The following is a 120,115-nucleotide window of genomic DNA, read 5'->3' as shown; positions in this document are numbered from 1 at the left end:
GGGGAATCTCATTCCTGTGTTACTTTGTTGTATATTTCTGTATATATATTGTAAATACTGTAAATTGTGTATATAAACCTGCATTTCCTAAACCGCTTGTAAATACAGCACAATCCTTTGCTAATCCGGCTGTGGTTTTCTTTCAATTTTCTTCCCTTCACTTACGGGGGGGGAGAAGGCTGGGCCTTCCCCTCAACCCTCGACATATTCTTTCTTACAAATCTTTCTGGCAGCTGTTTTGGTAGGGGGGACATCTCTGGGGATCTGCTGTGGAGGGGGGCACTGCCCCCCTTTCTGTTTTGCTACCAAATATAAAGCTCTCTGTGGAGTTTTCTCTGGGTTGAGAGGAACAGAATCTCTCTGCTTGGTCAAGAGGATGAGGAGCGTATCTCAGCACGGTGCCAACATCTCCACTGAGTTTGAGTGCTGTAAGGACATTTAGGTGCTGGAATGTGTCCAAAGATGAGCTAGGAAGATGATGAGGGGTCTAGAGTGCAAGTCTTGTGGGGAGCAGCTGAGGGAACTGAGGTTGTATAGCCTGGAAAAAAAAGGAGGATCAGGGGAGACCTTCTGGCTCTTTACAGCTCCCTGAAAGGAGGTTTGAGTGAGGTGGGGGTTGGTCTGTTCTCTCAAGGAACAAGCAACAGGACCAGAGGAAATGTCATCAAGTTGTGTGAGGGGAGGTTTAGGTTGGACATGAGGAACAGTTTCTTTATGGACAGGGTTGTCAAGCCCTGGACTAGGCTGCCCTGTGAAGTGGTGGAGTGTGGTGGTTTGGCTCTGGCCTGGAGGCCAGATACCCACCAAGCCGCTCTATCACTCCCCCTCTTAAGTGAACAGGGGAAGAAGGGAAAGAAAATATAACAGAAGCCGGGGATAAGATAGGAGCAATTTAATAACACTAATAAGCAAACAGCAAATAGACCGCGCGGAAGCAAAGAAAGCAGAGAGAGAGATGTTAGTCTCTACTTCCCATCAGCAGGACGGTGGTCGGTCTCGGGAAGCAGGGCTCTCTAAGCTTGGTGGTTCCTTGGGAGGATAAACGCCATGGACGAATCCCCAACACTTCCTTCTTTCACGTCCTTCTTATACCTGAGCTGACGTCATATGGTATGGAATACCTCTTTGGCCAGTCTGAGTCAGCTGGCTCAGTTGTGTCCCCTCCCAAGATCCTGCCCACCCCTCAATGTACTCCTGGGGCAGGGAAATGTTGAAAGGACACAGCTCGGATACCGAATTCAGCTGTAGCCAAAACACTGCTGTGTTATCAACTACTGCTGCAAAAAAACCACAGCACTAAAACGATGCTGTGAGGAGAATTAACTCCACCTCAGTTCAACCCAATACATGGAGTCTCTATCTCTGGAGATCCTGAAAAGCTGTGTAGATGTGGTGCTGAGGGACATGGTTTAGTGGTGACCTAGCAGTGCTGGGTTGATTTTGGACTTGATGGTCTTAAAGGTCTTCTCCAACCAAAATAATTCTGTGATTCTGCACCCAGGACTTAGGGCAGCTCTGCTGACTTACAGGTTTGGGGTATGGCAAGAGACACCAGAGCAGCAGCTTTAGGGATAACCAATTTATCCCTAACCAGTGGTGCAGTAATAAACACAGCTCAGTGGTGCAATTATCCAGGTCATCATGACAACAAATCCAGTTATTCACTAGGTGGGGCTGGATTTGGTGTCCCAGTGTGCAGAGACTTACAGGACATCAGGCAGGCAGGGAGCAGGGCATGGCTGCTTCTCCAGGCTAGCAACCTAGACCAGCCCACCAGGCTTGGGGAGTCTCAGGTTCCCTCATCACAGTATCACAGTATAACCAAGGTTGGAAATGACCTCGAGGATCATTGAGTCCAACCTATCAACACAGACCCCATGACTAGACCATGGCACTATCGGACGACGGAGATAGGAATCAATACTGTTACATGCTGCAGGCACAGCACTGTTTTGCTACACTGCTAGCTGGCTCTGCATTTATGCTGAGCATGGCCTACCACCATGTCAGGCTCTAGGCCTGCACTGCCAGATTGCTTACACTGCTCGTCGCTGGCATTGCCACATGGCACCAAGTGCCACGTCCAATCCCCTCTTGAACGCCTCCAGGGACGGTGACTCCACCACCTCCCTGGGCAGCCTGTTCCAACGACGAATGACTCGCTCGGTGAAGAACTTCCTCCTCACCTCGAGTCTAAACCTCCCCTGGCGCAGCTTGAGACTGTGTCCCCTTGTTCTGGTGCTGGTTGCCTGGGAGAAGAGACCATGGGACTGGTTTTTCTAATTGTTGTGTTGCAGAATCACAGAATGTTAGAGGTTGGAAGGGACCTCCAGAGATCATCAAGTCCAACCTCTCTGCCAAAAGCAGGATCACCTAGGGTAGTCTGCACAGGAATGCAATCCAGAAGCACCCTTTGGGTTTGTTAACCCATCATCACATGCCACCTCTGCTCCCTTTCCGTGCCACTTTCATCCTTGGCACGCACAGAGGCTTGGCAATGATGTGTGAGGCAATGCTGCGTGAGGCAATGCTGCCTTGGATTTCACCCTTTGTTTGGTAGGGTGGTCATCTCCTTGTGCTGGTGTAAGGGGAAGGTTGATGGCAGCACTTCCCACCTCCACCTCCTGCCTCCTGCGGGGCAGGAATTGGCAGGGCTCATTGATAGGGCTTTAAACTAGATTTGAAGGGGGAAGGGGTTAATAGTCTCCTGCTGGCTGGTGACAAACAGAGGGGCAGCTCACCAGCAGTAGAGAGAAGGAGAGCTGGTAAGGGCTCTCAACTTGCTACCCTGAGGCAAGCCACGAATGATCCACCAGGACATTCTGTGGAAACCGAGGGGATTTGGCACAAGAGGAGGACAGGGCCAGCCCAGCTGAAGTGCTTCTATGCGAATGCGCGCAGCTTGGGCAACAAACAGGATGAGTTAAGTGCCACTGTGCTGCTGGGATGCCATGACATAGTGGCTGTTACTGAAACTTGGTGGGATGAATCCCATGACTGGGATGTAGGCATAGATGGGTATAAACTCTTTAGGAAGGATAGGCAGGGAAGGAGAGGAGGAGGTGTTGCCCTCTATGTCAATAGCCAGTTGGAATCAGTGGAGCTCCAACTGGGGAGGGATGATAAGCTAGTTGAGAGTGTATGGGTCAAAATTAAAGGCAGGACAGGGGAAGAAGATATTACTGTGGGGGTCTCCTACAGGCCACCTGACCAGCAGATCCAAGCAGATGAGGCCCTCCATAGGCAAATAGAAGCAGCTTCCAGGTCACAAGCCCTGGTCCTCATGGGTGATTTCAACCACCCGGATATCTGCTGGAGGGACAACACAGCAAGGCACCAGCAATCCAGGATGTTCCTGGACTGCATAGAAGACAACTTCCTCCTCCAAATGGTGGAGGAACCAACAAGAAATGGTGCTATGCTGGACCTTGTTCTCACCAACAGGGAAGGGCTGGTAAGCAATGTGAGGCTCATAGACGGCCTTGGCTGCAGTGACCATGAAGCAGTTGAATTTAACATCCTCAGGGCAATCAGGAGGAAGTATTCCAAGCTCACGACCCTAGACTTTAGGCATGCAGATTTTGATCGCTTCAGGGATCTGCTAGCCAAAGTGTCGTGGGACAAAGCCCTGGAGGGAAGAGGGACCCAGGACAGCTGGTCAGTATTCAAGGACCACCTCCTCTGTGTCCAGGAGCTCTGTGTACCAACAAAGAGAAAAGCAGGTAAGAATGCTAGGAGGCCTGCCTGGATGGGCAAGGAGCTACTGGACACACTATTACTTAAAAGGAAACTCTACAGGAAGTGGAGGGAAGGACAGGTAGAACAGGGGGAATACAAGGAAGCTGCCCGAGCAGCAAGAGTCCTGGTTAGGAAAGCCAAAGCAGAGTTTGAGTTGAATCTAGCCAGGGAGATTAAAGGGAATACTAAGAACTTCTACAGGTATATTAATGGGAAGAAGAAGACTAGGGAAGGTGTGGGGCCCCTCAGAAAGGAAAATGGTGACATGGTCACATGTGATGAGGAAAAGGCTGAGGTACTTAATAACTTCTTTACCTCAGTCTTCACTGCAAGGGCCTCTAGCCACACTCCTGATGTTATGGAAGTCAAAGCCAGGGACGGGGAGGAAGAACTGCCCATTGTAAGTGCAGATCAGGTTCGTGATCACCTGAAGAACCTGAAAGTGTTCAAGTCCATGGGACCCGACGGGTTACACCCACGGGTGCTGAGAGAACTGGCAGATGAGGTTGCTAAACCCCTCTATTATATTTCAAAAGTCCTGGCAGTCTGGTGAAGTCCCCACAGACTGGAAAAGGGGAAACATTGCCCCCATCTTCAAAAAGGGCAAGAAGGAGGAACCAGGGAACTACAGGCCAGTCAGTCTCACCTCTGTGCCTGGAAAGATCATGGAACAGATCCTCCTGGAGTCACTACTCGCTCAAAAGAATAGTGAAGAGGTGATTGGGAACAGTCAGCATGGCTTTGCCAAGGGCAAATCCTGCCTGACCAACCTGGTGGCCTTCTATGAGCAGGTGACAAAATTAATAGATGAGGGGCGAGCAACTGATGTCGTTTACCTGGACCTGAGCAAAGCCTTCGACACTGTCCCACACCACATCCTGGTCTCCAAACTGGTGACACATGGGTTTGATGGGTGGACCACTAGATGGATAAGGAACTGGCTTGATGGCCGCACCCAAAGAGTGGCTGTCAATGGCTCCATGTCCCAGTGGAGGCCAGTGACAAGCGGAGTCCCTCAGGGATCAGTCCTGGGACCTGTCTTATTCAACATCTTTGTCAGTGACATGGACAGTGGCATTGAGTGCACCCTCAGCAAGTTTGCTGATGACACCAAGCTGTGTGGTGCAGCAGACACGCTGGAGGGAAGGGAGGCCATCCAGAGGGACCTTGACAGGCTGGAGAGGTGGGCACAAGCCAACCTCATGAAGTTCAATAAGAGCAAGTGCAGGGTCCTGCATCTGGGTCGAGGCAATCCCAGGCACAAATACAGGCTGGGCAGTGACTGGCTGGAGGGTAGCCCTGAGGAGAGAGACTTGGGGGTGCTGGTGGACAAAAAGCTCAACATGAGCTCTCAATGTGCACTTGCAGCCCGCAAAGCCAATCAGATCCTGGGCTGCATCAGGAGAAGTGTGGCTAGCAGGTCAAGGGAGGTGATCCTCCCCCTCTACTCAGCCCTGGTGAGACCCCACCTGGAGTACTGTGTCCAGTTCTGGAGCCCCTATTACAAGAGGGATGTGGAGGTGCTGGAACGTGTCCAGAGAAGGGCCACGAGGATGATCAGAGGGCTGGAGCACCTCTCCTATGAGGACAGACTGAAGGAGTTGGGGCTGTACAGTCTGCAGAAGAGAAGGCTCCGAGGAGACCTAATTGTCGCCTTCCAGTATCTGAAGGGGGCCTACAGGAAGGCTGGGGAAGGACTTCTCAGGATATCAGGTAGTGATAGGACTAGGGGGAATGGAATGAAGCTGGAGGTGGGGAGATTCAGGCTGGATGTGAGGAGGAGGTTCTTCACCATGAGAGTGGTGAAACCCTGGAATGGGTTGTCCAGGGAGGTGGTCGAGGCCCCGTCCCTGGGGGTGTTTAAGAGCAGGCTGGATGAGGCTCTGGCCAGCCTGATCTAGTGTGGGGTGTCCCTGCCCATGGCAGGGGGGTTGGAACTAGATGATCCTTGTGGTCCCTTCCAACCCTGAATGAAACTATGAAACTATGAAACTATCTCTGGTGCAGTCAGGTATGGAGGGGAGTTTGCTCATGGAGTGATGAAGGATGGTTATGTTGAGTCAATGTGATGGTGCACTGAGAGACCATCAGCAGGCCAAAAAACAAGTACTGGCATGTAAAGAAGTGGTTCAAACAAGTGAAAAATGGCTCAAAATAAGGATAACAGCTATGGGGTTGTAATGGGTTGGGGCAAACCCCTCCCCACCACGCGCAGAAATAACGACTCAGACAAACAGATTGCAAAAGTGATGGAAAGTTTAAATAGAGAACAGTGAGTGCGTGCAGAGAGCTAGAAACACAGTGACAAGAAGAACCCCAAAACAGTCCCAGAAAGATCCCATCCCCACCTGAGGGTGCACCCAAAACCCCCAGGGCTCCTCCTTCCCCCCCCACTGCTAGGCTAGTCTCAGCTGGCCAGATCTGAGACTGCCCATCCCCCCGTGGCCTTGGGCCTAGCCAGGCCCATGGCCGGGAGATCTCTCCCTCAGTTACCGGGTGGCAGAGAGGAAGGAAAGAGGAAGTGCCAGACCCCGCCGTAAAATTTATAGTGGTGCAGGAATTATGGTGGAAATACCTAACTTCCTGTGTCCACCCACTGGGCTGGACTTCTGGACACAGGAAACACCCCCGTAGCAGAGGGCACCCAGCCCAAACTACGACAGGGATGAAGAAAGGTACTGATCAGGTTGGAGAGGACTCTGAGCAACCTGCTTTAGTTGATGTCCCTGCTGACTGCAATGGGCTTGGACTAGATGAACTTTAAGGGTCCCTTCCCACCCAAACCATATTTTGATTCTATGATACCCACATAGTGGTGGGAGAACACCCTAAAGGGATCCCCACCAGCTGTGTCTGGATATGTTTTGAGCATATTGCAGGTCATGTGGCCTGGGCAGGACAGGTATTTGTATTTGTTTTGCTTGCTTTCTCCTCTGCTTCAACAGTCTGTGCAAGGCTGCATCTGCAAAAAGTCTTCTGTTATCACAGAATCATTTAGACTTGAAAAGACCTCCAAGATCGTTGAGTGCAACCATGAACCCAGCACTGCAGGGTCACCACCAAACCATGTGGCTCACTGCATGTGAGAGCCATCAGAGCGCGGGAAGAGCCCATCCCCAGGCGCTGTGCAAGCAACATGGTCGGTGCTGGTGCCACAGAGCTGGTGCATGGCCAAGTGTTGGTGTGTGGGAGCAGCTGTGAGGGGCTGGCCCATGGGCCTGTGTCCTGGGTCTGTCCTGAGTCTGCGGCTAGGGAAGGGATGCATAGCTCGGTGTGGATGACCCTGCTGTGCTTGCTGCAGCAGCTCCGTGGCCATGGAAACAGCTGCCAGGGGATGTGAGGAAGGAGGGAGCAGATGGACAAGGGATGGATGGAAGAGGGGAAAGCCTCTGAGCTGTCCCAGAAAGGGATCCCAGAGTGCAGTAATCCATCCTGTGCCCCTTATGCCCACTCTGCCTGAGGTGCTGAGCTCTGCCCAGCCTTTCTGAGCCCTGGACAGGTATCCAGCCACATGTCCTGAGAACATTCCAGCCCCCCGGTGAGTTGTCATCCTCCCCTTTACTGCCAGAAGGATGGGAGGGTCTGGGTCATGATGGAGCATGAGTTTGGATCCCTCTGGGCAAAGATGGAGTGTGGTGAGGAGTTTTGTGGTGAGGACAGATAGGACCTGTGGCAGGCAGGATTAAAGTCATCTTCACCCTTGTGCCATGAATTAGGAGGAGCCACGTGCCATAGCTGGTCTGAAACCCTGCCCTAAACTCCATGGATCCATCCGGGCCCTGCCCAGATGTTCATCTCCATCCTCCCTCTTTGAGGGCAGAGATTCTGCTGTGCTTTTCCATTGACAACAGCTTTTGGGGCTCAAACCAGCCCTGTTTGGTTTGTGTGTGGGCTGAGGGGGGCCTTCAAGGCATGTCCTCAAGTCTCCAAATCGGCTGTAAGGGACTCATTTCCTTGGCCACCCTGCAGAGCCATCCCAATGATCACCATGCCCCCTGGGCAGGAGGGGATTTGCCACATCTGCTTCTGGCTCATTCCTCATTGTGATATTTTACACTGAGGCTTCTACTTCACCATAAAAAGGACTTTTTGACTGCTTCTGGGGCTGAGCCTGGTTACAGAAGCTCAGGAGCCCTGTCCTTTGGCTTGTGACTGCTGCCATGTCCCCCACAACAGCCCTCCAGTCGCCCAGGAACATGACTCTTGGTGCAGCTGCTTCCACTCAGGGAATCAGCAACACAGATTAACTCCCAAAATGTTTTAATTAAAGCATCGTTTCCCCAGGAGGAGGATCATGAGCCACCAGCTATTGCCTAATTAGATAATCCAACCCGGGGGCTTTGCAGTGTGGGAGGAGATGCACCTAAAAAGCTCAGGGAGAGCAGGGAGATGGGGGAGCAGCATCTCCCTGGTCCCCTCACCCTCCCTGATCAAAGTGCCTTGTCACTTCAAGCCCCATCCTTGTCCCCAGCAGCATCTTTGCTTTGCTGGGTCACTCATGCCTGTGACAGGGCTTGGCACAGGGAGGGCTTTGGCTTTGCTCATGTGTTGATCTTGCCATGTGTGGGGTATGGAGTGATTGTGGGACGTTTCTGGGGTGCCAGGCATGAGGAGCTCTGGCACAAAGTCCTCTATGTTGGCCTGGCCAGCTGAGAAAAGAGACAGAATGGGTCCAAACAAAAGGTGGTGCTCTGTTGGGCATTGCTGTGTAGTACTATGATGACTTGGATGAGGGCATCAGGGGCAGAAGACACCAAGCTGAGAGTCTGGAAGGTAAGGGGGCTCTGATAGAGCAATCTGACCAGGCTGCATCAATGGGCCAAGGCCAATGTGTGTGCCCTTGGGTCACAACAACCCTACAAATGCAGCAGGCTTGGGGAAGAGTGACTGGAAAATGCCCAGCAAAAAAGGACTTGAGGGGTGTTGGTGAACAGCCTGCTGAAAGTGAGCCAGCATGTGCTCAGCTAGCCAAGCCCAACAGCATCCTGGCTTGGATCAGCAATAGTGTGGCCAGCAGGACTGGGGCAGGGATTGTCCCCCTGTACTGGGCACTGGTAAGGCCATGCTTTGATACTTAGGTTCAGTTTGGGGCCACTCACTCCAGAAAGAACATTGAGGTGCTGGAGCATGTCCAGAGAAGGGCAACAAAGCTGTTGAAGGGTTAGAGCACAAGTCTTGTGAGGAGCAGCAAAGGTAACTGGGGTTGTTTAGCCTGGAGAAAAGGAGGGTCAGGGGAGACCTTCTTACTCTCTGCAATTCCCTGAAAGGAGGCTGAAGTGAGATGAGGGTTGGTCTCTTCTCCCAGGGAACAGTCAATAAAAGAAGTGGGGAAAGCCTCAGGTTGCACCAGGGGAGGTTAGGCTGGACATAAGGAACAATTTCTTCATGGAAAGGGTTGTTAAGACCTGGAACAGGCTGCCCAGAGCAGTCCCTGTCCCTGGAGGGGTTTAGCAGCTTTGTAGCTGTGGTACTGAAGAACATGGGTTAGCAGCAGACTTGGTAGTGTTAGGTTAATAGTTGGAATCAGTCATCTTAAAGGTCTTTTTCAGCCTAAACCATTCTATGACACCTTCTCATGTTTTGGCCCTGCCTGGCACACCAGGTGCTTCTGCACCCTTTTATTCCACCCTGCTCTGCACATCCTTGAATGGAGCCCAGAACCTGGGGTCTGCAGCAGTGGCCAAGGTGAGAACACTGCAGCCTCTGCACTCTGGCTTGAGGCTCTGGCTCTGTCCTCCCTGCCTGGGATGTTGTGAAAGCCAGGATTCCACATTCCCATCTGTGGTGCTGAGATGGAGTCTTAGGAGGTGACAACTTCACAGCTGGATGAAGTGTGGGGGACAATCAGTGCTCACCTGCAGGCCAGGGACATGTCCAGGAGCTGTTGGGAGCATTAGTGTAACGTGCTAACGATGCCGGGACCTGGATGGGCTGGCATCCTGCCTCAGTTTCTCCTTTGCCACGTCACTTAGCCCTAATGACAAGTAAATGTGCCTTAAGGAGGTATCTTCTGTATTCCTCACCCCCTCCAAGTGCTCTCAGCCCTTTCCCTGGCATTCCTGTCTCTCCAGGGCATTCTGAGCCTCTCCTCATTCTCCAGGAGTTTCTAGGAGCAGTGGAGCTGGCCTGGATCTGTCTGCTTTTCCTGTGCTGTCTCCTTGCTGCTGTCAGCAACACACCTCCCTATTTAGGGAGCCTGGTGCAGCTCCCACCTGTCCAAGCTGGCAGCAACTGGTGCAGGGCAATTCTTCATGGTTGCCATTCAGATGGCTGCAGGTGCCAAGGCCCAGTGCTTTGTGGAGCTGGCAGTGGGGTGGGGGAAAGAAGCTGGGTGTAACTCAGTGAACTGTGTATGAACTTCTTAAGGTTCAACAAGACCAAGTGCAAGGTTCTGTGCCTAGGTTGGGGTAACTCTAATCCATTCTAGGGGATGAAGGGGTAGAGAGCACCCCTGTGGAGAAAGGCTTGGAGGTGCTGGTGGGTGAAAAGCTGAACAGGAGCTGGCAATGTCCACTCACAGCACAGAAGCCAACTGCATCCTGGCTTGCATCCAAAGCAGTGTGGCCTGGAGGTTGAGGGAGAATGTTCTTCCCCTGTGCTCTGCTCTGGTCAGACCCTACATGCAGTGCTGTGTCCAGCACAGCACAGGAGAGACATGGACCTATTGGAGCAGATAAAGCAGAAGCTGTAAACATGGTGTGAGGGCTGAAGTCCTTCTGCTGTGAGGCCAGGCTGAGAGAGTTGGGGCTATTCAGCCTGGAGAAGAGAAAGCTCCAGGGAGACCTTCTTGCAGCCTTTCAGTACTTAAAGGAGCTTGTAAGAAGGCCCAGGGAGAGTTTTTTTAGCAGGGCCTGTTGTGACAGGACAAGGGGTGATGGCTTTAGACTAAAAGAGGGGACTAGACACTAGGAAGAAATTGTGCTTAGGAGTAGTGAGACTCTGGGCCAAGTTGCCCAGAGAGGTGGTACATGCCATCTCTGAAATCATTCCAGGTCAGGTTGGACTGGCCTTTGAGCAGTGTGCTCTTGTTGATGATGTCCCTGCTGACTGCAGGGGGTTGGACTAGATGACCTCTATGGGTCCCTTCCAGTGCAAACCATTCTGTGGTGGGTCTATGATTCTGTGCTTTTGGGTCCCCATGTGACCCACCGAGGAAGGATGCTCGGGAGCTCACTGTCTGTTATGGGGTGGGGACCGAGCAGATACCAGCTCACTGGCAGACCGCAAACGCTCAGGGTAGACCTCCTACGTCCTCTCCGTGGTTTTGCCCCTGCCAGGCTTGTGCTGCCGGGTGTGGGGCAAAGCCCGGGCAGGGTGCCCCGGGGGGAAATGGAATGCTCGGCTTGGTGAGGGGGGAAGGGGGGTGCGCATCGTGAGGGATGCCGAGGTGGGGCAGTGGGTCCGGTGCCGATGGATCCCCACCGTGCCTTGCGGTGTCGAGCCGAGCCGTGCCACCGGTGGGCGCTGCGGCCGTGCCGGCGGGAGGAGCCGCCGCTGCGGTGCCGCCCCCAGTGCCGCCCCCGGCCAGCACCGCTCGGTGGGGCAGAGCCGGGCCGGGCACCGCCGCCTGCAGCCGCGCCGGGCCGGGCCGACGGCAACGGCCATGTACGGTGAGTGCCTGCGGGGGAAGGGGACTGACGGGACCGGGCCCGTAACGGGTCCGGTAACGGGTCCAGTAACGGGTCGGGTTGGGGCCGTGTGTATCCCCCCTCTTCCTGAGGACTTAGGTTTGTCCCTTCCCCGGGGCAGGGCTGGGCATCCCCCGGGGCCCAGTTTGGGGCTCATCCCTTCCAGGGCCAAGACCTCGTTCTTGAGAGGTCTGTACATCCCCCCCCCCCCCCCCCCCCCATTTACTGTGTGGTGACCTCTCTTTGAGGTGGGGAACTTTGGATCTTCGTAGAGCTGTGCATCCCACATTTGCCGAGGTGTGACCCCTTTTTGAGGTGGGGAGATCTTTATCCTATATAGAGCTGTAGCCTCCATTTCCTGTGGGGTATCCCCTCTTTGTGGTGGGGGAGGACCTAGGTCCCATGTAAAGCTGTGCACCCCCGATTCACTAGGGGTTGACCCCTCTTTAGGGTTGTGGGAACCGTCATCTTTTACAGAGCAGTACACCCCCTAAATTACTTGGGAGCCCCAATAAGAGGATACTGGGTTTGAGTGGGACCTTGGTCCTACATAGAGCTGTGCATCTCCGTAGTTACTGGGGGTGACCCCTGTTTCAGTTTGAGGAGGGTATTGATTGTTTGCAAAGCTATGCATCCCCCCAAGCTTCTGGAGGGTGTCCTCTCTTTGGGACTTGGCCATGCACCGTAGTACCATAAAGTGCTGTAAGTATCACTAGGGCACTGCACCCTTCCTGGGGGACAGAGATCTGTTAGGTGACCCCCAGCCTGGCTTCCTGGGGTTGCCTGTTCTTCAGGGTTGGCAGGACTTTTCTCCTTTATGGGACCAAGGACCCCCATATTGTTGAGGGATCACCCACTGAGGTAGGGAAGACTTGGGTGCTATATAGGGATTACCTGGTTCTTTGGCAAGGGGGAGTCCTGTGTACGACCACCCCCTTGTGATACCGTGTCCTTGGCATAGGGCAGACCTCAATTCCTTCTAAACCCCCACACCTTGAGGTCTGCAGTCCCCTTCCAACCCCCATGTTGTCACTGTTGTCACCCCTCTGTGTGTGTGGCGTGTGGGGTCCTGTGTCCCCATCCGGGAAGTGCAGTGAGGGGGTGCTGCGTGTGTAATGGGGAGCAGCTGGCAGAGCAGCTGGCAGTACCCACCCCTGCCCCCCCCGTCCAGAGCAGCTGGCCACGCTAAGCTGCTGGGAGCTGTTGGGAAGGGCTGGGGGTGGCCGGGTGGCTCTTAAATCCTTGTTGCCTGCTGCCTGAGCATCCTTCCCCGAGCTGTCGGCGCAGGGTGAGTGCCACAGAAGAGGGACCCTGTGACTACTGCCCTTCCTTAATGGCTTGCAGCCCCCCTGAAGGGCTGTGCAGTCACATGGGTGCTGCTGGACAAGCACCCTCTCTGCAAGGTGCTGGGGTGCCAGGGGTGAGTGCATGGCAGGGTACATCAGGAGGGGGAGGTGGGTGGGCAGGGTGTTGGCCCTCCACGGGTAATGGGGTGCCTGTTTTGGGGCTCAGTGAGGTGCATACAGGGTGGTCACGGATGCATTGGGGTGCAGCATCTGCCTCCTGCTGGTAAAGGAGCAGAGCTGGTGGGCTTGGGGAGCAGGGTTCTACCTGGTGGGGCCAAGGGGAGGGAAACTGAGGCAGGACACCCGAGTTATCATAGCATCATAGTATCAGTCAGGGTTGGAAGGGACCACAAGGATCACCTAGTTCCAACCCCCCTGCCATAGGCAGGGACACCCCACACTAGATCAGGCTGGCCAGAGCCTCGTCCAGCCTGGTCTTAAACACCTCCAGGGACAGGGCCTCAACCACCCCCCTGGACAACCCATTCCAGTGCTTCACCCCTCTCATGGTGAAGAACCTCTTCCTCACATCCAGCCTGAATCCCCCCACCTCCAGCTTCATTCCATTCCCCCTAGTCCTATCACTACCTGAGATCCTGAGAAGTCCCTCCCCAGCCCTCCTGTAGGCCCCCTTCAGATACTGGAAGGCCACAATTAGGTCACCTCGGAGCCTTCTCTTCTGCAGACTGAACAGCCCCAACTCCTTCAGTCTGTCCTCATGGGAGAGGTGCTCCAGCCCTCTGATCATCCTCGTGGCCCTTCTCTGGACATGTTCCAGCACGTCCATATCCCTCTTGTAATAGGGGCTCCAGAACTGGACGCAGTACTCCAGGTGGTGTCTCACCAGAGCTGAGTAGAGGGGGAGGATCACCTCCCTCGACCTGCTAGCCACACTTCTCCTGATGCAGCCCAGGATCTGATTGGCTTTGCGGGCTGCAAGTGCACATTGAGAGCTCATGTTGAGCTTTTTGTCCACCAGCACCCCCAAGTCTCTCTCCTCAGGGCTGCTTTCCAGCCAGTCTATGCCCAGCCTGTATTTGTGCCTGGGATTGCCTCGACCCAGATGCAGGACCCTGCACTTGCTCTTATTGAACTTCATGAGGTTGGCTTGTGCCCACCTCTCCAGCCTGTCAAGGTCCCTCTGGATGGCCTCCCTTCCCTCCAGCGTTCCCTCCAGAGTTCCTTTCCTCTCCTCATTGTCATGGTGCTGACTCCTCCGTGGCTTCCATTGAGTCATCCAGGTCTTCCAGCTGGTGTTTTTCCACCTGCAAAAATGAGGGGGATGCTTCCTTTCCTGCCTTGGCTGTGGCAGCCTGTGGTGACAGCGATGGCTGCTGCATGCCCCCAGGACAAGACCCTTCTTTGTCCCCTCTATGCCCTCTCACCCACTCCCACCACAGGAGCTGTCTGTCTGGTGTAGGATGGCAGCAGTGCTCTTGTTGCAGGACAAGCTGACTCCAGTGCCCAAATGCTCCCACTTGTGCCCTGCCCCAAGCTCCTTGCCTTGCTGAGGGGTTTTGCATGGCGCTTGGGTTGCTTTTTCTTGTGTTCTTCTTTTGGCGATTCGTGCTGCTGGAATTTGTAGGGAGCTGTTGGCATCAGCCGAGCGGTTCGCAGCGGTCTTGAGCGCACAATAATCCTTGGGGCTGGGGTCTGCAGGAGACCCCAGCCTCTCTGCAGCCCTGGGGGAGAGCTGAGCTGCAGGTCCCCAAGAACCCTGCCAGTTCCTCCTGGTGTCACTTTAATGATCTGTCCTGAGGGATGTGACATGCTCTGATTGTGCTCTGGGATTCTGGCTCGATGGCCAGCCTGGGATAGCAATGCCACATCAGGCTATAGCTCTTCACATCTCTGTCAGCATCCTGGAGAAGCTCCTGCTCCAAAATTTCTGGTCTTTCCTTAGGGTAGGGAAGGGCAGAGCATCCCTGGAGACCTGAATGTGACTTTGAGGACAAAGACCAGACTGGTCCTTTCCCTGGTAGCACTCACAGCCAGGCACTGCTGCAGCTCATGGTCCTGGAAGGCATCCAGGAGCTGGAAAGCTCTGTGGGATACTTTGGATGAAAGGTGCATTAGGAATGTGCAGGATTATTTGTATCTTTTTAATCTCTCTTTTAACTCTCTCTTGGCCCCAGGGAAGGATTAAAGGAGTGACTGGGGATGTTTTTTTTTCTCTCCGTGGACAGGACAAAGCAGTGCAGGATGCTTGCTCCATGGCAGGGAGGACCTGCTGCCTCCCTGAGAGGTAGTCAGAGAGGCAGCATGGGGAGCAGGGGTCACCCTTTGCGTTCCCTCTAAGCCTGCAGCACTGGGATGGTATTTATGTGTGTGAGGCAGGAGTGACATGCTTGGAGTGGCCCTACCTGGCACCTGTGCCTTGTGGTGTGGGGCTGTGCTGGTGATCATGAGCATGGAGAAGGCCTGTTTTGAATGCTACAAGTGCTCTGTACCTGCTGCTAGGTGCAAGCCCGGAATCTTTGCCAAATCCCCCAAAGTCAGGTATCTTTGTGCTCTCTGCCTGTCACAAGAGTAGCCACAATTGGATAGAATAGAATTGGATAGAATAGACCAGGTTGGAAAAGAGCTTTGAGATCATCGAGTCCAACCTATCACCCAACACCATCTGATCAACTAAACCATGGCACCAAGCACCCCATCCAGTCTCTTCCTAAACACCTCCAGTGATGGTGACTCCACCACCTCCCTGGGCAGCACATTCCAATGGCCAATCTCTCTTTCTGGGAAGAACTTCTTCCTAACATCCATCCTAAACCTCCCCTGGTACAGATTGAGACTGTGTCCTCTTGTTCTGGTGCTGGTTGCCTGGGAGAAGAGACCAACTCCCACCTGGCTACAACCTCCCTTCAGGTAGCTGTAGAGAGCAATAAGGTCTCCCCTGAACCTCCTCTTCTCCAGGCTAAAGAGTTCTGTGATTCTGTGGGATGTTGGTGGTGAATACCTGGCTGCTCAAAATGGAGGTGACAGAAGGATGAAAGGGGATTTCTCAACCAGAAAATAGTATTGAGAGAATATAATGACTTAGGATTTTTCTTCTTTGCCCCAAGTTTCTCATTTCCTCACCTTCCACCATTCCCAACTTTGTATCCTTTGGAAATGGACAGAAAGGAGTTTCATTCAAGCTAGTGTGTGTGCATTTGTGATATGGATAAAATCTTTGACAAGCATTGATACTGCTTGCCTGGATGCTTGTATTAAGAGCACAGCTGCTTGAAGCCCCTGGGCAGTATAGAGGATGTCCCTGCTCACTGCAGAGGGGTTGGACTAGATGACCTTTGGAGGTTCTTTCCAACCTGAACCATTCTATGATTCTGTGGAGCAGGGCTACTGGTGATCTGCCTCTGTTTTCAGGCTGGGTTCAGCTTCCTTTTGCAGTCACCAGTGAAAGTCATGGAAGTGTTTTGGTTGGAAAAGACCCTTAAGATCATTGAGTTGATTGGTTAACCCAGCAGTGCAGTTCACCACTAAACCATGTCCATCAGCACCACATCTACATGGCTTTTTAATCCCTCCAGGCATGATGACTCCACCACTGCTCTGGGCAGCTTGTCCAGGCTTTGACAACCCTTTTGGGGAAGCAATTGTTCCTCATGTCCAGGCTAAACGTTGCCTAGTGCAACTTGAGGCTGTTTCCTCTTACCCTGTCACTTGTTCCCGGGGAGAAGAGTCCATGTTGCTCCAACCTCCTTCAGGAAGTTGCAGAAAGCCAGAAGGTGTCTCCTGAGCCTTCTTTTCTCCAGGCTGAACAAGCCCATTTCTCTCAACAGGTCTGGGCAACTGGAGTGGGGCAAACTACAGTTTTATGAGCTGAGCTTTCAGGTTGATGTCATTGTCACCAGCGAGAACTCGCTGTTCTGAGCTGGGCTTGAGGATTAGCTGCTCCACAGGAGATTTCACCATCAGTCTTCAGCTGGTAGAGAGCACCGGGGGCTGTGCAATTGCCTTGGCTGCAAGGAGGAGCCCAGTGCTTTGTGTACCCAGCTGCCAACAACCTGCCTCACTGCTGTCTGCAGGAGGCTGGGCTTTAACTCACAAATACGTGCAAAAAGCAGTGAAAAATGTGCCAGGAACACGTCTGTGGGGTGAGCAGAGGGTTAGAGTGGGAAGCAAGGGAGCTGTGGAGACAGGATGGACTCCCCATTTCCATGGAAGCTTCCCAGTGCGAGTCCCACCCATACTTTTAGTGAGGCAGTGAGTGTCGGAGCTTCAGGAGCCGTATCCCCACCGCTGGGCTCACCAGTTTGTTTCCTCTATGCTACCTCCCTTTGTTCTCTGGTCACCCAGCACAGAGCTGTCTACTCTCATGCCAACGGTGCTGGAAATAGGAAGGTTCTCTTTTTTTTTTTTTTTTTTTTAATTTATTTATTTATGTTGTTTGTTTCAGCAGCAGCTGGAGCAGGGGAAATGAGGTTTTTTCAGCTACCCGGAGAAGAGGCGGTCTCGGTGGTGGGTGCCAGCAAGGTCCCTGCGAGCCCTCTGGGGCTGCCAGCGTGCCATTGAGTTACAGCCAGCAGCCACACACGAGCTGATGGGTTTTGTGCTAAATAAATAGCACTCGGTGGGACTGGATAGCTCAGCAGGGGACTGGGAAATGCAATGAAGCTCTTCCCCCCCCCCCCCCTTTTTTTTTCCCTTCTTTTTGTTTTTCTCTCTTCTGTGCTTTTAAACTAAACAATCTGCAAATTAATTCAGTGCTCATAAAGGGAAAGAGGCTATTTGTGTGGTGCTGGCAGTACTAGGGGCTTCCCTGAGCCACCCAGCCATGGCTCTTCTGCAGGTTTGTGTTAAATCATCCAATTGCAGACTGGTGTGGGTAGGGGGGGACCTTTAAAGGTCGTGTAGTCCAACCCCCCCTGCAGTGAGCAGGGTCATCTTCAAGGTATTGCTTACTATGGTAGAGGCAAACACTGGATGGTTGGAAACTTATCCAGTTCCACATGCAACTGCACGCAACACCATTCTCAGTCTGGAGAGACAAGTCCTGTGGAGACACGGAACTCCAGAGAGGAACTCATTTCAAGAACAACCTTGTAAAGAACTGGGCAAAAGAGCACGGTATTGAGTGGAAGCTAAGCAGGGTCGGGCCCGGTTAGTCCAGAATGAGAACGTGGTAGAGTGATGTAGTCAATCTGCCAAGCTTCACCATACTTGTATTTGGACCATCTGTCACCATACCACAAGGGCTTAAGTCGTTTTGCCTGCTTAATAGCAGCACACAGGTCATCCATGACTGTGACAAACAGGTTGCTCAGAGCACTGCCTGACCTATCCTGGAATGCATCCCTCTCCAGCTTTAAGTTGTGAAAGGCTGCAAAGTCTCTGCAGAGTCTTCTCCAGGCTGAACAGCCCCACCTCTCTCAGCCTGTCCTCACAGCACAGGGGTTCCAGTCCTCAGATCATTCTTGTGGCCTCCTCTTTATCATTTCCAGGACGTCCATGTCTCTCCTGTGCTGAGGACCCCAGAGCTGGACCCAGCACCACAGGTGTGGTCTCACCAGAGTGGAGCAGAGGGGTAGAATCCCTTTAGTTGACCTGCTGGCTGTGTTGCTTTGGATGCCATGTAGTTGGTTGAGAGAGAAGTCTTAGCTCTCCCTCCCCCACAAAGGGGAAAAAAAACCCACAGCTAACTCAGTCGGAGAAGCAAAAGGGATGCTATATTTACAAGCAATGTGAAAATGCAGGTTGTATATATACACAATATATACAGTATTTACAATATATGTACAGAAATATACAGCAAAGGAAAAAAATACAGGAACGAATTTCCCTCCTCTGGACAGAGGAGGGTTCCCCCCCCTGTACCCTGCTCTCTCCCCCTACCCCCCTTTTTTCCCAAAAAGGGTTAGAGAGAGAAAAGGCAGTTATTAAGGAAGAGGCCTTCAAGCACATGCAGGATTAATGCTTATCTTATCCAAGGTTGATCTGGCTAGGTGCCCAGAAGCAGGCAAGCTGGAAAGGGAGAAGGAAAGGAACTGAGGAAAATTCCAACTGCACTAAAACTTAAAGCTGCGTTCTACCAATCTACCAATTAAATTCGTTTAGACCTGTCTTTGTTTACAAAATATTCAGCCAGAGTGTCCCAGCACTGTCCCTTTCTTAAAGGCACAGCCTCAAATGGTCACAAAGCCATCATTGGCTGATGCTTTGGATGCCCTCAATGGCTGTGGCCAAGACCAGGGCTTTTTTCCTGGTGCCTTTCCAGACAGGATTGTCATGTCTGGGCAGGATTTGATCTGTGCAGTGAATCACAGAATGACAGAGTTTGGAAGGGACCTCTGCAGATCGTCTAGACCAACCATCCTGCCAGAGCAGGTTCACCTAGAGCAGGAGATACCTCCACAATGTGGTATGTTTGGATGTAGTGGAAATTGCTGAGGATGGGAACTCCTCTGCCTGGAGCAAATGGTAGATGAGAACTGTGCCAGACCAACATCTGGCATTGGTCACTTCTAACCTCATCAAGCCAGACCACTTAAAGGCTCTGCTAATTACTTGAACAATCAGTAATTTCAGAAGAAAATGCACTTCCAGAGATGTTGAACCTCTTGCAGCACTGTAGCCCTGTTGCAGGTCTCTGTGCCTTGGGGACTGGTGTTGCTCCCCCTTCTCAGGAACTGCAAACAACCTAGAAAGGCTGGAGAGAAATTGTGGCTGATCCCATCATGGTTCTGACTTTGTGCATAGTTTCATAGTTTCATAATTTCATAGTTTCATTCAGGGTTGGAAGGGACCACAAGGATCATCTAGTTCCAACCCCCCTGCCATGGGCAGGGACACCCCACACTAGATCAGGCTGGACAGAGCCTCATCCAGCCTGCTATTAAACACCCCCAGGGACGGGGCCTCGACCACCTCCCTGGACAACCCATTCCAGGGTCTCACCACTCTCATGGTGAAGAACCTCCTCCTCACATCTAGCCTGAATCCCCCCACCTCCAGCTTCATTCCATTCCCCCTAGTCCTGTCACTACCTGAGATCCTGAGAAGTCCTTCCCCAGCCTTCCTGTAGGCCCCCCTCAGATACTGGAAGGCCACAATTAGGTCACCTCGGAGCCTTCTCTTCTGCAGACTGAACAGCCCCAACTCCTTCAGTCCGTCCTCATAGGAGAGGTGCTCCAGCCCTCTGATCATCCTCGTGGCCCTTCTCTGGACATGTTCCAGCACCTCCACATCCCTCTTGTAATAGGGGCTCCAGAACTGGACACAGTACTCCAGGTGGGGTCTCACCAGGGCTGAGTAGAGGGGGAGGATCACCTCCCTCGACCTGCTAGCCACACTTCTCCTGATGCAGCCCAGGGTCTGATTGGCTTTGCGGGCTGCAAGTGCACATTGAGAGCTCATGTTGAGCTTTTTGTCCACCAGCACCCCCAAGTCTCTCTCCTCAGGGCTACTTTCCAGCCAGTCACTGCCCAGCCTATATTTGTGCCTGGGATTGCCTCGACCCAGATGCAGGACCCTGCACTTGCTCTTATTGAACTTCATGAGGTTGGCTTGTGCCCACCTCTGCAGCCTGTCAAGGTCCCTCTGGATGGCCTCCCTTCCCTCCAGCGTGTCTGCTGCACCACACAGCTTGGTGTCATCAGCAAACTTGCTGAGGGTGCACTCAATGCCACTGTCCATGTCACTGACAAAGATGTTGAATAAGACAGGTCCCAGGACTGATCCCTGAGGGACTCCGCTTGTCACTGGCCTCCACTGGGACATGGAGCCATTGACAGCCACTCTTTGGGTGCGGCCATCAAGCCAGTTCCTTATCCATCTAGTGGTCCACCCATCAACCCCATGTGTCACCAGCCTGGAGACCAGGATGTGGTGCGGGACAGTGTCGAAGGCTTTGCTCAGGTCCAGGTAAATGACATCAGTTGCTCGCCCCTCATCTATTAATTTTGTCACCTGCATGAGGGTGTCCAGTCAGATTTTCAGCAAAGGCTGAATCTATCTGTGACCTTTATTGTAGCATGTTGTGGGGAAATAGGAAACCACAGAGCTGTGTGTGGTCAGCACCTCACAAAGGTTCTTATTGTGTTTTCTGTTGAATGTGCAGGACAGGGGGGCGGGAGTGGGGGAAGAAGGGGGTGTTGCATGTTGGCTTTTTTTCCTCTCAACCCCTTTCAAACTCATAAGCCTTCCTGTGTCCTTGGTCATTCTGCTGCACTGCATAGGGCTAGGTCCTGGGGTTATAAAATGATCCTGGCTCTTAATTAAGCTGGTTTTGGAGGCTGGGTGAACCCTCCTCAGTTGGAACTTCCCCAGTTAAGTGATCTAGACCAGACACACCATGTCCACACAGCACCCAGTGAATGGCTCAAGCAGCCATGTTGAGGCCAGAGTGCAAGCTGAGTAGAGCACAAATCATCAGTAAATTTGTAGATGACACCAAGTTGGGGGCAGGTGTTGATCTGCTGGAGGGTAGAGAGGATTTGCAGAGGGACCTCGACAGGCTGGACAGATGGGCAGAGTCCAAGGGCAGGAGATTTAACACATCCAAGTGCCGGTTTCTGCACATCGGCCACAACAACCTCATGCAGAGCTACAGGCTGGGGTCAGAGTGGCTGGAGAGTGGTCAGGCAGAGAGGGACCTGGGGGTACTGGTTGATGGTAGGCTGAACATGAGCCTGCAGTGTGCCCAGGCAGCCAAGAAGGCCAATGGCATCCTGGCCTGCATTAAGAACAGTGTGGCCAGCAGGAGCAGGGAGGTCATTCTGCCCCTGTACACTGCACTGGTTAGGCCACACCTTGAGTCCTGTGTCCAGTTCTGGGCCCCTCAGTTTAGGAAGGATGTTGACTTGCTGGAAGGTGTCCAGAGAAGGGCAACAAAGCTGGGGAAGGGTTTGGAACACAAGCCCTATGAGGAGAGACTGAGGGAGCTGGGGTTGCTTAACCTGGAGTAGGCTCAGGGGAGACCTTCTTGCTCTCTACAACTACCTGAAGGGAGGTTGTAGCCAGGCAGAGGTTGGTCTTTTCTCGCAGGCAACCAGCACCAGAACAAGGGGACACAGTCTCAAGCTGTGCCAGGGGAGGTTTAGGATGTATGTTAGGAAGAAATTCTACACAGCGAGAGTGACTGCCCACTGGAATGTGCTGCCCAGGAGGTGGTGGAGTCACCATCATTGGAGGTGTTCTGGAGGAGACTTGATAGGGTGCTTGGTTGCATGGTTTAGTTGATTAGATGGTGTTGGATTGTCGTGGGTTTGAGAGGAAGGCCCAGCCTTCTTCCCTCCCACAAAGAGAAAAGGGAAAACAAAAAATAAGCACAGCTAGCCACAGCCGGAGGAGCAAAAGGAATGCTATATTTACAAGCAGTTTTAGGGAATGCAGGGTATATATACACAATTTACAGTATTTACAATATATACACAGAAATATACAGCAAAGTAATACAGGAACGAAATTCCCTCCCCCCCTCCTTTCTGGAGGGGGGTTCCCCCCCGGTACCCCCCTCTCTCCCCTTTTTCCCCAAAGAGGGTTAGAAAGAGTGTCGAGGGTTGAGGGGAAGGCCTCAAGCCTTCTTCCCCCGCCCTGTAAGTAAAGGGAAGAAAATTGAAAGAAAAAAAAAACCACAGCCGGATTAGCAAAGGATTTGTGCTGTATTTACAAGCGGTTTAGGAAATGCAGGTTTATATACACAATTTACAGTATTTACAATATATACAATATATAACAAAGTAACACAGGAATGAGATTCCCCTCCCTCACCAGGAGGAAGGGTTCCCCCCTGTACCCCCCTTTTCTCCACTTTTTCCCCAAAGAGGGTTAGAAAGAAAGAAAAAGAGCAATTGTTAATTAAAGTAGAATGTGTTAGTATAGGCCTTATTTGTTCAAGGTCAGTCTGGCCGAAAGCCCAGAAGCTGTGAGCTGCAGAAGGAGGGGAAGAAAGTGCAAGACTGCCCAAAGTCTCTGCTGGACGCAGAGTTTAAAGTTGCATTCTACCAATCTACAAATGAAATTCGACCTGTCTTTTGTTTAAAAAACATTCAGCCACAGTGCCCCAGTACTGTCCATTTCTTAAAGGCACAGCCTCAAACGGTCACAGTCCACCCCTTCTAAACAATTTCATTGGCCGTTCATACTGTCCATCCAATCCAAAACGACATTTACAGTTTGTGAGTAAAGTTCATAGTCCATTCCAGCTATACTCAGATGTAGATGATTCAAAAGTCCAAGAAAATCAGAAAATGAGAAAAACAGAAAACAGTTTGTTTCTTCGCCGACGAAGCGAAGAAAAGGGAAACAGGGATTCTCAGGGTCCCTTAGTTGACTCAGGGCTCCCAGGGATCTCAGGGTTCGTGCACCGCAGATTCCTCGTTGATTCTTCCTTTGGACGCGGTGTAGCTGTACAACAGTTTGAAATCAAACTCTTTCAGCTAAAGATAAATTTCTTTGTGGAATACACTGAATTTCACCATTCTCTTGCATTACCCAATAAGTGTGACCCGGACATACAGCTGAAATCACCCCTCGGACAGGTTTAGCCTCCCCTGAGGGAGAAAATACCCAAACAGTTTTACCTAACAGATTCTTTTCTCTAACAACAGGAACTCTATCCCCTTCTACTTTCTGCAGCAGATCTGGATGTGCAGGTCCAGCTCGGTTCACTGAACCTCTACTATTTACCAGCCAGGTTGCTTGTGCTAAATGTTTTTCCCAGTTTTTCAAAGATCCACCCCCCATGGCTTTAAGAGTGGTCTTCAACAAACCGTTGTAGCGTTCAATCTTCCCTGAAGCTGGTGCATGGTAAGGAATATGGAATATCCACTCAATACCGTGCTCTTTTGCCCAGATCTTTACAAGGTTGTTCTTGAAATGAGTTCCGTTGTCTGACTCAATCCTCTCTGGAGTTCCATGTCTCCACAGGATTTGTCTCTCTAGACTGAGAATGGTGTTGCGTGCAGTTGCATGTGGAACTGGATAAGTTTCCAACCATCCAGTGTTTGCCTCTACCAAAGTAAGCACGTATTGCTTACCAGAACGAGAACGTGGTAGAGTGATGTAGTCAATCTGCCAAGCTTCACCATACTTGTACTTGGACCATCTGTCACCATACCACAAGGGCTTAAGTCGTTTTGCCTGCTTAATAGCAGCACAAATGTCACAGTCATGGATGACTTGTGTGATAGCATCCATGGAAATGTCTATGGATCTGTCACGAGCCCATTGGTACGTTGCATCTCTGCCTTGATGTCCTGATGAATCATGAGCCCACCGAGCTAAGAATATCTCACCTCGGTGTTTCCAGGCGAGATCAAGATTATAGTCCATGTCTACTTGAGAAACTCTTGCAGCTAGATCTGCCTGATGTTTGTGTTGCTGTTCCTCAGTAGCTTTGCTCTTAGGAATGTGAGCATCGATGTGTCTCACTTTCACTGGAATTCTCTCAACTTGATCAGCAATATCCTGCCACAGGTCTGCTGCCCAAATGGGTTTTCCTTTCCTCTGCCAACCACTCTTCTTCCAGTTCTTTAGCCAACCCCATAGAACATTGGCTACCATCCATGAGTCGGTATAGAGATAAAGCTTTGGCCATCTCTCACGTTCAGCCACGTCGAGAGCTAGCTGGACAGTTTTTACCTCTGCGAACTGACTGGATTCTCCTTCTCCATCCTTTGCCTCTGCAACTCGGCGTGTTGGACTCCACACTGCAGACTTCCACCTTCGCTTGTTCCCAACAAGATGACAGGAACCATCTGTGAACAAATCATATTTCTTTTCATCATCAGAAAGGTCATTGTAAGGAGGAGCTTCCTCAGCATGAGTTACTTTATCCTCTGGAGGTTTAGCACTGTTGGTACCTTCAGGCCACCTTGAGATCACCTCCACTAGACCAGGCCTTTCAAGATTTCCCATTCGAGCTCTCTGTGTTATCAGAGCCATCCACTTAGACCATGTTGAGTCCGTAGCATGATGTGGTGTGGAGCCTTTGCCTTTGAACATCCAATTCAAAACTGGTAATCTGGGAGCTAAGAGAAGTTGTGATTCAGTTCCAATCACTTCAGAAGATGCTTTTACTCCTTCATAGGCAGCTAAAATTTCTTTCTCTGTTGGAGTATAATTAGCCTCTGAACCTCTGTAACCTCGACTCCAGAAACCAAGAGGTCGTCCACGTGTCTCACCTGGAGCTTTTTGCCACAAGCACCAGGTTGGACCATTGTCACTTGCAGCCGTGTACAAAATGTTCTTAATGTCTGGACCATCTCGGACAGGTCCCAGACCCATTGCTTGAACTATCTCTTACTTTATCTGGTCAAAGGCTGCTTGTTGTTCAGGTCCCCAGTGGAAATGGTTTCTCTTTCGAGTCACATCATACAGAGGTTTCACAATCTGACTGTATCCAGGAATGTGCAGTCTCCAAAATCCCACTATCCCCAAGAAACGTAGGGTCTCTTGCTTGTTTGTGGGATTTGCCATGGTAGAGACTCCATTTGCCACATCCACTGGAATGTGTCGGCGTCCATCCTGCCACCGCACTCCCAGAAACTGAATCTCTGTGGTAGGTCCTTTCACCTTGTCTCGCTTGATGGCAAAACCTGCATTCAGAAGAATGTCAATGATTTTGTTACCTTTCTCGAAGACTTCCTCAGCAGTTTTAACCGAGACGATGATATCATCGATGAACTGGATGTGTTCTGGAGCACCACCTTTCTCCAGAGCATCGTGGATCACTGCATGACAGATGCTTGAGCTGTGGATCCAGCCCATTGGCAATCTGTTGAAAGTGTACTGGATTCCCCTCCAGGTGAAAGCAAACTGAGGCCTGCATTCCTCTGCTATGGGAATAGAGAAAAATGCATTAACAATGTCTATGGTGGCATACCATTTGGCCTCTTTGGATTCCAGCTCATACTGTAGCTCCATCATGTCTGGTACTGGTGCACTCATAGGTGGTGTTACTTCATTCAGGGCTCGGTAGTCCACTGTCAGTCGCCAGTCTCCATTCTGCTTCCGCACAGGCCACACTGGACTGTTGAAAGGTGAATGAGTTTTGGTGACGACTTTCTGACTCTCCAACTGACGAATCAGATTCTGAATGGGCAACAAAGAGTCACGGTTGGTTCTGTATTGTCTGTGATGCACAGTCTGAGAAGCAACCGGCAATTTAATGTCCTGTATCTTGTGTTGTCCCACAACTGCAGATTCGTCAGAAAGCTCAGGCCTAGCAGACAGCTTTAGTTTTTGTCCATCAATTTCTACAGATGCTACTCCAAAAGCCCATTTGTAACCTCTAGGGTCTTTGAAACGCCCTTCTCTCAGAAAATCAATTCCCAAAATACAAGGTGTGTCAGGTCCGGTCACAACTGTATGCTTCCTCCATTGTTTACCAGTTAAACTTATATTACCCTCCACCTTACTTAACTCTTGAGATCCACCAGTGACTCCCAGAATAGTTATAGACTCTGATCCCTGATAATTTGATGGTATTATGGTGCACTGAGCTCCTGTGTCAACCAAGGCCCTGTACTTCCAAAATTGTGAAGTGCCAGGCCACTGGATGTACACATCCCAATATATTCTATTATCTCTGTTATTCCTCTCCTGGCGGGAGGCAGGGCACTCCTAGTTATGGGGAACATGCCCACATGTGCATTGCGCACAGTGTGCAGTGTTACAGCTGGAGCCACTGTTGGAGCTACTAGAGTTGTTCTGGGGAACTGTGGAAGTAACAGCTACCCTTCTGGTATTGCTACCTCGGGTTCTGCCACTTTGCAGTTCTCTCAGTCTCCTGAAAAGATTAGAAGTTGGTTGGCCATCCCACCGATTCACGTTCTCACCAAATTGATCACGCAGAGTTATCCAAATAGTCCTATGTGACTGCCTTGGTGGTCTGTTTTGATTTGATCTGTTTTGGAATGACCTCCTTGGAGGATGTCTATTCCTCACAGATGAAACTTGTATCCACCTGGAGGAAGAATTGGAATTATCTCCTTGTGCCAATTGGGATATGGAATTTTTAAATTCATCCTTCAACTCTCTCATGCAACTCTCAATTTTTCCCGACAGAGTTTCCATGGCTGAAACCAAAGAAACACGTATCATGCTATCCTCCAATTGTCTCATTTGATCAGTGAATTGGCCAACCGTAGGAGGAGCTCCACCATAATTTCCTGACACAATTCTGCTTGCCAGAATGTTTGCATAATTAGAAGGAGCTAGCTTGATGAGCTTTTTAGTAAGACCTGTTCCTAAAAGAATGTCATCAGGATTCAGAGTTTCATGTTCACCATAGAGTATCTCTCTAACAGCAAATTCTCTCAGGTGCTTAATTCCCTCATCTATGGTAGTCCAGGGTTTAGGATTCCATGGGAGATCATCACAGTATCACAGTATCACAGTATCACTTAGGTTGGAAAGGACCTCGAGGATCATCGAGTCCAACCTATCAACACAGACCCCATGACTAGACCATGGCACCAAGTACCACGTCCAATCTCCCCTTGAACGCCTCCCGGGTCGATGACTCAACCACCTCCCTGGGCAACCCGTTCCAATGACGAATGTCTCGCTCGGTGAAGAACTTCCTCCTCACCTCGAGTCTAAACCTCCCCTGGCGCAGCTTGAGACTGTGTCCCCTTGTTCTGGTGCTGGTTGCCTGGGAGAAGAGACCAACCCCTTCCTGGCTACAACCACCTTTCAGGTAGTTGTAGAGGGCAATGAGGTCAGCCCTGAGCCTCCTCTTCTCCAGGCTAAACAATCCCAGCTCCCTCAGCCTCTCCTCATAGGGCTTGTGTTCAAGGCCTCTCACCAGCCTTGTTGCCCTTCTCTGGACACGCTCAAGTGTTTCGATGTCCTTCTTAAACTGAGGGGCCCAGAACTGGACACAGTACTCAAGGTGCGGCCTAACCAAAGCAGAGTACAGGGGCACAATGACCTCCCTGCTCCTGCTGGCCACACTATTCCTAATGCAGGCCACGATGCTATTGACCCTCTTGGCCACCTGGGCACACTGCTGGCTCATATTCAGGTGGCTGTCGATCAGCACCCCCAGGTCCCTCTCTGTTTGGGAGCTCTCCAGCCACTCCGACCCCAGCCTGTAGCTCTGCATGGGATTGCCGTAGCCAAAGTGCAGCACTCGGCACTTGGACTTGTTGAATGCCATCCCATTGGACTCTGCCCATCTGTCCAGTCGGTCGAGGTCCCTCTGCAGAGCCTTTCTACCCTCTAACTGACTAACATCTGCCCCTAACTTTGTGTCATCTGCAAACTTGCTGATGACTGACTCTACCCCTTCATCCAGATCATCGATCAATATGTAGAAGAGGACAGGGCCCAGCACTGATCCCTGGGGGACACCACTAGTGACTGGCCGCCAGCTGGATGTGGCACCGTTCACTACCACTCTCTGGGCCTGGCCCTCCAGCCAGTTCCTAACCCAGCACAGAGTGTAATGGTCCAATCCACGGGCTGACAGCTTAGCCAGCAGTTTGCTGTGGGGGACGGTGTCAAAGGCCTTGCTGAAGTCCAGGTAGACTACATCCACAGGCCTCCCCACATCCACCAGATGGGTCACCTGATCATAGAAGGAGATCAGGTTGGAGAGGCAGGATCTGCCCTTCCTAAATCCATGTTGGCTGGACCTGAGCCCTTGGCCATCCTTCAGGTGCGCAGTTATTGCCGCCAGGATAATCTGCTCCATCACTTTCCCTGGCACTGAGGTCAGGCTGACTGGCCTGGAGTTTCCAGGTTCCTCCATCCAACCCTTCTTGTGGATGGGGACCACATTGGCCAGTTTCCAGTCATCTGGGACCTCACCGGTGAGCCAGGACTGGAGGAAAATGATGGAGAGTGGCCTAGCTAGCTCATCCACCAGCTCTCTCAGCACCCTAGGATGGATCCCATCCGGTCCCATGGACTTGTGAATATCCAAGTGGCTCAGCAGGTCCCGAACTAATTCCTCATGGATTTCCGGGGCACTACACTGCTTCCCGACCCCATCGCCCAACTCCGGAGGCCACTCGTCCTGAACTCCTCCTTCCTTGCTGTTAAAAATTGAGGCAAAGAAGGTGTTCAGGACCTCAGCCTTTTCCTCATCTTCAGTCACCGTGTTCCCCTCCAGGTCCAATAGGGAGTGCAGGTTCTTCCTGCCCTTCTTCTTATTGTTAATATATTTATAAAAATGCTTTTTATTATCTTTGACTGTGGTGGCCAGCTTCAGTTCCAGGTGGGCCTTTGCCTCCCTAATTTTATTCCTACATAATCTAACAGCTTCCTTGAACATACCTCGAGAAGCCTTCCCCTCCTTCCAAAGGTGATACAGCCTCTTCTTCCCCCTTAAATCCTCCAGGAGCTGCTTGCTCATCCAGGCCGGTTGCCTTCCCCACCGGCTTGCCTTTCGGCACATGGGAACCGCCAGTTCCTGTGCCTTCAAGAGCTTCTGTTTGAAGTAGGTCCAACCCTCCTGAACCCCTTGGTTCATGAGGGCTGGTACCCAGGGGACTTTGCAGACAAGTTTCTTAAACAGGCTGAAGTTCGCCCTCCGGAAGTCCAAGGTGAAGGTTCTGTTGGTGCTCCTCCCTATCTCCCTGCATATTGAAAACTTCACTATCTCGTGGTCACTGCACCCCAGGCAGCCTCCCATGATCACGTCTCCCACCAGCCCTTCCCTATTGCAGAACAGCAGGTCAAGCAGAGCCTGGCCTCTGGTAGGCTCGCTTAACAGCTGTGTCAGGAAGCAGTCCTCCATTCGCTTCAGGAATCTTCTGGACTGCCTCCTCCCTGCTGAATTAAGTTCCCAGCAGATATCTGGGAGGTTGAAGTCGCCAACAAGGACAAGATCTGATGATCTTGTGACGGCCTCCAGCTGCTTGTAGAATACTTCATCAGCCTCCTCATCCTGGTTGGGTGGTCTGTAACAGATTCCAATCAGGATATCAGACTTGTTAGGCTGTCCTCTGATTTTGACCCACAGGCTCTCAACTACCTCATCTTCCACCTCAAGTTCTGTGGCAGAGAGTGACTCTCTAATATACAGAGCCACCCCTCCTCCTCTTCTCCCTCGCCTGTCTCTCCTAAAGAGCCTGTAACCCCCCATTGTAGCACTCCAATCGTGGGTGTTTTCCCACCAAGTTTCTGAGATGGCGACTACATCATAGTCGCCCTGATGGATTAGGACCTCCAACTCCTCCTGCTTATTGCCCAGGCTGCGTGCATTGGTGTACATGCATCGCAGCTGGGTTCCTGACTTCTCAACTGACCCTACCTTGTGCCCTACTCTTTCCTCTGCAGAGGGACCGATTGCCTCACCCACCCCCTTCAGACCTAGTTTAAAGCCCTCCTAATGAGCCCTGCCAACTCCAGTGCCAGGACTCTCTTACCCCTTCTAGATAGATGCACCCCATCAGGACCCAGCAGGTCAGGTGCAGTGAAAGTTGTCCCATGGTCATAGAACCCAAAGTTCTGCCTCTGGCACCATCCCCTGAGCCAATTGTTGATGGTGTGGGTTCTCCCATTCCTCTCAGTGTACACCCCTGCCACTGAGGGAACTGAGCAGAACACCACTTGAGCTCCTGCCCCATCAATCAGTTGTCCAAGGGCCCTGAACATCTCGGGCCCTTCATCTCGGGAAGGGTATCTCAGGGCAACTGCAAATAGAAGGCGTACCCACAGATTAACCTTACCGAGAATCTTGGCTAGATGTCTATCTATTCCATTATCCTTTGAGAGATTTCCTAGCTGAGCTGCTGACTTGTCTCCAACTAGTAGAGCTGGAGCACCTGTATCATAACATCTACTAAGCCAAGTTAGAATTGGCTCCTTATCTGCTCTGGTGTAATATTTACGTACATTTCTTAACTCTTCACCAGGAGAAGGACACCTGGAAAGGTCATCATCTTCTCCATCTACCACATCTTCCTGAACACGTTGTCCCCATAATGCTGCTGTCACTCTCCTAAGGATCTCTCTAAGCTGAGAAGCACCACTAGCTGCTGTCCTAGCTGCATCTCTTTCTGGTGTTGATCTCAATAATTCAGCTAGATCTTTAAAACAAATCTTCTCTTCCTCCTCAACAGGATCTTTTCTAGTAGAGAGTCCCTCACCAGGATCAGTCTCCTGCTCTTCTCCTCCATTAGCTCTTGGATCAGCTTTGGTCTTTCCACTTCTAGTCTTTAAAACTGCTACTTGCTTAACTGGAGCTGTGTTTGAATTTACAGTCACCTTAACAGAAGCTGACAGGTTTTGAGCCAGATCAGGTGCTGTGGGAGTGGCTTCCGGTCCTGCCGTGCAAGAAGGCGGAAGTGACTGTGCCTTGTTAATGGCCGAAGAAGAAGAAGGAGGGGGAGCTGCCATGTTGGCAGCTGCTGCTGCCCCTGGCAGCTTGCCAGAATCAGTGACAAAACTGTTCAAAGCAGCTTTTCCAATAGACTTTTTAGCTTTCTCTTTAACTGACACAGATTCTCCACACTCCTCATCACTGGACGCCTCTGGGGTTGCCCCAGAGGAACACCGCCTTTTCTTTGATCTATGCTTAATAATAAAACACGCTCTGGACACCTTTTTCTCCCGATACACATTAGTTATCACCAGCAGCAGGATTACACACATCAAATAAATCACCTTTGGATCCCAGCCATCACTTAAAGTTACTCTTTCCCCTACTGGGATCTTAAACTCCTTTATCTCAATTGAGAGAGTGCTAGAGGTCACATTCCTATATCTCGCTGGCCAGAAAAAATCCAGGCAGCGACCATAGAGGAGCCTCACCCCGTACATAAACCATAAATAAATTGTCTGCATCAAATATTTAGCTAGGTAATCCAGAATCAAACCCAAACAATATCTGTAGGTCAGAGCCCCAAAAATTGAGAAAAACAGACACTCCAAAATCCAAAACACCTTCATGTTTGCTAGTCCGGCTCGAGCAAGCAATAAATCAAGCTAATTATCCTCAAGCCCCACGTTGGGCGCAAAAAAAAATATATGTTGTGGGTTTGAGAGGAAGGCCCAGCCTTCTTCCCTCCCACAAAGAGAAAAGGGAAAAAAAAAATAACCACAGCTAGCCACAGCCGGAGGAGCAAAAGGAATGCTATATTTACAAGCAGTTTTAGGGAATGCAGGGTATATATATACACAATTTACAGTATTTACAATATATACACAGAAATATACAGCAAAGTAATACAGGAACGAAATTCCCCCCCCCCCCCCCCTTTCTGGAGGAGGGTTCCCCCCCTGTACCCCCCTTTTTCCCCAAAGAGGGTTAGAAAGAGAGAAAAAGAGCAATTATTAGTAGAAGCAGTTATAAATTAGTAGGCCACGCTTATCTGTACAAGGTCAGTCTGGCAGAGAGCCTAGAAGTGGACAAGCTGGAAAGGGAGGGAAGAGCGAACTGAGGAAAGTCTCAGCAGCACTCAAAACTTAAAGTTGCATTCTACCAATCTACCAATGAAATTCATTTAGACCTGTCTTTTGTTTACAAAACATTCAGCCACAGTGCTCCAGCACTGTCCCTTCCTTAAAGGCACAGCCTCAAACGGTCACATGGATGATAGGTTGGACGCGATGATCTCGAAGGTGTCTTCCAACCTGGTCTATTCTATTCTATTCTATGATGCAGCTGAGGGAACTGCGGTTCTTCAGCCTGGAGAAAAGGAGCATCGGGGGAGACCTTCTGGTTCTCTACAGCTCACTGAAAGGAGGTCAGAGTGAGGTGGGGGTTGGTCTCTTCTCCCAAGGAACAAGCTAATAGGACACTGCCTCAGTTTGCACCAGGCGAAGTTTAGTTTGGAACTGAGGAACAATTTCTTCGTGGAAAGGGTTGTCAAGGCCTGGAACAGGCTGCCCAGGGCAGTGGCGTAGTCTCCATTCCTGGAGGGATTGAAAAGACGTGGAGATATGGTGCTGACGGACGTGGTTTCATGGTGGGCTTAGCAGTGCTGTGTTAATGACTGGACTCAGTGATCTTAAGGCCTCTTCCAACCAAAATGTTTCAATGACTCTGTAATTTCCCACTATTTCAGCTCCTTCTTCCCTCCCTCTTTCCTTCTTCCTTATGAAATTAGGCACCCATTAAGACACTTAACTCCCCTTCTTCTCCCCTTGAAGCAGCTCTGCCACCATGCCAGGTATGCAGCACAAACCTCCCAACACACAGCTCTGTCCTTAATGGGTGGTTTCCTCCTGCATGCAGAAGGGCTGGTGTGGTTTTAATGCCCAAGTCTGATCACTGCTGTGAAATATTAATTAATCTGGCCACTACTAAAGCTTTGTGTGTGTGCTGTGGTGTCAGAGTGCTAGACTTGGCCAAGCGGTGAAGTGTAAATCGTGGAGGGCTGAATCCATCACCGGTGTAAGCTGGCTGCGGGGTTGATTTATGTCCCACTGCTCCCCATGCAGCTGGTGGGGCTAGGTTTGGTGCCTGCATCCCTCGATCTGCTGGCATTTGGAATGAGGGAGATTGGAGGGAGAGTGTTTAGGCAAATGCAGGTTGGATTCAGACATGGTACCAGCATGGATCTAGCCTCAAGCATCTGGGCGGTCTCAACACAGGTGTGGAGCCACTTCACCCTGAGTATCTCCCTTGCTATCTGCCCCAGTATCTGCCCCAGTATCTTCTGTGTCTTCCCTGGTGTGCCCTGGCTGCATTGGTGGAAGCGAGACGAGCAGCACATGGAGGAGTGCCGGGGGAAGCTGCAAATTTAATTGCTGAGCTAAAAGGCTTTGTGCCGATGGCTCCAAGAGAGCATTTCTCTCTCCGGCATGCTCCTGTCCATCCCACTCAGCCACATGAGAAATGCCTCCTGGCAGCAGCAGCCGCCTTGGCTCACCAGTCCCCAGCATCTCTGCTCTCCTTTTGCTGTCAACGCCTCACTATTTCGCTGTCCCTTAGTGCCTATGTCAAGAGGCACAGCTCCCCATGAGCAGTGCTGGCTTGTGCTGTCCTTGGAAGTTTGGGTCTTCTGCAGCATCTCTGCTCACAGATGAGCTGTCAGGTTTTAGAACAACTCCTTTGCAGATGCTGACTCTTACTGAGGGATGCTTGGATAAGCAGTGATTAAGGAGCAGCTGTGGCTGTGCAGCCCAAACTGTTCAGAAAGGTCAGGAATTATTAATTAACATCAGGACATTGCTCCGAGTTAGCTGCCAGGACAAGCTGGATTTGGCCACCTCCCCAGTTCTTCCTCCCCCTCTGAAGGTGATAGAGGACTAATGGAGTCATAAATGGTTGGGAAAAGACTTTAAGATCATTGAGTCCAACCATTATCTAACTCTGTCAACCCTGGTGCTAAACCATGTCCCTCAGCACTGCAAATATGTGTCTTTTAAACATCTCCAGAGATGGTGATTCAACCACCTCCCTGGGTAGCCTGTTGCAGTGTTTGATAATCCTTTTAGTGAAGAAGTTTCTTCTAATATCCAACCTAGACCTTCCCTGATGATCCTTTCATCCTATCACTTGTTATTAGGGAGAAGAGACTGACACCCATCTCACTCCAACCTCCTTTCAGGAAGTTGTTGAGAGCAAGAAGGTCTCCCCTGAGCCTCCTTTTCTCCAGAAGAAGCCACCCCAGTTCACTCAGCTGCTCCTCAGAAGATTTGTTCTCCAGACCATTCACCAGCTTTGTTGCCGTTCTCTGGACACATTCCAGCCCCTCAATGTCCTTCTTGTAATGAGGGCCCCAAAACCGAACCCAGTGTTTGAGGTGCAGCCTCACCAGTGCTGAGTACAGGAGGACAATCACTTCCCTGATCCTGCTGGTCACACTATTCCTGATCCAAGCCAGGATGCTGTTGGCCTTCTTGGCCACCTGGGCACCCTCTGGCTCATCTTCAGCTGGCTGTCAACCAACACCCCCAGGTCTTTCTCTGCTGAACATCTTTCCAGCCACAATGCAACAAGCCAGTGCCACTTGTCTTTTCATAGCTGCTCTTTTCCAACAGCCCTTCTTTGCACTGAGCTGCTCAATCCAGCTGTTCTCTCAGTTTGGAGGCTGCTGTTGTATCCCCCTGCCAGGGCTGTCCTCACTCCATTCCCAGCTCAGCACACTCAAGGAGGGCGTTGGGCCACAGTTTTAATCGGTGCCCAGTGTGTTTGGCTCTCTTAAACACGATTAGAGAGAGATTTACTGGCTTGCTTTACAGCTCTGCCTGCCCACAGGGTCATGCTGATTTACATCGACATCTGCCCTGCCTCTGGAGGGGTGCAAATGGGAGCTGGCTGGTGCAGAAGCTGGATTTTTAGGTGTAGATTTTCCTGTGTGTTAAATCAGTGGCAGAAGCTCAGGAGCACCTGAGCAAGCCTTTCCCTTAGGAGAGCTCACAACCATGCTTATGGCTGCAGGCTTTCCTCTGGGAATGGCTTTTGGGGAGGAGGGGCTCTGTGAGCTGTACTCTACAGCTCTTTCAGTGCCAGAGTCTGTCCCTTCTCTCTGCCAACATCACTTGTTTCTGGCCTTCCCTAATAGTTTTCCCCCTTTCCCATGGGCTGGGGTTCCTGACTTCATCCCTCTACCCACCCCTAGGGTGGGTGGAAAATAGGACTAATGTGTCTTGGGGCCAAGCTGGGTATTGCTCAGTGACATTTCTAATGTGGAAGGGAGCAGGGAGGTTTCATCCTTTTCCCTAGGCAGGCTCACCCAGCGGGTGCCAAAGGGCTGAGGGAGCCTGGTATGAAGGAGACTCACATTGGCTGTATAAAAGAGATTGTGCTAAGCAGATTAAGGAAAGGTCTCTGGATTGTTGTGGGACTTGGGGAAAGAGCTACCACAACCTCTGCCTTTGGGCTGGGGGTTTTGTTTGGGGTTAACAGAGTGACCTTCATGGAATATTAAGTTTAATGAGGGGTTTTGCATGATTTAATTAAGATTTACTTGCAATCCATTGGAGTGCCCTTGTTAAATAAATTCCACACCTTAAATTGTATGGCCATAAGGGTTTTCCAGTCATCCTGATTACCAGGACGCCCTTAAAATGGGGAGAGGGGATGAACAAGGAAAGGCTCAAGGTCAGAGCTCTGATGGGAGATTGTGGTGTTGTTCTGAGAGGTGAGCTGAGCCTGGGTCCTGTCCTGCAGCTCAAAAACTCCAATTACAGCTGGTATCAGTGACCCCAGCTCCTGGAAACTCATGCAATGAGTTTATCCCAGAGCCCCAGGGCTCATGGCTGTGTCAGAGCAGCTAAGTGGGGGTGATGCTACCCAGCTGCAGTCAATGAGACTGAAAGGTTGTAATTATCCCAAATTAGATCAACTTTCTCAGAGCAGAACTATCAAAGCAAAGCCTTTTGGCTTGCTTTGCCCCCACCCCAGGGACAGTGCAGATGTGGCCTGCCACAGCCTGAAGAGCTCAGTAAATGCTGCCAGGGTGCCCCAGGCAGGTGTGGAAGTAGGGGACATGTGAATCATAGCTAGAATCAGAATGGTTTAGGTTAGAAAAGACCTTTGAGATCGTTGAGTCCAGCTGTCAGGTCCTGCACTGCCAGGTCATCACTAAACCATGTCCTGGGGGACAAACCAAACCCTGCCCCGAGATGAGGCTATGCCCATCCCACGAGATGGGTCCCCATGGTGGGCTTCAGGCCAGTTTTGCTGGTCTTCAGACAAGTTAACCTTCCAACCATGTCCCATCCAGGGTGTCCTGTCCCTCAAATCATAGTCATAGAATTGCTTTGGTTGAAAGAGACTTATAAGATCATTGAGTCCAACTGTTAACCATCACTGCCAGGTCACCACTAAACCATGTCCCTCGGCACCGTAACTCCATGTCTTTTAGCTCCTCCAGGGATGGGGACTCCACCACTTCCCTGGGCAGCCTGTTTCAGGGCTTGACAACCCTTTACAGGGAAGAAATTATTCCTTATATCCAACCTAAGCCTCCCCTGGCACAACCTGAGGCCTTTTTCCTCTTGTCCTGCTGCTTGTTGCAGGAGTGCAGACCAACCCTTGGGTCACTATGGGAGCTGATGCGGCTCCTTGGCTTCTCACCATATTCCCTCCATAGGGAGGGGGCTCAAGTGACATTTCTCCATGCCTCCATTTACCTCATAATTAAGAAAATCCACGTCCCGGCAGGCTGCCAGCAGGAGGAGAGCATGACGCACTGTGCAGGTCCATGCTGGTGTGTCTGTCGCATCCCTGGATGCTGTTTTGGGGTCAGCTCTGACCTGCGGAGCCTCCCCCCTTGTTAGCCCTGCCCTCAAACGAGCCATAATGCTTCGCCTATGTACGGAATGCGAGAGCTTTGAGCTCAAAGGACCCTGAAAAAAACACCCTTGGCCCCACCCTGCAGGGCTCTCCGAAATGCCCAGCTCCCCCCGGCCACCCCCGCGTCCCCGTTCAGAGCAAAGCCAGCGCCGTTCCCGGCTGCCATCGGAGCCGCCTGGGTGACTCAGCAGCCGCGCTGAAAGCTCCCTTATTTATTTAAACGGCTGCTCCCGCTCGGCTGAGCATCTCCTGCAGCGATGCTGCCGCTGGGCTGGCCCCGCCTGCTGCTTGGCCAGGAGGAGAGAAACACCCGGCGCCCCGAGCCCCCCGGTTTGCCCCGGACACGATGGCTTTGACTACCTGGGCTCTTGGCCCCACACTGCGGATCTGTGCCGACGGCCCTTCTTGCTCCTTGGAGATGCTGCACGTGGCTGGAGCAGGTACCTTCACCCCGCCTGGCGTTTCCCCGGGGTGCCGGGTTGGATCTCATGGGATGGGGGAGCTGCTGTGGCTACTGGTGACCTTCAGCCTTGTGCCAGTCTGGGATGGAGGGTTCTCATGTGGCTGCAGGGTTTTGTTCTTGTGGGGTGGATGCTGCTAGTCAGTGCCTTGCTCTCAGGTTAGGGGCTTGTGGCCCAAGGTTCCTGGGGTCAGTGTAGTGAATGCTAAAGGCAAACCAGTGACTGGGAGAAGAAATCTGAGACCCTTGTTGAGTAATCTAGCTTCTTAGGAGGGCTTTTTTTCCTAGCCCCAGCATCAGGGTTTGGTTCTGGGAGGGTCTGGGGAGTCCCATATAGACCAAACCTAGGGCTTATTTCAGCCCTGGCATCAGGACCACGCTTGGGTTTGTTGCTCCCTGGAGAGCTCTTGGACCAGGGGAAGTAAAACAAGGTGAAATATTCCTCTCTCCTCAAGCTCTGTGTCATTTTTACTCTGCTTAAAAAGGGTTTATGGTCTCCCTCACTGTGCCTGTGTATGTCCATGGTGGGCATCACCAAGAGAAGGAATGGGTTTGGGGAAGGGAAAACGGGGTTTGGGGCAGGAAAGTTTCTCTTGGTTTCATGCAAGCAGAGCAAGAGAGACCCTTTCAGTGCCCTGCTACAGGGAGCTCAGCCCTCTCACTAGAGATCAGAGAGTCTCAATTGGAGGCACTGCTCTGTAGGAAGTCCTGTCCTGCTGATCTGGGGTGGGATCCTTCCTACTGGTAGCTTGATGTGGTAGACTGAGTAGACTGAGTAGCATTCCTGCCTTCCCCGTGTGGACCTGTGGGAATGGTGAGATGCTCCCCGCCTGGGAACTTCTTCGGGTCTGCATCTGGCTCCTGCTGCTGCATTCTTTAGGTGAGGCCTTTAGAACTTCATAGCTCTGCAAGAAGAGGTCGAGTTAGGTGAGGGGGAAGGCATTGCATTTAATTACACTGTTATTATTGATGAGATCCTTGCTGTGTTTGCTCTTCATCTTCATTCATCAGAATGAGGGTGGTGGACTGGGAACACTGCTGGGCTCTTCGCTCTTTCCCAGGGCTAGGAACATGCATTAGCGATGAAAATACTCTGAGGTCTCATTTGTGGAGGTGAGATAATTACTGAGGAAGCTGCAGGAGGTGGAGGGGACCTGGCTTCTTGGCTAATGGGATGGCTTACAGGGAAAATTGTGAGGAGAGCTCCTGCCCAAACGCCGGCAGAGATGTGTGACCCAACATGCAGCCAAGGGGAATTCATTGCGAGGATCCAGGAGCTCGTCAGACACTCTTTTGGATGAGTGGCAAAGGAGGATTTATTAAGAGACCAGATTAAAGGTGCTTTGGAAAAGAGAGCAAAATCAATTGAAGGGGGCTGAGAAGGAGAGCAGCAGAGCTGAGACTTGGAAATTAAATGTTGGATACAGGGAAAGTAGCAGCAATAGGGTGGACAGCAGGACCAGGGCAGGGGTTGTCCGCCTTTATTCGGCACCAGTGAGGCTGCACCTGGAATCTTGGGTTCCCTTCAGGCCAAGAAGGACATTGGAGTGCTGAAGCATCTCCAGAGAAGTGCAACAAACCTGGTGAAAGGTCTGGAGCACAAGTGTTGCGAGGAGCAGCTGAGGGAACTGGTGTTGTTCAGCCTGGAGAAAAGGAGGCTTAGTGGAGACCTTCTCTCTCTACAACTCTCTCAGATTGGGCTTGATGATCTCCAAGGTCTTTTCCAACCTTATTGATACTATGAGTTTGTGAACTCACTGAAAGGAAGTGGGAATGAGATGGAGGTCAATCTCTTCTCTTAAGGAACAAACAACAGGACAAGAGGAAATGGTCTCAAGTTATACCAGGGGAGGTTTAGAATAGAATAGAATAGAATAGAATAGACCAGACCAGGTTGGAAGAGACCTTCAAGATCATCACGTCCAACCTATCACCCAACACCACCCAATCAACTAAACCATGCAACCAAGCACCCTGTCAAGTCTCCTCCTGAACACCTCCAGGGATGGTGACTCCACCACCTCCCCGGGCAGCCCATTCCAATGAGCAATCACTCTCTCTGTGTAAAACTTCCTCCTGACCTCCAGCCTGAACCTCCCCTGGCGCAGCCTGAGACTGTGTCCTCTTGTTCTGGTGCTGGCTGCCTGGGAGAAGAGACCAACCTCTGCCTGTCTACAACCTCCCTTCAGGTAGTTGTAGAGAGCAATAAGGTCACCCCTGAGTCTCCTCTTCTCCAGGCTAAGTAGCCCCAGCTCACTCAGTCTCTCCTCATAGGGCTTGTGTTCCAAACCCCACACCAACTTCGTTGCCCTTCTCTGGACTCGTTCCAGCAAGTCAACATCCTTCCTAAACTGAGGGGCCCAGAACTGGACACAGTACTCGAGGTGTGGCCTAACCAGTTGTGGTGGGTGGAAGGGCAAGGCCGAGAAGCCTCCTCCCTTCCCCCTTGTAAAGTAAAGGGGAAAAAAAAATTGAAGGGAAAGGAAAAAAAAACTCGCAAGCTGAATTAGCAAAGCAGTGGAGCTATATTTACAAAGCGATGTAGGGTTTGCAGGGAGATATTTACAAATTTACAATATCTACAATATATACAAAGATATACAACAGAGTAACACAGAAATGAGAGTGAACCCCTCTCGGCAGAGAGGGGGGTTCCCCACCTCCTCTCTCCCCTCTTTCCCCCCTTTCCCCAGATTAGGTTAGAAGAGAGAGAGAGCGAAAGAAAGAAGTTAAAAGCAGTTTTGTGTTAATTGGAAAGGAGTTAATACAGGCCTTATCAGTTTTTCTCTCAAGGTCGGAGCCTTGGCAGAAAGCCCAGCACAGGGACAGAGAGCAGCCGCACCGTAGAAAGGCGGAAGCAAGACTGAAGATAAGGTGCTGGAGAAACTCAGTATAGTCCCAGCTCAGAAAAGTGCTTCCTCCCACTCGTCCAATGAAATTAGTTTAGACTGTTCCTTCCGTTTCCCAACTTCCGTCCACCATATTCCCTTTCTTAAGGGGGCAACGTCAACCGGCCACAGTCCACCCCTTCTAAACAATTTCATTGGTTGTTCATACTGTCCATCCAATCCAAAACGATATTTACAGTTTGTGAGTAAAGTTCATAGTCCATTCCGGCTATGCTCAGATGTAGATGATTCAAAAGTCCAAGAAAATCAGAAAATGAGAAAAATGGAAAACAGTTCATTTCTTCACCGATGAAGCGAAGAAAAGGGAAACAGGGATTCTCAGGGTCTCTTAGTTGACTCAGGGCTCTCAGGGATCTCAGGGTTCGTGCACCATAGATTCCTCATTGATTCTTCCTTTGGACGCGATGTAGCTGTACAGCAGTTCGAAATTAACCTCTTTCAGCTAAAGTTAAATTTCTTTGTGGAATACACTGAATTTCACCATTCTCCTGCATTACCCAATAAGTATGACCCGGACCTTCAGCTGAAACCACCCCTCGGACAGGTTTAGCCTCTCCTGAGGGTGAAAATACCCAAACAGTTTTACCTAACAGGTTCTTTTCTCTAACAACAGGAACTCTATCACCTTCTACTTTCCGTAGCAAATCTGAATGTGCAGGTCCAGCTCGGTTCACTGAACCTCTACTATTTACCAGCCAGGTTGCTTGTGCTAAATGTTTTTCCCAGTTTTTCAAAGATCCACCCCCCATGGCTTTGAGAGTGGTCTTCAACAAACCGTTGTAGCGTTCAATCTTCCCTGAAGCTGGTGCATAGTAGGGAATGTGGAATATCCACTCAATACCGTGCTCTTTTGCCCAGTTCTTTACAAGGTTGTTCTTGAAATGAGTTCCGTTGTCTGACTCGATCCTCTCCGGAGTTCCGTGTCTCCACAGGATCTGTCTCTCCAGACCAAGAATGGTGTTGCGTGCAGTTGCATGTGGAACTGGATAAGTTTCCAACCATCCAGTGTTTGCTTCTACCATAGTAAGCACGTATTGCTTACCAGAACGAGAACGTGGTAGAGTGATGTAGTCAATCTGCCAAGCTTCACCATACTTGTACTTGGACCATCTGTCACCATACCACAAGGGCTTAAGTCGTTTTGCCTGCTTAATAGCAGCACAAATGTCACAGTCATGGATGACTTGTGTGATAGCATCCATGGAAATGTCTATGGATCTGTCACGAGCCCATTGGTATGTTGCATCTCTGCCTTGATGTCCTGACGAATCGTGAGCCCACCGAGCTAAGAATATCTCACCTCGGTGTTTCCAGTCGAGATCAAGATTAGAGTCCATGTCTACTTGAGAAACTCTTGCAGCTAGATCTGCCTGATGGTTGTGTTGCTGTTCCTCAGTAGCTTTGCTCTTAGGAATGTGAGCATTGATGTGTCTCACTTTCACCGGAATTCTCTCGATTCGATCAGCAATGTCCTGCCATAGGTTGGCTGCCCAAATGGGTTTTCCTTTTCTCTGCCAACCACTCTTCTTCCAGTTCTTTAGCCAACCCCATAGAGCATTGGCTACCATCCATGAGTCGGTGTAGAGATAAAGCTTTGGCCATCTCTCACGTTCAGCCACGTCGAGAGCTAGCTGGACAGCTTTTACCTCTGCGAACTGACTGGATTCTCCTTCTCCATCTTTTGCTTCTGCAACTCGGCGTGTTGGACTCCACACTGCAGACTTCCACCTTCGCTTGTTTCCAACAAGACGACAGGAACCGTCTGTGAACAAAGCATACTTCTTTTCATCATCAGAAAGGTCATTGTAAGGAGGAGCTTCCTCAGCACGGGTTACTTTCTCCTCTGGAGGTTTAGCACAGTTGATACCTTCAGGCCAACTTGAGATCACCTCCACTAGACCAGGTCTTTCAAGATTTCCCATTCGAGCTCTCTGTGTTATCAGAGCCATCCACTTAGACCACGTTGAGTCTGTGGCATGATGTGGTGTGGATCCTTTGCCTTTGAACATCCAATTCAAAACTGGTAATCTGGGAGCTAAGAGAAGTTGTGATTCAGTTCCAATCACTTCAGAAGATGCTTTTACTCCTTCATAGGCAGCTAAAATTTCTTTCTCTGTTGGAGTATAATTAGCCTCTGAACCTCTGTAACCTCGACTCCAGAAACCAAGAGGTCGTCCACGTGTCTCACCTGGAGCTTTTTGCCACAAGCACCAGGTTGGACCATTGTCACTTGCAGCCGTGTACAAAATGTTCTTAATGTCTGGACCATCTCGGACAGGTCCCAGACCCATTGCTTGAACCACCTCTTGCTTTATCTGGTCAAAGGCTGCTTGTTGTTCAGGTCCCCAGTGGAAATGGTTTCTCTTTCGAGTCACATCATACAGAGGTTTCACAATCTGACTGTATCCAGGAATGTGTAGTCTCCAAAATCCCACTATTCCTAAGAAACGTAGGGTCTCTTGCTTGTTGGTGGGACTTGCCATGGTGGAGACTCTATTTACCACATCCACTGGAATGTGTCGGCGTCCATCCTGCCACTTCACTCCCAGAAACTGAATTTCTGTGGTAGGTCCTTTCACCTTGTCTCGCTTGATGGCAAAACCTGCATTCAGAAGAATGTCAATGATTTTGTTACCTTTCTTGAAGACTTCCTCAGCAGTTTTGCCCCAGACGATGATATCATCGATGAACTGGATGTGTTCTGGAGCACCTCCTTTCTCCAGAGCATCGTGGATCACCGCATGACAGATGCTTGAGCTGTGGATCCAGCCCATTGGCAATCTGTTGAAAGTGTACTGGATTCCTCTCCAGGTGAAAGCAAACTGAGGCCTGCATTCCTCTGCTATGGGAATAGAGAAAAATGCATTAGCAATGTCTATGGTAGCATACCATTTGGCCTCTTTGGATTCCAGCTCATACTGTAGCTCCATCATGTCTGGTACTGCTGCACTCATAGGTGGTTTTACTTCATTTAGGGCTCGGTAGTCTACCGTCAGACGCCAGTCTCCATTCTGCTTCCGCACAGGCCACACTGGACTGTTGAAAGGTGAATGAGTTTTGGTGACGACTTTCTGACTCTCCAACTGACGAATCAGATTCTGAATGGGCAACAAAGAGTCACGGTTGGGTCTGTATTGTCTGTGATGCACAGTCTGAGAAGCAACCGGCAATTTAATGTCCTGTATCTTATGTTGTCCCACAACTGCAGATTCATCAGAAAGTTCAGGTCTGGCAGACAGCTTCAATTTTTGTCCATCAATTTCTATAGAAGCTACTCCAAAAGCCCATTTGTAACCTCTAGGGTCCTTGAAACGCCCTTCTCTCAGAAAATCAATTCCCAAAATACAAGGTGCGTCAGGTCCGGTCACAACTGTATGCTTCCTCCATTGTTTACCAGTCAAACTTATATTAACTTCTACCTTACTTAACTCTTGAGATCCACCAGTGACTCCCAGAATAGTTATAGACTCTGATCCTTGATAATTTGATGGTATTATGGTGCACTGAGCTCCTGTGTCAACCAAGGCCCTGTACTTCCGAAATTGTGAAGTGCCAGGCCACTGGATGTACACATCCCAATATATTCTATTATCTCTGTTATCCCTCTCCTCCCCCTGGCGGGAGGCAGGGCACCCCTAGTTATGGGGAACATGCGCACATGTGCATTGCACATATTGTGCAGGGTTATAACTTTGCATGTTATAACTGGAGCCACTGTTGGAGCCATAAGAGTCGTTCTGGGGAACTGTGGAAGTAACAGCTACCCTTCTGGTATTGCTACCTCGAGTTCTGCCACTTTGCAATTCCCTCAGTCTCCTGAAAAGATTAGCAGTTGGTTGGCCATCCCAGCAGTTCATGTTCTCACCAAACTGATCACGCAGAGTTATCCAAATAGTTCTACGTGATTGCCTTGGTGGTCTGTTTTGGAATGACCTGTTTTGGAATGTCCTGTTTTGGAATGACCTCCTTGGAGGACGTGTATTCCTTACAGATGAAACTTGTACCCACCTGGAGGAAGAATTGAAATTATCCCTCTGTGCCAATTGGTATATGGAATCTTTCAGATCCTTCATGCAATTCTCAATTTTTCCAGACAGAGTTTCAATGGCTGAAACCAAAGAACCACGTGTCATGCTATCCTCCAATTGTCTCATTTGATCACTGAATTGGCCAACCGTAGGAGAAGCTCCACCATAACTTCTTGACACAATTCTGCTTGCCAGAATGTTTGCATAATTAGAAGGAGCAAGCTTGATGATCTTTTTAGCAAGACCAATACCCACAGGAATGTCATCAGGATTCAGAGTTTCATGTTCACCATAGAGTAGCTCTCTAACAGCAAATTCTCTCAAGCGCTTAATTCCCTCATCTATGGTAGTCCAGGGTTTAGGATTCCATGGAAGATCATCTCGGGAAGGGTATCTCAGGGCAACCGCTATTAAAAGGCGTATCCACAGATTAACCTTACCGAGAGCTTCGCCTAGATGTCTATCTATTCCATTGTCCCTTGAGAGAGTTCCTAACTGAGCTGCTGACTTGTCTCCAACTGTTAGAGCTGAAGCACCTGTATCATAACACCTACTAAGCCAAGCTAGAACTGGCTCCTTATCTGCCCTGGTGAAATCTTTACGGACATTTCGCAATTCCTCCCGTGGTGACGAACAGTCCGTAATATCATCTTCATCTTCATCTCCCTGAATTCTTTGCCCATAAAATCCTGCTGTCATTCTCCTAAGGATCTCTTTAAGCTGAGAACCACCTTTGCCAGCTGCTTTCCTAGCTTCATCTCTATCCTGCTTTGATCTCACTAGGTTAGCTAGATCTTTAAAACAAACCTTCTCTTCCTCCTGAGCAGGATCTTTTAGAGTAGAGGGCCCCTCACCAGGATCAGTCTCCTCCTCTTCTTCTCCATCTTTGGCCTTTCCAGCTCTAGTCTTTAAAGGAGCCACCTTAACTGGAGCTGTGTTTGAATTTACAGCCACCTTAATAGAAGCTGACAGGTCCTGAGATAAATCAGCTGCTGGGGCAGTGACTTCCGGTCCCAACGAGGGATTGGGTGGACGTGACGTTGCTCCGTTAATGGCCGATGGAGAAGAAGAAGGAGAAGGAGTAGGAGAAGGAGTAGGTGCCATGTTGATACCAGCCGATGCCCTTGGCTGCTTGCCAGAATCAGCAGAAAAGTCATTTAGAGCTGCTTTACCAATTAACTTTTTAGCCTTCTTTTTGACTGACACGGATTCTCCACAGTCCTCGTCACTAGATGACTCTGGGACTGATCTAGAGCCACGGCGTTTCCTTTTTGATCTAGTTTTAATAACAAAACAAGCTCTGGATATCTTTCTCTCTCGCCGCAGAGAGAACAGTAAATATGCAATTACCATCACCAGCAACAGATTTATACACATCACATAAATCACCTTTGGATCCCAGGCATCACCTAAAGTTACTGTCTCCTCAGGCGGAATCTTAAAACTCTTTATCTCAATTGGGAGAGTGGTGGAGGTAACATTCCTGTATCTCACTGGCCATAAGATATTAATACATTTTCCATACCATAATTTAACTCTATACATAACCTACATATAAATTGTCCGCACCAAATATTTACCCAGGTAATCCAAAATCAAACCCAAACAATACCTGTAAACCAGAGCCCCAAAAATTGAAAAGAATAATCGCTCCACAAACCACAATACCTTCATGTTTGCTAATTCAGCTAGAAAACACTAAATCAATCAAATAATAAATTAAACTAATTATCTGCCGCACGTTGGGTACGCCAATAAAAAAAAAATGTGGTGGGTGGAAGGGCAAGGCCGAGAAGCCTCCTCCCTTCCCCCTTGTAAAGTAAAGGGGAAAAAAAAATTGAAGGGAAAGGAAAAAAAAACTCGCAAGCTGAATTAGCAAAGCAGTGGAGCTATATTTACAAAGCGATGTAGGGTTTGCAGGGAGATATTTACAAATTTACAATATCTACAATATATACAAAGATATACAACAGAGTAACACAGAAATGAGAGTGAACCCCTCTCGGCAGAGAGGGGGGTTCCCCACCTCCTCTCTCCCCTCTTTCCCCCCTTTCCCCAGATTAGGTTAGAAGAGAGAGAGAGCGAAAGAAAGAAGTTAAAAGCAGTTTTGTGTTAATTGGAAAGGAGTTAATACAGGCCTTATCAGTTTTTCTCTCAAGGTCGGAGCCTTGGCAGAAAGCCCAGCACAGGGACAGAGAGCAGCCGCACCGTAGAAAGGCGGAAGCAAGACTGAAGATAAGGTGCTGGAGAAACTCAGTATAGTCCCAGCTCAGAAAAGTGCTTCCTCCCACTCGTCCAATGAAATTAGTTTAGACTATTCCTTCCGTTTCCCAACTTCCGTCCACCATATTCCCTTTCTTAAGGGGGCAACGTCAACCGGCCACACCAGTGCAGTGTACAGGGGCAGAATGACCTCCCTGCTCCTGCTGGCCACACTGTTCTTAATGCAGGCCAGGATGCCATTGGCCTTCCTGGCTGCCTGGGCACACTGCAGGCTCATGTTCAGCCTGCCATCGACCAGTACCCCCAGGTCCCTCTCTGCCTGGCTGCTCTCCAGCCACTCTGACCCCAGCCTGTAGCAGTGCATGGGGTTGTTGTGGCCGATGTGCAGAACCTGGCACTTGGATGTGTTAAATCTCATGCCGTTGGATTCTGCCCATCTGTCCAGCCTGTCGAGGTCCCTCTGCAGAGCCTCTCTACCCTCCAGCAGATCAACTCCTGCCCCCAGCTTGGTGTCGTCAGCAAATTTACTGATGATGGACTCAATGCCCTCATCCAGATCATCAATAAAGATGTTAAAGAGCACTGGACCCAGCACTGATCCCTGGGCGACTCCACTACTGACTGGCCACCAGCTGGATGTGGCACCATTTACCACCACTCTCTGGGCTCGGCCCTCCAGCCAGTTCCTAACCCATCGCAGTGTGCTCCCATCTAAGCCATGGGCTAACAGGTTGGCCATGGGTTTGCTGTGGGGGACAGTGTCAAAGGCCTTGCTGAAGTCCAGGTAGACTACATCCACAGGCCTCCCCACATCCACCAGATGGGTCACCTGATCGTAGAAGGAGATCAGGTTGGTCAGGCAGGACCTGCCCTTCCTAAATCCATGCTGGCTGGGCCTGATCCCTTGGCCATCCTCTAAGTGCTGTGTGATTGCACTCAAGATGACCTGTTCCATAAGCTTGCCTGGCACTGAGGTCAGGCTGACAGGCCTATAATTCCCTGGCTCATCCAACTGGCCCTTCTTGTGGATGGGCACCATGTTGGCCAGCTTCCAGTCCTCTGGGACCTCTCCAGTGAGCCAGGACTGCTGAAAAATGATGGAGAGTGGCTTGGCCAGCTCATCTGCCAGCTCTCTCAGCACCCTAGGATGGATCCCATCTGGTCCCATGGACTTGTGGGGATCCAAGTGGCTGAGCAGATCACCAACTACCCCATTCAGAAACAGAGGAAAACTCTGCAGCTCCCTGGCTCCTTCTGCCAGCTCTGCAGGCCAGCTGTCAGGAAGACGTTCTGCCCTTCTAGTAAAAACTGGGGCAAATAAGGTGTTAAGCAACTCTGCCTTTTCCTCATCCTTTGTTACAATGTTCCCCTCCGTGTCCACAAAGGAGTGGAGGTTGTCCTTGCCCTTCCTCTTGATATTAATATATTTATAGAAGGACTTTTTGTTGTCCTTCACGGCAGAGGCCAGTCTAAGCTCCAAATGTGCTTTTGCCACCCTAATTTTCTTCCTACAAGACCTAGCAACATCCTTAAACTTTTCATGGGTTGCCTCACCTTTCTTCCAAAGATGATACACCCTCTTTTTTTCCCTTAGTTCTATTAAAAGTTCATTACCCATCCAGGCTGGCTGTCTGCCCCGGCAGCTCATCTTCCGGCACATTGGCACAGCCTGTGCCTGCGCCTTCAACAGTTCTTCCTGGAAGTAGGCCCAGCTCTCCTGGACCCCTAAACACCCTCCGACCACCACATCACCCACCAGCCCTTCCCTATTGGTGAAGAGGAGGTCAAGCATAGCCTTAACTCTGGTAGGCTCTCACAGCACCTGGGATAAGAAGCTGTCCTCCATGCATTCTAAGAACCTCCTAGATTGCCTCCTCTCTGCTGTGTTAAGATCCCAGCAGCTATCAGGCAGGTTGAAGTCACCCATGAGAACAAGGTCAGGCGATCTTCACAGTATCACAGTATCACAATATCACTTAGGTTGGAAAGGACCTCGAGGATCATCGAGTCCAACCTGACACCACAGACCCCATGACTAGACCATGGCACCAAGTGCCACGTCCAATCTCCCCTTGAACGCCTCCAGGGTCGATGACTCAACCACCTCCCTGGGCAACCCATTCCAATGCCGAATGACTCGCTCGGTGAAGAACTTCCTCCTCACCTCGAGTCTGAACCTCCCCTGGCGCAGCTTGAGACTGTGTCCCCTTGTTCTGGTGCTGGTTGCCTGGGAGAAGAGGCCAACTCCCTCCTGGCTACAACCACCCTTCAGGTAGTTGTAGAGGGCAATAAGGTCACCCCTGAGCCTCCTCTTCTCCAGGCTAAACAATCCCAGCTCCCTCAGCCTCTCCTCATAGGGCTTGTGTTCAAGGCCTCTCACCAGCCTTGTTGCCCTTCTCTGGACACGCTCAAGTGTCTCAATGTCCTTCTTAAACTGAGGAGCCCAGAACTGGACACAGTACTCAAGGTGCGGCCTAACCAGAGCAGAGTACAGGGGCACTATGACCTCCCTGCTCCTGCTGGCCACACTATTCCTAATGCAGGCCAGAATGCTATTGGCCCTCCTGGGCACCTGAGCACACTGCTGGCTCATATTCAGGTGGCTGTCGATCAGTACCCCCAGGTCCCTCTCTGTCTGGGAGCTCTCCAGCCACTCCGACCCCAGCCTATAGCTCTGCATGGGATTGCCGTAGCCAAAGTGCAGCACTCGGCACTTGGACTTGTTGAAAGCCATCCCATTGGACTCTGCCCATCTTTCCAGTCGGTCGAGGTCCCTCTGCAGAGCCTTTCTACCCTCTAATTGACTAACATCTGCCCCTAACTTTGTGTCATCTGCAAACTTGCTGATGACTGACTCTACCCCTTCATCCAGATCATCAACGAATATGTTGAAGAGGACAGGGCCCAGCACTGATCCCTGGGGGACACCACTGGTGACTGGCCTCCAGCTGGATGCGGCACCGTTCACGACCACTCTCTGGGCCCGGCCCTCCAGCCAGTTCCTAACCCAGCACAGAGTGTAGTGGTCCAAGCCACGGGCTGACAGCTTAGTCAGCAGTTTGCTGTGGGGGACGGTGTCAAAGGCCTTGCTGAAGTCTAGGTAGACCACATCCACAGGCCTCCCCACATCCACCAGATGGGTCACCTGATCATAGAAAGAGATCAGGTTGGAGAGGCAGGATCTGCCCTTCCTGAATCCATGTTGGCTGGACCTGAGCCCTTGGCCATCCTTCAGGTGCGCAGTTATTGCTGCCAGGATAATCTGCTCCATCACTTTCCCTGGCACTGAGGTCAGGCTGACTGGCCTGTAGTTTCCAGGTTCCTCCATCCGACCCTTCTTGTGGATGGGGACCACGTTGGCCAGTTTCCAGTCATCTGGGACCTCACCTGTGAGCCAGGACTGGAGGAAAATGATGGAGAGTGGCCTAGCTAGCACATCCGCCAGCTCTCTCAGCACCCTAGGATGGATCAAGGTCAATCCTTGGCCGAAAGCCCAGAACAGAGAGAGCTGCTGCTTGGCGGAGGAGTGGAAGAAAGACTGAAGATAAAAGTGCCGGAATGCCCAGGATACCCTCCTGCACTCCCATTTCAGAAGGTGCTTCCTCCCACTCTACCAATGAAATTAGTTTAGATCCTTCTTTTCGTTTACCAACTTCCGTCCGCCATATTCCCTTTCTTAAGGGGACAGTCTCAAATGGTCACACCCAGTAACACCATGCTCCCAGGGAAAAATGCATTGTGCTGGAGAGGAGGGATCCTGGCACGGAAAGCCTTTGGAGCAGTGCTGGGGAGGGTAATGTGTCCAGAAATCCCTTTTTCCCCTGGAGGTGATCCTGCTCTGGCAGGGGGGTTGGACTAGATGATATTTTGAGGTCACTTCCAACCCCTAATGTTCTGTGATTCTTTCTTAACATAAACTCTGTAGATGGCCAGGAGGCAGGACAGAGCTGGTACAGCTTTTTGTAGGAGCATATATGACAGTGGAGGGGCCTACAGATGCTGAACTCACTTGTGCTCCAGCTATTCCCATGCTTGATGCTTGAGAGCTCACCTCGACCCCAGACTGCAGATGGAGGGATCCCTGCCTGCAGTGGAGGGTGTGCTGTGGCCTTGAGGAACAGGATCTGGCCCAAGGAGAAATACCCAGGTGTCAAACAATCCCTTCTGAAAGCAGAGGAGGGGATCACAGCCCTGTTCAGGATATTTGGTGGCTGGGGGCTAATTGCTTTGGGATGAGTTGGGATGAGGTTGATGCTCATCATTTGTTGGCCTGTGGAGTAGAGTAGCTGCTGTGAGGTGTTTTGACTTTTGGAGAGGCTACACAGCTTGTGCATCAGGGACAAGCTACTGTCACATCTAAAGCTGCTCAAAAAGAACAGCTGGTGTGGGTGTCCTGTGAAATACCAGGTCACTTGGTGTCTCCCTTGGGGGAGAAGAACCATGGTCCTGCAGCCTTTGGACTTTCTGCTCTTTGTCATGAGCTCAGCTTTGGAGTTGCAAACAGTGAACTGCACTTTCCTTTTATAGCCTTCATAAGGTGCTGTCTCCCCTTTTTCTCTCTGGCTGTCTCCAGCAGCCTGGGCTCTCTTCATCACTGCCAGCTCCATGGGGCATGGTGTGAATAGTGTCTCCTTGGGTGAGCGGTTGGAAGAAAGAGTTCTTGGTCTGAGGACCTGCAAAAGAGGATTTTGCAAGGTACAGAGACACAGATTTAGGGAAACATTGGACATATTGCTCCCTGGAGGCTGTTGTCTTGGGTAAGAAGAGCAGTCCAGCATCAGAGGATGTTGGTCACCAGCCAGTTCCCTGCCTCACAGTTGCAGTTTTCTTCCCTTGTTGTTTTTATGTCTGCAAAACTCTGGCATGTTGACAGTTTGGTGCTCTGTCCTCTTCCCAGGCTTTCCCAGTCAATCCAAAGATACATTTTCCACCAAGGACACCTCCATGCAGGGGGGTTGCCCAGGAGCTGAGGATTTTCTCCCTGCTGACTGACTCTGTCTCTTCTCTTCCAGGTGTGTGTGGCTGCTGTGGTGCCCTGCGGCCTCGTTACAAAAGACTCGTTGACAATATCTTCCCCGAGGACCCAGAGGTAAATGAAGCTCTGGCTTCCTGTGCTGAAGCTCCCATGCTTCACACACCAAAGCTCTGCTGCTTGGGTTGTGGTGTGACCTGCCCAGAAACAGCTTCTGGGAGGCAGGTGATGCTGTGACTCCGTAATATGATGCCTAGAGGGTTGGATTTTTCCCTTGAAGCCTGTTTTTCATCAGAAATTAAATGATACAAGGGGTTAGGTGGGAAGCGACCTTTAAAGTTCATCCATTTCCAAGGGAAAAGGAGTTGGGGTTGTTGACAGCTGGCTGAGGTGGAACCAGCAGTGTGCCCAGGTGGCCAAGATGGCCACCAACATTGTGACTTGGATAAGCAATATGTGCCCAGAAGGACTGGGGCAGGGATCAGGGTCATCCTCCTTTGCTGGGCACTGGTGAGGCCACACCTTAAATCCTGGGTTCAGTTTTGGGCCTCTCACTCCATGAAGGACATTATGGGGTTGGAGTCTGTCCAAAGAAGGGCAATGAAATTGTTGAAGGGTCTGGAGAACAGGTCCTGTAAGGAGTGGCTGAGGGAACTGGGGTTGTTTAGCCTGGAGAAAAGGAGACTCAGGGGAGACCTTCTGGCTCTCTGTAACCCCCTGAAAGGGGGTTGGAGAGAAGTGGGGTTGATAAGATAAAGAAATGGCCTTAAGTTGTGCCAGAGGAGATTTAGGTTGGACACGAGGAACAGTTTCTTCCCTGAAAGGGTTGTCAAGGCCTGGAACAGGCAACCCAGGGCACTGGTGGAGTCCCCATCCCTGCAGGGCTTGGAAAACTGTGGAGATGTGGTGCTGAGGGCCATGGTTTAGTGGCGGCCATTCAGTGCTGGGTTAATGGTTGGACTCAATAATCTTAAAGGTCTTCCAACTAAAGCTGCTTTCTGCAGAGATGCTCCTGATGTTTGCCAGCTCTGGGTGTGAGGCCATAACACCCTGTGCTGCTCTTTTACAGGATGGACTGGTGAAGACCAACATGGAGAAGCTGACGTTTTATGCCCTGTCTGCCCCGGAGAAGCTGGATCGCATCGGCGCCTACCTCTCCGAGCGGCTCATCCGAGATGTGAGCCGGCACCGATATGGGTAAGGTCTGCAGGCTGCCTCAGCTGCCCCAGGGACTACTGCCTTAATGATGGACCACTCAATAGCAGAGGGAGCTCAGGCAAGGGGGAGGATCTGTCTGCTCCTAGGTGTCCTGAAGCTATGAGCATGCTGCAGAGACAACAAAGCATCGTCTGCCTCCAAACGTGAAACACAAGAGCGTGCAAACACCTTTCAAAGTTGCAAGGGAGCAAGCAAGCTGGGAGCCATGTAGTGGATCCCTTACTGTGCTTGAAGAGTTTGCATGTGGGTGGTGTTTGTCCCTGGCAGGAGGACTGCCATCATTCCTCCAGGCCATCATTGGAATAGGCTGGAGTGGGACAGGCTGAGGAGCTGAGTGGAGAGGAACCTCATGAAGTTCAACAAGGGCAAGTGTAGGGTCCTGCACCAGTACAGGTCAGGGGTTGACCTGCCGGAAAGCAGCTCTGCAGAGGACCTGGAAGTACTGGTGGACAAGAAGTTCACCATGAGCCAGCAATGTGCTCTCATAGCCAAGAAGGCCAGTGGTCTCCTGAGGTGCATTTGGAAGAGTGTGACCAGCAGGTCGAGGGAGGTTCTTCTCCCCCTCTATTTCCCTAGAGAAGCCACATCTGGACTCCTGGGTCCAGTTCTGGTCTCCCTCATTCAAGAGGGACAGGGAACTACTGGAGAGTCCAGCAGAGGCCATGAAGATGCTGAGGGGACTGGAATATCTCTGTGAGGAGGAAAAGCTGAAAGACCTGGGGCTGTTTAGCCTGGAGAAGAGCAGCCTGGGAGGGAATCTTCTCAGTGTTGTCAGTATCCAAAGGACAGGGGCAAGAGGATGGCACTTTTTTCAGTGGTGCCCAGCAACAGGACAAGGGGCAATAGGCTAAACTGGAACCCTTTAGGTTCCATCTGAACAGGAGTTAAAACCTCTTCCCTGTGAGGCTGCTGGAGCTCTGGCTGCCCAGAGAGGCTGTGGAGTCTCCTCCTCTGGAGAGATTCCAAACCTGCCTGGACGCATTTGTGGACGGCCTGCTCTGGGTGAGCCTGATTCAGCAGGGGATTGGACTAGATGATCTCCAGAGGTCCCCTCCAACCCTCACCATGCTGGGATTAATAGGATCAGATGTCTATAACCTCCTGACCTTTAAAAGTCCACAGTGGCTCTTTCAAAGCCTCATGGAAACCTGGCTAGGTGCAGGCAGGCAGGTAAACAAGATGTCAATGGCTGCAGCTTGCTGAGAACTACTCAGGACAGGCCTAGGCATGTTGCACCCCGTGCACATCTCTTTGGAGCTATGGGGATGTGACACAAGCATGAGTGAGAGGAAGGAGCAGTGTGCTGATGCTTTTCAGAGGACACGTGATGGAGCTGCACTGAGCTAAATGAGGATTGCTGTGTTTGCTCTGTCTGACCTACCTGCCTGGTCCTGTCTGGGTTCCAACCCTTCTTCTTTCTTCCTCACATCACTTCCAGCATGGTTTTGCTGTGTTTGCTGCAAGGGAATAGCTGACTGCCCTGATTAGACAGGCTGGGGGGAGCACAGGAGGGCTCCTTCCCTTTGAAATAGCTCCTGGGTTGATTCCTGTTGTCTCCTGAACAAAGCCATGGCAGCCAAACATGGCTCCACTTCGTGGTGTGAACTTCAGCCTGCCTTTTATCCTGGGGGAAGAGAAGGCAGCAGCCTAAGTGTTAAAAGTTGGAAAGCCTTCAAAGCCTCTTCCACATCACCCATCATTGGGAGTGACAGGACACTCAAAGCTCTGCCTCATGTTCAGCAGCTGTTAACAGGCTCTGCTTGGCTATGTTGGGAAAAGAAAAGGCTTTCAACCACTTCTGACATCTGATGACAAGCCTCAGCAGGAGGAGGAGGGGAATAGATTCCTTCCTCCACCACTGGTGCATGTAGGCACGTAATTGGGTTGGAGCACTAGCTGACTGAATCAAGCTCTAACTTTGAAAGGTCTGAAATAGGTTTGGATCAGCCTTCAGTTTGTAGGTAAGTGCTGGCTGGAGCAGTGTGGCTGCAGAAACCACAGCCAGGCATTACAGGAGCAGCTGAGCACATAGGTACCTGGCTCCTGTGTGTGAGGTAGCCTTGATTTGGCTGTACCTTGGATACTGGGTTCAGTTTGCGGCCTTTCTCTCCAAGAAAGACATTGAGGGGCTGGAGCACATCCAAAGAAGAGCAATGAAGCTGGTGAAGGATCTAGAGCACAAGGCTTGTGAGGAATAGCTGAGGGAACTGATCATGGAACAGGTCATCCTGAGTGCAATAACACAACACTTACAGGATGGCCAAGGGATCAGGCCTAGCCAGCATGGATTTAGGAAGGGCAGGTCCTGCCTGACCAACCTGATCTCCTTCTATGATCAGGTGACCCGCCTGGTGGATGTGGGGAGGCCTGTTGATGTAGTCTACCTGGACCTCAGCAAGGCCTTTGACACCGTCCCCCATAGCAAACTGCTGGCCAAGCTGTCAGCCCATGGCTTGGATGGGAGCACACTGCGATGGGTTAGGAACTGGCTGGATGGCCAAACCCAGAGAGTGGTGGTGAATGGTGCCACATCCAGCTGGCAGCCAGTCACTAGTGGTGTGCCCCAGGGATCAGTGCTGGGCCCTGTGCTCTTTAACATCTTTATTGATGATCTGGATGAGGGCATTGAGTCCATCATCAGTAAATTTGCTGACGACACCAAGTTGGGGGCAGGAGTTGATCTGCTGGAGGGTAGAGATGCTCTGCAGAGGGACCTCAACCGACTGGAAAGATGGGCAGAGTCCAATGGGATGTCATTCAACAAGTCCAAGTGCCGAGTGCTGCACTTTGGCTACGGCAATCCCCATGCAGTGCTACAGGCTGGGGTCAGAGTGGCTGGAGAGCAGCCAGGCAGAGAGGGACCTGGGGGTGCTGGTTGATGGTAGGCTGAACATGAGCCTGCAGTGTGCCCAGGCAGCCAGGAGGGCCAATGGCATCCTGGCCTGCATCAAGAACAGTGTGGCCAGCAGGAGCAGGGAGGTCATTCTGCCCCTGTATAGTTCACTGGTTAGGCCGCACCTCGAGTACTGTGTCCAGTTCTGGGCCCCTCAGTTTAGGAAGGATGTTGACTTGCTGGAACGAGTCCAGAGAAGGGCAACAAAGTTGGTGAGGGGTTTGGAACACAAGCCCTATGAGGAAAGACTGAGGGAGCTGGGGTTGCTCAGCCTGGAGAAGAGGAGACTCAGGGGTGACCTTATCACTCTCTACAACTACCTGAAGGGAGGTTGTAGACAGGCTGATGATGGTCTCTTCTCCCAGGCACCCAGTACCAGAACAAGAGGACACAGTCTCAGGCTGCGCCAGGGGAGGTTCAGGTTGGATGTTAGGAAGAAGTTCTATACAGAAAGAGTGATTGCGCTATGGAATGGGTTGCCCGGGGAGGTGGTGGAGTCGCCGTCATTGAAGGTGTTCAGAAGGAGACTTGATGGGGTGCTTGGTGCCATGGGTTAGCTGTTTGGGTGGGTTGGATTGGTTGATGGGTTGGACGCGATGATCTTGAAGGTCTCTTCCAACCTGGTTTGGTTTATTCTATTCTAAATAAAGGTCACAACTCCATGAGGGTGCCTTTTCCCTCTTGGTGGCCTCCCCAGAAGAGAAGCCATGCTTTTGCAGTAATATTGGGCACAGAATGTATTATCAGTCTTCTCCTACAAGGCAGGAGCTCGATGCTTCATGTTGATCCTCACTCATCACTTCATGCCTTTTTTCACCCCTGGGCCAGTTTTAACCCAGTTTGACAGATGGGTTGGAGCTTTATAGCTAAGGAGTAGTTGGCTGCTTACTTTCACAGCATGTGGAAGAGCTGTAATGGTATCTGCAGGACTGGCTGCAGTGTGAGCTCAACCATTTTACAGAACACAGGAGGAGGGATTGGTCTTACTGTGATTTGCCAGGTGGAACCTAAAAGTCTGGTGTTTGTTGGGCACCTCCTTTAATGTGCAGGTGGGACTGATGAAAGCAGATGATAGAATCATAGAATGTTTGGGGTTGGAAGGGACCAGCTCCTGCCCACCTTACCACTGTTGAGATTGGTGCTTTCAGGTTTCCCTCTTGTAGCACAACTGCTGGCTGCTGCTTTCTACCCAGGCTGTGAATCCAGCTGTTACAGTATCACAGTATCACAATATCACTTAGGTTGGAAAGGACCTCGAGGATCATCGATTCCAATCTATCAACACAGACCCCATGACTAGACCATGGCACCAAGTGCCACGTCCAATCTCCTCTTGAACGCCTCCAGGGTCGATGACTCAACCACCTCCCTGGGCAACCCGTTCCAATGATGAATGACTCGCTCGGTGAAGAACTTCCTCCTCACCTCGAGTCTAAACCTCCCCTGTTGTAGAAGCTCCCTTGAAAAATGGAAGTTAAAGGAGGAGTTGTGCTTGTTATCAAGAGCTCTGGGCTTGCCACCTCCTGCTTTCAACCATATCAGGAGATCTGGGCTCATTGTGGCTGCTGCTGCTGTGGCACAAAGATTCACAGCTGCATGGAGAGCCGGAGTCAAAGGGAGATGGTAAGGAGATGTAAAGTTTGGTTTATTTCCAGTGTCCTGCTAACAGGTACCTCAGAGGTTGTACGAGAGGTCTTGGGGTTGGTTAGCCTGGAGAATAGGAGGCTCAAGGGAGACCTTCTCACTCTCCCCTGAAAGGAGGTTGGACAAAGGTGGGGGTGGTCTTTTTTTCCAAGCAACAAATGATATGACAAGAGGAAACAGCTTCAAGTTGTGCCAGAGGAGGTTTAGGTTGGACTTGAGAAACAATTTCTTCCCCAAAAGGGTTGTCAAGGCCTGGAACAGGCTGCCCAGGGCAGTGGGGGAATCACTATCACTGGAGGGGTTGAAAAGTTGTGGTGATGTGTTGCAGAGGGACATGATTTAGTGGTGACCTGTCAGTGCTGGATTAATGATTGGACTTGATGGTCAAAAGCTGTCTTCTTTGATTGACCAGGACAGGTTAGTGTTCTGCTGGAGGTTTGGGAGAGGGAAGAAGGAGGGATGACACAAGCCTGTGCTGCTCTCAGGGAATCACGCTGGTCTCTGCCCACTTCCAGCTATGTGTGCGTTGCCATGGAGGCCCTGGATCAGCTCCTCATGGCCTGCCACTGCCAGAGCATCAACCTCTTCGTGGAGAGCTTCCTGAAGATGGTTGCAAAGCTGCTGGAGTCAGAGAAGCCCAACATGCAGATCCTGGGGACCAACTCGGTGAGTAGGAGTGCAGTGGGAGGTGACAGCACCCTGCTGACCTTGACATTGATGCTGCCCCCCACATCTCTGCATGGTGGCAGGGCAGGAAATCTTGTGAAAGAACAAGGAGGGGCTGAAAGGGAGGATTTATGGAGTCCACTCTTGTGTGTCCTGCCATGCATGATGTTTCCAAGACCCCACTGTGCTGCCTGTGACCAGTCACTGGTCTCCAATCTCTGTTTCCATGCCTCCATTCTTATTGAATTCTGCAAACAATCTCGAGGGCATGGGGCCTGTCAGCAGTTTTGGACAACAGACCTACTTAGGAGGTGATCCCCATGGATTTTGGGAGCTCTTTGTGCTCAGAAAAGGGTTGGATTAAACAGAGCTGCTGGGTGTAATAAATGGCTTAGGTGGAGCGGGGATGTGCCAGTCACAGATGTAGAACAAAGAGCACAGATGAACACAGATGACATCCCCCCAGCACCCAAACTGCTGATCCCAGCTGGCAGCCAGCAGCCCACTTGTGCATGACCTTTCTGCTGGCTTGACTGGGAGCACTGGGTGAGCAGCCACTTGTGCATGGCCTTTCTGCTGGCTTGGCTGGGAGCACTGGGTGAGCAGCCACTTGTGCATGGCCTTTCTGCTGGCTTGGCTGGGAGCACTGGGTATACCCAGCACCCAGGTTGTGAGGGTTCTTCCAGTGCCTGATAGATTTGCTTGAACAAGCAGCATCTGTCTTTGCTGCTTTCTAAGAGGGGTTTAGATGGAGCCCATCATCCTTCTCTCCACACTGGAGTGATATGGATTTGATGGCTGGATTTTTCAGAGGATGACAAAACAGTGACATCCAGAGGGTGGTTGTCCAGATGGATATCAGTTACAAGTGGTGTACCCCAGTAGAGGGGTCTGTTCTGGGACCAGTGCTGTTCACTATCTTCATCAATGACACACAGTGGGATTCAGTGCACCCTCAGCAGCTCTGCAGATGATGCTGAGTGGTGAGAATGGCAGGCCTACTGTGGCATGGGATCCTTCCAGAGGGACTTTGACAAGATGGAGAACTGGGACCATGTGAACCTCATGAGGTTCAACAATTCCAAGTGCAAGGTCCTGCAAGCTGGGACAGGGCAACCCCCAGTACCAATCCAGGCTATGGGGTGAAGGGATGGAGAGGAGCCCTGTAGAGAAAGAATTGGGGGTGCTGGTGGGTGAAGAGCTGGACATGAGCTGGCAATGTGCACTCACAGCTCAGAAGCCAGCTGCATCCAAAGCAGTGTGGCCAGCAGGTTGAGGGAGGGGATTCTGCCCCTCTGCTCTGACCTGGTGAGATCCCCCCTGCAGTGCTGTGTCCAGCTCTGAGGTCCTCAGCACAGGAGAGACATCAACCTGTTGAAGTGTGCCCAGAGGAGGCCACAAAAGTAATCCAAGGGTTGAGATAGTTGGGGTTGTTTGGCCTGGAAAAGAGAAGGCTTCAGGTAGACCTTCTTGCAGCCTTTCAGTACTTAAAGGGGCTAATAATAAAGTTGGGGACAGACTTTTTATCAGGGCCTATTGTGACAGGACAAGGGGTGATGATTTTAAACTAAAAGAGGGGAGATTCAGACTGGATAGAAGAAATTGTTTACACTGAGGGTGGTGAGACCCTGGCCCAGGCTGCTCAGAGGTGTTTGATGTCCCATCCCTGGCAACATTCCAGGCCAGATGGGTGTTGCTCAGGGCAGCCTGCTCTAGTTGCAGATGTCCCTGCTCACTGAAGGGGTGTTGGACTAGATGACCTTTAAAGGCTCCTTCCCACTCTAACCATACTGTGATTCTATGATTTTTGGACAGGAGGGTGGACTTGGTTAGATGGTGTCAGCTCAGCCCTCAGCTTTAATTCTCTGCTGTGTGGTACAGGGAGAGGGATGGTGTTCATGTTTCTCCTGACACCCCCTGGACAGGGTAGCTCTTCATCCTGCAATGCTCTTTCCCCCAGGAGCTGCCAAGGTCCCAGACACAAGGCTGTAAATGTCTCCACTGAGGCATGGGCAGCTGAGCAGAGATCTTCACATCTTGTTCTTCTTTGCAGCTAATTGCTCCCAGTGATGTGAGCTGCCCATCAGCAAATGTCTCAGTCCCCAGCCCTGGGAAGATCGATCTCTTGGTTGAAACCTACTGCTGACAGCATTTTACCATGGCATTTTGGTGTGGTGTGCTGCTGTAAGCTGCCTGTGAAATCTTCTTGCAGTGGGAGCAGGGTCTCCAGGCATCACCCACCCACTTCCCTCTGCCCAAAGGTGGCCCAAGCTCCATGGTAGGCTGGAGAATTGTAGAATCATAGAATTGTTTTGGTTGGAAGAGACCTTTAAGATTGTGTGCAGCCATTAATCCAGTACTGCTCAGTCACCACTAAACCATGTCCCTCAGCACCACACCTACACAGCTTTCCTGTCCCTCCAGAGATGGGGACTCCACCACTGCCCTGGCTGTTCCAGGCCTTGATAGCTCTCTGAGAAGAAATTGTTCCTCATGTACAATCTAAACCTCCCCTGGCACAATTTGAGGCCTTTTCCTCTTGTCCTGTCACTTCTCCCTTGGGAGAGCACACTGAACCCCACACAGCTCCAGCCTCCTTTCAGGGAGTTCTAGACAGTGAGGTCTCCCCTGAGCCTCCTTTTCTCCAGGATAAACAACCCCAGTTCCCCGAGCCACCTTTGTGCTCTAGACCCTTCACCAGCTTCATTGCCCTTCTTTGGACATGCTCCAGCCCCTCAATGTCCTTTTTGGGGTGAGGGGCCCACAACTGACCCCAGCATTCATTTTGTGGTTTCAGTGAGAGTTACTGGCATGGCAATGGTGAGGGGACAGCCCTTACTGCAGGGGCTCACAATCCAGTGGCAGAGGCTTCAGCCCACAGCACACATACCCTCAAGCAGGAGGCACTGGGTCAAAGCAAGACAGAGCTCTGCCTGTGCAAATCAAACCTCCCAACTTCGGGCATTTTTGGATAGGAGAGATGGTCCTGGGCCATGGGTAGGTGTTTCCTTATCATCACTGTGGTCAGGAATCAGGAATGAGTGTCTTAATCATTGTCGTAGGGTTGGAAGGGTAAGGCCAAAAAGCCTCCTCCCTCCCCCCTGTAAAGTAAAGGGAAGGAAAAATTGAAGGGAAAGGAAAAAAAAACCTCACAGCTGAATTAGCAAAGCAATGGATGTTGTATATTTACAAAGCAGGGAAACGCAGGGAAATATATACAAATTTACAATATATACAAAGATATAAAATAAAGTAGCACAGAAATGAGAGTTCCCCCCTCTGCTGAGGGGGTTCCCCACCTCCGCTCCCCCCTCTCTCCCCCTTTCCCCAGAGCGGGTTAGAAAAGAGAGAATAGAGGAAAAAGTCAGAAGCAGTTATGTGTTAATTGGAAAGCAGTTAATACAGGCCTTGCAGTTTATCAGTTTTCAAGGTCAAGCCTTGGCCGAAAGCCCAGAACAGATAGCTGCTGCCCAAAGGAGGAGCGGAAGAAAGACTGATAGAAAAGTGCCGGAATGCCCAGGATACCCTCCTGCACTCCCAGTTCAGAAGGTGCTTCCTCCCAATCTACCAATGAAATTAGTTTAGATCCATCTTTTCGTTTACCAACTTCCGTCCACCATATTCCCTTTCTTAAGGGGACAGCCTCAAATGGTCACAGGCCACTCCTTCTAAACAATTTCATTGGCCGTTCATACTGTCCATCCAATCCAAAATGACATTTACAGTTTGTGAGTAAAGTTCATAGTCCATCCCGGCTATGCTCAGATGTAGATGATTCAAAAGTCCAAGAAAATAAGAAAATGAGAAAAATGGAAAACAGTTTGTTTCTTCGCCGATGAAGCAAAGAAAAGGGAAACAGGGATTCTCAGGGTCTCTTAGTTGACTCAGGGCTCTCAGGGATCTCAGGGTTCGTGCACCATAGATTCCTCATTGATTCTTCCTTTGGACGCGATGTAGCTGTACAACAGTTTGAAATTAATCTCTTTCAGCTAAAGTTAAATTTCTTTGTGGAATACACTGAATTTCACCATTCTCTTGCATTACCAATAAGTGTGACCCGGACCTTCAGCTGAAACCACCCCTCGGACAGGTTTAGCCTCTCCTGAGGGTGAAAATACCCAAACAGTTTTACCTAATAGATTCTTTTCTCTAACCACAGGAACTCTATCACCTTCTACTTTCTGTAGCAAATCTGAATGTGCAGGTCCAGCACGGTTCACTAAACCTCTACTATTTACCAGCCAGGTTGCTTGTGCTAAATGTTTTTCCCAGTTTTTCAAAGATCCAAACCCCATGGCTTTAAGAGTGGTCTTCAACAAACCGTTGTAGCATTCAATCTTCCCTGAAGCTGGTGCATAGTAGGGAATATGGAATATCCACTCAATACCGTGCTCTTTCGCCCAGTTCTTTACAAGGTTGTTCTTGAAATGAGTTCCGTTGTCTGACTCAATCCTCTCTGGAGTTCCATGTCTCCACAGGATCTGTCTCTCTAGACCGAGAATGGTGTTGCGTGCAGTTGCATGCGGAACTGGATAAGTTTCCAACCATCCAGTGTTTGCCTCCACCATAGTAAGCACGTATTGCTTACCAGAACGAGAACGTGGTAGAGTGATGTAGTCAATCTGCCAAGCTTCACCATGCTTGTACTTGGACCATCTGTCACCATACCACAAGGGCTTAAGTCGTTTTGCCTGCTTAATAGCAGCACAAATATCACAGTCATGGATGACTTGCGAGATAGCATCCATGGAAATGTCTATGGATCTGTCATGAGCCCATTGGTATGTTGCATCTCTGCCTTGATGTCCTGACGAATCATGAGCCCACCGAGCTAAGAATATCTCACCTCGGTGTTCCCAGGCGAGATCAAGATTAGAGTCCATGTCTACTTGTGGTGGGTTGGAAGGGTAAGGCCAAGAAGCCTCCTCCCTTCCCCCTTGTAAGGTAAAGGGAAAAGAGAAATTGAAGGAAAAGGAAAAAAGAACTCACAAGCTGAATTAGCAAGGCAGTGGAGCTATATTTACAATGCAGTGTAGGATTTGCAGGGGAATATTTACAAATTTACAATATCTACAATATATACAAAGATATACAATAAAGTAACACAGAAATGAGAGTTCCCCCCCCCTCGGCCGAGGGGGGTTTCACACCTCCGCTCTCCCCTCTTTCCCCCTTTCCCCAGAGTGGGGTAGAAAGAGAGAGAAAAGAGAGAAAAAAAAATGTTAGAAGCAGTTCGTGTTAATTGGAAGGGAGTTAATACCGGCCTGTATCTGGTCTTCAAGGCCGAGGCCTTGGCAGAAAGCCCAGCACAGAGAGAGCTGCAGCACGAAGAAGAGGCGGAAGCAAGACTGACAGAGAAATGCTGGATATGCCCAGTTCACTCCCAGTTCAGAAGGTGCTTCCTCCCACTTCACCAATGAAATTAGTTTAGATTATTCTTTCCGTTTACCAACTTCCGTCCTCCATATTCCCTTTCTTAAGGGGACAGCCTCAAACGGTCACACTACTTGAGAAACTCTTGCAGCCAGATCTGCCTGATGGTTGTGTTGCTGTTCCTCAGTAGCTTTGCTCTTAGGAATGTGAGCATCGATGTGTCTCACCTTCACTGGAATTCTCTCGATTCGATCAGCAATGTCCTGCCACAGGTCTGCTGCCCAAATGGGTTTTCCTTTCTTCTGCCAACCACTCTTCTTCCAGTTCTTTAGCCAACCCCATAGAGCATTGGCTACCATCCATGAGTCGGTATAGAGATAAAGCTTTGGCCATCTCTCACGTTCAGCTATGTCAAGAGCTAGCTGGACAGCTTTTACCTCTGCAAACTGACTGGATTCTCCTTCTCCATCCTTTGCCTCTGCAACTCGGCGTGTTGGACTCCACACTGCAGACTTCCACCTTCGCTTGTTTCCAACAAGACGACAGGAACCATCTGTGAACAAAGCATATTTCTTTTCATCATCAGAAAGGTCATTGTAAGGAGGCGCTTCCTCAGCACGAGTTCCTTTCTCCTCTGGAGGTTTAGCACAGTTGATACCTTCAGGCCAACTTGAGATCACCTCCACCTTTCAAGATTTCCCATTCGAGCTCTCTGTGTTATCAGAGCCATCCACTTAGACCAGGTTGAGTCTGTGGCATGATGTGGTGTGGATCCTTTGCCTTTGAACATCCAATTCAAAACTGGTAATCTGGGAGCTAAGAGAAGTTGTGATTCAGTTCCAATCACTTCAGAAGATGCTTTTACTCCTTCATAGGCAGCTAAAATTTCTTTCTCTGTTGGAGTATAATTAGCCTCTGAACCTCTGTAACCTCGACTCCAGAAACCAAGAGGTCGTCCACATGTCTCACCTGGAGCTTTTTGCCACAAGCACCAGGTTGGACCATTGTCACTTGCAGCCGTGTACAAAATGTTCTTAATGTCTGGACCATCTCGGACAGGTCCCAGACCCATTGCTTGAACTACCTCTTGCTTTATTTGGTCAAAGGCTGCTTGTTGTTCAGGTCCCCAGTGGAAATTGTTTCTCTTTCGAGTCACATCATACAGAGGTTTCACAATCTGACTGTATCCAGGAATGTGCAGTCTCCAAAATCCCACTATCCCCAAGAAACGTAGGATCTCTTGCTTGTTTGTGGGATTTGCCATGGTAGAGACTCCATTTGCCACATCCACTGGAATGTGTCGGCGTCCATCCTGCCACTGCACTCCCAGAAACTGAATCTCTGTGGTAGGTCCTTTCACCTTGTCTCGTTTGATGGCAAAACCTGCATTCAGAAGAATGTAAATGATTTTGTTACCTTTCTCGAAGACTTCCTCAGCAGTTTTAACCGAGACGATGATATCATCGATGAACTGGATGTGTTCTGGAGCACCGCCTTTCTCCAGAGCATTGTGGATCACTGCATGACAGATGCTTGAGCTGTGGATCCAGCCCATTGGCAGTCTGTTGAAAGTGTACTGGATTCCTCTTCAGGTGAAAGCAAACTGAGGCCTGCATTCCTCTGCTATGGGAATAGAGAAAAATGCATTAGCAATGTCTATGGTAGCATACCATTTGGCCTCTTTGGATTCCAGCTCATACTGTAGCTCCATCATGTCTGGTACTGCTGCACTCATAGGTGGTTTTACTTCATTCAGGGCTCGGTAGTCTACTGTCAGTCGCCAGTCTCCATTCTGCTTCCGCACAGGCCACACTGGACTGTTGAAAGGTGAATGAGTTTTGCTGACGACTTTCTGACTCTCCAACTGACGAATCAGATTCTGAATGGGCAACAAAGAGTCACAGTTTGTTCTGTATTGTCTGTGATGCACAGTCTGAGAAGCAACCGGCAATTTAATGTCCTGTATCTTATGTTGTCCCACAACTGCAGATTCATCAGAAAGTTCAGGTCTAGCAGACAGCTTCAACTTTTGTCCATCAATTTCTACAGAAGCTACTCCAAAAGTCCATTTGTAATCTCTAGGGTCTTTGAAACGCCCTTCTCGTAGAAAATCAATTCCCAAAATACAAGGTGCATCAGGTCTGGTCACAATTGTATGCTTCCTCCATTGATTACGAGTTAAACTTATATTAACCTCTGCCTTACTTAACTCTTGAGATCCACCAGTGACTCCCAGAATAGTTATAGACTCTGATCCCTGATAATTTGATGGCATTATGGTGCACTGAGCTCCTGTGTCAACCAAGGCCCTGTACTTCCGAAATTGTGAAGTGCCAGGCCACTGGATGTACACATCCCAATAGATTCTATTATCTCTGTTATCCCTCTCCTCCCCCTGGCGGGAGGCAGGGCACCCCTAGTTATGGGGAACATGCCCACATGTGCATTGCACACAGTGTGCAGTGTTATAGCTTTGCATGTTACAACTGGAGCAGCCACTGTTGGAGCTACTAGAGTTGTTCTGGGGAATTGTGGAAGTAACAGCTACCCTTCTGGTATTTCTACCTCGGGCTCTGCCACTTTGCAATTCCCTCAGTCTCCTGAAAAGATTAGAAGTTGGTTGGCCATCCCAGCGGTTCATGTTCTCACCAAACTGATCATGCAGAGCTATCCAAATAGTTCTACATGATTGCCTTGGTGGTCTGTTTTGATTTGATCTGTTTTGGAATGACCTCCTTGGAGGACGTGTATTCCTCACAGATGAAACTTGCATCCACCTGGAGGAAGAATTGGAATTATCCCTTTGTGCCAATTGGGATATGGAATTTTTAAATTCATCCTTTAACTCTCATGCAATTCTCAATTTTTCCAGACAGAGTTTCAATGGCTGAAACCAAAGAAACACGTGTCATGCTATCCTCCAATTGTCTCATTTGATCACTGAATTGGCCAACCATAGGAGAAGCTCCACCATAATTTCTTGACACAATTCTGCTTGCCAGAATGTTTGCATAATTAGAAGGAGCAAGTTTGATGGTCTTTTTAGCAAGACCAATACCCATAGGAATGTCATCAGGATTCAAAGTCTCATGTTCACCATAGAGTATCTCTCTAACAGCAAATTCTCTCAAGCGCTTAATTCCCTCATCTATGGTAGTCCAGGGTTTAGGATTCCATGGAAGATCATCTCGGGAAGGGTATCTCAGGGCAACCGCCATTAAAAAGCGTATCCACAGATTAACCTTACCGAGAGCCCTGCCTAGATGTCTATCTATTCCATTATCCCTCGAGAGAGTTCCTAACTGAGCTGCTGACTTGTCTCCAACTGTTAGGGCTGGAGCACCTGTATCATAACACCTACTAAGCCAAGCTAGAACTGGCTCCTTATCTGCCCTGGTGAAATCTTTACGGACATTTTGCAATTCCTCACACGGTGAGGAACATTCTAAAATATCATCTTCCTCTTCTTCTTCCTGAACTTTTTGTCCTAATAATCCTGCTGTCATTTTCTCAAGGATCTCTTTAAGCTGAGAACCACCTTTGCCAGCTCCTTTCCTAGCTTCATCTCTATCCTGCTTTGCTCTCACTAGGTCAGCTAGATCTTTAAAGCAAATCTTCTCTTCCTCCTCAGCAGGATTTCTTAGAGGAGAGGGCCCCTCACCATGATCAGTCTCCAGCTCTTCTCCATCTTTGGCCTTTCCACTTCTAGTCTTTAAAACAGCCACCTTAACTGGAGCTGTGTTTGAATTTACAGCCACCTTAATAGAAGCTGACAGGTCCTGGGATAAATCAGCTGCTGGGGCAGTGACTTCCGGTCCCACCGAGAGAGTGGGCGGAAATGACGTTGCTCCGTTAATGGCCGACTGAGAAGAAGAAGGAGGAGAAGGAGTGGGCGCCATGTTGATACCAGCCGCTGCCCTTGGCAGCTTGCCAGAATCAGCAGCAAAGTCATTTAGAGCTGCTTTACCAATTAACTTTTTAGCCCTCTTTTTAACTGACAGAGATTCTGCACACTCCTCATCACTAGATGACTCTGGGACTGATCCAGAGCCACGGCGTTTTCTTTTTGATCTAGTTTTAATAATAAAAACACGCCCTGGACACCTTCTTCTCCCGACGCCAGGAATACAGAGAATACACATTAGTTATCACCAGCAGCAGAATTATACACGTGAAATAAATCACTTTTGGATCCCAGGCATCACCTAAAGTTACTCTCTCCTCCGGCGGAATCTTAAAACCCTTTATCTCAATTGGGAGAGTGGTGGAGGTAACATTTCTGTATCTCGCTGGCCATAAGAAATCCACGCATTTTCCATACCATAGTCTAACTCTATACATAACCCACATATAAATTGTCCGCACCAAATATTTACCCAGGTAGTCCAAAATCAAACTCAAACAATATCTGTAAACCAGAGCCCCAAAAATTGAAAAGAATAACTGCTCTACAAACCACAACACCTTCATGTTTGCTAATTCAGCTAGAAAACACTAAATCAATCAAGTAATAAATTAAGCTAATTATCTGCCGGACATTGGGTAAGCTAAGAAAAAAAAATGTTGTAGGGTTGGAAAGGTAAGGCCAAAAAGCCTCCTCCCTCCCCCCTGTGAAGTAAAGGGAAGGAAAAATTGAAGGGAAAGGAAAAAAAAAAATTCACAGCTGAATTAGCGAAGCAATGGATGCTGTATATTTACAAAGCAGGGGAACACAGGGAAATATATACAAATTTACAATATATACAAAGATATACAATAAAGTAGCACAGAAATGAGAGTTCCCCCCTCTGCTGAGGGGGTTCCCCACCTCCGCTCCCCCCTCTCTCCCCCTTTCCCCAGAGCGGGTTAGAAAAGAGAGAAAAGAGGAAAAAGTTAGAAGCAGTTATGTGTTAATTGGAAAGCAGTTAATACAGGCCTTGCAGTTTATCAGTTTTCAAGGTCAAGCCTTGGCCGAAAGCCCAGAACAGATAGCTGCTGCCCAAAGGGGGAGCGGAAGAAAGACTGATAGAAAAGTGCCGGAATGCCCAGGATACCCTCCTGCACTCCCAGTTCAGAAGGTGCTTCCTCCCAATCTACCAATGAAATTAGTTTAGATCCATCTTTTCATTTACCAACTTCCATCCACCATATTCCCTTTCTTAAGGGGACAGCCTCAGCCGGTCACAATCATAGAAGCAATAAGGTTGGATAAAACCTCAAAGATCATCAAGTCCAACCTGTCACCCAACACCTCACGACTACTAAACCATGGCACTAAGTGCCACATCCAATCCCTTTTTGAACACCTCCAGAGATGGTGACTCCACCACCCCCTGGGCAGCACATTCCAATGGCTAACAACTCTCTCTGTGAAGAACTTTCTCCTCACCTCCAGCCTAAACCTCCCCTGGCACAGCTTGAGACTGTGACCTCTTGTTCTGGTGCTGGTTGCCTGGGAGAAGAGTCCAACCCCCTCCTGACTACAACTTCTCTTCAGGTAGTTGTATAGGGCAATAAGATCTCCCCTGAGCCTCCTGTTCTCCAGCCTAAACAATCCCAGCTCCCTCAGCCTCTCCTCATAGGGCTTGTGTTCAAGGCCTCTCCCCAGCCTCATTGCCCTTCTCTGGACACGTTCAAGTGTTTCAATGTCCTTCTTAAACTGAGGGGCCCAGAACTGGTCACAGGACTCAAGGTGAGGCCTAACCAGTGCTGAGTCCAGGGGAACAATGACTTCCTTGCTCCTGCTGGCCACACTATTCCTGATCCAGGCCAGGATGCCTTTGGCCTTCTTGGTCACCTGGGTCAGTACCCCCAGGTCCCTCTCTGCCTGGCAGCTCTCCAGCCACTCTGACCCCAGCCTGTAGCACTGCATGGGATTGCTGTGACCAAAGTGCAGCACCTGGCACTTGGATTTGTTGAATGCCATCCTGTTGGACTTTGCCCATTTGTCCAGCCTGTCAAGGTCCCTCTGCAGAGCCCTTCTACCCTCTAACTGATCAACACCTGCTCCCAACTTGGAGTCCTCATCAGGAATGGAGGTTTAATGATGCCTGTTTTTTTTTTTTTTGCCTTCTCAAGTATGGTGGCATTTGGGGGCAACTAACACCAAAAACTTGAGGGCTTTTAGAGGAAAGTGAGGAGTGATAAGGAGGCACTTCCTCTCTCTGCTAATGAGCAACATGCCTCAGGCTTGGGCTTAATTAGAGGGTGCTGTCTTCAGCTGTCTTCACAATGAGACAGCTGATGGCAGTGGCTGAGGAGGTTGTTATAGAAGCTTGCTCCAAGTGAGTCATCCTCCAGGGTGTGAAATCTCGCCTGGAACCCTCTCACAAAGAGCCAGGTGTCACACTGGGGAGAGACTGATCCCTCTGACCAACCCACCCAGACTCCATGACCCCAGAGCTGGAGGTGGCAGTGTCCTAGGGTTGGAAGGGTAAGGCTCTTCCCTCCCCCCTGTAAAGTAAAGGGAAAGAAAATTGAAGGGAAAGGGAAAAAAAAACTCACAGCTGAATTAGCAAAGCAGTGGAGCTGTATATTTACAAAGCAATGTAGGATATGCAGGGGAATATATACAAATTTACAATATTTACAATATATACAAAGATATACAATAAAGTAACACAGAAATGAGAGTTCCCCCCCTTGCTGAGGGGGTTCCCCACCTCTGCTCTCCCCCTCTCTCCCCCTTTTCCCTAGAGTGGGTTAGAAAGAGAAAGAAAAGAGAGAAAAAAAGGTTAGAAGCACTCGTGTTAATTGGAAAGCAGTTAATACAGGCCTTTATCAGTTTTTCAAGGCCGAAGCCTTGGCAGAAAGCCCAGGAACTGCAAGCTGCTGCCCGAAGGAGAAGCGGAAGAAAGACTGAAGATAAAAGTGCCGGAGTGCCCAGGATACCTTCCTGCACTCCCAGTTCAGAAGGTGCTTCCTCCCACTTCACCAATGAAATTAGTTTAGATTGTTCTTTTCATTTACCAACTTCCGTCCACCATATTCCCTTTCTTAAAGGCACAGCCTCAAACGGTGACAGGCAGTGAAAATCCAGTGCCCCATGATGGCTGCAACCCCATCTGGTAATCCCCTGGGTGAACATATGGAGCTGTGGCTTAAAGCCACTTTGGATCCTCATCCTCATTAGGAGGCTGCTGGACAACCTCCCTCCCTGCTTTGGGCAGAAACAATCTAGTTTCCAGCTCGGTGGCATTCCCATTTTATTTTCCCTCTGACAAACATTGATCTGCCATTCAAACAGCTCTTCCCCCTCCTCCATGTGCCTCTCCTGATGTATTTATGTCTGAGGTATTTATAGGTGGCAGCCCTGTTCCTTCCCAGCCCCTTGCTTTGCTTCTCCACAGCAGCTGCGTTCAGGTTTTCCCTGTGCTTGCTCCCTGCTTGTCCCAGCAGTGTTTCACTTGGAGCTTATCAGCTTCAACCACAGGAGCCCCAAGCTGCCCAGCCCCAGGCCTCTACAAACCACAGCAGAAGCAATTTCTCAGCTCAGTGTTTTGGACTGGTTTTCCAGTGGCAATGCGGTGTGAAGCTGCAGAGCAGCTTCTCAGCTGGGATGTGATGTCCATTAGTGAGGATAAGTTGCTTTCCCTGAAGGTTTGATAGCTCCTGTTTCAGCTTTGTCTGGGCATCTCCATGTGTCATAGAATCATAGCATCATGGAATTATTTTGATTGCAAGAGACCTTCTGTGAGAAGATTCATAGAGTGGTTTGGGCTGGAAGGGACCTTAAAGATCATCTAGTTCCAACCCCTGCCAACGGCAGGGACACTTTTCACTAGAGCAGGCTGCTGATGGCCACTCAGCCAAGGTGGAGCAGAGGAGCTCTGCCAAGGTACAATGCTCAATGCTGCAGAGGAAGGCAAAAAACCCCTGGGGGCCAGTGCCAATCTGCCCTGGGGGAAAAAATTCCTTCCTGACCTCAGCTACTCCCTGAGCATGTGAGCAAGACCTGCTGCCTCCTCCCACAAGCTGGCCATGCCTCCCAGGAGATGCCCAAGCCCTGTTCTCCCTCAGGCTGGAGCTATTATCTCAGTGGCTTCCCAGAAGAACCAAATGCCCCTGGCCTGATCGACCTTGAGGGCAAGAATCCTTCCTGTGCCTTGCAGGACACCAGTGGATGCTGCAGAGCACTGGGCCCCCTGGCAACCTCTCTGCCTCCTATTTCTTACTGCTGTAGCTGCTACTGCCACTGCCTGCTGAGCTCTGCAGTGCTCCTGAAGAACGCATTCCCTTGATCTTGCCATGGCCATCCAGCTGAAAGAGCCTCAGGCACCTCCAGGAATTTGTGGTTGTCCTCATCTCCAGCAGCCTAGTCTAGCCTCTGGTCTTCCTCTCTCAGCCCTTCATCAAGTAGTTTCACCAGCTCCTCAAGAACCTCATCTGGGATGTCTTGGGGCTGCCCCTGGGCCAGATCTGGCAGCAGGCACAGGAGGATGCTCCCTTTTATAGTGTCTTGGACAGGTGGCTGCTGTGGCCAGGTGGTGTCCCTGTGATGTCACAGCTATGGGGCCCTGCCCACTGTCCCTCCAGCCAGCATCCTTCAGAGAAAGGCCTTTGAGCTTTGGTGAGCCCTGGTTATGTCCCCTGAAATGCAGCTCCTGAGTGCATGGGATGGGAACCTTCCATGTGCCAGCTGTTCCTCTGAGCTCCACCACACCTCTCCAGGACAGCCATCAGGGGAAGCTGCCCTCAGAGCAGGGAGCTGAATCATGGGTAGGTGTTGTTGTGGTGGATGGGTGGGATCCTCAGTATCTCAAGAGCTTTAGAATAAGGAGTGCTGATGCCATCCTTCACATGGCTGTGAGATTGATACCTGCAGATACTGGCTGCAGAGGACCATTTCCTTTATTTCATGATGTTTCTTGGCCATGAAGACACTTGGAACAACTTCTGGTGCTGCTGTGGGGGAGCCCTCTCACTGCTCCTCACTCTGCATCCTGCCCTCACCTCCAGTTGCACGTGGAGGTGCCATGAGCTTTGAAAATCCACTTTTGTGCACTGCCTGGTACAGAGGTTTCTTACATAAGAGCCCTGCACGTTTCTGATGAGGAGTTTATGAGTTGGAGATGGTCCCTGTACGCTGGGAATGGTTCCTGGCAGGACTGAGCCAGCTCAGAGCCAGCTTTTGCAGCTGATGGTATTAATAGCCCAGCACAGAGAGTGCATATTAATCCCAGAATCCCAGCATGCTGGGGCTTGGAAAGGACCTCTGGAGGTCACCTAAAGCAGGGTCACCCAGAGAAGGTTGCCCAGGATTGTGTCCAGATGTGTTTAGAATCTCTCCATAGAAGGAGACTCCACAACCACAGCCCACCAAATGCCGAAGGCAAGAAGTGAGCAAAGCCCATGGATAAGGTTGGGGTGAAGAAGGAGGAGCTACTGTGCAGCATAGCATCTTCAGAGGCTGCTGAGCACCCTAAAGAAATGCCTCATGGACAGGTAACCCCTTGGAGGGAGGCTAGGTCCTCCCAGCTAGAAGAGGAAGCCAGCAGTCCTGGTGCCTTGCTGCAGAACAGCTTGTCTGCACGGTGTGGGATTGCTCAGTGCAACCACAGAGCTTTGTGCCACACTCTTGGAAGCAGTAAGGCTGCACCAGCACTACAGAATCACAGAGGACCTGTAAAGGTCACCTCATCCAATGCTCCTGCAGTGGGCAGGAACACCTTCAACTGGATCAGGTTCCTCAGATACCCATCTAACCTCACCTGGAACATTGCCAGGGACGGGGCATCTATCACCCCTCTGGGCAACCTGGGCCAGTGTCTCACCACCCTCAGCGTAAAGAATTTCTTCCTCTAGCTGGTCCAAATCTCTCCTGGTTTAGTTTAAAACCACCACCCCTCGCCCTGTCACTACAGGCCCTGCTAAAAAGTCTGTCCCCATCTCCCTTATAGGCTCTTTTAGGTACTGAAAAGGTGCAAGAAGGTCTCCCTGGAGCCTTCTCTTCTCCAGGCTGAGCAACCCCAACTCTCTCAGCCTGTCTTCTCAGCACAGGGCTCTGGTCTTTACATCACCTTTGTGGTCTCCTCTGGACCCATTCCAAGACAGTCCAGAAGGGTTCATGTCTCTCCTGTGCTGAGGACCCCAGAGCTGGACCCAGCACTGCAGGTGGGGTCTCACCAGAGCAGAGCAGAAGGGCAGAATCCCCTCTGTCAGCACTGCAGCATTGCTCTCCTGATGTTGCTGGGTTGGTTTTGTAGACTGGGACCATCCTCTCCTTTAGAATAGAATAGAATAAACCAGGTTGGAAGAGACCTTCAAGATCATCACGTCCAACCTATCACCCAACACCACCCAATCAACTAACCCATGTAACCAAGCACCCTGTCAAGTCTCCTCCTGAACACCTCCAGTGACGGCGACTCCACCACCTCCCCGGGCAGTCCATTCCAATGGGCAATCACTCTCTCCGTGTAAAACTTCCTCCTGACCTCCAGCCTGAACTTCCCCTGGTGCAGTCTGAGACTGTGTCCTCTTGTTCTGGTGCTGGCTGCCTGGGAGAAGAGACCAACCTCTGCCTGTTTACAACCCCCCTTCAGGTAGTTGTAGAGAGCAATAAGGTCACCCCTGAGTCTCCTCCTCTCCAGGCTAAGCAGCCCCAGCTCCCTCAGTCTCTCCTCATAGGGCTTGTGTTCCAAGCCCCTCACTAACTTCGTTGCCCTTCTCTGGACTCGTTCCAGCAAGTCAACATCCTTCCTAAACTGAGGGGCCCAGAACTGGACACAGTACTCGAGGTGTGGCCTAACCAGTGCAGTGAACAGGGGCAGAATGACCTCCCTGCTCCTGCTGGCCACACTGTTCTTAATGCAGGCCAGGATGCCATTGGCCCTCCTGGCTGCCTGGGCACACTGCAGGCTCATGTTCATCCTACCATCAACCAGCACCCCCAGGTCCCTCTCTGCCTGGCTGCTCTCCAGCCACTCTGACCCCAGCCTGTAACACTGCATGGGGTTGTTGTGGCCAATGTGCAGAACCCGGCACTTGGATGCGTTTAAATCTCATGCCGTTGGACTCTGCCCATCTGTCCAGCCTGTCGAGGTCTCTCTGCAAAGCCTCTCTACCCTCCAGCAGATCAACTCCTGTCCCCAGCTTGGTGTCATCAGCAAATTTACTGATGATAGACTCAATGCCCTCATCCAGATCATCAATAAAGATGTTAAAGAGGATGGGGCCCAGCACTGATCCCTGGGGGACTCCACTACTGACTGGCCGCCAGCTGGATGTGACACCATTCACCACCACTCTCTGGGTTCGGCCATCCAGCCAGTTCCTAACCCAGCTCAGAGTGCTGCTGTCCAAGCCATGGGCTGACAGCTTGGCCAGGAGTTTGCTATGGGGGACGGGGTCAAAGGCCTTGCTGAGGTCCAGGTAAACTACATCCACAGGCCTCCCCACATCCACCAGGCGGGTCACCTGATCATAGAAGGAGATCAGGTTGGTCAGGCAGGACCTGCCCTTCCTAAATCCATGTTGGCTGAGCCTGATCCCTTGGCCATCCTCTAAGTGCTGTGTTAATGCACTCAGGATGACCTGTTCCATGATCTTGCCTGGCACTGAGGTCAGGCTGACAGGCCTATAATTCCCTGGCTCATCCAACTGGCCCTTCTTATGGATGGGCACCACGTTGGCCAGCTTCCAGTCCTCTGGGACCTCGCCAGTGAGCCAGGACTGCTGAAAAATGATGGAGAGCGGCTTGGCCAGCTCCTCTGACAGCTCCCTCAGCACCCTAGGATGGATCCCATCTGGTCCCATGGACTTGTGGGGATCCAGGCGGCTGAGCAGATCACCAACTACCCCATTTTGGAACAGTGGAAAACTATGCTGCTCCCTGGCTCCTTCTGCCAGCTCTGGAGGCCAGCTGTCTGGAAGACATTCTGTCCTGCTAGTAAAAATTGAGGCAAAGAAGGTGTTAAGTATCTCTGCCTTTTCCTCATCCCTTATCACAACGTTCCCCTCCGTGTCCACCAAGGAGTGGAGGTTGTCTCTGCCCTTCCTCTTGCTATTAATGTATTTATAGAAGGACTTTTTGTTGTCCTTCACAGCAGAGGCCAGACTAAGCTCCAAATGCGCTTTTGCCTCCCTAATTTTCTTCCTGCAAGACCTAGCAACATCCTTAAATTTTTCACGGGTTGCCTCCCCTCTCTTCCAAAGGTGATACACCCTCTTTTTTTCCCTTAGTTCCATTAAAAGTTCTTTAACCATCCAGGCTGGCCGTCTGCCCCGGCGGCTCATCTTCCGGCACATTGGCACAGCCTGTCCCTGAGCCTTCAACAGTTCTTCCTTGAAGTAGGACCAGCTCTCCTGGACCCCTTTGTTTTTAAGGGCTTTATGCCAAGGAACCCTCTGAATTAGTTCCTTGAGTAGCCTGAAGTCTGCCCTCCGGAAATCCAGAGTGGAGGTCTTCTTGGTACCCCTCTTAGCTTGACCAAATAATGAGAATTCAATTATCTCGTGGTCACTGGCCCCTAAGCACCCTCCGACCACCACATCACCCACCAACCCTTCCCTATTGGTGAAGAGGAGGTCAAGAATAGCCTTGCCCCTGGTAGGCTCTCGCAGCACCTGGGATAAGAAGCTGTCCTCCATGCATTCTAAGAACCTCCTAGATTGCCACTTCTCTGCTATGTTAAGATCCCAGCAGATATCAGGCAAGTTGAAGTCACCCATGAGAACAAGGTCAGGCGATCTTGAGACAGCCTTAAGCTGCCTATAGAATGACTCATCAACATCCTCCTCCTTTTTGGGTGGTCTATAACAGACTCCAACCAGGATGTCAGCCCTGTTGGCCTTCCCTCTAATTCTTACCCACAGGCACTCAACCCGGTCGTCCCTAATCTCCGTCTCAATGGCATCTAGTGCCTCCCTGACGTACAGGGCCACCCCTCCACCCCTTCTTCCTTGCCTGTCTCTCCTGAAGAGCCTGTAGCCATCAATTGCAGCACTCCAGTCATGTGAGTCATCCCACCACGTCTCTGTGATGGCAACTACATCATAACTTTCATCCCATGCCCGTGCAAGCAGCCTCACCTTCCCCAGCATGCTGCAGAGGGTGCAGTACAGGAGCACAAAAGCAGCTGGCAAATTTCTCTGCCCAGAATATTGGCAAGCAGCTGCTTCTGTCCTTGCTCTGAGTGGGAGGATAAAGCAGAGGGATGATGCCTGTCCCAGGCCAAGGAGGAACCTTGCCTGTTCACAGCACCAGATGCTGTTGGGATGCAGGCTGAATGCTTCACGTGTCCCAGCCAGGAGCTGATCCCTTGGATTCTGTGGCAGCTGTTGTGCTTTTGAGGTTTCATTTATTTTCCTTTTGCAAAAGCTATCCCTGTCAACAGGACTGGATGAGTGGAGGTTCCTCCTTCCTGCCCAACCCTTTGTTCCCATCTCATCATGAATAAGTTTTGACATTCAGAGGAAAGCTTGGGAGCTTGTTTTTATCCTTTCTCCCTCCTTAATTCTCTCCACGAAAGCTGTCAGTTGGGTGGCATTTCTGGTGAGCTCATGGGATCTCATGCTATGGCATCCTGCAAGCAAGATACAAGGTGTGGTTTAGAACCTGCTCACAGTTGGTTTCTCCTCCACAGGCCTTTCCAAGGCTGTTTTACCCCTGCAGCAATGTATGGGAAACATTGAACGAGGTTTGTGCCATCCAGGAGGATGAAAAGAAGCTGGGGGCAAATTTATCTCCTCTTACTAGTGTGAGTTGCATATTAGGGATCTCTCAGAGCCTTGTTGCACCCCTAAATACCCTTAACAGGGAACTCTGGGGCTTGCAATGATATGTGCAGCACCTGGATCCCAGGTGCTGCTGGAGCTTGTCTGGGCTGTGTGATGGCCCATCTCTGTGTGATGACTCCATGTCCTGGGTGCTGCTGCAGCTCAGTCACAGAGAATCAGAGGATGCTAGGGGTTGGAAGGGACATCTGAATATCTTCAAGTTCAGCCCCCTTGCCAGAGCAGGATCACCTTAAGCAGATCACATAGCAACACATCCAGGCAGGCATTGAAAATCTCCACAGATGGAGACTCCACCACCTCTCTGGGCAGCCTGTTCTGGTGCTCTGCCATGCTCAAAGTAAAGAAGTTTCTTCTCACTTTTAGATGGCACTTCTATGTTCAAGGTTATGTCCATTATCTCTTGTTCTGTCACTGGGGACCACTGAGAAGAGTCTGGGTCCATCTTCCTGACACCCACCCCTTAGATGTTTGTAAGTTCAAGTAAGATCCCCCCTCAGCCTCCTTTTCTCTAAGCTAAACAGACCCAGCTCACTCAGCCTTTCCTCGTATGATAGATGTTCCAGTCTCCTTCTCATCTTAGTGCCTCTGTGCTGGACTCTCTCCAGTAGTTCTTTGTGCTTCTTGAGCTGGATTGCTCAGAACTGGACACAGCACTCCAGGTGAGGCCTCACCAGGGCAGAGTGGCTGGGCAGTAGAACCTCCCTGAGCGTAGGCCAAACTCAGCCTTTGCCACTTTGGAGAGGAATTTTAAGATGGTTTGTTGCCATGCTGGGCTGAGCCCTTTTTCTTCTCTGGGGGTACTGGTTGATATCAGGCTGAACATGAGCCAGCAGTGTGCCTAGGCAGCCAAGAAGGCCAATGGCACCCTGGCCTGCATCAAGAATAGTGTGGCCAGCAGGAGCAGGGAGGTCATTCTGCCCTTGTACTCAGCACTGATTAGGCCACACCTTGAGTCCTGTGTCCAGTTCTGGGCCCCTCAGTTTAGGAAAGATGTTGAGTTGCTGGAAGGTGTCCAGAGAAGGGCAACAAAGCTGGGGAGGGATTTGGAGCACAGCCCTGTGAGGAGAGGCTGAGGGAGTTGGGGTTGCTTAGCCTGGAGAAGAGGAGGCTCAGGGGAGACCTTCTTGCTGTCTACAACTCCCTGAAGGGAGGTTGTAGCCAGGTGGGGGTTGGTCTCTTCTCCCTGGCAACCAGCATCAGAACAAGAGGACACTGTCTCAAGCTGCGCTGGGGAGGTTTAGGCTGGATGTTAGGAAGAAGTTCTTCCCAAAAAGAGAGATTGGCCCTTGGAATGTGCTGCCCAGGGAGGTGGTGGAGTCACCATCACTGGAGGTGTTTAGGAAGAGACTGGCTGGGGTACTTGGTGCCATGGTTTAGTTGATGAGATAATGTTGGGTGATAGGTTGGACTCGATGATCTCAGAGGTCTTTTCCAACTTGGTTAATTCTATTCTATCATATTCTATCCTCTGCCAGTTTGTGAAGTTTGCCAACATTGAGGAGGACACCCCCTCTTACCACCGCAGCTACGACTTCTTTGTGTCCCGCTTCAGCGAGATGTGCCACTCTAGCCACGACAACCTGGACATCCGCACAAAGTGAGTGCTCTCAGCGGGGCATCCCTGCACCTCCTGCCTCTCTGAACGTTTCCTGGGGGCCCTTCCCTGTGCCCCCCAGCCTCTGCCTTTCCTGCTTTTGGGGAGAAGTTGCATGCAGGCTGCATGAATTGTCTGGAGAATGAATATGATGTGTTACTTTGCTGTATATTTCTGTGTATATATTGTAAATACTGTAAATTGTGTATATATCCCCCTGCATTTCCTAAACAGCTTGTAAATACAGCGTTCTTTTGCTCATCTGGCTGTGGTTACCTGTGGTAATTTTTTTCCTTCACTTTGTGGGGGGGAAAAGGCTGAGGCCTTCCCCTCAACCCGTGACAGAGTGAAAGCCTTCTTCTCTCAGGGCTAAACAACCCCAGTTTCCTCAGCTGATCCTCACAAGACTTATGCTGCTGTGCTGCAGACCCTTCACCAGCTTCATTTCCCTCCTTTGGACATGCTCCAGTGCACAGGGATCTCCCAATGCTTATTTTCCAAGCATTAAGCCTCACTGACTATATGGGAAGATGGAACAGGAGCTTAGAAAACACAGTGCAGTCCATATCCAGCCTCTGTTTCAGTGTTACATGTGTGTAAGAGAAGACGATCTGCATTTGTTGTCCTGAGAGAAGGGCAGCCATGCTCAATCTCATTATGGCTGTTGGCAGGACAGAGGTGCCTTCAGCCTTCCAATTTCTTTTCTTTGGGCAGAATATGAGCAGGTAACACCTGCAGCCTGCCCATCACAGGGCTGTTTCAGTGCCCCTTTAAGCATTTGTCATCTGGAGCTCAGAGCAGGAGCTAAAAAGGTTATTCTGTCCCCAAAAGGAAAAATGATGATGAGGGGAAGATGTCCTCCACTCTTAACAGAGTGAATATTGACTCAAAAAGTGCCTCCTGAAGTCTTGTGGTCTGTTATTTTCCACTCTAAAGGTGGTTACAGCTCTCTAGAGTGTGTTTGCTGTGATGGGAAATGTACCCCGGGGGTTAATTACAGCTTAAAGCAGCCAGATTCACGTTGTTTACTGCTGCCAAGGCTGGGCCTGGTAGTGAGGGATTTAAAGAGAAGCTGCCCTGTGAGGATGGCATGGCACCTGTGGCTGATACTGTGAAGCTCTGGGCATAAGACCACTGCTGCCAGAGACAAGGTTTGAGTAGAGCCCAGATGTCAGGTGGTGTTTGAGCACATGGTGTTGGTGCTGTTCCCAGAGCTGTCACACCAGGGAGAGGTTGCCTTGCAGAGAGGTGAAGCCTTGAGGTTCATAGAATAGTTATGGTTGGAACAGACCTTTGAGATCATCAAGTCCAACCACTAATCCAGTGCTGACAGGTCACCACTAGTCCATGTCCCTCAGGAACACATCTACACAGCTTTTCAGTCCCTCCAGGGGACTACCACAGTGAGTGGCACTTAAATGATTCTTATAACTGATACTGGCAGCCACAGTCCTGTTCCAGTGGTGGGACTCCACCACTGCCCTGGGTATCCTGGTCTAAGATTTTGCAACCCTTTCAGAGAAGAAATTTTTCCTCATGTCCAACCTAAATCTCCCCTGACACAATTTAAGGCCTTTTAATCTTGTTCTGTCACTTGTTCCTTTGACAAGAGACTGATCCCTACCTGACTCCAGCCTCCTTTCAGGGAGTTGTAGAGAGCAAGAAGGTCTCCCCTCAGCCTCCTTTTCTCCAAGCTAAAGAACCCCACTTCCTTCAGCTACTCCTCAGAAGACTTCAGACCCATCACCAGCTTTGTTGCCTTTCTCTGGACATACTCCATCACTCAATGTCCTTCTTGGAGTGAGGGGCCCCAAGCTGAACCCAATATTCCAGGAGCAGCCTCAGCAATGCTGAGTACAGGGGGCAGTGGCCACACTATTGCTGATCCAAGCCAGGATGCTGTTGGCCATCTTGGCTACCTGGCACACTGCTGTCTAGTCTTCAGCTGGCTGTTGACAAACACTCCCAGGTCATAGAATCATAGAATCAATAAGGTTGGAAGAGACCTCAAAGATTATCAAGTCCAACCTGTCACCCAACACCTCACGACTACCAGACCATGGCACCAAGTGCCACGTCCAATCCCCTCTTGAACACCTCCAGGGATGGTGACTCCACCACCTCCCTGGGCAGCCCATTCCAACAGCTAACAACTCTCTTTGTGAAGAACTTTCTCCTCACCTCCAGCCTAAACTTCCCCTGGTGCAGTTTGAGACTGTGTCCTCTTGTTCTGGTGCTGTCCTTTTCCACCAGGCAGTTTCCAGCCACTCTTCCACAAGCCTGGCGTGTTCATGGGGTTGTTGCGATCCAAGTGCAAGACCTAGCACTTGGTCTTGTTGAACCTCATCCCATTGACCTTGGCCCACTGATCTAGCCTGGCATGATCCCTCTGTAGAACTTCCTGAACCTCTAACAGATCAACCCTCCCACCCAACTTACTGAGGGTTCCTTTGATCCCCTCATCTAGATCATTGACTGGCCCCAGCAGTGAGCCTCGGGGAACATCACTTTATGACCCCCTGCAATTAGCTCCATTCATTACACCTCAGGGAGGTTTGTCTCCCAAGACCAAGCTCACCTCCTTTTAACACTGCAGACTTACAGGGTGGTTTTCTTTCTTTAATAAGGAAGTAATGCAGAGGACTCATTATTTTCACTTCAGCTTCAGGGCACTGGATGCTGCTGGCCAAATTGCTCTGGAGACTGGGAGAGAGGAATTGTGCAGCTCCTGTAATTAAGCAGGAGCAGACTGCTTTTCTGAGCCCTTGGTCCTGCTCAAAGCTCCTGCCTCAAGAACTGTGCCTCAGTCTGATTATTGCCTTGATTAGATCTGCTAAATGCTTTGGGAGCCCTCAGAGCAGGTTATTTAATGCCTTCATTCCTGCTGATAAGCACGTGGCATCTCTCTCAGGCATTAGCAGAGTGTGTTGAGGGGCTGGTTTCAGAGCTGGGAATCTTGCTGGATAGGGAAATTTTTATTCATGACCCTATTGACTAGAGCAAGGTAAAGGTTTCTGGACCCACATGTCCAAAAGCACCTCAGTTTCCATGGAATCCAGTATCCCATGGGTACATCTCAGCTCTGTGGCTGCTTGGAAAGGGGGAAATGGGAGCACCCTCCAAGCATGTTGGGGAACAGAGACTTCCCAGGTGCAAATCCAGTCCTTCAGAGAGGCCAGGCTCGCTGGTGCCACCTCTCCATCCTTAGTGGAGATGCTGTGGAGATGCGTGGCTGCTGCTTGCCCTGGGCACCTGCCAGGAAGGATGATGGAGGGAGGCCAGCTGCTGCTGCCAGGATGGTTTTGGGTGGTTCAGAGCCTTTTCTACTCATGTCTGTCAGGCTGTGGGAAGCCACAGGGATAGAACCACAGAATCATGGAATCATAGAATTTGTTTTGATTGGAAGAGACCTTTTAAGACCACCAAGTCCAGCCATTAACCCAGCACTGCCAGGTCACCACTGAAACACATCCCACAGTACCACAGCTACATGTACATGTCTTGTACTGTCCAATCCCTTTTTGAACACCTCCAGGGGTGGTGACTCCACCATTGCCCTGGAAAGCCTGTTCTAGACCTTGACAACTCTTTTTTGAAACTATTCTTCATTGTATCCAACCTAAACCTCCCTTGGCACAACTGGAGGTCATTTCCTCTTGTCCTATTCTTTGATTCCTTGGGAGAAGAGATCGAACCTCACCTTGCTCCGACTTTCTCTCAGGGCAGGAGGATTTCCCTGTGGTCTGGAAATGGGAATTGGGGCATTGCCTGCATGAAGCCCTCCAGCAGCCAAGAAATCATAGAATTATAGAATAAATAAGGTTGGAAAAGACCTCAAAGATCATCAAGTCCAACCTATCACCCAACACTTCCTGACTACTAAACCATGGTACCAAGTGCTGCGTCCAATCCCTTTTTGAACACCTCCAGCGATGGCGACTCCAACACCTCCCTGGGCAGCACATTCCAATGGCCAACAACTCTCTCTGTGAAGAACGTTCTCCTCACCTCAAGCCTAAACTTCCCCTGGCACAGGTTGAGACTGTGTCTTCTTGTTCTGGTGCTGGTTGCCTGGGAGAAGAGACCAACCCCCACCTGGCTACAACCTCCCTTCAGGTAGTTGTAGACAGCAAGAAGGTCTCCCCTGAGCCTCCTCTTCTCCAGGCTAAACAATCCCAGCTCCCTCATGAGTGTCTCCTGTCCAAGGTCTTGCCCAGCTTGATCCCTGTGTGTATGTGAATGTAAAGCTATCCCATTTGCTTTAGAGATAGGAAGCACTTTGGTGTCATTTTGTTCCCTAGGATCCGGATGTCTGGCATTAAAGGCCTGCAAGGAGTGGTGAGGAAGACAGTGAATGATGAACTCCAAGCCAACATCTGGGACCCACAGCACATGGACAAAATTGTGCCCTCGCTACTCTTCAACTTACAGAACGTAGAAGACACTGAAAGGTGAGCTGGATGCTGCTGTCATGAGCCACCTACTTTGACAGAAGCTTTGGGGTCCTGGAGTGGCTCTTGGCAAGGTTTTTCAGGGCAGAGGTGTTGCAGGATGATGATTTGTGTCTGCAAATCCTGTCTGAGATCCTGTGAGTACTCCACTGAAGGAGACAAAGATGGGAGCAGTGGCTGACACCCTGTAAGGCTGTGGTGTCATTCAGGAAGACCTGTACAGACTGGAGAGTTGGGTGGAGGGGAACCTCATGGAGTTTAACAAGAGCAAGTGTGGGGTCCTGCACCTGGGGAGGCAAAACCTCATGCACCAGTACAGGTTAGGGTTGCCCTGCTAGAAAGCAACTTTGTGGAGAAGAACCTGGGTCTGCTGGTGTACATCAGCTTCCTCATGAGCCAGCAATGTGTCCTTGTGGCCAGGAAGACCAATGGTCTCCTAGGATGCATTCAGAAGAGTGTGGTCAGCAGGTTGAGGGAGATTCTCCTCTCTAGTCTGCCCATAGTGAGGCCACAACTGCAGTAGTGGGTCCAGTTCTGGGCTCTCCAGTTCAAGAGTGACAAGAAATTATTGGAGATAGCCTCTGCTGCAAGAGGCTACAAAGATGTTGAGGGGACTGAAGCATTTCTGTGAGGAGGAAAGGCTAAGAAGTCTGAGGCTGTTTAGCCTGGAGAAGAGCAGCCTGAGAGGGGATCTTCTCAATGCTGATCAATAGCTAAAGGACAGGGTCAAGAGGATAGGCCCAGACTCCATTCAGTGGTACCCAGGGACAGGACAAGAAGCAGTGGGCACAAACTGGGATGCAGGAAGTTCCATCTGAACAGGAAGAAAAACATCATCCCTGTGAGGGTGCTGGAGCACTGGAACAGGTTGTCCAGAGAGGTTGTGGAGTCTCCTTCTCTGGAGAGATTCCAAACCTGCCTGGACATAATCCGGGGCAGCCTGCTCTGGGTGACCCTGATTTAGCAGAGGGTTTGGACTAGATGGTCCCCAGAGATCCCTTCCAACCTCCACCACGCTGGGATTCTGGGATTCTGTGAAGGATGCTGCATGTGATAGGAACTCTGTGCCCCCAGTGCAATGAAGGTTATTGCAGTAGGGCACCATGGCTCCTGTGAAACAGAGAACATTCCTGTGCAGTTTGAAAAGGCTCTGAGCTGCCTGTTTTGAGGGATTCCTGCTTAAGTGCTACAGAAACTGTTTTAAAGCCAGACAAGGAATCTCAGGAACTGAGATATGGCTTTACTTGCTGACCCTCCATTCTCTTGGTGTGACTTCTCAGCAGCTGTGTGCTTGCCACCAGCTGGGTGTTTGATGGGGAGCTGCTTAACAGAAGCACAGAGCAGCAAAACAGGCATGAATTCCTCCTGGGGTTTTTGTTCTCAAGGTTAAGAGGGACCTTTCAGACTTGGGAAGTTGGCTTCTGGCCTGATGACTTTTCATTTTGTTCTTCTAAACTGAAGCATCAAGGTGATAAAAGCATTTGTGGTGTTTGTGTGGTGGCAGACAAGCCCAAGTGTAGAAAAAGGGGATAGATCACAGAATCCCAGAATTGACCAGGTTGGAAAAGACCTTTGAGGTCATCAAGTCCAACCTGTATATCTGTAAGATGGATCTCCTCTGGGGTGTGCATATTCAGGGTGACTTGTGCCCGGTCATGACTGCTTTACTTTTTCTCCCCTGGGCAGCTGTGTCCACCCTGGGAGGATGTTATATCCCATGTCCTCACCCCCCCTCAATCCCCAATAACATCCTTCCTCCTGCAGCACTGTGCTCCATGATCATTCCTCCAGCCCCAGGGATGCAGGGACTGTCCCTGCTGCCTGGCACAACCTGCCACTGCAGGCAGGGCCATCCTGGCACGTCTCCCTGCTCTCTGCCATCCGTGCACACATGCTGCTCTCTGCTCTGGTTCCAGTCCAGCAGCACTTTATCACTGAGCACTGCTGGGATGGAGCTACCCTGTCTGTCTGACAAGGTGACATCAACCTGCTGTGGGGTGACTGTGGGCTCTGTGAGGGGTAACCCAGGAGGTGCAGGCAGGTGCCATGACCATTTTGCTCCAGCCGTCCCCGGCTGGCTTCTGTGCCTCTCCTGCTGTCGCACGCTCAGCACTGCTCTCACCGCCCTCCTCTGCTTTCACAGCCGCTCCCCCTCGCTGCTGCAAGCCACTGAGAAGGAGAAGGAGAGTCCTGCAGAGCTGGCTGAGAGGTGTCTGCGGGAGCTGCTGGGCCGAGCGGCCTATGGCAACATCAAGAACGCCATCAAGCCTGTCCTCATGTAAGTCGGGTGTCCCTCGGGTCTGCCCCAAGGGAAGCTGAGGCATGGGCAAGCACCTAGCGAGGGGCAGAGCTGGGTGAAGGTTCCTCAGCACGCTGCTGGAGATGGGCGCTGGGTTTCAGGCTTCGCTCTTGTCTTTGGATGCAGTGGCACAGGATAGATAGCTGTCATGGAGAAAAGTCAGCTCGTGTCCCTGCCCTTGCCTGCAGGGATTCTTCCCTGATGCTTCTGGCCATCCCTGGTCCTGCAGGGTCTGAGGGACTGACAGTTTACTTTCCCCTCTGTCTGCATCTCCTCCTCAGCCACCTGGATAACCACTCACTCTGGGAGCCGAAGATCTTTGCCACTTGCTGCTTCAGGATCATCATGTACTCAATCCAAGTGAGGAGCTGGTGGGACTCTGCCTGGTGGCACTGGCTGGGGACACAAGTGCATGCTTGGAGGCTCCAGCTTCGGCTTCCATGCCTGGGCTGAGTCAGAGCCACCATCGCTGCATTGCTGCATCCCGGCAGCGCCGAGCCCGAGCGCTCGCAATGATCTTGGCCGCCACGATGGGCTGAGGACAGGCAGGGGGTGGGTGTGTGGCAGTGTGGGCTGGGCTGGGAGTGTGGGAACGGGCTTGTGGGTGTTAGCCTGGCTATGTGCCAGCCCTGTATGTTTTAGGATGCTGCTTGTGGAGCTTCTATCTCAGTCCCAGGAGTGATTCATGGAATCACAGAGCTGTTTTACTTGGAAGAGACCTTTAAGACCATCAAGTCCAGCTGTTAACCCAGCACTGCCAGGTCACCACTAGACCACGTCCCTCAGCACCACAGCTGAGCAGAGCTGAGGAGGGACTCAGTGCAGGATTTGTCCCTGGTAGCCATGTGGGTTATAGAAACAGGCTGTCACCTTGTGCATGCAGCACCCACAGCGCTGTGGGACCTGGTTTGGTGGTGGTCTTTGCTGTGCTGGGTCAGTGGTTGGACTTGGTAGCTGTAAAGGTCTTTTCCAGTCTAAGCAATTCCATGGTTCCATGATTCTGTGATGTTCATGCACTCTTTCTAGCCTCAGCACTCTCATCTCGTGATCCAGCAGCTCCTGGGGCACCTGGATGCCAACAGCAAGAGTGCAGCCACGGTGCGAGCAGGCATCGTGGAGGTCCTTTCAGAGGCAGCTGTGATCGCAGCCTCTGGATCTGTTGGTAAGTGGATAAAGTGATCCTCTCCATACATCCCTTCACCTTTTTGTTGTGGTAGGAGCGGTGCTGGAGGTTTGGACTGGGCTCTGGCATGTGAGCTGATGATGGAGGCTCCAATCTGGAGCATACAGAGGTGCTGGGGATCTGTTCTGTGCCATTTCATAGAATAGTTTTGATCCTTTCTGGAGTGGGGGGCCCAAAAGTGAGCTCAGTATTCGGGGTGTGGCCTCACCAGTGCTGAGTACAGGGGGATGATCACTACCCTGGTCCTGCTGGCCACACTGTTGCTGATCCAAACTAGGATGCTGTTTGTGTTCTTGGCCACCTGGGCATGCTGCTGGCTCATCTTCAGGCCCTCATGGTGCTCCTGGAAGGACGCTGCTCTCCTGCTGTCTGGCCAAACTGTTTTTCAGTCTCTTTATGGAGTGGTGTGGCACATAAACCACACTGTCCTTTGGGAAAATACAGCTTCCATCTCCATGTGGAAAACTGCAGCTGTCCTCTAACCATGCTCCACCATCTCTCACCTCTCACCACTCCAGGCCCCACAGTACTGGAGGTGTTCAACACCCTGCTGAGGCAGCTGCGACTCAGCATCGACTACGCACTGACTGGGAGCTACGACTGCGCTGCCGGCATCAGCACCAAGATCATCAAGGAGCATGAGGAGAGGATGTTCCAGGAGGCTGTCATTAAAACCATAGGTGGGGTGCTTTGCAGTGCCTGGAGTGGGTATGGGCTTGTGCTGGTGGGTGGGTTTATCTGCAGGGTTATCTGGGGTGAAACAAAGTCACCCTCATCTTAGCAGTGGTGATGTGAGGTGATTTCTGTCTGCTGTGACAGGTTATCAGCAGATGGCATTGCAACCCTGGGCATCCCTAGCAGGGCTGCTGAGCACAGGGAGAGTCATACACTTGTGGTGTCATTTTGGTTGGAAAAAGACTTAAAAATCCTCAAATCCAACTGTTTACACAGCACTGCCAGGTCACCACTAAACCATGACCCTTCACACCACATCTACATGGCCTTTAAATTTCTCTAAGGATGGGGACTGCCCTGGGCAGCCTGTTCCAGGCCTTGACAATCCTTCCAGGGAAGAAATTGTTCCTCATGTGCAACCTAAACCTCCCCTGGCACAACTTAAGGCCAATTCCCCTTGTTACATTGCTTATTCCTTGGTGTGGTGGATTGAGAGAAGGCCTAGCTCTCCCTCCCCCACAAAAGAAAGAAACCACAGCTAGCCCAGTTGGAGAAGCAAAGGATATGCTATATTTACAAGCAATATGAAATGCAGGTTGTATATACACAATATATACAGTATTTACAATATATATACAGAAATATACAACAAAGGGAAAAAAATACAGGAACAAAACTCCCTCCTCCGGACAGAGGAGGGTTCCCCCCCTGTAACCCCCTCTCTCCCCCTACCTCCCCTTTTTCCCAAAAAGGGTTAGAGAGAGAAAAGGCAGTTATTAAAGAAGAGAATTCTAATTAGTCCTCCAAGCACATGCAGAGATTAGTTTTGCTTATCTGTTACTCAAGGTCATTCTGGCTAGTTGTGCAGAAGCAGACAGGCTGGAAAGGGAGAACAGAGAGGAACTGAGAAAGATTTCCAACTGAACTAAAACTTAAAAGTTGCATTCTACCAATCTACCAATGAAATTCATTTAGAATATCATGTTTTCATTTTGATACCAAAACATTCACCCAGAGAGTGTCCCAGCACTGTCCCTTTCTTAAAGGCACAGCCTCAAACGGTCACACTTGGAAGAAGAGACTGATCCCCACTTTGCTCCAACCTCCTTTCAGAGGGTTGTAGAGAGTGAGAAGATCTCCCCTGAGCCTCCTTTACTCCAGGGTGAACAATCCCAATTCCCTTAGCTACTCCTCACAAGACTTGTGCTCTAGACCCTCCACCACCTTTGTTGCTGTTCTTTGGATGTCTTCCAGACCCTCAGTGTCCTCCTTGGACTGAGGGGGCCCCAAACTGAACCTAGTATAAGAATGTAGCCTCACCAGTGCCCAGTAGTGGGGTACAATCCCTGTCCTAGAACTGCTGGACACAATATTGCTGATCCAAGCCAGGATGCTGTTTGCCTTCTGAGCACATGCTGGCTCATTCATCTTCAGCTGACTGTTGACCAGCACCCTGGGGTATGGGACCCTGAGGAAAGGAAGGAGAATGGGGAATGAGAATGCTGCAGCTGCTGAGGATGATAAATGCACCAGCCCCAAGAAAGGAAAAGGCAGAGAGAGGTGTTGGCATCTCAGCCTCGCCCTGCCTGGGCCTGGGACTGCCTGACCCAGGGGGAATTTTGATGCCTCTTGAATCACCCTGAAGAAAAAGCTGCCTATGGTTGCTGGATCCTGGAAGGCCTCGTCCTTTTCCAGTCTTGCTATGAGGGTCCTGCTTCCAGCTTGGAGCGGGGCACACAAGCAGATCCCATTGCATTGGCTTGTGCCTTGCACACAGCCAGCTCACTCTTATCCTCACAGGGTCCTTTGCCAGCACGCTACCCACCTACCAGCAGTCTGAGGTGATGGTCTTCATCATGAACAAGGTGCCACTGCCCTCCTCACAGCACTCCATCGAGGATGGCAAAGCTGGGTGAGAACTGATGCTTTCCTCACTCCTCATCCTCCCCCTAACCCTGCTCTCCCTGCTGCTATCCCATGTATAAGGCTTTGAAGCCAGTGCTGAAAGTGCTGGGGAGGTTCTCAAGCCATCACTTTGGGGACAGAGTGGGACATGGGCATACTGTCAGAATAGAATAGAATAGAATAGAATAGAATAGAATAGAATAGAATAGAATAGAATAGAATAGAATAGAATAGAATTAACCAGGTTGGAAGAGGCCTTTGAGATCATCGAGTCCGACCCATCATCCAACACCATCTAATCAACTAAACCATGGCACCAAGCACCCCATCCACTCTCCTCCTAAACACCTCCAGGGATGGCAACTCCACCACCTCCCTGGGCAGCACATTCCAAGGGCCAGTCACTCTCTCTATGAAGGATTTCTTCCTAACATCCAGTCTAAACCTCCCCTGTTGCAGCTTGAGACTGTGTCCTCTTGTTCTGGTGATGTTTGCCTGGGAGAAGAGACCAACCCCCACCTGGCTACAACCTCCCTTCAGGGAGTTGTAGACAGCAAGAAGGTCTCCCCTGAGCCTCCTCTTCTCCAGGCTAAGCAACCCCAGCTCCTTCAGCCTCTCCTCACAGGGCTGTGCTCCAAATCCCTCCCCAGCTTTGTTGCCCTTCTCTGGACACCTTCCAGCAACTCAACATCTTTCCTAAACTGAGGGGCCCAGAACTGGACACAGGACTCAAGGTGTGGCCTAACCAGTGCTGAGTCCAGGGGCAGAATGACCTCCCTGCTCCTGCGGGCCACACTGTTCCTGATCCAGGCCAGGATGCCATTGGCCTTCTTGGATGCCTGGGCAAACTGCTGCTCATGTTCAGCCTACTGTCAACCAGCACCCCCAAGTCCCTTTCTGCCTGGCTGCTCTCCAGCCACTCTGACCCCAGCCGGTAGCACTGCATGGGGTTGTTGTGGCCGATGTGCAGAACCTGGCACTTGGATGTGTTAAATCTCATGCCGTTGGACTCTGCCCATCTGTCCAGCCTGTCGAGGTCCCTCTGCAGAGCTCTCCTACCCTCTAACAGATCAACTCCTGCCCCCAGCTTGGTGTCATCTGCAAACTTAGCGATGATGGACTCAATGCCCTCATCCAGATCATCAATAAAGATGTTAAAGAGCATGGGGCCCAGCACTGATCCCTGGGGGACTCCACTAGTGACTGGCTGCCAGCTGGATGTGGCACCATTCACCACCACTCTCTGGGCTGGGCCCTCTAGCCAGTTCCTAACCCAGCTCAGAGTGCTGCTGTCCAAGCTATGGGCTGACAGCTTGGCTGAGCATGGAGAGCTTCCTCTGAAGAGCAAGGGAAGCTGAGCAACATCTGATTCATGGTTAAAGTATTTTGCTGTCTGCTGCAAACATGATGACAAGGAGCACTAGAACACCAGAGAGGCAAGGGGGAGAAATGTTTACAGGCTGTGGTGCTGCAGGTACCTGCTGAGAGAGGAGCTGGTTTCTGGGGTGTCATCCCAGGATTAGCCTGGAACTAAAAATAATATTCAGGGGTGTGACTTAGAATGGTAGAATTGATTTGGTTAGAATACACCTTGAAGATCATCAAGCCCAAACATTAACCCAGCACTGCCACATCACTGCTAAACCATGTCCCTCAGCACTACATCTCTATGCCTTTTCAAGCCCTCTAGGGATGGTGACTCCACCACTGCCCTGGGCAGTCTGTTCTAGGCCTTGACAGCCCTTTTGTGGAAGAAATTGTTCCTCATGTCTATCCTAAACCTCCCTCAGTGCAACTTGAGGCCATTTCCTCTTGTCCTGTCAAGTGTCCACATTTCAGCTGTCTTGAGGGCAGTGAGGTGGCCAGTGGTGAGCAAGAGCTGGCCATAGCTTTTGAGAGGCTTGTGTATTACTTCACGGGACTGGCTTGCACATTGCGGCCTCCCCACTCTGAGTTGCCTCTGAGCTTTTATTAACACTGAGCGGGAGGTGATATTTATATCCAGCAGTGGAGGAAGAGAAGGAAGGGAAAACACCCAAACAAGATAATTGCTTGAGAAGTGTGGGAACAGACCATGAGAGCTATTTGAGGTATCAGCTCTGAAACATGTAGTTAAGGAGCAAGCAGCCCTTGATGCTATATTTATCTTGGCTGTACGGTCAGGCTCTTTCCACTTGTCTGTGGTGGGAGAAGAGGCTTTGCTGGCTGGCTGATGGGAAGTGCTCTGCTCCTTGCTCACACAGGGGTGATTCCTGATGCCTGCCCTCGGTCCCAGTTCACGTGGTGGGAGATGTGCTGGGTGCCATCCAGCCAGGGCAGCTTTCCTCACTGCAGGAGTATGATTGGGCTGCTAGCCCCAGAATGGCTGTGCTCTCGTGGAATCATAGCATCACACAGTGGGAAGGGACCTAGAAAGGTCTTCTAGTCCAACCAATTCTGCAGGCAGCAGGGACATCTGCAACCAGACTCAGAGCCATGTCTAACATGACCTGGAATGTTTCCAGGGATGGGGCATCTACCACCTCTCTGGGCAACCTGGGCAAGTGTCTCACCACCCTCAGGAGAAACAGTTTCTTCCTTCTATCCAGTCTGAGTCTCCTCTCTTTTAGTTTAAATCCATCACCGCTTGTTTTGTCACAACAGGCCCTGCTAAAACATCTGTTCCTATCTTTCACCTTGGCCACCTTTAAGTATTGAAAGGCCACAGGAAGTTTTCCCTGGGGCTTTCTCTTCTGCAGGATGAACAGCCCCAACTCTCTCAACCTCTCCTCATAGCAGAGGGGTTCCAGCCCTCTGATTATGTTTGTGGCCTCTTCTTGACCCATTCCATCAGGCCCATGTCTTCTCAGTGCTAGACTGGCTGTGCCAGGCCATGTGTTACTGCTCCTTTATTAGCTCATGAGCTTTCTCCAGCAAGAATAGAATAGAATAGAATAGAATAGAATAGAATAGAATAGAATAGAATAGAATAGAATAGAATAGAATAAAATAGACCAGGTTGGAAGAGACCTTCAAGATCATCGCGTCCAACCTATCATCCAACACCACCCAATCAACTAACCCATGTAACCAAGCACCCTGTCAAGTCTCCTCCTGAACACCTCCAGTGATGGCAATTCCACCACCTCCCCAGGCAGTCCATTCCAACGGGCAATAACTCTCTCTGTGTAAAACTTCCTCCTGACCTCCAGCCTGAACCTCCCCTGGCGCAGCCTGAGACTGTGTCCTCTTGTTCTGGTGCTGGCTGCCTGGGAGAAGAGACCAACCTCTGCCTGTTTACAACCCCCCTTCAGGTAGTTGTAGAGAGCAATAAGGTCACCCCTGAGTCTCCTCTTCTCCAGGCTAAGCAACCCCAGCTCCCTCAGCCTCTCCTCATAGGGCTTGTGTTCCAAGCCCCTCACCAACTTCGTTGCCCTTCTCTGGACTCGTTCCAGCAAGTCAACATCCTTCCTAAACTGAGGGGCCCAGAACTGGACACAGTACTCGAGGTGTGGCCTAACCAGTGCAGTGAACAGGGGCAGAATGACCTCCCTGCTCCTGCTGGCCACACTGTTCTTGATGCAAGCCAGGATGCCATTGGCCCTCCTGGCTGCCTGGGCACACTGCAGGCTCATGTTCAGCCTACCATCGACCAGCACCCCCAGGTCCCTCTCTGCCTGGCTGCTCTCCAGCCACTCTGACCCCAGCCTGTACCTCTGCATGGGGTTGTTGTGGCCGATGTGCAGAACCTGGCACTTGGATGTGTTAAATCTCATGCCATTGGACTCTGCCCATCTGTCCAGCCTGTCGAGGTCTCTCTGCAGAGCCTCTCTACCCTCCAGCAGATCAACTCCTGTCCCCAGCTTGGTGTCGTCAGCAAATTTACTGATGATGGACTCAATGCCCTCATCCAGATCATCAATAAAGATGTTGAAGAGGATGGGGCCCAGCACTGATCCCTGGGGGACTCCACTACTGACTGGCCGCCAGCTGGATGTGACACCATTCACCACCACTCTCTGGGCTCGGCCATCCAGCCAGTTCCTAACCCAGCTCAGAGTGCTGCTGTCCAAGCCATGGACTGACAGCTTGGCCAGGATTTTGCTATGGGGGACCGTGTCAAAGGCCTTGCTGAAGTCCAGGTAGACTACATCCACAGGCCTCCCCACATCCACCAGGCGGGTCACCAATAAAGTCTCCCCAGAGCCTCCTCTTCTGGGCAGAGATAGGCAGCACAAGCAGTATGTGATAGGACAGCCTGGAAATCCCTTGTGTGCTCCCTGTGTCCTCCCAAAACTAGGAAAGACCAAGTTCAGACAGTAGAGAATTCCAGATTCCCTCTTGTTTTGCACTGAACTGCTGCAGAGGAACTTTGGTTCACAGTGGCTCTGCAAGAAGTGTGATGGGAACAAGGAGCAGAGGTGCCCCCGGGACCAGGTGGGCTTGGGCTTCATCCCTTCAGTTCTCAGCTGTTTAAGAGTGAGGACCCTGTTCAGAAAGAGTGCTTGGTGTCCCTTAAGAGTCCCTATGGGACAGGGATGTCCAGAGGTAGGTTCATCATCCTGAACTCAGCTTGCAGCTGCCTTGGAGGTGCAAATGCTGCTTTGTTTCCAATGCCTGTGGCAGGCTAAGCACTTGGACAGTCCTCATTCCTTCATCATTCCACTGTTCATCGTTCCTTTAGAGGCCTTTTCGCTGGTTGGAGCTTGTTTGCTGGAGACCTTTACACCATGGCTGTCTGTGGTGGTTACTCTGGGGAAACTGGTCCTGCCTTTTCCAAAGCTTTTCCATCCTTTGGGTGTGGAAAGAAAGGTTGTCTTGTTTCCACCTGGATTTTACCATGTGTTTCCTCTTTCCATGGCAGGGAGAACCGTAATCGGCTGACACAGATAATGCTCCTGAAGTCCCTCCTCCAGGTATGAACATGGCACCATCCCCACAGGAACATCCAGCCCCCAGGAGACCTCTGAGCTCCCCAGCTGCTGGTGTGGTAGAGCTGAGCTTGGGGATCTCTCTCCTGGGGTGATTTAGGAAGCACTGAAGCCGTACTTGCTTGCACCTCCTTTTTCTTGCTGACACTGTCATGCTGCCTCTTGTTTTCTTTGATGCTTGAAGGTCTCTGTGGGCTTCCAGTGCAGTAACATGCTGACAGCACTTCCCAGTGCCTTCCTGGACAGGCTGCTCTCTGCAGCCCTCATGGAAGATGCTGAGATTCGTCTCTTTGTCCTGGAGATCCTCATCAGCTTCATTGATCGCCACGGGAACCGACAGAAGTTCTCCACCATCAGGTGTGTCCCTGGAGCCCCTCAAAAGGGCTGGGACCTGCAGACACTGCAGAGGAGGCTTGGGAGGGAGACCTGCTGGGCTTAAAGCACTGGAAGGATAGTTATTTAACTTGGTACCAGTTCTGGGGTGGTTTAATGCTGCAGATCAGGGGTCTGTGAAGAGTCACGTGGATGGAAGGTCTCTTTGGATGTGGGATCATGCTGCTGAATGTAATTGTGGTTAGACAATGGTCCCAGGAGGATGCACAGGAGCAGTAACCTCCTCAAGTGGCTCCACTGACTGCATTGCTGGGCACTCATGTTGCCCATGCTGCATTACCTTGGAAGAAGGTGACTGTAAGCCCAGGTGGGAGCATCTCCATAGGGTTTGCTGCAGTTTTGCTTGGACATTTCTATGTCAGCTTGCCTTGGTGTTCATGAGCACACTGCCTCAAGATCCTGTGGTGATTTGCCTCAGTGCTCTTGAATGTCTCAGTTGCTCAGGTGGGTTTTAAAAGCTACCTTTAGCTTCCTCCCAGATGATTCATTTCTGATGCAGACCTCTGCAGGCATGTGGCAATCACGCTTCCTCCCTCCTGTGTCTGAGTTTTGCCTTTCCTTGCAGCACCATCAGCGACATCTCAGTCCTGAAGCTGAAAGTGGACAAATGCTCACGCCAAGATACCATCTTCATGAAGAAGGTAGTGTCAGGGTCTGGGCCAGGCTGTCCTTGTGCAGACCACTGTAGGGACTGTGCCACTGTGTCCCCAACTCACACTGAGTTTTGTAGTACCATGATGCCTCTGGACCTGGAGATGTCCCTTGGGAAAGCTGGTGGGATTCAGTCTGCATCAGTGTTTTATGTGTGGGCCTTTTAGACTCCTGCATCACAGAATGGTTTGGGCTGGAAGGGACCTATAAAGGCCATCTAGTCCAACCCTCCTGCAGTCAGGAGGGCCATCATCAACTAGAACAGGTTGCTCAGAGCCCTGTTCAACCTGGCCTGGGATGTTTCCAGGGCTGTGGTATCTACCACCTCTCTGGGCAACCCTTTCCCTGCTGTTTGCTACAAGGAATGAGAACCCCAGGATGTGCTGGTACCCCAAAAGCTCTTTATCAAATGGCTTTCCAAGTTGTCATATGTTATTTTATTCATATTGATAGTCACAACTCCTTCTCCCTGGAGGCTTTCTTCATTTACTTGGTGACTGCTGGAGTTCTGCTCTTTCCCACATGGATGGAGGCACCTTTGCTGGGCCCTGCTGCTATTCTTTCTCTGTGTTGATGGCAGATGCTCAGGAGGTGACAAACATCTCTCTGTGTCCCAACAGCATGGCCAGCAGCTCTACCGACACATCTACCTGATATGCAAGGAGGAGAGCAATGTGCAGGCTCACTATGAGGCTCTGTTCAGCCTCCTGATGCTCATCAGCATTGAGCTGGCTAACGAGGAGGTCATGGTGGACCTCATCCGCCTGGTGCTGGCAGTGCAGGTAGGCAGCGGGGGAGCTGGGTGGGCTGCTGGAGCTCAGCACCACAGGGTGAGTGAGCTGGGATGTGATCAAAGAATCATAGAATCTTTGGGTTGGAAGGGTCCTTTAAAGATCATCTAGTCTAAACTTTCTGTAGTGAGCAGAGACATCTTCATCTAGATCACATTGTTCAGAGCCCTGTCTAGCCTGACCTGGAATGGCTCTGGGAATGAGGCATCTACCACTTCTCTGGGCAACCTGAGCCAGTGGCTTACCACCCTCAATGTAAAAAAATCTTCTTTAGATGGGAAGGAGCCTCTGGAAGGGGGAATGATTTGGAGCTGTTCCTCTTTGGAGGAAGGGAGATCAGGTGCTTTGCCTGCTCTCAGCTTTCCCACCACAGGAGGATCAACCCAACAGGCTAGGCAGAGACCCCAGCTGCCTTGTATGAAGTACTGGCACAGCCAGGCTCCAAAAGCTAGGATGTTTGGAAGGCAGATGATGCCACAAGGTGGATGGAGATCAGGCTGGGGCCTTATCCATCCTTGTCTTATAGAGCTGTATCTCTCTTGCAGGAGATTGCCCAGATCAATGAGGACAACCTGACAGCCTACAACCGCTGTGCTCTCTTTGCCCTCGGTGCGGCTTACCTGAACCTCATCAGCCAGCTCACCACCGTGCCCACCTTCTGCCAGCACATCCATGAGGTGTGAGGGAGTGGCTGGGGCCAGGGCTGAAGCCTCTGTCTATAGCAGCTCAGACATCAGCCCTCCTGGCCACCCATGGGGTTTGAGCTTGGCTTCTTGCATGTCTTCCACAGGTCATCCAGATGCGACAGAAGGAAGCTCCTTATCTGCTCCCTGAAGATGTGTTTGTGGAGAAACCCATGTAAGAGCCTGGAAATACCTTCTTCTCCACTATCTGTTCTGAAGGACTGGTACTCATGAGATCATAGAATCATAGAGTTGCTTGGGTTGAAAGAGACCTTTAAGATTAACTTCAACTGTTAACTCAGCCAGGTCACCACTAAGCCCTGTCCCTCAGCATCACATCTACATGGCTTTTAAACCATCCCAGGGCTAGAAACTCCACCACTGCCCTAGGCAGCCTGTTCCAGGCCTTGATAACCCTTCTGGGAAATAAATTGTTCCCCATGTTTGACCTAAACCTCCCTGGAACAACTTGAGGCCATTTTCTCTTGTCCTGTCACTTGGGTAGGACAAACCTCCTTTCAAGGAGTTGTAGAGAGCAAGAACCTCTTTCTCTCCAGATTAAACAACCCCAGTTTACTCAGCTGCTCCTCACAAGACTTGTGCTATAGACCCTTCATCAGTTTTCTTGCCCTTCTTTGGATGTCCTTCAGCACCTCAATGTCCTTCTTGGAGTGAGGGGCTTAAAACTGATCCCAGGAGTCAAGGTGCAGCCTCAGCAGTACTGAGTATGTAGGGTTGATGATCCTTGCCTTAGTGCTACTGGCCACACCACTGCTGATGAAGCCAGAATATTGTTTGCCTTCATGGCCACCTGAGCACACCAACAGTGTGATGCATCCCAAGCCATGAGAATGTTCTGTTTCTGACCCAAAGGGACTGGAAACCATTCTGGCATGGTTCTCTTACCAGGACTGATGCTGCCATCTCTGTTGGTTTTTCTCCACTTCCATAGGTTGAGCAAGAGCCTTGACTGCCTGGGCCCAGAGGTGGTCTTCTGGCAGAGCAAGATCAGCGAGGTGCTGGGTGGCAGTGGCTACAACTCAGACCGCCTCAGCACACCCTACATCCCCCAGCTGACAGGTATGTACCACTCCAGGGCCTCCTGGGGAACTGGGAGAGGAGGAAACTAGGCCCTCTTGCACTGCACAGTTATGAGGGTGTGAAGTTCTTGTCCTCCAAATGGGCTGGCTGTTTTCCTGCTCGCTGTTGGAGGTGCAGCCTTGGGGAAACTGAGGCACAAAGTGGCTAACTGGAAACTTCCTGGGGTTGCCACATGCGTGACTGGATGGCTATGAAAGGCTTGGCTTAGTCCTCACTTCTGCTGTTTTGGATGGCTTTGGGCTTAGATGGACTGCTGTGAGAATGGGATGTGAGGCTGGGAGCTGCCTGCACTCACCCCACTGCCCCCAAGGTAGCTTCAATGAGCTCTTCAGCCCTTCCTCTTCCTCCCCAGATGAAGATCGCTTGTCCAAGAGGAAGAGCATTGGTGAGACCATTTCTCTGCAGGTGGAGGTGGAGTCAAGGAACAGCCCTGAGCGGGAGCAGGTACTAGAGCCATGGGGGCTGTCTCACCCCTTCTGCATTGTGCCCTTGGAGCAGCCTGCCCCTTCATTCTCCATTTGGCTTCACCCATAGTTGTTCCCCTGGCTGCAAGCACAGGGGCCTGTAACTCAGACCCACCATGTCTTGCAGCAAGCAAGGTCAAACAGACCCAAACTGCCCCTTCATGTACCAGCCTGCAACTCAGTGCAGGGAATCTTTAAGGACCAGGGATTGGTGCACAAATGCAACCTAGTTCTGGGTTGTTGTGGTCCAAAACCAGTGTCCTGTGCTATGTGCTGAGCCTCATCTCCTTTTCTCCTTCCTTTAGAGAGCACCAGCAGAGGAGATCACGTATGAGACGCTGAAGAAGGCAATAAGTAAGAGAGGGAGATGGCCATAGCAAAGAGAGGTGGAGTCTGGTGTGGTGATGCTTGCTGTCACCCCATGTCTGTGTGTGCACACCATGGAGGGATGAGTCCCCATTGCCATGGCAACATTTCATGTTTCTGATGGAGCTGGTCCCAGAGCCAGACACTGGAGATGTTCTCCTTGGCCTTCTAGGGGTGCCCAAATCCATACTGGGAAGGTGTGGAAGTGGTGGTCTGTGAGGGTGGGGAGCAGCTGAGAGCCAACTGAGCTGAGAGTCAGCTGAGACCACATCTGGAATACTGTTTTGAAGTTCTGGCCTGCCCAGTTTGAGAGACAGGGAAGTACTGGAGACTGGAAGTACTCCAGTGGAAGCTGAGGGAACTAGAGCATCTCTCTGATAAGGAAAGACTGAGACACCTGGGGCTATTTGGCCTGGACAAGAGGGGATCTTCTCAGTGCTGATAAAGATCTAAAGGGTGGATGTCAAGAGGATGCAGGCAGACTCTTTTCAGTGGTGCCCAGGGACAGGACAAGGAGCAACAGAACTAATTGGAACCCAGGAGGTTCCATCTGAAGATGAGGAGAAACTTCTTTCCTGTGAGGTTGCTGGTGGGAGCCCTAGAAGAGGCTGCCCAGAGATACTGTGGAGTCTCATTCTCTAGAGAGAGTCATAGAATCATAGAATCAATAAGGTTGGAAAAGACCTCAAAGATCATCAAGTCCAACCTGTCACCCAACACCTCACGACTACTAAACCATGGCACCAAGTGCCACATCCAATCCTCTCTTGAACACCTGCACGGATGGTGAGTCCACCACCTCCCTGGGCAGCACATTCCAACAGCTAACAACTCTCTCTGTGAAGAACTTTCTCCTCACCTTGAGCCTAAACCTCCCCTGGCGCAGCTTGAGACTGTGTCCTCTTGTTCTGGTGCTAGTTGCCTGGGAGAAGAGACCAACCCCCTTCTGGCTACAACCACCCTTCAGGTAGTTGTAGACCGCAATAAGGTCTCCCCTGAACCTCCTCCAAACCCTCCTGGAGGCGACCCTGGGCAACCTGCTCTGGGTGACCCTGCTTTAGCGGAGGGACTGAGCTAGGTGTCTCCAGAAGTCCCTTCCAACCCCTACCATTCTGTGCCTCTGTGATGCTGTGATCTCCTCTCTGCTCCAGCAGACAGCATGGCTGTGGAGGAGCAGGAGCGGGAGCGGAGGCGACAAGTGGTGGAGAAGTTTCAGAAGGCTCCTTTCGAGGAGATCGCTGCCCACTGTGGAGCCCGGGTGAGTCCAGCCTGTGTCACTCAAAATGCTCCAATGACAATGGGACAATGTGGCTCTGAATTTTGCCAGGCCACCCTCTCCCTGCTGTGGTGTCTGGGGAGCGTGTCTTGAGTAGGGCACTGCTGATAGAGCTTCTGTGTCTCTTACAGGCGATGCTGCTGCAGAGCAAGCTCAACCAGATCTTTGAGATCACCATACGGTGAGTTGAAGGAGCAGCCAAGCACCCTGTGCCTTGAGCCACCCAGAAACCTGCTGCTGGACTCTGGAATGCCTGAACACAAGGCCAGGGGCAATGGGGCCAATGTACATTTCCCACCAAGGAGGCTTGTGTGGTGGGTTTTCGTCAACATTCCAAAACATTCAGCCATAGTGTCCCAGTACTGTCTTTTTCTTAAAGGCACAGCCTCAAATGGTCACAGCTTGTGTGCTGGGGATGGGGTCCAGCCTGGGGTTGGAGTCTTTGCAATGGCAAGAGTGGACACAAAGGTTGCTGGGGGCAGGTCCTGGTTTGTTTGCCCCAGTTCTCTACTGTGGTGGCACTGGGGAGACCTGCAGTGGTGCAGGAACACATTTTCTGCACCAGGCTTCACTTCACAGGATCACAGAATGCTTTGAATGGGAAGAGACTTTTAAAGGTCATCTAATACAAGCCCCCTGCAGTGAGCAGGGACATCTTCAACTAGAGCAGGTTGCTCAGAGCCCCATCCAACCTCACCTGGAATGTTTCCTGGGATGACCATCTACCACCTCTCTGGGTGAATCCATCCTCTTTTGGTTCAAATCCATGACCCCTTGTCCTGTCACAACAGGCCTTGATAAAATGTCTGTCCACAGCTTTCTTTTTTATCACTCCCTTTAAGTACTAAAAGGCCCCAAGAAGGTGTCCCTGGAGCCTTCTCTTCTCCAGGATGAACAAGCCCAACTCTCTCAGCCTGTCCTCACAGCAGTGAGGTCAGTGGGGTCTGAGCCATTGGATTATTTTTGTGGCCTCCTCTGGACTCACTCTAACAAGCTGCTTCATCAGCAAACCTCTCTATAATCCATCTCCTTCCACCTCTTGTGTTTCAGACCACCTCCAAGCCCCTCTGGTACCATCACAGCTGCTTATGGCCAGCCCCAAAACCACTCCATCCCGGTGTACGAGATGAAGTTCCCAGACCTGTGCGTGTACTGAAGGTGGCTGTGCTGGTAGAACAGAGCCACCACCCACAGCTCGCACCAAAGGAGGACCCCTTGGGGAGAGACTGCTGACCCTAGTGGGAACACATCCTTACAGGGACACAGACACAGAGGCCACCCCAAGATGCACTGACACCATAAACCTGTCTCCCGTGCTTTCTGTTGGGACCTTCTGCAGTCACGTTTTGCAGCGGGGGGTGGTGTGGGAAGTGGGTATTTGCTGGGACCTCCCTCTCTGGTTTCATCTTCTGGGGAGAGGAGGTGCTCTAGCTCTGGGCAGAGTGTGTTGGGCCATGTACATCTTCCCAGCATAAAGCAAACCTCTTTCCTGCATTGTCTGTTGGCCATCTTGAGAGCCCCTGGCACTGGGCAGGGCTGAAGCTGGAGGGTGTAAAATGGGGGGGGGTGGAGTGGGGGGGGATCTGGGGTGTGCTGGAGCCTGGAGAAGCCACAAACCAAAGTTTGCTCAAGCTGGTGCTTGAGGTCCCCACATCCAGCTCCTGGCCTGTGGGCCTTCATCTTCCTTTAGCTCCCTCATCTCATGGCCAGTTCCTCTGGGTGCTTCATGGTGCCCCAGTGCCCTGGAAGGAGGGTCCTGGATGGGATGGATCATCCCATCCCAGTGTGGGGGCACACAGCAGGCTGGCTGGTGCCAGGTGACTTGAAAAACAAGATTCCTTTGGGAAACCTCATTTTTTATGGAGGGTAAAGCCCACATGAGGTGCGCATCTTACCTGGGTCACAGGCAGGCTGCTTGAGAGGAGCTGGTGTGATGGTACACCTGGGCATGCAGTGGCACATCTGGGGCAGTGACACAAGGCATGAGCAACCACCATGCTGGGGAATGCTGACTCACTGGGGGCTGGGTTGTCACCGTTTTGGGGTTTCTGCCTCAAAGAGAGGATTGTTTGTCTGTTTGTTTATTTATTTGTAGCAGAATCACTTCGACAAAGTCCAATTTTAAATCAACTGAGCCATAACCACAAAGAACCCCCGCAGTGCTGCAGGAAATGGCTGTGATAAGTGGTGCTTTAACGGGTCATAGAATGCTCTGAGACGGAAGAGACCCTCAAAGGTCATCTAGTCCAACCCCCTGCAGTGAGCAGGGACACACAACATCTTCAACTAGAGCCTCCTCCATCCTGACCTGGAATGTTTGCACCCGCAGACCCTACATCTGGTGGGCCATGGAATGAGCCGCCTCTTGTGCAGTAGGATAAAACTGGAGCTGGAGGGGTAGGGGGGTGAGATGAAGCTGTCAAGATTTTTGCTTTAGAAATACGTGGTAGGAAATTCTGGGTCCTACCAAACCCAAACTGCAATGTAAAGATGGTAGGGATGGGAAGGAAAGATTTCTTGGAGGGTATTCAGGGGTTCACAGGGTCTCTCTTGCTGCCAAATGCCTTTTGAGCGTTGGTTTGCTAAGATGAGCTTGGGCACCCTTCACAGCTGGACAGGCACTGTGCAGCTTCTCCACCCTCACCCTCTGAGCAGCCTGGGGGGCCCTGGGAGATCTCTCCTGTGAGCTTGGCCAGCCCCTTCGCCTCCAAAGCTGCTTCTGTCTTTGTTATCTGAAGAGGCACAGGAGGGTCTGAAGCTGGAGGTGTGGGAGCTGCTTCTGCACAGAGTGGAGGGACAGGAGATAAACGCAGCCAGCTCTGGGTTTGCTTCAGCCACAACCTGTTTCCCTGGCACGCCCTGTTTGTGGGCCCCCTCTCCCTGCAGCTCTCCAGGCAGTTATTTCAGGCTGTAATGACAAGTTCCTATCCTTGTTCTTGTCCCTCACTAGCGGATACAGCTCATGATTGCCCCAAGATCACCTCTGGTTTGTGCTCTAATCCGGGTTTAGGGAAGGGTCTGTCTTAAGAGGACAGGACAAACAAGGGTTTATTTTGGTCCCTGGGCTGGATGGATCACGGCACTGCCCTGCTCACAGTGTGGCTCTGCCTGTGCCAGCCCTGCCTGAGGCTCTCCCCTTCCTGCTGCCTTTCCTCAGCATCCCTCATCCCCTGGCCCTGAGCTCTTTTTGCTCCCCTGCTCCTGCTGGAAGTTGGGTTTGGACTGGATTTCGGGGTTGGCAGTGGGGATGGGAAGCGAGCTGCTGCTCAAGGAAGGAGGGTTTGTTCCCCTGGCTTTCCTAATGACAAGCACTGAATGCTTAATGAAATGCAGCAGGAAAAGTGATTAAGCCCCAAATTGTGTGCCCAGGTTAAAAACAGCTGGACATACCCTTTAACCCCAATGGGAAAACCAAAAAGCACCTTCCCAAGTTAACCCCCATGGGAAAGCCAAAAAAACACCTTCTAGAATTAACCCCCATGGGAAAACCCAAAAGCCCCTCCCCACATCAACCCCCACGGGAACACCCCCTCCAAACCTCTTCAACACCACAACAAAGGTAGGAAGAGGAGCACCAAGTTTGCTTGCACACCACAGAACGCGTCTTGGGGCGCTCATCGTCCCTTTTTTGGGGGCAGAAAATACCCCTGGCCACTGCTCCAGGAAGCTGAACTGGAATTCTCCTCACTGAGCAGCTGCTGGTCCCTCCTGTCACCACACACTGCTGTCTCTTCCTGGGGCACAGCAGCGGGGCTGAGACTGTCCCCGCCCGCCTGGCTGCACCTCCCACCACGTTTTGGGACCCAAACTCCACCTGTTGGGCCATCATGTTTAGTGTAGATGCTCGTGTAGGTAGAGATGACAAAGTCTTGTTTCCACCAAACAGAGCCCTTTAGGTGCATGTCTGCATCCCCATGGCTGTGCTGTGGGGCTGGCTGAGGGCAGGGAGGGGAGTGGGTGGTTAAAGGGGCTGAGAAACTGCTGATGTTCTCCAGTGCACTGTCTCAATGCCCATGTCCAATAAATGTTGATGTTGCCACTTTAGGGGCATTGTCTTGGTGTGTTCACAGCAGCCAGGCACCCCAGGAGAGGGAAAAATGGGTAGTTGAGGCTGGGATGGAGGAGGAGGATGGTCTCAGATGAGAGCAATCTTCCTTCACTCAGGTTTGGGTGGAAAAGCCCTTTAAGACCATTGAGTCTAACCATTCTCCATCTCTGCCAAGGCTGGTGCTAAACCATGGCCCTCAACACCATCTCTCTGCCTCTTTTAAACACCTCCAGGAATGGGGATTCAGCCACCTTCCTGAATCACAGAAACATTCTGGCTGGGAAAGACCCTCAGGATCACCAAGTCCAACCCAGAACCCTACTCTGCAAGGTTCACCCCTAAACCATGTCGCCAAGCACCACATCCAAACCACCTTCAAACACATCCAGGGTTGGTGACTCAACCACCTCCCTGGGCAGCACCTTCCAATGCCTGAGGAGCCTGTTCCAGTGTCTGAGAAGCTTTTCAGTGAAAAAGTTTCTTCTCTGTGCCCAGGATCCAACCCAAACCAGGCTTCATCATCTTTTATAATTTAGTCTCTACTCCTTTTTTCCCCCTGTCCTGCAGTGCCTAGGGGAAGGGTCCTGGGCTTTTTGCTCACAGTGTACATGAATGAGCACAAACCCTCTGGCCAAGGCCAAATAAATGGGTCCTAGGATGTATGGGTAGATATTTGAGGGGCCAAAATGCACTTCATGCCATGCGTGCTCCAGCCACATACATGCTGCACCGGCAGACCCTCTGCTTCTTGCTGTGGTAAGGATTGATCCAGGACATCCCTGAGCACTAATATCAGCCTTGATTTCCTTTAGCAACATTTCAGAGAATCCCAGCATGGTAGGGGTTGGAAAGGACCTCTGGGGATCATTTAGTCCAACCCTCCTAAAAGAGTAGTCAAGGCCTAAAACTGGCTGCCCAGGGCAGTGGTGGAGTCCCCATCCCTGGAGGGCTTTAAAAGCCATGTAGCTGTGGTGCTGAGAGACATGGCTTAGTGGTGACCTGGTAGTGCTGGGTTAACCAATGGACTCAGTGATCTTAAAGGTCTGTTCCAACCAAAGCCATTTTATGGTTTTAAACCTGACCTCCTCACTAGTGCACCAGCACAAAGCACCCTCCCCAGCGTGTCCCATGCTTCACTACTTAAGGTAGCAGCAGGACTGTAACAAAGCTTCCCCTCCTACCCAGCCTCCTCAGCATCTTTACTTGGAATCATAGAATGGTCTGGACCAGAAAGAACCTCCAAAGGTCATCCAGTCCAACCTCCCTGCAGTCAGCAGGGACATCCCCAGCTAGACCAGGTTGCTCAGAGCCACATCCAGCCTGGCCTTCAAAACTTCCAGGGATGAGGCTTCTACCACTTCCTTGGGCAACCTGTTCCAGTGTCTCACCGCCCTCATGGTGAAGAACTTCTTCCTAACATCCAATCTGAATCTACCCATTTCTAGTTTTGTTCCATTGCCCCTGGTCCTATCACTCCCTGACACCCTAAAAAGTCCTTCCCCGGCCTTCTTGTAGGCCCCCTTCAGATACTGGAAGGCCACAATAAGGTCTCCTTGAAGCCTTCTCCTCCCCAGACTGAACAGCCCCAACTCTCTCAGTCTGTCTCTATAGGAGAGGAGCTCCAGCCCTCTGCCCATCCTCGTGGCCCTTCTCTGAACACGCTCCAGCAGGTCCATTTCACTTTGCAATTCTTTGTTCTCTCCCTTGAGCAGCACCAGCCACCCCCAGAGACTCTGCTGACAGCTGGGTAGCTTGCAAAAAGGAAGGAAGGAGGATAGATTGGTTTATTTTTATTAACTTTTTTTTGTTTAGAATTCTTTTACTCTCTCATTTACAGTATTGTACAGCTCAGTGAAAAGGTGGAAATCACTCGGTGTGCTCCAAAGTGGTGACATCCCTGCTCCCACAGCATGTCCAGGGGGTGTGGGGAAGTGGTTGAGGTCTTTCTTCATCCTTAAGGTGGGAGTGGATTCCTCCGGAGCACTAATGCAGAGCGACAGGACGAGTGACCTCTAGGTGAAGCACAATGCCGGGGGACACTAAAGCTAGAGGGGGTGGAGGTGGGGGTTGGTGGTGAGGCTGGGACACCCCTCGGGCTCTCCCTCCCTGTCCCCCCATCACTGCCCCTTCTTGTAGGCGCTTTTGATGATGGCATTTTTGAAGAGAGTCACTAGAGGGGTCTGGTTGTGCTCCGAGGTCATGAAGCCCCCGTAGCGCTTGTCCTTCAAGGGCGTGTGCCAGCCGTACTGGCCCCTGCGGTAGGAGCTGCCCGACACTGCCTTCTTCTCCTCTTCCGGGCCTTCCTCTTCCTCCTCCTCCTCCTCAGGCGGTGCCCCGGTGCCAAGCACCAGCTCCCTCCTGAACTCCAAAGGGTAGCTCTCGGCCGACTCCTCCTCCACCCCGTTGGGGTAGACCTTGACGGGTCTCCTCTTGCGCCCCACCGGCTTGCCCCAGCGGAAGTGCTCCATGGAGTAGGATCGTTTGCCTTCCTCCCGTTGCGGGACGGCCCCCTCCTCCTGCTGGCGTTGCGCCGGGGGGCCAGCAGGCGGCGCTGCGGGGGGCGGGCCGTCCCCCGCCGTCCCCTGCCGTTTGCGCGCCCCGCCGCTGCTGTTCTTCCAGCCGAACTTGTTCCAGCGGAAGTGTCTCATGACGTACCTGCGGATGCTCTCGGAGAGCGGCTGCAGGTGCCCGTTCCCGGGGTACACCGGAACCTCGGCGGACAGCTCCGACCTGCACACGCTGGCGCACGCCTGCGGGGGGTGCGGGCAGCGTCAGCGCCGGGGCCGCGGATGGGCCCAGGGGGGTCGGCAGGGGTCTGCTTGCACAGCAGAGTGGTTTGGGTGGGAGTGGACTTTTAAACGCCAGCACCAGGAGGGACTCTCCTGGCCATGGGGGGTTGGTAGGAGTCTGCTTGCACAGCAGGGTGTTGTATAGAATCATGCAATGGTTTGGGTGGGTGGGAGTGGACTTTTGAAAGTTGTCTAACAGGGAGGTGGTTGAGGTCTGTCGTGGGTTTGAGGCCTCAAACGGTCACAAGGTCCCTTCCCTGGAGATATTCAAGGTGAGGCTTGACGAGGCTCTGGGCAACCTGATCTGGCTGGGGGTGTCCCTGCTGATTGAGGGGAGGTTGGACTGGATGACCTTTGAAGGTCCCTTCCATCCCAGACCATTCTATGATTAATCCAACAGCTCAGCACTGAGCAGGAATGTCTTCAACTGGATCAGGTTGCTCAGAGCCCCATCCAAGCTGACCTGGAATGTTTCCAGAGATGGGGCATCTACCACCTCTCTGGGTAACCTGGGCCAGTGTCTCACCACCCTCAGCAGAAACAATTTCTTTCTTCTATCCAGTCTGAATCTCCCCTCTATTACTTTAAAACCATCACCCCTTGTCCTGTCACAGTGGGCCCTGAAGAAAAGTCTGTCCCCATCTCTTACAGATGCCTTTAAGTACTGATAAATTCTCCCTGGAGCCTTCTATTCTCCAGGCTGAACAACCCCAACTCTCTCAGCCTGTCCTCACAGCAGAGGGGGTCCAGCCCTTGGACCCTTTTTTGTGGCCTCCTCTGCACCCACTCCAACAGGTCCATGTCTCTCCTGTGCCTACAACCCCAGAGATGGATGCAGCACTGTGGGCGGTATCTCTCCAGAGCAGAGGGGCAGAATCACCTCTCTCATGCCCAGACACCAAACCAGCCCTGGGTGGCTGGAAACGGTGCTGGAAAGGGACACAGCTTCCACTGAGGTCCCTGTAGCAAATTCAGCACTTGCACAAGGGGAGTGGCTGTGCCATTGTGTCACCACCACCCTCTGCAAGCACCCTGGGCTCAGGGTGAAGCCAACATCCAAATTGTTCATTCTTCCCACATTTAAGCTCAAAACCTTATTCTGGCATCAGCCCTCAACGAGAAGACAGGTGACAGGAGCCCACTGAAACCTGAAGTCATTGGGTCCCAGCATGATAGTGGTTGGAAGGGACCCCAGGAGATCACAGGATGTTAGGGGTTGAAAGGGACCTCTGGAGATCATCTAGCCCAAGCTCCTTGCTAAAGCAGGTTAGCAGGGTCACACAGAGCAGTTTGCCTGGGATCACTTCCCAGGTGGGTTTGGGAATCTTTCCAGAGAAGGAGACTCCACAGCCTCTCTGGGTCTGTTCCCCTACACTGATGCAGACCACCCCCATGACATTGGCATCCCCATCATCTCTTCTCCCACCCCATCACCCAGCAAAGGCACTGGAGGCCAGTCCCCATCCCCAGGCTTACCAGAATACCCACCTCAGTGGTGAGGTCCTGGCATTTGCCACTCTCCCAGCATGGGTCACTGGCACTTGTGGGGTGCCAGAGCAGCAGCCACAGCACCACAGGCAAGATGCTCCACAGTGTGCTTGACATCCTGGCTGGGGACACGGAGTTGGGCTCACAGGAGGGATTCAAGGGGCTGTGAGGCCAGGAAATGTGCAGGAACTGTGGAGAACAACAATAATAATAAAAAGGAAAAATAGAAACCCACTTTTTGTTTGTTTGTTTGTTTGTTTGTTTGTTTTTCCTCCGAGACCCCAGGAGCATGGAGTGGATTTTGCCCGAGGGGGAAACTGAGGCACGGCAAAGGGAAGACCTCCCTGCCTGCAGACTCATCCCTCTGCTCTGAAAAAGGAACAGCATTCCCCTCCCTCCCCTTTCCCCTTCCCCTCCTCCCCCGGCTCTTCCTTTTCCCTTTTGAAGTGAAAGGCATCTGACTGGAGCCCAGGTCCTTTGTCACTGCTAGCGAAGGTGACAGCCGCTGTCTGCGGGGATTGCTGCCGCCTCCTAAGAACCCCATCAAGATGAATGATGCTGCCAGGAAGCAGCGTGAGGAAGCTCTAGCAGGTTTCAGCCTTTGTCGACCACTCACGACTTTGCAAGCCGATTCTTCTCCAAAAAATAAAATAATAGTGATGTGTTCCCTCCTAATCTGTCCTCAAGTGGCCACAAAGCTGCTGCGTGGTGGGAGACAGGAGTGTAAATCATGATGAATTAGGATTAGAAGAGTCAGCCATGAATATCTTACATTAATCAGTGCGTCACAGGAGGCTGTGGGTGGGGAAGGGACCTTTAAAGGTCATCTAGCCAGACCCCCCCTGCAGTCATCAGGGACAACTTCAACCAGATCAGGTTGTGCAGAGCCCTGTGCAGCCTCACCTGGGGTGTCTCCAGGGATGGGGGCATTCACAGCCTACCTGAGGATCCTTTTTTTCCAGTGTCTCATGGGACTTCAGACAATACTGAAGTTGGCTACTTGGCTTGTGGGAAGGGCTGTGGGAAGTGGTGGTGCTGTCTGGGATGTGGTGTGACCCTGGGGGCTGTCCGAATTAATGCAGCATCCTGACAAAACCTGGGGAGGGAAGCAGCCCTTGCTGCTGTCTCATCAAGGTGAGGCTGAGGTGGGTTCCTGGACATCCAGAGGACCTGACTCTATAGTCCAGGGGTTGAATTCCCTCTGCAGACTCCCCAGATCTTTCCCAAGCAGCAATATTGAACTCGGCATGGCCTCGTGTGTCTCATCTTCCCCCATGCTATGGGAGCTCTGTAGGAGGAAAACCTCATCCCACATAGTAGAAAAACCGAGTTTTTGTCCCAAATGTGTGGCTGGAGGGAAGAGCTGACCCTCTCCTGTGGTTCTAGGGAGCCTGTCTGGAGGGGAACCTTCTTGAGCAGTGGCATAAAAGAACCTGATGGTTATGACTGTAAATAATGGTTCACAAAGAGGGTTAAAAGAGCAAGACATCGAATTTAAACTTGAAGGTCTTTCTATCTTTTGCTTCGGTTTGAGGGTGTCACCACCTGGGGATCCCCCAGCACAGCAGCAACCCTGTGACATCTTAACACCCGAATAAGGCAAATAAACCCCACAATAAACAGAGCTGAGAGGGCTATAAACTGCAGACAAGGAGGGGAGGATGTTTTATTGCCCATCCCTTGCTGGGAAACCCCTGCCTGACATCCATCCATCCATCACAGCGTGTCACTGCCCTGTGGCAACTGGTCCCTACCATCCATCAAACACAGATTTTTTGCAACTTTCTTTCCCCTCCCCACCCCCTAGAACACCCCAGGAAGCCCCATAGGGGTTGAGTGGCTGGGGTTTGGTGCTTACCTGTGGCCGGGATGAGAGTCCGGGCACCGCACGTCTTCCGTCCCCCTTCTCCTGTGCACTCCCAGCCAGCTTCTGCCACTCGGCCGCTGGTCCTGGTAGCTTTTATATCCCCCCCAACCCCCCCACATCATCGCGGCCGTCGCATCTGCTGGAGGGAAAGGGGAGGGGGGGTGGCTGGAAGCGGGGACGAGAGGGACCATTCCGGGTATGAAACAAAAGATGAGCAAGCCACAAGCTCTCTCCAGACCCGACCCCGTGGCGGATGTTGGGGGGAGATTAGCATCTCTCAGTGAAACGCAGCCGGCAAAGTTTTCAGGGCGATGCTGCTAATTGAGTTTGGATCTGGGAAAGGGGGGGTGGGGGGGAGATGGGGGGATGGAAAGTCCTTCATCGGGTGCCAGTGGTGGGTTTGGTGTGAGTTGTTTGTCACTAGCGTGCAGGACAGGAGCATCTGTCACTCCTCGGGCTCAGGTGTGGGAAGAACTTCGTGCTCCGGTGGGCACTGAGGATTTGGGGTATTTGGGTGAGATAAAAGGGGATTTGGTTAAAAATAAAGCTCTCGGGCTCCTCAGCCCAGGTTAGGGTGAGTGTAGGCAGCAGGCATCTCTGCCTGATGTGTCAGGGAGTCCTGTAGTCCCCAGCTGTGGGCGCAAACTCAGCAGGAAAGCATTGTCCAGAGCACTGACAGGTTTAAGGGGCTTGGCCAGCCTCATTGTTCCCTGTCTGCACCCATCAGATCCCAGTTTCCCTGCTCCACTCTAGCTGGACTAGCTTTGGGCTGTGGATGTTTTCCCCTATAGCAGAGAATCCCAAAGCCCAGCAGGACTCATGATTGCTATAGGGCTGACCTTGGCTACTCTACAGGTAAGGCTGTGGTGGCTTCCAGGAAGCTCTTTCGTGGCCCTTGGCCAAGCCTTGCACCAGCAATCAAGAGGGATGCTCTGTCCTCTGTGATGTGTTTGGTGCAGGATGGTACCTTGAAAAGGAGCTGGGGGTGATGGGAAGAACAAAAGGGTTGGAGAGATGGGGGAACTCATCTGGTGCCAAGTTTCCAGCCCTTACCACTCAGCTGTCTGGTGCCTCGAGGGCTCAACTCTCTTTTTCCAGCCAAAAGAGGTGACATGCCAACCACCCCTGTCCCACGTCCCAGAACCTTGTCAAGCCTCATGTAGAAGTTTCAACAGCAGGAGGATGATGTTCAGAGATGGTTTACCAGGTTCTGCATGGGCTTTTACATTCCATGTCTCCTGTGCTTGAGGTAGATTTGCCTCTGACCTTGCTCATCACCTCTAGCTGCTCTCCACAAGCAGTCCAGGGTGATGGCACCAGTCCCCAGCTGTCCATCAGGATCAGAGGATGACTTTTAGGTCTTTTTTTTTTCCAGCTCTGGGCTTAATCAGGTGAAGAAACACATCTGCATGGGGATTTTCTGTCCCCAGGATGTAATGGCAAGGTAGCCCTTGAGGGACCATCTTCACCCATAACACCTAAGAGTGATTTTTGTTGGGTCTGGGCTTGAGCAAGAATCAGACATGGGCTATGAGCATCCATCCCACTAGCCCATGTGAAGCTCAGTTGTTGATTTTGATGCTTATGAGAAGACACCTGTGGAGGTTCACCTGCAATCTTGCCAGCAGATGTGCTCTTCTCTTGGGTGGGTGAAGGATTTGCTCCTATTCTGCTTGACATGGTCCTCTGTAGTGAAAGAAACTACCCCAAAGGTGATCTCCTGGGGGAAAAAAACAACCCATAAACAAGACACTGGGGTTAGAGGGATGTGGAGAGTGGTTGAGCAACTGAGACTGGACATTAGGAAAAAGACTTTCCCAGCAAGAGTGGTCAGGCATTGGAATAGACTGCTCAGGGAGGTGGTTGAGTCACCAACCATGGGTGTGTGTAAAGGTGGTTTGGATGTGGTGCTTGGGATATGGTTTAGGGGTGAACCATGTAGAGTAGGGTTCTGGGTTGGACTTGGTGATCCTGAGGGTCTTTTCCAACCTGAGTGTTTCTGTGATTTCTGTGAACATCATCCAGACAGCTGCCTCAGGGTGGAGGTGTTCCATCTTGGAGGGATCTCCTCTGGAGCTCCTCTCGTCTTTCCAACAGCCAGACGAGAGGCTGAGAATGAACAAAAATGAGGTGGGTTGTTCCTTGCCAAAGGATACTGGGGAGCAAGAGCTTCACCTGAGCACCCCAGGACTGGAGGAAACCCTCCACTGAAGGTAACTAAAGAGGCAAAGCACCAGAGATTCAAGAAACAGCCTCTGCAGAACTTCAATTTGCTTCACACCTTCCCTGGACCCTCCCCACATCTATCTCTGGACCATGCACCTCTGCAGTGCCCACAACTGCATCAGCTGCCTCAGTCCTTGCTGACAGATCCCCCTCTCTGCAATATTTTCCCGTGACAAAGAGCTATTCTGAGGCACGTTATGGCCCAAACTGGAGCTATGATTCTACAAACAACTGGAGGCCGTCTCAAGATCATCAGATCTTGTCCTTGTCAGTAACTTCAACCTGCCAGATATCTGCTGGGAACTTAATTCAGCAGGGAGGAGGCAGTCCAGAAGATTCCTGGAGCGAATGGAGGACTGCTTCCTGACACAGCTGTTAAGCGAGCCTACCAGGGGACAGGCTCTGCATGACCTGCTGTTCTCCAATAGAGAAGGGCTGGTGGGAGACGTGATTGTGGGAGGCTGCCTAGGGTGCAGTGACCACGAGATAGTGAAGTTTTCAATATGCAGGGAGATAGGGAGGAGCACCAACAGAACCTTCACCTTGGACTTCCAGAGGGCAAACTTCAGCCTGTTTAAGAAACTTATTTGTAAAGTCCCCTGGGTACCAGCCCTCATGAACCAAGGGGTCCAGGAGGGTCGGACCTACTTCAAACAGGAGCTCTTGAAGGCACAGGAACTGGCAGTTTCCACGTGCCGAAAGACGAGCCGGCGGGGAAGGTGAACGGCCTGGATGAGCAAGCAGCTCCTGGAGGATTTAAGGGGGAAAAAGAGGCTGTATGACCTTTGGAAAGAGGGGAAGGCTTCTCGAGGTATGTTCAAGGAAGTTGTTAGATTATGTAGGAATAAAATTAGGGAGGCAAAGGCCCAGTTGGAACTGAAGCTGGCCACCTCTGTCAAAGACAATAAAAAACATTTTTACAAATATATTAACAATAAGAAGAAGGGCAGGAAGAACCTGCACTCCTTATTGGAGCTGGAGGGGAACATGGTGACTGAAGACGAGGAAAAGGCTGAGGTCCCGAACACCTTCTTTGCCTCAATTTTTAACAGCAAGGCAGGAGTTCAGGACGAGTGGCCTCCTGAGCTGGGCGATGGGGTCGGGGAGCAGTGTAGTGCCCCAGTAATCCATGAGGAATTAGTTCGGGACCTGCTGAGCCACTTGGACACTCACAAGTCCATGGGACCGGATTGGATCCATCCTAGGGTGCTGAGAGAGCTGGTAGATGAGCTGGGCAAGCCGCTCTCCATCATTTTCCTCCAGTCCTGGCTCACCGATGAGGTCCCAGGTGACTGGAAACTGGCCAATGTGGTCCCCATCCATAAGAAAGGTCGGATGGAGGAACCTGGAAACTGCAGGCCAGTTAGCCTGACCTCAGTGCCAGGGAACGTGATGGAGCAGATTATCCTGGCGGCAATTACTGCACACCTGAAGGATGGCCAAGGGCTCAGGTCCAGCCAACATGGATTTAGGAAGGGCAGGTCCTGCCTCTCTAACCTGATCTCCTTCTATGATCAGGTGACCCATCTGGTGGACGTGGGGAGGCCTGTGGATGTGGTCTACCTGGACTTCAGCAAGGCCTTTGACACCGTCCCCCACAGCAAACTGCTATCTAAGCTGTCAGCTCGTGGCTTGGACAGCAACACTCTGTGCTGGGTTAGGAACTGGCTGGAGGGCCGAGCCCAGAGAGTGGTGGTGAATGGTGCCACATCCAGTGGCGTCCCCCAGGGATCAGTGCTGGGCCCCATCCTCTTTAACATCTTCACTGATGATCTGGATGAGGGGGTCGAGTCAGTCATCAGCAAGTTTTCAGATGACACCAAGTTAGGGGCAGATGTTAGTCAGTTAGAGGGTAGAAAGGCTCTGCAGGGGGACCTCGACCAACTGGACAGATGGGCAGAATCCACTGGGATGGCATTTAACAAGTCCAAGTGCTGAGTGCTGCACTTTGGCTACGGCAATCCCATGCAGAGCTATAGGCTGGGGTCAGAGTGGCTGGAGAGCTCCCAAACAAAGAGGGACCTGGGGGTACTGATCAACAGCCGCCTGAATATGAGCCAGCAGTGTGCCCAGGTGGCCAAGAGGGCCAATGGCATCCTAGCCTGCATTAGGAATAGTATGGCCAGCAGGAGCAGGGAAGTCATTGTGCCCCTGTACTCTGCATTGGTTAGGCCGCACCTTGAGTACTGTGTCCAGTTCTGGGCCCCTCAGTTTAAGAAGGACATTGAAACACTTGAACGTGTCCAGAGAAGGGCAACAAGGCTGGTGAGAGGCCTTGAACACAAGCCCTATGAGGAGAGGCTGAGGGAGCTGGGATTGTTTAGCCTGGAGAAGAGGAGGCTCAGGGGTGACCTCATTGCCCTCTACAACTACCTGAAAGGTGGTTGTAGCTGGGAAGGGGTTGGTCTCTTCTCCCAGGCAACCAGCACCAGAACAAGGGGACACAGTCTCAAGCTGCACCAGGGGAGGTTTAGACTCGAGGTGAGGAGAAAGTTCTTCACCGAGCGAGTCATTCGTCATTGGAATGGGCTGCCCAGGGCGGTGGTAGAGTCACCATCCCTGGAGGTGTTCAAGAGGAGATTGGACGTGGCACTTGGTGCCATGGTCTAGTCATGGGGTCTGTGTTGATAGGTTGGACTCGATGATCCTCGAGGTCCTTTCCAACCTAAGTTATACTGTGATACTGTGATACTTTAAAGGCTCTTTTGTCTTCATTAGGCCAATCTGAGCCATTCATGTTTATAAGGAAGATGTGAAATCTGTTTAGGAAAGCTCATAGAGTTGAGCAGCTGCAGGTGAGGGGCTGAGATGAAGTATCTTCTGTCATGGCTTTGGCAGCTGTAATGGGTTGGGGCAGACCCCCTCCCCACCACGCGCAGAAATAACAACTCAGACAAACGGATTGCAAAAGTGATGAAAAGTTTAAATAGAACAGTGAGTGCGTGCAGAAAAAACTAGAAACACAGTGACAAGAGAGAGAGAGACCCAAAAAAACAGACCCAGAGAAATCCCATCCCCACCTGGGGGTGCACCCAAACCCCCAGGGCTCCTCCTTCCCCCTCCCCCACTGCTAGGCTAGTCTCAGCTGGCCAGATCTGAGACTGCCCATCCCCCCCGTGGCCTTGGGCCTAACCAGGCCCATGGCCGGGAGATCCCTCCCCCTGTTACCGGGTGGCGAGGAGGAAGGAAAGAGAAAGTGCCAGACCCCGCCGTAAGACTTATAGTGGTGCAAGGGATCATGGTAGGAAATAACCTAATTTCCTGTGTCCACCCACTGGGCTGGACTTCTGGACACAGGAAACACCCCTGTAGCAGAGGGCAGCCAGCCCAAACTACGACAGCAGCCTAAGCTGGGTGTCTACACTACTTGCCAGCTTCACAGATAATGCTTTCAGACCTCCCTCCTGGAGACAACTGCAGCTGGAGCTCAGCTCCCCACTCCTGGTATCAGGGAGTGTGACATTGTCTGGAGAAGAGGAGGCTCAGGGGAGACCTTACTGCTGTCTACAACTACCTGAAGGGAGGTTGTAGCCAGGAGGGGGTTGGTCTCTTCTCCCAGGCAACCAGCACCAGAACAAGAGGACACAGTCTTAAGCTGTGCCAGGGGAAGTTTAGGCTGGAGGTGAGGAGAAAGTTCTTCACAGAGAGAGTTGTTAGTCTTTGGAATGTGCTGCCCAGGGAGGTGGTGGAGTCCCCATCCCTGGACGTGTTCAAGAGGGGATTGGACATGGCACTTGGTGCCATGGTTTAGTCATGAGGTCTTTGGTGACAGGTTGGACTTGATGATCTTTGAGGTCTCTTCCAACCTTGGTGATTCTGTGATCTCTTGGAGATGTTTCATAGTTTCATAGTTTCATAGTTTCATAGTTTCATTCAGGGTTGGAAGGGACCACAAGGATCATCTAGTTCCAACCCCCCTGCCATGGGCAGGGACACCCCACACTAGATCAGGCTGGACAGAGCCTCATCCAGCCTGCTCTTAAACACCCCCAGGGACGGGGCCTCGACCACCTCCCTGGACAACACATTCCAGGGTTTCACCACTCTCATGGTGAAGATCCTCCTCCGCACATCTAGCCTGAATCTCCCCACCTCCAGCTTCATTCCATTGCCCCTAGTCCTATCACTACCTGAGATCCTGAGAAGTCCTTCCCCAGCCTTCCTGTAGGCCCCTTTCAGATACTGGAAGGCCACAATTAGGTCACCTCGGAGCCTTCTCTTCTGCAGACTGAACAGCCCCAACTCCTTCAGTCTGCCCTCATAGGAGAGGTGCTCCAGCCCTCTGATCATCCTTGTGGCCCTTCTCTGGACACGTTCCAGCACCTCCAGATCCCTCTTGTAATAGGGGCTCCAGAACTGGACACAGTACTCCAGGTGGGGTCTCACCAGGGCTGAGTAGAGGGGGAGGATCACCTCCCTCGACCTGCTAGCCACACTTCTCCTGATGCAGCCCAGGATCTGATTGGCTTTGCGGGCTGCAAGTGCACACTGAGAGCTCATGTTGAGCTTTTTGTCCACCAGCACCCCCAAGTCTCTCTCTTCTGGGCTACTTTCCAGCCAGTCACTGCCCAGCCTGTATTTGTGCCTGGGATTGCCTCGACCCAGATGCAGGACCCTGCACTTGCTCTTATTGAACTTCATGAGGTTGGCTTGTGCCCACCTCTCCAGCCTGTCAAGGTCCCTCTGGATGGCCTCCCTTCCCTCCAGCGTGTCTTCACGCTGTTAGTGCTGTTAGTGCTAACGCTGTTAGCACGATGTTAGTGCTTCAGCATCTCTGTAGCATGCTTGAGTGGTGCTGGCGTGGCCAGCAAGACCTGGGCAGTGATGACCCCCCTGAACTGGTACTACTGAGGCTGCTTTGGATACTAGGTTCAGACTGGGGCTCCTTGCTCCACTGAGGTGCTGGAGTGTGTCCAGAGAAGGACAACAAAGCTGATGAAGGGTCTGGAGAACAAGTTTTGTGAGGAGTTCCTGAGGGAACTGGGGTTGTTCAGCCTGGAGAAAGGGAGGCTCAGGGAAGACCTCCTCACTCTCTACCACTCCCTGAAAGGAGGTTGGAGTGAAGTGGGGGTTGGTCACTTCTCCCAAGGAATAAACAACAGTAGAAGAGGAAGTAGTCTGAAGTCGCCCCAGGGAAGGTTTAGGTTGGACATGAGGATCAATTTCTTCTCTGAAAGAGCTGTCAAGCCCTGGGACAGGCTGCCCAGGGCAGTGGTGAATTCCCTGTCTCTGGGGCGATTGAAAAACTGTGTAAATGTGGTGCTGAGGGAGATGGTTTAGTGATGACCTGGCAGTGCTGGGTTAGTGTTTGGACTTGATGATCTTAGAGGTGTCTTCCAACCAAAATGATTCAGTGATTCTATGGAATGGCTGAGTCCTGCTCCCCATGCAGAGCTGCTCCCAGTATAGGAGCAGGACACTCATTAGATTTCATCACAGAACTCATTTATGTTTTGGGTTTTTTTTACCCCAAAGAGAGTGCAGTGCATAAATGATTCGTGGGTGCAGCTGATTCTTCCTTCTCTCTGAGCTGGGGACATCTGGAGACTATCCAGAACCACACAAACACACTGGAAGAGGAGCATCATCCACCCCCTGCTCTGAGCATAGCCATCAGCAGGGCATGGCCCCAGGGCTCTGCTCCATCAAGCTGCTCAGCTCTGGAGACCTCACTTCAGGGATAACTTGAATGAGGCAGAATCAGAATAACTTTTGGTTGGAAAGACCTTCAAGATCATTAACTCTAACCATTAACTGAGCAGTGCCAGGTCACAGCTAAGCCATACCCCTCAGTGCCATGTCCCTCAGCACCATGTCCATTTACAGGACTTCTCAGTCCTTCCAGGAATGGGGACTCCCTAGGCAGCCTGTTCCAGGGCTTGGCAGCCCTTTTGGGGAAGAAAATCTTCCTTCTGCCCAACCAGAGCCTCTTCTGGTATAACTTGAGGCAGTTTTCTCTTGTCCTAGCAGATCTGGTGGCTTCATCATGACCTCGTCCCCATAAGCCGCAGCTCAGGATGTGCAGCTCTTTCCTGGCAGGGGTGGGTGTGGGAGTGAGATGTCCACGGCTGATTGAGCTCTTTAGCCACATAATTTCTGGCCTTTCTGCTTTAATTTGGAGAAGGAGGTCACACTTTGGTGTGAATGAGCTCCAGGGCCAGGTGTGAATGTCACAGCTGTGCTCAAATCCCATGGGATGGGGGGCACTGGGCTGTAAACATCAGCATCACAGGGGTGAGAAGTACTCTGGGGCTTGCAAAAACCTTGTGATGGCCACAGAGGTCTGTCTGAGGACCCTCTGGCACAGCCACAGTGGGACTACTGCCAAGACAATCCTCTTCCCTTTTATCTGAGGGCAGGTTCCAGGTTGACACCGTCCCCCACAGCAAACTGCTGGCTAAGCTGTCAGCCTGTGGATTGGACCACTACACTCTGTGCTGGGTTAGGAACTGGCTGGAGGGCCGGGCCCAGAGAGTGGTAGTGAATGGTGCCACATCCAGCTGGCAGCCAGTCACCAGTGGTGTCCCCCAGGGATCAGTGCTGGGCCCCGTCCTCTTCAACATCTTCATCGATGATCTGGATGAGGGGGTCGAGTCAGTCATCAGCAAGTTTGCAGATGACACCAAGTTAGGGGCAGATGTTAGTCAGTTAGAGGGTAGAAAGGCTCTGCAGAGGGACCTCGACCGACTGGACAGATGGGCAGAGTCCAATGGGATGGCATTCAACAAGTCCAAGTGCCGAGTGCTGCACTTTGGCTACGGCAATCTCATGCAGAGCTACAGGCTGGGGTCGGAGTGGCTGGAGAGCTCCCAAAGAGAGAGGGACCTGGGGGTGCTGATTGACAGCCACCTGAATATGAGCCAGCAGTGTGCCCAGGTGGCCAGGAGGGCCAATGGCATCCTGGCCTGCATTAGGAATAGTGTGGCCAGCAGGAGCAGGGAGGTCATTGTGCCCCTGTACTCTGCTTTGGTTAGGCCGCACCTTGAGTACTGTGTCCAGTTCTGGGCCCCTCAGTTTAAGAAGGACATCGAAACACTTGAGCGTGTCCAGAGAAGGGCAACAAGGCTGGTGAGAGGCCTTGAACACAAGCCCTATGAGGAGAGGCTGAGGGAGCTGGGATTGTTTAGCCTGGAGAAGAGGAGGCTCAGGGGTGACCTCATTGCCCTCTACAACTACCTGAAAGGTGGTTGTAGCTGGGAAGGGGTTGGTCTCTTCTCCCAGGCAACCAGCACCAGAACAAGGGGACACAGTCTCAAGCTGCACCAGGGGAGGTTTAGACTCGAGGTGAGGAGGAAATTCTTCTCCTAGCGAGTCATTCGTCATTGGAACGGGTTGCCCGGGGAGGTGGTGGAGTCATCGTCCCTGGAGGCGTTCAAGAGGAGATTGGACGTGGCACTTGGTGCCATGGTCTAGTCATGGGGTCTGTGTTGATAGGTTGGACTCGATGATCCTCGAGGTCCTTTCCAACCTAAGTTATACTGTGATACTGTGATACTGTGAAGTGCTTTGCAGACAGTTGACTTGTGCTCTGAGCAGGTGTTCTGTGCTCATCACCCACCTCTACTCCTGCCCAGGTGCAGCTGGTAGAGTGGGGAGTAGTGCTGAGGATCCTGCTCCATCCAGAACACCTTCATCTAGTGTCTGGTCAAATGTGCAGGGTATGACAAACAGGGACTCAAGAGACATCCAGGTGAGTAGATGGCTGGTACACCACCACAAAACTGTCTCCACTGTTTGGAGGCTTTGGAGCCAGCAGACCCTTAGAGATGGTAAATTTGAGCCAGAGAGCCAGCAACCAGCAGATCATCCATGGGGTTAAGGCCTTTTTGGATGCATAGACAGAGATGATCACACAGGTGCACACCTGGAGCTGTGGTTACCATCTGTGATCTCTTGTGCTTGCTCTGAGTCTGTGGTGGGTGGTGAATTACAAGGCATGCACCTTGTTCTGGGAGGAAAATGCTGATGCTTGCTCTGTTGTAGCTTCACT

The 120,115-nt window shown here is 51.2% G+C and overlaps 2 protein-coding genes across 6 annotated transcripts; one reads left to right on the top strand and one right to left on the bottom strand.

Annotated features, from left to right (window-relative positions):
- The first annotated feature begins 11,272 nt into the window (after positions 1 to 11,272).
- Positions 11,273 to 101,250, top strand: EFR3B (EFR3 homolog B). 5 transcript variants are annotated; one of them, XM_068143149.1, is made up of 23 exons: positions 11,273 to 11,348; positions 51,493 to 51,569; positions 52,522 to 52,649; positions 57,723 to 57,873; positions 78,441 to 78,562; positions 82,861 to 83,010; positions 85,154 to 85,288; positions 85,591 to 85,669; positions 86,336 to 86,471; positions 87,011 to 87,172; positions 88,968 to 89,079; positions 93,916 to 93,967; positions 94,167 to 94,339; positions 94,941 to 95,016; positions 95,647 to 95,808; positions 96,363 to 96,494; positions 96,608 to 96,675; positions 97,453 to 97,580; positions 97,954 to 98,045; positions 98,371 to 98,419; positions 99,583 to 99,689; positions 99,839 to 99,888; positions 100,758 to 101,250. In XM_068143149.1, the coding sequence occupies exons 1-23, from the start codon at positions 11,342 to 11,344 to the stop codon at positions 100,861 to 100,863; spliced, it is 2,454 nt and encodes an 817-aa protein (XP_067999250.1). In that variant the 5' UTR covers positions 11,273 to 11,341; the 3' UTR covers positions 100,864 to 101,250. The 5 variants fall into 5 exon arrangements, with proteins under 5 accessions (XP_067999250.1, XP_067999251.1, XP_067999249.1 ...); XM_068143150.1 differs by lacking the exon at positions 11,273 to 11,348 and adding an exon at positions 12,721 to 12,786; XM_068143148.1 differs by lacking the exon at positions 11,273 to 11,348 and adding an exon at positions 36,955 to 37,300 and having other exon boundaries at positions 86,363 to 86,471.
- A 4,565-nt stretch (positions 101,251 to 105,815) lies between these two features.
- On the bottom strand, positions 105,816 to 108,149 carry POMC (proopiomelanocortin). Its single transcript, XM_068143289.1, has 2 exons — positions 108,021 to 108,149; positions 105,816 to 106,505 (listed from the first exon to the last, which is right to left on the bottom strand). The coding sequence occupies exons 1-2, from the start codon at positions 108,147 to 108,149 to the stop codon at positions 105,873 to 105,875; spliced, it is 762 nt and encodes a 253-aa protein (XP_067999390.1). The 3' UTR covers positions 105,816 to 105,872.
- Positions 108,150 to 120,115: the final 11,966 nt, after the last annotated feature.

This window comes from Melanerpes formicivorus, unplaced genomic scaffold, assembly GCF_026170545.1.
Source record: "Melanerpes formicivorus ecotype bairdi unplaced genomic scaffold, bMelFor1.0.p_v2 SCAF_9, whole genome shotgun sequence".
Taxonomy (NCBI): domain Eukaryota; kingdom Metazoa; phylum Chordata; class Aves; order Piciformes; family Picidae; genus Melanerpes; species Melanerpes formicivorus.
Note: the sequence above shows the minus strand (reverse complement) of the source record. Positions and strands in the feature narration are given on the sequence as shown.

Coding starts and splice junctions, on each gene's coding strand:
- EFR3B (XM_068143145.1), top strand. CDS start 37,207: ATGGCTTTGACTACCTGGGCTCTTGGCCCCACACTGCGGATCTGTGCC. Junction 51,570..52,521: donor TCTTCCCCGAGGACCCAGAG/GTAAATGAAGCT, acceptor GCTCTTTTACAG/GATGGACTGGTGAAGACCAA. Junction 86,472..87,010: donor CGCAGCCTCTGGATCTGTTG/GTAAGTGGATAA, acceptor TCACCACTCCAG/GCCCCACAGTACTGGAGGTG.
- POMC (XM_068143289.1), bottom strand. CDS start 108,149: ATGTCAAGCACACTGTGGAGCATCTTGCCTGTGGTGCTGTGGCTGCTG. Junction 106,506..108,020: donor CCACTGAGGTGGGTATTCTG/GTAAGCCTGGGG, acceptor CACCCCCCGCAG/GCGTGCGCCAGCGTGTGCAG.